The sequence below is a fragment of the Anolis carolinensis genome, unplaced genomic scaffold (genome assembly GCF_035594765.1).
Source record: "Anolis carolinensis isolate JA03-04 unplaced genomic scaffold, rAnoCar3.1.pri scaffold_10, whole genome shotgun sequence".
In the NCBI taxonomy this organism is placed as follows: Eukaryota; Metazoa; Chordata; class Lepidosauria; order Squamata; family Dactyloidae; genus Anolis; species Anolis carolinensis.
In genome coordinates, this window is record NW_026943821.1 from 16595813 (window position 1) to 16739991 (window position 144179).

Below are 144179 nucleotides of genomic sequence, written 5' to 3' on the forward strand. Positions count from 1 at the left end.
CCCATTTTCATTCAGAAAAGTACAAGCAAACCAATGCTGAAAAGTGTCAAGAAGGGAGTGTCCCTTGCCCCATTGGCTGCCACTGGGATCACAGAGGATAGAAAACCAAGATTTGGATCCGGGATCTCAGCTCCGAGCCAGAAATAAGGTGGAAGACGTGGAAGACTATTCAAGGTAGGGGAAAATGCTAATTAAAAAAGGGAGAGTATGGCCATATTCACACTAATATCAAAATTTCATTTACCTCCATGTAGCTAAACTGTATCTCAGTCCATCAGGGGATGTTGCAAATAAGCTGAGCTTATCTACTTTATTTGAATGGGAGATATTTGTTGGTAATAAGAGGAAGCAAAAGTGTTGTCGAAGGCTTTCATGGCCGGAATCAAAGGGTTGTTGTGTGTTTTCTGGGCTGTATGGCCATGTTCCAGAAGTATTCTCTCCTGACGTTTCGTCCACATCTATGGCAAGGACACAACAACTCAGGAAGCAAAATATTTGCAAATTTTCAGTGAAATTGCTCACTGGTAGAACTGGTAGAAGGGGTTGAATTTGTAGGGCATCTGCTGAACTTCATACCCTGATGCCTGGAAAAAATCCATCTCTTTAGTTCTTCATCTTTGTTATCACAGTTGTTGGCCTACGTGGAAGTAGTGACAAAAAAGGAAGTGATGGAGCAGCATATCCATTTGCCTTATGATCTCACATGACATTTCAGTTAGCTTGGTTACAGCGGGAAAGGAAAAGGACAGCAGTGATATAGGTGAGGCAGTGGCAACCATAATTTATTGCGATGACCATAGAAATGAGATACTTGCTAGATCCCTAGTCTTCAGCTGACCTGCTTGGGTCTTGCAAATTCTTGATACAATCCACCTATAATATAGTCTTCCACTTTTCCAACTGTTTAATGCTTTACTAAGCACTGGGAGTTTTTTTGCTAATGGATCATGTTGTCTCATGATATGTTCAAAGTATGATAACTTCAATTTAGTCATTTTGGCTTCTAGAGAAGGTTGGCATACTCTCAAAAAAAATTTTTGCCTTTCTTTGCCTCTGTTGAACTTTTTTCCATTCCGTTTCCAATTATTTGATTCCTTTTATGTTAGCTTTCACAAGCATGCATAAAAGTTTGGACTACTATGCCATGGAAGATTCTACCTTTTGTATTCAGTGGTACAGCTGTATTCGATGTTGGGTTAGCTGTTTGATTTTGAACTGAAACTTTGATTATATTTTATTGCATATTAATTATATTTATAATGAGTAAAATATGATGCAAATATTAATTTTTTAATCTTTGTATTTGCTTTGTTTTTTTAGCAAGTCATGCTATTGTTAGTCTCCTTGATTCCCTATAGGGAGAAAGGTGGGTTAGAAATGATGATGATGATGATGATGATGATGATGATGATGATGATGATGATGATGATATAGCTTTACCCTTGTGGAGCATAGTGAGTTCTTTATGTCTTCCAAGTCTCCGTCTCCCATACCTGGATTTAGCACCGATCAACATCCTCAAAACTTAGGGTACTAAGCAGAATTGGATATGAACACAACCACATATATTCATATTTTTAATATTCTATATATTTTTAATATTCTATATTATTATTGCATGCACAGTTCTCTGAAATTGATAGTACAGTTCTTGGTTCCAATTGTTACTTCAATATTTCCTTGGTCTTCTTGTGTATGTGTATCTAGGTTGTCTTTGTTGCTATTATGTATCTTGAACTTGATTCCAACTTACAGTGAATTTGTAAATTATATTTGCGAGAGTTGTGTCAGAGTTTTATATTATTTAGGTCATTTCTTATGTGAAAATGGATAAGTGTTTGTAAGAATCATGTCCTATCCATGTTTGACCAGCAGCAATCAAGACACCTGTTAAAGACTGAGTGCTATTAATAGAGACTGAGTAAATCTTGAGTTAGTGAATGTGAATGTTATTGTGAAGATGAGGATGCTGGTGACGATGATGGTGTTGCTGTTGGAAAGCTGTTGAAGTGGAGCTGAAGAAAGCTTGAAGATAACATTTTGTTTTGCCGGTTGAAAGCTGCTGATAAAAGCCAAGGACTGTTATGTTTGTATATATTTTCATATAAATCTTTCTTTACTAAAAGACAGTTTGTTTTGGGGTTTTTTCCTTGGACGAAAGGTGCAGCTTCCACAGAAGGGGTTGAATGTTTGGAACCCCAGTTTGATAGCTGCGACAAGTTGCTTGCAAAAAATTTGTAGGTTTTTAAAAAAAAAAAGTTGTGTATAAAAACTTTGAAAATTCTCCAAAAGTCTATGAATAAGTGAAACGTTCTGAAACTTTATGGGCTAACGGTGGTAAATTGTTCTACCATTGCAGAAAGTTTCACACCAATAGCTGTAAAAATGAGAGAGAAAGGAGCCCCTGAAGTTTCCCCACTTTCGCAATTACTATAATGAAAAAGTGACGTTTCATTACTCTCGTTATACCATAATAACTAAAGTTTCACTAATGACACTTTAGAAACACTTTGGAAACGAAACGCTGGTGCCTTCTAATTTTTTAATAAGTTTTGAAACATTTTTGTAATTGTGTATGTATTCCGGGCTCTATAGCCATGTTCCAGAAGTATTCTCTCCTGACGTTTCGCCCACATCTATGGCAGGCAATTTTTGTAACTGATCGCACAGCTCTAGTAGATAGCATGGACTGTAAAATATGACAAATCAGTGTGTCTTACAGCAATCAACACTGGACTCTTGCTAAAAGGCAAGATATCTAAACTGAAATTCTCATACTTTGGGAATCTCATGAGACAATGTGTCCCCTGGAAAAGATGATAATTTTGGGAAAAGTGGAAGAAAGCAAGGAAAGGAGGAGACCACGTGGCAAATGGTAAAATACACATCAAAGTGGTTTATTGTGCCTCCTTCTGTGCTAAGCAAGTTTTAGCTATGGGACCATAGCGGTTTCTGAGAGATCCTCCACAAGTGTCACATACACACAACTGTTGATGTTTGCTAGCTGTTTGGCACATTTAGTCTGGCTCCTTAACTAATACAGCATTAGTACTCTAAAAATGAGTTTTTCTTGGCCAGACTTCTATGGTGTGGTTGCCAATGATTTCTTCTGAGGCTGAGAAAGTGTGACTTGCTCACCCATTGGTTCTCATGGTAAGCAGGGAGGTGAACCTTAGTTTCCACAGTCTTATCACATGGGGCAAAAAAAAAAATCCTAGGACTTTTCTGCCCCAGTTCACCCATGGGACCCCACGCTGCCCACCAGACAACTCAAGCTGATTTCTGATGGGGCTCCATGGGTGAACTGGAGTGGCAGCATGGTGGGATGCTACCACCGCCAACACACAAGCCTCCCCATCGTCCACTGGGTTTCAGTGGACGATGCTTCCCACATGTGATGAGAAACCATCATCTGGCAGCCAGGGCACTGGGATTTGCCCCCTGCTGCCCAGATTCACTAGGGAGGCTGGCAAATCACATTGCTGGACCTCATCCATGTGACGAGTTCCCTAGAGACCTGGTCCACACAAACCTACTATTGTATTTATATATTTGTTTGTTGGTTTATCAAAATAAGTCCATCCTGCCCTTTATTACGAGATCTCAGTGTGGTTGTGCAAACAACCTAAACGTTTCTTTTCAACAGTTTAGTTGTTTCCAGATTAAAGCGGTAATATGATTTGATCAGGATAAAAATATATCCAGTGTATATGGACTGTTTTATTGAATGCATGGACTTTTCCTTTTGTTTTTAGTTGCAAACTGGATCACAACATTCTGAAAGGTGTGGGTTTGGGCACTTAAGTGCCTTCCAGTTTGGCTGTAGCTTGAGGAGCTCCATATCTGGTAAGTACAAACAAATCTTCAGGCAATTATAATAATAATAATACAACAACGACGCCCCCCCCCCCAAAAAAAAGACATACAGATGTCCGAGATGGATTTATGTTTGTATTAACAAGAAGAAGTTTTACAATGTACAAATCAATATGCCCAGATTAAATAATATTAATAAAAATCCGTGTTGGAAAATGCATACACAAAAGGGGGTAATCTCACAGACAGATGCAAAACAAAATTGGGAAGAACATGCCGGTGGAAATTGGAGGAGCATTTTCCAAACTTGAATTGAGTAGCCAGTTTAATTCAGTTTCTATTGCTTTCCAGACTGGAGGGCTACCACAATGTTACTTCCGTGGACCTGGATTGTTCTTCTTTGTAGTAAGTATGCATCTCGTTTCTTCAGAAAAACTGGAATGGTTTCCCAGAATTATGACTATATGCAAACCAGGGAAGCATGGCAGTCTACCAAATAACAAATATTAACTTCCATGGGAGCATCTTCTACCAGTATCACTTTGCTCCCATATATATGCGCCATTGCTTGGGGTATTGTCTGGAGTAAGTTTTCAGCACCATAAAAATATAGGGGGAGGACATATCAGAAAATACAAAAACTAGTGCATGTGATATGTGTAAGAATGGAATGTGTGGAACCTTCATGGGTTTTATTCCAATCCTCAATCAGCTGTGATGGCCCTCTTTCAGGGCTTCCCAGAAGCTACAACATGGTGGAGTAGATGGACCTATGTCTAATCCATCTGAGCAGTGCTCACATTGTCAGTAGACACTTCCTGGGCAATAGAATAATACAAACCTAGAATTGCAGGGAACAACAAAGGTCATCTAGAGTTCTTTCCCACAGGAATGACATAATTAAAGCACTCCTGAAAGACACCCATCCAACATCTGTTTAAAGATCTCCAAACCTGGAGAATCCACCATCTTGTATTCCATTGCATTAAAGAGAAAAAAACTTCCTCTTGCTCTATCACTAATTTGACCCATTTGTTCTCATTATAGTCTCTGGAGCAACAGACAATAAACTCACTCCATCTATTATGTGTTATTCCGTCAGATATTCAAAGATAGCTATTACATCACTGTTTAGTTTTTTAAAAAATATAGGGGAGTTTTGATTAACAGAGGAACTGTACAGCATGGAGCAAAGCAGTGGTTACCAACCTTTTTTTTTTACCAGGGACCACTCTCCAACATTAGTATCAAAAGTGTTATGAATCAGTTTTTGGTCAACTTGGATTTGGCTTGGTTTTTTGAGGTGTTGATTACAAAAAATGCATTGGATAGACCACATCATCTCTATTTTCTGATACAGAACATATGTCGTCCAGTAGACGCCATCTGCTCACCCACAGAAAACCATATTTAATAATCTAATGCTGTTGTGGTCTATCCAATGCAATTTTCTGAATCAGTATCCCAAATAACCCCAGGAACAGGCCTAAAAATGAAGACACCAAGGCACCCCTGCTTCTAGGAGTCACGTATAATAGCTCTGCTAGGGGGAGGGAGGAGGAAGAGAAGCAGCAGTCAGGAGGCTTGTTGTCACACCTTTTGTGGGTGGTCAGCCTCTCCCCTCCCGACACGTTGCCTCGGCACTATAAGAGGGTTTCGTGAGACCACTCACTCTCATTGCAACGGTGTAGTAACAGTGAGACCGCAGACCACATTTTAATTCTTGGAGACCACTGGTGGTCCACGGATCACAGTATGGGAACCACTGGAGCAAACCTTCAGGCTTTGTGGGGGTTCAGAAGTACTTTTATGGATTGTTTTCCATTTTTCATTAGTTGTTTGTTTGTTTTCTAGCAATTGTCCCTCCAGTGAACCTAGATCAGAATTCCTGCAGTGAAACCAGGTGTCGAAATGGATACATTTGCAAGATTACCCACAATCAGCCACAATGCATCCCAGAACATCAGTCTTGCAATACTATGCAGTGCCACGAGGGGAAAATATGTGAAATAGTTGATGGCCTGCCAAAGTGTGTTCCTTACCCACCATCTTGTCATCAGATCCAATGCCTCGAAGGGACAATATGTGATACATCAGACGGCTTTCCTAAATGTGTGCCAACACCAAGGACATGTGCTGCTGTCCAGTGTGAAGAAGGCACAACGTGTGTAGTAACTAACAATTGGGCTAAATGTATACCAGCACCTTTATCCTGCCAAACCACTCAATGCAACCCAGGAACCACATGCAAAGTCATTAATAGCTTGCCCCAATGTGTGCCCACCCAACCTTCTTGCAGTGAAATCCAATGCAAAGCTGGTTCTGCATGCAAGATTTTTCATGGCCATGCCAAATGTGTCCCACTTGCAGCATCATGTGGAAACATCTTATGTGACAAAGGAACCATCTGTGAGATGATTGGTGGCCATCCCAACTGCGTTCCATTGTCAGCATCCTGTCTGTATGTGAAATGCAAAGTTGGGACTGTGTGTCATATTGTGGACGGATGGCCCAAATGCATCCCTGGCTCATCGTGTGAGAGCTTAAATTGTACAGCCGGTACTGAATGCAAAATTGTCAATGGTTTTCCCAGCTGTGCAGCAGTCCCACTATCCTGTGACAAAATTCACTGCAAACAGGGAGCTGTGTGTGAGATACTCAATGGTAAGCCTGTATGTGTTCCCCTTCTGCCTTCCTGCCGCACAATCCACTGCAAAGAAGGGACCATATGTGAGATCATTGATGATGTTCCCAAGTGTGTGTCCGCCATAGCATCCTGTGACAGAATCCAATGTGCAACAGGGACTATCTGCGAAATGGATAATGAGTGGCCTAGGTGTGTGCCCAGTCCACATTCCTGTGAAAAAATTGAATGCAAAGTGGGAACAGTGTGTAAAATTGTAAATGGCTGGCCAACCTGCGTTCCAGGTTTGCGAGCATCTTGCACATCTATTTCTTGCAAAGAGGAGATGGTTTGTGAAATGATTAATGGAACACCGACGTGCATTCCCCAACCACGTTCTTGTGAACAATTTAAGTGCCGAGAGGGAACGATCTGTGAAATAGTACATGGATGGCCCACCTGTGTGCCTTTGCCATCTTCATGTCAGGATGTACAGTGTGCTCGGGGCACTAATTGCAAAATTATTGATGGTTGGCCCCAATGTATTCCCATCTCTTCCACATGTGACAAGCTGACGTGTCAAGTGGGAACTATCTGCAACATAGTGGATGGACAGCCGAAATGTGTTTCAGTTCCTCCTTCCTGTGAAAACATCCATTGCACATCAGGAACAATTTGTAAACTTGTTGAAGGTTGGCCCACGTGTGCTCCAATCCAACAGTCCTGTGACAAAATGAATTGCAGAGATGGGACAATTTGTAAAATGATTGATAGCTGGCCTCTCTGTGTGCCTATCCCACCTTCTTGCGACAAAATCAAGTGTAGAAACGGAAGCACTTGTGAAATTATTGATGACTGGCCCATGTGTGTTCCTATCCCAACCTCATGTGAAAAAATCCAGTGCAAAGAAGGAACGTTTTGTGAAATGGTTGGTGGCTGGCCCACATGTCACCCTGTCCCAAGCTCCTGTGAAAAAGTTAGTTGCAGCATTGGAACCAAGTGTGAGATATATGGTGGAAGTCCAAAATGTATCCCTGTCTCACATTCCTGTGACAAGCTCCAATGTAAGGAAGGGACAGTTTGTAAAATCAGTAATGGTTGGCCTAAATGTGTTCCCATCCATGCACCGATCTCATGTGAAAAAGTCAACTGTAATGTAGGAACTAAGTGTGAGATATACAATGGCCAGGCAACGTGCATTCCCATCTCACCCACTTGTGATAAATTCCATTGCAAGGCTGGCACAGTGTGTCAGATCAGTAATGGTTGGCCTCAGTGTGTTTCCATTCCTGCTCCCATTCCTGCTCCCACATCTGCTCATATGCCAGCCTCTTGTGAAAGAGCCACTTGCAATGTTGGGACAGTATGTGAAATATACAATGGGAAACCAACATGTGTGCTTGTCTCGCCCTCTTGTGATAAATTACATTGCAGTGCTGGAAAGATTTGTCAAATCAGCAATGGCTGGCCCCGATGTCTACCCATTCCTGTTCCTCTCCCTGTTTCTGCTCCCAATCCTACTCCAGCTTCTTGTGAAAGAGTCACTTGTAGACTAGGAACCAAGTGTGAGATATATGGTGGGCAACCAAAATGTCTTCCTGTCTCACCTTCCTGTGACAAATTCCATTGTAATGTTGGAACAGTTTGTCAAATCAAAAATGGTTGGCCTCAATGTGTTCCTGTTCCTATGCACCCTCTTGCTCCTGCTCCGGCTCCTATCCTTACTTCCACTCCCATCCCGCCCTCTTGTGCAATGGCCACTTGTAGTCTAGGAACCAAGTGTGAGATATATGATGGGCAGCCAAAATGTCTTCCCATCTCACTTTCCTGTGACAAATTCCATTGTAATGTTGGAAAAGTTTGTCAAATCAAAAATGGTTGGCCCCAATGTGTTCCTGTTCCTATTCACCCTTCTGCTCCTGCTCCTCCTGCTCCTCCTGCTCCTCCTGCTTCTCCTGTGCCTGCTCCTGCGCCTGCACCTGCTTCTGCTCCTGCTTCTGCTCCTGCTCCTGCACCTGCACCTGCTCCTGCTCCTGCCCTTATTTCCACTCCCATCCCACCCTCTTGTGCAATGACCACTTGCAATGTAGGGACCAAGTGTGAGATATATAGTGGGCGGCCAAAATGTCTTCCCATCTCACCTTCCTGTGACAAATTCCATTGCAATGTTGGAACAGTTTGTCAAATCACAAATGGTTGGCCCCAATGTGTTCCTGTTCCTATTCACCCTCCTGCTCCTCTTCCTCTCCCTGTACCCGCTCTCATCCCACCCTCTTGTGCAATGGCCCCTTGCCATGTAGGGACCAAGTGTGAGATATATGGTGGGCGGCCAAAATGTCTCCCCATCTCACCGTCCTGTGATAACTTTCATTGTGATGTTGGAACAGTTTGTCAAATCACAAATGGTTGGCCCCAATGTGTTCCTGTTCCCATTCCAGTTTCTGCTCGCTTTCTAGATCACACTCTTGCTCCTGCTCCAATCTCTTGTGAAATGGCCACTTGTAATGTAGGGACCAAGTGTGAGATATATGGTGGACGGCCAAAATGTCTTCCCATCTCCCCTTCCTGTGACCAAATCCAATGCAACGTTGGAACAGTTTGTCACATTATGAGTGGTTGGCCTCAGTGTGTTCCCATCCCACCCTCCTGTGGAAATGTCACCTGCAACATAGGGACTGCATGTCAAATGATTTCTGGCAGGTCCAAGTGTGTTCCCATCTCAAACCATTTGATTCCCTCCTGTGGCAACTCACATTGCAAAGAAGGGACTGTTTGTGAGATCGTCGGTAGTGTCCCAACCTGTGTTCTCATTCCATCTTCCTGTGACAGCATTCATTGTCAACAGGGAACAGCATGCCAGAATGTACATGGCAGGCCATCATGTGTTGCAGTGTCATCACCTGCATCTTGTGCTTCTATGCTTTGCAATGTGGGAACTGTGTGCCAGCTTGTTAGTGGAAGTCCCCAATGTGTACCCATCCCACGTTCCTGCGAGCAATTCCACTGCAGACCTGGAACTGTCTGTAATTTGGAGAATGGCCATCCCCAGTGTGTTCCTATTCAAGTTTCCTGTGAGACCATCCATTGCCAAAATGGAACTGCATGTCAGGTTGAGAATGGTACTACCAAATGTGTGCCCATTGCACAATCATGCCATGCAATTCAATGCAGGACGGGAACTAGCTGCAAGATTGTGGATGGCTCACCCAAATGTGTTCCAGGTTTGCCCATCCAACCGATGTGCTGGGCCTCTGGGCAACCCCATTATCACACCTTCGATGGACGAAGTTATGATTTTCAAGGTACCTGCACGTACACAGTGGTGAAGACCTGCACGGCCAGTTCTGGACTACCATTCTTCCACATCTTCACCAAGAGCCAGAAGAGCTCCCCATTCTCTCTCATCAACCAGGTCACCATCACGGTCTACAATTACAATATCTCCATGGTCAAGTACGAATATGGCATTGTCAGAGTAAGAATCCATTTCTATGTGACTTTATTATATTTTAGAAAAATTATGTTTGCTTGTGTTGGCTCCCAGATTTAAAAGTTGAATATTTGTTGCTATTGTAATAGAAGTACCACTAATATTGGTAGTAACTACAACAAATTATTCCAGTAGTCAATGCTGTTCATGAGACAGTCACTGCTTTCTCTCTTCTACTCTGTTTTCTAAGTGTTAACCTTTAAACACCTTCTACACTGCTGCATAATCCAGTTTCTGATTCCGTATTACAGTAGAGTCTCACTTATCCAACATAAACGGGCCGGCAGAACATTGGATAAGCGAATATCTTGGATAATAAGGAGGGACTAAGAAAAAGCCTATTAAACATCAAATTAGGCTATAATTTTACAAATTAAGCACCAAAACATCATGTTATACAACAAATTTGACCGAAAAAGTAGTTCAATATGCATTAATGCTAAGTAGTAATTACTGTATTTACGAATTTAGCACCAAAATATCACAATGTATTGAAAACATCGACTACAAAAATGCGTTGGATAATCCAGAACGTTGGATAAGCGAGTGTTGGATAAGTGAGACTCTACTGTATATGCTTTGAACTGGATTATATGGCAGTGTAGACTCACATGACCCAGTTTAAAGCGAATAATCTGGAATCAGATAGTGGAATATATAGCAGTGTATCTCCAACCTTAGTCCGCTTCTACACAGCCATATAAAATCCAGATTATCTAGTTTGAACTGGATTGTATGGCAATGTAGATTGATATAATCCAGTTCAAATCAGATGGCATGTATTATCTGATCTAATGGCATAATAGACCCAGCCTTAGTCAGCATTCCAAAGCCACTGTGCTTGCTTGGTCATCGCTGAGCTGTTTGTTTATTTGTTTATCTATTTATTTATTTTATATACCGCTCTTTTCCCCCAGGGAGAATTTTATGCTTTTTTCCCCTCAAAGCATTGGCCCTCCCACTCAGACAAGAATATTTGCTTATTTATTTATTTACTACATTTATATCCCACCCCACTTACCCCGAAGAGGACTCAGAGCGGCTTAGAAATAATATGTATATACAATAAATTATATTATTAGCATAGCACAATATTAGCATTATATATTACTGTATTATACTACTATACTACTATACTGTAATATTATTAGTAATATTACATGTAATATATAATATATAATTAATATTATATTGCATTATTAGTATTATATTGTATTACATTACAACATTATTATCAATATTATATGTATATACAACGTATTATATTATTATATATGATTGTATATTATATTGTATATTGTATATTATATACAATATATATGTATATTATATATTTTATATTATCAGCATAGCATGTTACTGGGGAGAAGGGAATGCTGCTCCCAATGAAATTCCTAGACATGGAATATATCTACTGTATACAGCTATAGCACTGCATATGCCATGATTCCATGACTTCTGCAACAATACTTATTTTCTATGTTGGTTGGGGATTCTGGGAGATATACCCCAAAATAATTTCCCCTTTTTCCCACTCTTCTCTACATAGCAGGGTGCTAAAGATGGGAGAGATCAGTCTTACAGAACTTAACCCAATCATTTGGGCTGGGCTGTGGTGTAAGCTGGTGAGCAGCCAGCTGCAGCCAGCTGAGACCAATCACTCTGACCAAGAGGTCATGAGTTCGAGGCCAGCTCAGAGCCTGCGTTTGTCTTTGTCTTTGTTCTATGTCAAGGCATTGAATGTTTGCCATATATGTGTTCATTGTAATCTGCCCTGAGTCCCCTTCGGGGTGAGAAGGGCGGAATATAAATACTATAAATAAATAAATAAATAAATAAATAAATAAATAAATAAATTTGCAGGGGGCTTTTGAAGTTAGTCCTAGTGCACCCTGGATGCATGATTATCATTTTAGTGCAGTTCTTTTATAGGATATTCCATTTTAACTTTTAAAAAGTTCTTCATCTGCCTCTGCATCATCTAGGTCAACCAACTACGCTCCCGCTTACCCCTTTCTTTGCATGATGGGAAACTCTCCTTGTACCACCGGGGAGAACAATTGGTGATCGAAACCCAGTTTGGCCTGAAGGTCTACTATGACTGGAAGTATTACCTTGCTGTGAAGGTGACTCCAGCTTTTCAGAACCACATTTGTGGCCTCTGTGGCAATTACAATGGGAACCCTAATGATGACTTTACAACATCCTTGGGAGCCTTGGCCACCAATGCAGTCGAGTTTGGCAAGAGCTGGACGGTAGATGATGGAGACCATGCCTGTAGTCATGGCTGTGGCCGCAAATGCATACGCTGTACTCCAGATTTGGTGAGCAAATACAGCGCCGAGACCTTATGCGGCCAGATCACGAAACGCACCGGTGGTCCTTTCCGATCATGCCATGCTGTGATTGATCCCAAGCCCTATTTGAATGACTGTGTGATTGATTTATGTACCTTTGATGGCTACAAGCAGATCTTGTGCCGAGCCTTAAAGACTTACGCTGATGCCTGCCAAAGAGAAGGGGTAGAAATTGCTGCCTGGAGGAAACATACTGGCTGCAGTGAGTACAAGAGGGAATTTGTGGAAGGAGGGGTCAAACGATAAACACAACCAAGACATTTGGATGGGGGGACTTTTATACTGTGTTTCCAAAAGAGAATATATTTTGCAAAGGAGTTCTGTATTAATATATATAGACAGCTAAGTGCTTCATGTAGATAGAAATTTGGGACAGTGTCCTGTATCAGCTACTTAACATATATAGTCATGTATAAGTTTAGGGCATGTTTATAGTCCAATACAGTAGAGTTCCAGTTAACCGACTTCTGATTATCCGACCTATCATATTATCCAACGCAGGACCGGCCCGAGGAAATTTAAAGGGGTACGCAAATATTTTTTTGCGCCCCCTCCCCTGTGCCGCAGGAGGCGTGGCCAGGACTGGCCCCGCCTCCCGCGCCCTAACCCCGCCTCCCACGCCGGGCAGCCACGCCTCCCGTGGCGTGGGCGGCGTGGGAGGCAGGGCCAGGGTGCGCAGCGCGGGGCGCACCCTGGCGCAGCCAAGCTGCGGCAGGAGTTCTTCCAGGCCACAACCTGAAAGGACCCCCGCTGCAGCGGGCGCGCGCCATGGGAGGCGTGGCCAGTCCCGCCTCCCGTGGGGTGCTCCCTGGCTGGGCGGCCAGGCTGCGCCATGGCGCGCCCCGCAGGAGGCGGGGCCAGACCTGGCCGTGCCTCCGCGTCACACGGCCCCGCCTCCGCCAGGTGTGGCCCCGCCTCCCAGGGGCTCAATAGCACCCCTGGGGAGGTGGCGCCCAACGCGGGGGCCTGGCCAGCGTGCCGTGTTGGGCCGGGCCTGATCCAACGTGCCAGGCCCTTTGGAGGTACCCCATCCGCGTTGCTAGTCAGCAATGTACACAGTGCTCCCCTAAACCAAGTGCTCGACGTAAGGACGAGCATCAACCCTCCAGCAAGCACTCACCCCTTTGGAGGCACCCCTTGCATGTTGCTAGGTACATGGGGTGCTTCCCTAAGCCAAGTGCTCACCGCAGGGATGAGCCCCATCCCTCCGGCGAGCACTCGCCACTATGGAGGTGCCCCGTGAGCATTGCTAGCCAGCAACATGCACAGGGCACTTCCCTAAGATGAGTCCTCACTGTAGGGATGAGCCCCTCCCTCTGGCGAGCACTCTTCCCTTTGGAGGTGCCCCGTGCACATTGCTAGGCAGCTACGCGCACAGGGCACTTCACTAAACCGGCTTGCTGGGAGGGATAATAGGACCTCCCTATTATCCATCAGTTCTGGTTATTCGACATTTGGTCCTGTCACACCTCAGGCTGGAATTCACCTTGCTCTAACACACAGGTTTAAGTTTTTAAAGTTTATTGAAGATAAAGAATAAAAAGTTCTTTAAAAAGCAAAAGTAAAGCACCCAAAGTCAGTTATAAAATACAATCCACAGAAATAAGGCATAAACAAGATCCAAAGACAGCATGGCAAATTCCAAGGAACATGGATACATAGAAGGCAATAGACTCCAAGACACGGCAGGAAAACTAGAACTTGCTTCTCCAGTGAAAGAGAGTTGCTTTGACAAAGGCTTTTCCCCGAACACACCCCTTTTAATACTCTTTGCAAAACATGAAGGCATTTCTCTGCCCCCTCACCTCCCTTTTATTTGCGATTCTCACACTTTGATGAACTCTGAATTTCAAACGCTCAGCCCTATCTAAGGAACCTAACTCATCAAGGTCAGCTTGGTCGTTATTTCCCTGAGACTCATCATTAAGATGAGAATCTTCCTTCCTCCTTTCTCCCATTCCCATGTCGGTATGCACCTGGCTGGCTTCAGGGTCAACTACTCCAGCCTTTCCTGTGGGAACCTGAAACTGCGCTCTCCGTTCCTCGTCCTCTAACACTACAGGCCTTTCAAGCCTTTCGGGGAGACTGGGAACCTGAATCCCTCTTTCCTCATCAGAGTCAATCTGAGGTTCAGGCTGCTGAGTCACAACAGGCCCACCCATTTATGTCGAATAACCAGAACTCTACTGTATTATGAATTTTGATATGACTCATGGATAAGCCAAGGATAAAACTCAGGAATTCATTACAGAGCTCCTTAGATCTCATCCACAGAGAGGTGGAAGTCCCAGTACTGCTTCAGGGAGCCAAACTGCCCTGCCACTGCCATTTTCTCATTTTGCCACTTTGCTCAGGAGAGCAGAGTGACAAAAGATCTATATATATAAAAGAGTGATGGCATCAGGGCAGCGGACAAAACAACAAAACTACAGGCCCCTCAACCTCGAAATTTGACAACACAACCCATCATCCACGGTTCTAGGTTGATACAACAAAAAGAAAAGAAAAATAAAGTCCTAATTAGAGGGAGAGGAATAATTGTATTTATCCAATTTTATCCAATTACAAGGCTAAGTTCTGCCCACTTGGTCTCCTAGCAACCTACTCAGCCCAGGGGCAGGCACAAGAGTTTGGAGAGACCCCTAAGGGCAATCCAGCCCAACCCTTTCTACTATGCAGCAGGACACAATCCAAGCATTCACAACACATGGACAACGTATAAATACTATACAATACTACACAGGGACATAGACCCCCTCTACCCTCACCACTTTCACAGTACACAAACAACCAAATGCATACTAAACATAAAGACAACCATACAACAGACATTCAATACCACCACTACCTCAACCATTTCTCACCAACACCACCAGACAACGCCACAGCAACGTGTGGCTGGGCACAGCAAGTATCTTATATAACCGTTAATGAACAACTTCTTGTGTAGACATCCACTTTAACAAAAAATAACCATCCCCTTGCCTGTGTGGAGTGGCGAGAGACAAGATCTTAGTCTGTCCATAGAAGACTTGAAAGAAGAATCCCTCCACCACACACTCTGCCACAATGCCAATATGTTCATCCAGTTTGGGGTTTTTGGGTAGGATATACAGTTTTGACATATGTATGAGTTTCTATGATAGTTAACTAAGAAATTTCAATCCCATCTCCTACAAAATAGACCTCTTTTGTTCTTCTCTTTTCAGACATAATTTGCCCTGACTATAGTGAATACATGTCCTGTGGCTCAGCTTGTCCTGCCACTTGTAGTGATCTTGATGCGCCAAAGAATTGCAAATTGCCATGTGTGGAGACTTGCCAATGCAAGCCAGGCTATGTACTGGATAGTGGCAAATGCATTTCCAAAGACCGATGTGGTTGTGTCTATCATGGGCAGCTCTACGCACCCAATGAGCATTTCTGGGGTGACAACCAATGCCATTATCAGTGCATGTGCAGAGCACAAGACAAGAAGGTAGTCTGCCAAGAGTCCCGTTGCAAGGAGACAGAGGAATGCCATGTGGTCAATGGCAGAAGAAAATGTCATCCCACTTTCTATGGGACCTGCACTGCTCTAGGTCAAGTACATCATATTACCTTTGATGGCATGCGCTATGACTTCTATGGGACCTGTGTTTACCGTCTGTCTGAACTCTGTCACCACAGCAAGGCCAACCTGACTCACTTCCAAGTCTTGGTTCAGCATGAAAGAAATGGACTCAAGAATCCTTCGGCCTCCAAAGTCCTTGAGATCAAGGTCTATGGGATGACAGTTACTGTCAGCCAGAGCCAAGTCCTGGTGAGTGATCAAACCGTAGGAGTTTCTGCTGTTCTCCTCCTATGTGTTTATGTGTTCATCCTTTCCCCCTCATTTCAGGGACTTGAATATTCAGAGAGTGGGGGGAGGAATGAAAAAAGGACCATAAAAGAATAATATTATAAAAAATCTCAAAGTTATTCTGCACACCTAATACTTCCTTATGAAAATGATTAAAATGTGTAAGGAGGGTATCACAATATTAGTTTTACTGCTCAATTTTTGTAAGAGCAGAACTGATGTGGCTATAAAGTAGACATTAGAAAAGTTCATTTTGCTCCTGACATGAAAAAAAAGTCACTGAATGGCCATGGAGGGACTACAGGAGTTAAAACAATGTTGTTGAGTTGGGAAGAGAGACGTAGCAAAGTTCCATCTTTGGAACATTTATGTTATACTCTGCCATTAAAATCATGGTCACTGGATGTCATTTATACTTCAAAAAAAAGCTAAGGAGGCAATTTTGGAAGGAGTGCCCACTGAATTTGGATAAATTCCTGCATGATCTTCAAATGTAGCAGGTCTTCTAAGCTTCTTTGCTCAAAACTCCTGCCTGTAAAAATGCAATTCATGGAATTTAATAATAATAATAATAAACTTTATTTATACCCCGCCATCATCTCCCCAACGGGGACTCGGGGCGGCTTACATGGGGCCATGCCCAGAACAATACAACATAACAAAATATAAATAAAATAACAAATCATAACTCATTAAACAATACAATAAAAGAAAATATACACTACAGTAAACAAAATCAAAAGAACAGTAGAACAATAAAACCAAATATACCATGAAACAGTGTATTTTGATCTCCCACCCACTCAACTTCTTTTCTTCCCCAGCTGAATGGCCTCTTGATCAACCTGCCTTATAACATCGAATACGACAAAGTCTCCCTGTATCGCCAGGGCTGGGATGTTGTCATCACCACTGATTTTGGCCTATCTGTCACATTTGATGGGAAGAATAATATCCGTGTCACAGTACCAGGAACCTATAGGAGTAACCTGTGTGGCTTATGTGGCAATTTCAATGGACAGGCCGATGATGATATGTTGCAGCCAAATGGAAGGGCAGCAACTAATCCTGCAGATTTTGGAAGAACTTGGAAGTTTCGAGACATCCCAGGCTGCACTGAGTTGGAGAAGAAAGCCTGCCCAGACTTCCAGAACATGGAGAACACACAGAGAACAAGCAAGGAGTGTGGCATCCTGTTAGAGAAACAGGGGCCCTTCCGAAGGTGCTATAGCAAGGTGCCACCGGAACTGTACTTCAAAGACTGTGTCTTTGACTATTGTTCCAATAAGGGCAATATAAGTGTAATCTGTCACATCCTTTCCTCCTATGCTGCAGCATGCCAAGCAGCTGGTGCCATGGTTGATGAATGGAGATCTGCCCATCTCTGCAGTAAGTTCTTGGTTGACAGGTTTACATAAACTAATGCCTAATTCCTGCCACGTTTTCTCAGTTCTTTTTTTTGGTACAGTAGAGTCTCACTTATCCAAGCTAAATGGGCCGGCAGAAGCTTGGATAAGCAAATATCTTGGATAATAAGGAGGGATTAAGGAAAAGCCTATTAAACATCAAATTAGGTTATGATTTTACAAATTAATCATAGAATCATAGAATAGTAGAGTTGGAAGAGACCTCATGGGCCATCCAGTCCAACCCCCTGCCAAGAAGCAGGAAATCGCATTCAAAGCACCCCAACAGATGGCCATCCAGCCTCTGCTTAAAAGCCTCCAAAGAAGGAGCCTCCACCACGGCCCAGGGGAGAGAGTTCCACTGTCGAACAGCTCTCACAGTGAGGAAGTTCTTCCTGATGTTCAGGTGGAATCTCCTTTCCTGTAGTTTGAAGCCATTGTTCCATGTCCTAACAAGCACCAAAACATCATGTTATACAACAAATTTGACAGAAAAAGTAGTTCAATACGCAATAATACTATGTAGTAATTACTGTATTTACGAATTTAGCACTAAAATATCACGATGTATTGAAAACACTGACTACAAAAATGGCTTGGATAATCCAGAGGCTTGGATAAGCGAGGCTTGGATTAGTGAGACTCTACTATAATTCTTTTTCCCCATAGCAATTCACCTAAGCAGTAGCAAAATTGGCTTAAAATGAAATGAAAAGATTTAGGTGAAGGTATTAGGAGAATGGGAGCCCAGTGTGTTAAAGCACTGAGCTGCTGAATTTGCAGACCGAAAGGTCCCAGGTTCAAATCCGGGGAGCGGAGTGAGCTCCCACTGTTAGCTCCAGCTTCTGCCAACCTAGCAGTTCAAAAACATGCCAATGTGAGTAGATCAATAGGTACCGCTCCGGCGGGAAGGTAACGGCGCTCCATTGAGCTGCGGCGCAGGCTGGAGAGCAGCTGTGATGAATCACTGCAATGAATCACTCTGACCAGGAGGTCATGAGTTTGAGGCCGGTTCGGACCCATGTTTGTCTTGTCTTTGTTCTATGTTAAAAAGGCATTGAATGTTTGCCTATATGTGTAATGTGATCCGCCCTGAGTCCCCTTCGGGGTGAGAAGGTCGGAATATAAATGCTGTAAATAAATAAATAAATAAATTGAGTCATGCCGGCCACATGACCTTGGAGGTGTCTACGGACAACGCCGGCTTTTCAGCTTAGAAATGGAGATGAGCACCAACCCCCAGAGTCAGACATGACTGGACTTAACGTCAGGGGAAACCTTTACCTTTAATTAGGAGAATGATATACCGTATATACTCGAGTATAAGCCAAACTGAATATAAGCCGAGGCAGCTAATTTTACAACAAAAAAACTGGGGAAAATTATTGACTCGAGTATAAGATGAGGGTGGGAAATGCAGGGTGGGAAATTTCAAAAGTAAAAATAGTTATCAATAAAATTACATTAATTGAGGCATCAGTAGGTTAAATGTGTTTGAATATTTACATAAAATTGTAATTTAAGATAAGACTGTCCAACTCTGATTACCTATATACTCGAGAATAAGCCAAGTCAGCCAAGACCCTCACTCGAGTATAAGCCAAAGTGAGCTTTTTTAGCCCTTAAAAAGGACTGAAAAACACGGCTTAAACTTGAATATATATGGTACATAGAATAGAGATGAATAATTTGTAGCTACTGGTGGACTGCTGCTCTTTTCAGCCATAGTCAGCATAATCAAGAATGAGGGATAATGGAAATTGCAGTCCAAGAATATATAGAGAACCACAAATTGCTTGATTTGGGCCATATGATGGAATAGGATCCAGTTGTGCTATTCATGTCTTCTTGTGTCCCTCCAGAACCTAACTGTCCAGCCAACAGCCACTACAAAGTTTGTGCCAGCAGTTGCCCTGTGACATGTCGCAGCCTCTTTAACCCGGTGCTCTGCACTACTAAGTGCCACGAGGGATGTGAGTGTAATGAAGGTTTCGTCTTGAGTGGCAACCAGTGTGTTCCCATCTCCCAGTGTGGCTGTGTTCACCAAGGCTTCTACTACAAGGCGGATGAGGCTTTCTACCTCAATGGATTCTGCAAGGAACGATGTGTTTGCAAAGTAGGCGGCATCATGGACTGCCACCGTTCTTCCTGCGGTCCTAATGAAGAATGTCGTTTAATGAACGGCGTCCACAAGTGTCAGGGGCTTGGCTCTAAAAGCAGTGGCGCATGCCATGTGGCTGGCGACCCACACTACATCACCTTTGATGGAACCACATTCGATCTCCAGAGCAACTGCTCATACATTCTGGCTAAGAGCTGTGCTCTCAAGAGTTCTGTTCCAGCCTTCTCTGTCAACGTGGAGAATGAGAGCCGGTCCAAAGGCAAGGTCTCAGTTACAAAAGTTGTGTCAGTCACTGCCTATCAGAACACAATCTCGGTCTTTCGGGAAAAGAGAGGCATTGTCCTGGTAAGATTCTGTGGAGTGGATGGACAGGTGGAATATCATTCTTTGATGTGTTGTTGAAGGCTTTCATGGCCAGGATCACAGGGTTGTTGTATGTTTTCTTGTCTGCATGGCCATGTTCCAGAAGTATTCTCTCCTGACGTTTCACCCACATCTATAGCAGGCATCCTCAGAGGTTGTGAGGTATGGAGAAACTATACCTTCCATGTGGATAGAAAGCGTAGATAGAAAGCAAAATTCCATTAGGATTTCAATGGGATTTAATTCCAGGTAAGTGTGCCAGCATCAGAAGGCACATTTATACTGTAGAAATATTGCAGCTTGACACCCCTTTAACTGCCATGGCTCAATGCTCTGGAATCCTAGGAGCTGTAGTTTGGTGAGGAACCAGCATTCTGGTTGTGAAACTACAGCTCTTAGGACTCTGTAGTACTGAGCAATGATAATTAAAGTGGTGTCAAACTGCAATAATTCTATCATATAGAAAAAGGGTCCAGTTTGTCTTTGCAGTGGAGGTGAGAGATATAGCTATGGGGAGGGGCAAGGATTATTTACCTTCTTTTTGTGGTTGTGAAGGGAAGGACAGTCCGCAACTGATCACATTTTTCCACCAAAAACTCAGTGTCCGAAAAAGGATTTGTGAGTCAGAAGCGGGGCCAGGCAGGCATGCTCCCATTTCAGCCAAGATGGGTTTACCATTGGAGAACGCAACTTTCCAAAGATCTGCTTTGGAGAAATCAGAGCAGAGGGTGACCACTTGAGGATGTATCTCTTTGCTTCCCACTAACTCTCCATTTCCATTGCCACAGGTGAATGGAGCTACTACCTTCTTACCTTTTCAACTGGAAGGTTATGGCATGTGGGTGTTCTACCATGGTGACAACATTGTGATTCAAACAGACTTTGGCTTATTTGTCTCCTTTGACCAACTCTACCACCTAATTGTCAAAGTGCCTAACGCATATTATGGCCAGATGTGTGGCTTGTGTGGCAATTTTAATGGCAGGCCCCGGGATGACTTATTCCTGCCCAGTGGACAGCCGTCCACAAGCATTTCACACTTTGCAACGTCTTGGAAAGTGGGTGGGATCCAGGCAGCCTGCAAGGAGGATTGTGCATCTTCAGTCTGTGGGCCTTGCCACGTGAGCCAAAAATCCAGCTTTGTCCACACCAGCCAATGCGGCATATTGCAGGAAGCAAATGGACCTTTCAGTGCCTGTTATTCTACTATCAATCCTACAGTCTTCTATAACCACTGTGTGCATGATCTCTGCAAGGCACGAGGGAACACTGTTATCCTCTGTCGAGCTATACATGGCTATGTCACTGCTTGCCAAGCTGCTGGCATTCAGATCCAGCCCTGGAGAACTGCAAAATTCTGCCGTAAGTAGTCCTACCAAGCCGGTATTTCAAGGAAAGCCACCTTAGGCATTGCACCACATACCCAGCCTCCTGAAAGTTTTGGTTACTGTATATACTCGAGTATAAGCCTAGTTTTTCAGCCCTTTTTTTAAGACTGAAAAAGCCCCCCTCGGCTTATACTCGGGTGAGGGTCCTGGTTGGCTTATATTTGGGTCAGCTTATACTTGAGAATATATGGTACATTTCTTATTTTTCTCTATTATTATTGGTATTATTACATTTATTATTTTTACCTATTATTGTTGCTACTATTATATTTATTTTACTCTGGTATTATTATTATTATTACATTTATTATTTCACTCTGATCTTATTATTATTATTGCATTCATTATTTTACTCTATTTATATTACATGTATGATTTTCCTGTAATTATTATTATTATTATTATTATTATTATTATTATTATTATTATTATTATTATTATTTTATTATGACACAGCAAACAAGATAGATATGCTGGATTTCATATCACAAAATCACAAGTCGAACACTTCCCAAGTGTCTAGGACTGTGTGATGTATTTTCGGATGATGCACGCAGATCCCAGCAGGGTGGCCTTTTGCAGTTGGCAGATCGTAATTTTGTCAATGTCTATTGTTTCCAAATGCCGGCTGAGATCTTTTGGCACGGTACCCAATGTGCCCATCACCACCGGGACCACCTGCACGGGTTTCTGCCAGAGTCTTTGCAGTTCAATCTTGAGGTCCTGATAGCGGCTGAGTTTTTCCTGTTGTTTTTCATCAGTGCGACTGTCACCTTGGATGGCAACATCAATAACAAACCTTTTTCTTTTCCACAACTGTGAGGTCTGGTGTGTTGTGTTCCAGAACTTTGTCAGTCTTATTATTATTATTATTATTATTATTATTATTATTATTATTAATACATTTATTATTTCACTCTGATTTTATTATTATTATTATTACATGTATTATTTTACTGTATTATTATTAAAAGGATACATAAACACATTTACATTGAAGAAGATGAGAATAATGATTTGATCAGTGCTGGACAGTCTTATCCTAAATTTGAACTTTATGTAAATATTCAAAAACATTTAACCTACTGATGCCTCAATTAATATAATTTTATTGGTATCTATTTTTATTTCTGAAATTTACCACCCTTGGCTTATACTGGAGTCAATGTTTTCCCAGTTTTTTTGTGGTAAAATTAGGTGCCTCAGCTTATATTCGCGTTGGCTTATACTCAAGTATATACGGCAGGGGTCCCCAAACTAAGGCCCGGGGGCTGGATGTGACCCTCCGAGGTCATTTACCTGGCCCCCGCCCTCAGTTTCATAATATAATATATTGTATATACATATAATATTGAAAATAATATTATTAGGTAATACAGGATAACACTAATAATAATACCATATACTAATATTAATTATATATTCTATAATTACTGTAATAATATTACTAATAATATTACAGTATAGTGGTATAGTTCAATATAGTAATATATAATGCTAATATTGTGCTATGCTAATAATATAATATATTGTATGTACATATAATTTGTAAGCCACTCTGAGTCCCCTTTGGGGTGAGAATGGTGTGATACAAATGTAGTAAATAAATGCAGTAAATAAATAAATATTAAAAAAATAAATTTTAGACTTAGGCTCGCCCAAAGTCTGAAAGGCACACAACAACAACAACAACAACAACAACAACAACAACCCTAATTAACATGACTATCTCATTGGCCAGAAGCAGGACCACACTTCCCATTGAAATCCTGATAAATGTATGTTGGTTAAAATTGTTTTTATTTTTAAATATTGTATTGTTCTTTCATTGTTCTTCTTGTTGTTGTTGTTTTTTCACTACAAATAAGACATGTGCAGTATGCATCGGAATTTGTTTGTATTTTTTTTTCAAATGATAATCCGGCCCCTCAACAGTCTGAAGGATTGTGGACCGGCCCTCGGCTTAAAAAGTTTGAGGACCCCTGATATACGGTATTTAAAGGAAACATTTGAAGTCACCTCTGTGTTTGAGCTGACATAAAAGGGAACATGTGTTGGCATTGTGCTCTGTTGCATCCCATAGAGCAGAAGTGAAGCTGTCCAGATATTGTTGGACTATCACTCCCAGCAGTCCTAGTTTCCATATCAATGAATGCTGGGAATTATCATTCAATGTCTGAAAGGCTGAGTTAATGCAATCGATGTTGGAGGTGTCTGGTTGTAATTAATACCAAGCTCAAATAACCAGTAGGTTGACTGTTTAAAGCATGTTCTTGTGTTTCTAAAAAGCACTTTCTGTGATCTTCTTTCATGTAATAATTATTGTCCCTTAATCTTCCTTGCAGCTATGAAATGCCCAGCCAACAGTCACTATGAACTCTGTACCAGGGCTTGTCCCAGCAGATGCAAAGAAGTGACCAGCATCACCAAGTGTCCCAACCTATGCGCTGAAGGCTGTCAGTGCAATAAGGGTTACTTTTTAGCAGGATACCATTGTGCTCCCATCAACCAGTGCCGGTGCTTCCACAAAGGCATGTGGTTTAAGGCAAGTGTCAGTAGCGCATTGTTTTCCATCCCTGTATTGAAGGTTGCTTTGATAGAGAATAATTGCTGGTAGTTTGAAGTCACTTTCTTCCTGATGAATGTTGCATCAACATTGGCAATTGGACAGGGTCTTCCATGGTGCCTGCAGGCAACAGGCTCAATGGAGAATATAACCATCCGATTATTCTGTTTGGCCTTTGCTGCCACCTCCTACCATCAAGACTGCATTTTCAGTTAGTTGGCTTTGCATTTTATATAGAGCTGAGACAAAATATTTCTCAGAATACTCTGCAAAGAGCACATTTCAGATTGCTGAAGAAAGGAACAAAATGGGGCACATTAATTCTTGTCTGAATTCTTGTCCTAATGTGTTTTTCCACACAGCAGCAAATTGCTGGAATACCAGTAAGATCTATAGCCACTGAGATTTTATGATGTAAGTTTAAGGAAGGATCAGTCTTGCCAGTAATGAAGGTTATTTTGGAAGGACTGAAGGTGCAAAATGAAGCAGCAGAATTATCAGGGTTAAGTAACAAGAAAGACTGTGTTTCCCCGAAAATATGACAGTGTCTTATATTAATTTTTGCTCCCAAAGATGCTCTAGGTCTTATTTTCAGGGCATGTCTTATTTTTCCATGAAGAAGAATTCACATTTATTGTTGAACAAAAAATGAACATTTATTATATACTGTACAGTAGTTGTCATCACAAACCAGCATAACCAGACAAACTGTGAATCCTATCAAGAATTTCTTGTTACTACCAATATTTCCATGTACAACACTTTATGGTACGTACATTTACCGATGCTGCATGCTCTGGTGTTTTGTTCGGCGGGCATGCTTCCAAACAAAAACTTTGCTAGGTCTTACCTTCGAGGGAGGCTTTATATTTAACAATTCAGCAAAACCTCTACTAGGTCTTATTTTCTGGGGATGTCTTATTTTCGGGGAAACAGGGTAGCAAGAAGGCAGACACTTAATGGGAATTGTATAGATCCCAGAAGAATGTGAGCAAAGGAGAGGTGAGATCAAGTATCCTTTGTAAATGTAAGGCATCCAAATCCTTAGTTTGATGGGATAGGAAACCAATATTAATTATAACTCATCTGGTCAAAATATTTCACAAATAACTGTGGAATAACTGTCATGGTGAAATAAGATGAGAACCGCCCTGCACACCTTCCCTTTAGCAGTGCAACGTCATGACCCAAAAGGCTCACATGAAGAGGTCCTTAGTCATGCTATTATTCCCAATTCAACTGTTCATTTGTTTTTTTAATAACAGGTTGGTGTAAAGGTAATCACACCCAATTGTATGGAGGAATGCATCTGTCCGAACCAAGGCCGGGTATCGTGCAAGCCACTCCCTTGTGCATCTGGAGAATCCTGTGCCTTGATTAATTCCAAATGGAGTTGTGTTCGGAAAGAAGGCCACTGCACCATCGCCCAAAAAAACGTCTTCACGTCTTATGATGGTGTCTCTGGAAAGATTCCTGTTGAAGGGTCCTATGAAATCTCAGTGCTCAATGATGCCCAGTCTCCATCTTGGTTCCGGGTGGTGGTACAGTTGCACAAGTGCCCCCAGTGCGCTACATCCATGGTTATCTCTGTCACGGTCTACTTCCACAAGTTTATTGTGCAAGTAAAACAAGATAATACAGTCTCGGTAAGAAGCTGAGAACAGGCATTGACAAAACTCATGTTCCAGCCACTGCCTCCTGTTTCTGTGTCAACTTCTTTCTGAAAAAGTGTTCTACTTTTTATGTAGGAGAATATACATTTTGCTAACTAATCAGGAGCCTCCGGTGGCCTAGGGGATAAAAGCCTCATGACTTGAAGGTTGGGTTGCTGACCTGAAAGCTGCCAGGTTCGAATCCCACCCGGGGAGAGTGCAGATGAGCTCCCTTTACCAGCTCCAGCTCCATGTGGGGACATGAGAGAAGCCTCCCACAAGGATGGTAAAACATCAAAACATCCGGGCGTCCCCTGGGCAACGTCCTTGCAGACGGCCAATTCTCTCACTCCAGAAGCAACTCCAGTTGCTCCTGATACAAAAAAAAAGTATCCTAATCAATTTTAAAGAAGTTAAAAGACCTATTTATTTATTTAGATCTGATCAAAAGGCAGCAGTATTCAGTATTCACTCATTCTTTGTGTTCCATTAAAGGACCTGTATGTATGCATGCATGTATGTATGCATGTATGCCTTTATTTATTTTGATCAGATATAAAGCACTATCCACTAATTTTGTAACTCCAAGAATTACCGCCAGCATCTTTCTCCTAAACCCCAGCCAGGTACAATGATCGAGCATTTAAATAGTGAGAGGAGGAAGGCTACTGAGCAGCAAGGACTATCTGCTATCCCCATTACATTTCTACATGTTGAGCAAAGAGGAATTATGTAATTTCACATAACACACACTGCTGCCATTGCAATCAACACATCTATCTGGTATCAGTATCAGCAATTTATTATGGTCTATGACCAGAATATATAGAAATGGGCACAGGTGCCCGAAAAGGGGAATCGCAGTTCCCATAAAAGTCAGATAAAAGAACAAGTTAAAAACATGCTTTAGTAAAAACAAATTAAAAGCAGACTATTAGCAGGTTCAGCTAATAGTAAATATCCATCCACTAAGTGGCTCTGGAGGGGGATAGAAGGAGCATTATCTGGTGTAAGTCTCCAACAGGGCTTTGTACCTGAATGGCATTAAACAGGCCCTGTGCTACAGTTAGACTGACTGATTAAATAAATGGGATTTTTTTAGCAATAACTAACTTAAGGTAAAGGTAAAGGTTTCCCTTGAGGTCCAGTCGTAACCGACTCTGGGGGTTGGTGCTCATCTCCATTTCTAAGCCAAAGAGCCGACGTTGTCCATAGACATCTCCAAGGTCATGTGGCCGGCATGACTGCATGGAGCGTTGTTACCTTCCCGCCAGAGCGGTACCTATTGATCTACTCACATTTGCATGTTTTCAAACTGCTAGGTTGGCAGGAGCTGGGGCTAACATCGAGCGCTCATTCCGCTCCCGGGATTTGAACCTGGGACCTTTTGATCCGCAAGTTCAACAGCATAGCGCTTTAACACACTGTGCCACCAGAAACCCCCATAACTAACCTAAATCACATTGATTTCTATGTTTTCAGTTTAAACCTAGATCCAGTCATTCACCTCTTATCACTCTTGCCTCCACACATCTCTTAGAGCAACCTTGACTACCTTTAGTGTTCTTAACATCTTTACAACTGCTTACCATCTTTTCCTCTTTCCTTAGTTAAATAAATGCAACTAGCTGTTGGTGTTTCCTTATAATTTGCCACTCTGTATTTTTGTAGGTGAATGGGCAACCAGTGCATCTCCCAGCCCAACCTTCAAAGGAGTTATCACTTAGTGTGGTCCAGGACATGGTGAAGGTGTCTTATGGATCTGATGTAAAAGTTCTCTACAGTTCTAAAGGAGACGTAACAATTATCATTAGTGGAACCTTAGCCAACAAAGTGTCCAGATCTTGTGGGAACTTCAACGGTCATGGCTCAGATGACCTGCGGCTACCGGATGGTAGGGTAGCACACACCATCACAGAGGTCATTAGCCAATGGAAAGTCACTGCAGCAACAGAAAATGGTATGTCAAGACAGAAATGATAGTAATTCAATTTTCCTAGCACATGCCCATCTTTGTTCATAGATGCACCCAATGGAACCCGAAGTGTGGTGAAGGCTCCTTCTTTGGAGGCTTTTAAGCAGAGGCTGGATGGTCATCTATCAGGGGTGCTTTGAATGTGATTTCCTGCTTCTTGGCAGGGGGTTGGACTGGATGGCCCATGAGGTCTCTTCCAACTCTATGATTCTATGGTTGATGGTACATAGATGGTGACAGAGGTAGAGACAAAAATCTCTGAATAGACAAACACTTTCCCTACTCATACAAGTGAATAAGAGTAGCATTCAGAAAGAGCTTGAAAACCTGGCTCTTTACTCAGGCCTTTAGATAAATATTGCTCATCCCCATAGCAATCTGTATCTGTGACCATTCTTGTTTGCACTTTTTACCTATGTCAACTTGATATAGACACTAGGCATGTCCGATCGATGAAAAAAATGTTTCAATTCTCGTTTCTAAAGTAGGGGGCGCTGGCGCTTCGATATAGAAAGTATTTCCGATTTTTTCACCCAAAAATTTCGGATATTTCTGAAAGTTCGTAATGATTCTAAATGTTTCTAAAATGGCAGACGCACATGCGCAATCGCCAAAAAAAAAGGAACCGGGGGGGGGGGGCCTTTACAGGGCTCTCCCACCCTCATTTCTTGAGCTATCCTCATCAACCCTAGCCCACACCTTTGCGTCCATCGTGGAAGCTTCTGATTGGCCGGGGAGTGGCAGCCATGTTAGGCTGCACTAAGCTCCCATTCTAGGTAGGTTGCAGAAACAAAAAAAAATTTAAAATATTTTTTAAAATATATTTTAAAAAAAATTTGGGGGGAAATTAATGAAACATTAAGAGACAATTAGAGAATGGGCCAACAATGGTTCGAATTACACTGCTGGTTGCGCTGTGAGACAATGTCTCGGAATGCGTATCAAAAAGCGAGAACAATCCGAAATAATTCCGATATACGATTCAAAACTATTTTTTGGACATGTCTAATAGACACAGGGTCTATCCCCATCCCAATTTGCACTTCCAAGAATTTGCAGCACTTTATCAGTCACCTCGTGTTTACAATATTTATATGGTGCACCTTACCCAGTCTACGTTTACAACCTCTCCGTTTTAATCCATGTTTTTATTAGTTCTTGTCATTTGTTTTTATTGGCTAATGTTTAAATTTTTATGATTGTGCATGTTTTTGTCTATTGTTGTGTTTTATATTGCTATTGTTTTTATTCGGGCTTGGCCCCATGTAAGCCGCCCTGAGTCCCCTTTGGAGAGATAGAGGTGGGGTATAAAAATAAAGTTATTATTATTATAAGGGTATAAATATAAGGTTAGGATTGGGGATGGTAAGAGTGTTTTCCATTACTTGGTTGCAGGAGCCCCTGTCTGGAAGGACAGGACTGTAAGGATTCTCCACAGAATTCAAACAAAATATAAAAAATAGTCTGGAGGATTTGTCAGTTAATAGGAAAGGGCACCTACCTAATAAAATGCAGGTTGCATTCCACTTTAGCCAAGCTTTGGGTAGATCATATTAACAGATCATGACAAATTTAAATCCTGTAAATTTCAACTGCTCTGCTCTATGTGGCTGCATCCTACAGAATCCTGGCATTTGTACTTCTACAGTAGAGTCTCACTTATCCAACATTCGCTTATCCAACATTCTGGATTATCCAACGCATTTTTGTAGGCAACATTTTCAATACATCATGATATTTTGGTGATAAATTTGTAAATACAGTAATTACTACATAGCATTACCATGTATTGAAGTACTTTTTCTGTCAAATTTGTTGTATAACATGATGTTTTGGTGCTTAATTTGTAAAATCATAACCTAATTTGATGTTTAATAGTCTTTTCCTTAATCCCTCCTTATTATCCAAGATATTCGCTTATCCAACATTCTGCCGGCCCATTTATGTTGGATAAGTGAGACTCTACTGTACATGGTTTCATGAAAATTATCTGGCAGGGAATTCTAAATACATCATGGAATTACATATTGCTCTTTTGTAGGATGGAGCACTAGCATGCAAAGTGATATCAAATTGTTATAGTTGTGTAGGGTGAAAGAATCATAAATCTGGACACTAGAACTGAACACTGGACACTGAATTATGGGTTTATTGTTTCTCCTGAAGTTGTGGAATAAGACAACTTGATATGTATTATAATGGATTCTCTTTTCTTCATTTTTTTAGCTCAATCTAAAATCCACTCCTATTGAAGAACAGAATTAAAATCAGCCTTTGGATATCCATTAGGCACACCGTCTGAACTGGCTCGCTTCAGAGACACTTAATGAGTACCAAGGAAAGGACCGTCACCTGTTCCCAAAAATACACCATAATTTCTCTTGTCCAGCTGAAAACAACTGCATCCCAGTACTAACATTCTACAGGGTGAAAACTAAACCTTATTAACAGTGTACATAGTATAAATATGGAGTGGGCAACCTGCTGTTTGGGATTAAAATTCCTACTGGCAGAGCATAGCCCAAAACATTTATAGGGCACCAGGGTGCCTTCCCATGGCTTAGATCTCTAGCTAACCCCAATACTTTGAATTTGCATTGTTCTTTTTTTAAAACATAGATTTGCCAGCATAGAGATTTGACTCAAAAGTGACATATTCCACACAGCAAATTTCAGTCCGAAATGGAATAGCTGCCCCTTCCTTATAGAGATGAAGTATTTAATCAAAAACATTGAGCCTTTGGGGAAAAGCAACAGTAGTTTCATAACAATGTATTGACCTGCACCCAGCCAAAACACAAGAACCAATAAAATACTTTTGGTAAAAGGGTTTATGTTCATGAAAGTCGTGTTTGTTTTTTTTAAAAGAGGGTTTCCTTCTTGATTGATTGTTTGGGATGATTGTTTACATGATGTCGAAAGCTAACTATGAAATGGGTAAGATGAACTTTAACCAGTGTAATGCATGCTTAGAAACTTATTTACAAACAGAAACACGGGTTTGGTGGAAATTGTTTTTATTTTAGCTCAGAATTCAGATCAAGCAAAATCAGAAGGGTTTATCAGCCATATCCTGTTTCGAAGCCCATCTCACCGTACACTCATCCAAAATGCAAAGACTCAAACAGAAAGATATTAACAAATCAGTTTTCCAATAAGGATCAAATCCACACATAGTTGGTTTCTGAGGTCAATATATTCCATGACATCAGTTTTAAGAATTTCCAAAAAATATCAGCTCTCTTAAAATTTGGTTTGTGCAAAAGAGTCTTTCCCATAATAAAACCCATGAATCTGGAGAAGATATGGCTATGATTTACCAAGTCCTGGACTTACGTCCACCATTTCCCTATTTCCCCTGACACTTTACAAGCATTTCAGCTGAGCTTTCAATTTACCAAGTGAATCTTCTTTCATTCCAGACTGGGGAGAGAAAAAGAGAAAGAAAAAAAAAAACCAGAAAGAGCAGTTAGAGCATTCATACAATTGGTAACTGGGTGAGATTTTCTAAATGATGTAGAGAGGGAGCTGATCCAAATTGGCTCCCCAGCATTGTGGGGATGGATAATATCTGTGCACTTAACTTTGCCTCCTGCTATAATGTCATGCGGGACCCTTTCACACTACACTATTATCTGATTGATCTGCTATGACTGCTTTCTACAAAATCTTGAGGAAATTTACTGACGGAAAACCATTGAAGGCTATACAGCAGATCCATATCATTGTTATTGGATTCATCGAGATATCAGATTGCTATGTATAAAATACAAGTCAAGCATTTAATTAAAATGTTTAATTTGCCCTAATCAGTGTGTTCTTCAATGAGTTTCTGTTTATGCAAGCTTGCTCACACATATCAAAAGACTCGAGAGCTTAGGTGCAACATTGTATTGCATAAATCAATGCTACTCAAATGAGTGGTCCATGGAATCAGGTTGGTCCATAAACCATTGGCAGCCTGTTCAGGACAACTTTCCAGGAAACAAAGAAACAGTTGTAGTCAACAGGCATAAATACTGTACATGGTGAGGCAGACAAGAATTATATAGACTGAATAGCCTTGATATCACAGAATCATTTACCAGGATGCTTCACATGGGATCGGATCCAGTGATGCCACCAAGGAGATTTCGAGCTCCGAACCCTCCCACAAATCACCCCCTTTCACCTCTCCTCTTCTTCCTGAAAACTGACCTATTTTTTGCTACAGCAGGACTGGGAAGCACGTGGTTTTCACGCTGGTGGTGGGCCGTAATACCATCAGCCCTTCCAGTACAGTGAAACAGGAATGATGGAGTCACCATATAACAACATCTAAGGAATTGCACATACTTTGTACTTATGCTAAGATTATTATTATCCGCTTCAGAGAGTTGCAATGGCGCAATGGGTTAAACCCTTGTGCCGACTGAACTGCTGACCTGAAGGTTGGGTTGCTGAGGGCCCTTCCACACAGCCCTATTTGCAAAGGCAGAAAATCCCACATCATCTGCTTTGAACTGGAATATATGGCAGTGTGGTCTCAGATAATCCAGTTCAAAGCAGATATCGTGGGCTATTCTGTCTCGATATTCTGGGATATAGGGCTGTGTGGAAGGGCCCTGACCTGAAGGTTGCCAGTTAGAATCTGTGAGACAGGGTGAGCTCCCATCTGTCAGCTCTAGCTTGCAGGGACATGAGAGAAGCCTCCCAACAGGATGGTAACATTTCCAGGCGCCCCCTGGGCAACGTCTCTGTAGATGGCCAATTCTCTCACACCAGAAGTGACTTGCGGTATGTTCTCAAGTCACTTCTGAAGCCCTTCCAGTACAATGAAACAAGGATGATAGGAGTCAGGCCTGTAGCGAGGAGGTGGTTTTAGGGGTTCAACCCCCCCCCCGAAATTTTTCAGGTTATTAAAAAAACCTGGTTTACTCATGAATTTTAACTGGTTAACCAAATCCCCATGCTAAGTCTATGAGACGCAAAACATTAAGAGTCCCTCCAGGCACTATTTCAAGCAGATATTGACAGGTTTGTAGCGGGGAGAGGTGTGTGCTAGGGGTTCAACCCCCCCCCCCCCCCCGAAATTTTCAAAACCCCTCCCAAAAAATTTTTCTGGCTACAGCCCTGATAGGAGTCACCATGTAACATCTAAGGAACCTCCGATGGCCTTGTGACTTGAAGGTTGCATTGCTGACCTGAAGGCTGCCAGGTTCGAATCCCTCCCGGGGAGAGTGCAGATGAGCTCCCTCTGTCAGCTCCAGCTCCATGTGGGGACATGAGAGAAGCCTCCCACAAGGATGGTAAAAACATCAAAACATCCGGGCGTCCCCTGGGCAACGTCCTTGCAGACGGCCAATTCTCTCACTCCAGAAGCAACTCCGGTTGCTCCTGACACAAAAAAAAAAATCTAAGAAACTGCACATATTTTGTACTTATACTAAGATTATTTTAAGAACATGGAAAAAATAAAGCTCAGTTCTCATTTCTCCATTATATAGCAATTTGTTATTTTTCAATATAAAATCCTTAAGGAAATTTAAGGTGTTGACTTTTTAGGGAAGAAGCATCTGGGGGGATGGATAATCGAAAGCTAACTTACCAGAGAGTGAAATCTTTGGCTCTCCAAGATATCATCAGCTCAGGCACATTATGGACATCCACTCCACCTGGACCCTTCAGATCATCGATTTGATCGTGGTTGAAGTTTCCACATGCTCCACATAGGCTCCCTGATAAAATGGGGTTGACAGTCACCCGTACTCCTCCAATGGAGTTCAGGGACACTTTAACTTGTGGTGACTGCAGGAGGAGATTGCTGCCATCCAGGCTAAGTGTTACTACATCAGTAGCTTGGTATGGGATTGGAACAGGCAGTCCATTCACCTACAAGAGAGAAACAAGAGAGCCAGGGTCAATTGAGGTTTAAGAGAAATGAGAAGCACATGCAGTGAATAAGGATCACCTCAAAGTGCTTAACACAGAACTAGAACAATGAGCTTAAACCAGAAACAGGTGAAGATTCTTTTTTAATGTTTATCAGAATCTTGCCAAAAATGAATTGTTCAAGAAAGCAAAACCAACACTCTTTCCCAGCCTGACTGCAGATGGAAGAAAATTGTATTCAGATCCCTTTTTACAACATCTGCAAAACTTGAATGTGTAAGAAAGCACAACTGGCATCTCTATCTTTCACTCTTCTTGATCAGTTAGAAGAATTATAATATTAAATCCCAATAATATATTACAAATCACTGGAAATATTTGGTGTGTTTTGAAGTTTTTTTTCCCTTTGTGTTCATTCAATAAGAATAGAAAATAATGAAAATATGGATGTTGTCATTTATCATTTCAAATATGTCACTGTCTGGGAGTTCTAGTATTTTTGGTTTGTTTGTTGGTTTGGATGTGTTAGGAGTTAATTTAGGCCTATTCCTAAGAACTTATATTCCAGGCAGTTGTGAAAGCTCCAGCACTGGGCTCAGTATCCACTGGGCATGAAAAGATGTAAAAGGCTGAGCTGTGGCGCAGGCTGGTTAGAAGCCAGCTGCAACAAATCACTCTGACCAAGAGGTCATGAGTTCGAGGCCAACCTACATCTGTCTCTGTCTCTGTTCTATGTTATGACATTGAATGTTTGCCTTATATGTGTAAATTGATCTGCCCTGAGTCCCCTTTGGGGTGAGAAGGGCGGAATATAAATACAGTAGAGTCTCACTTATCCAACATAAACGGGCCGGCAGAATGTTGGATAAGCGAATATGTTGGATAATAAGGAGGCATTAAGGAAAAGCCTATTAAACATCAAATTAAGTTATGATTTTACAAATTAAGCACCAAAACATCATGTTATACAACAAATTTGACAGAAAAAGTAGTTCAATACGCAGTAATGCTATGTAGTAATTACTGTATTTACGAATTTAGCACCAAAATATCACGATATATTGAAAACATTGACTACAAAAATGCGTTGGATAATCCAGAATGTTGGATAAGCGAATGTTGGATAAGTGAGACTCTACTGTACTGTAAATAAAATAAATAAATACATTTTCCTATTATTTTCAGCTATACAAAATTACAAATATATTGCATAGGGAACAGTATATTTTCTGCAGAAAATATGTCTTTTGTGAAAAAATGTAGAAATTACTCTGGTCCAATCTTTAATAGAGCTGTCCTAGGTGCTGAATCCTATCCTCTAAATAGGTTTTTGATAAGAGGTTTTTTTTTCCAATATATTACATGATCAATTCCAGTTTCGGGGCAGTAAACAACACGACTGTCTAATTGGAGGATGTCGTGTATAGTGTCCTGCCCAAACAAGCTGAAACTGGTCCCTGAGAAGATAGAAGACTGAAAATACATGCCGGAACCTATGTTTTGAAACCCTCTTTTCTTTTTTCAGTTTTGCACTTACCCAGATGTCATTCTGTAGATTTATACTGATGAATAAGTCCTTGAAGAAGACATGGAGCAACGTGGGGGCAACAGTTCCAGTTGGCGGGCAAGAGGCAACTCCCACAACCACTCGGAACCAATCGTCAGAGCTGGGATCACAAATAGAAACCAACTGGTAGCTGCCAGGAGTAGGAGCATCTCCAGAAAGACCATCAAATGAAGAGAGGTGAGCCCCTGGCATCAGTGTACAGTGACTCTCTGTCGAGAAGCATCCACGGATTCCATCTCTCAGCTCACACACCTCATCAGCACCACAGTCACTGGATTCGCAAGTCACTGAGCCATCGTTTTGGCAAGTGCAGCTTGTCTGGCAGTCAGGAGTAAGGTAGCTCTCTCCTTTCTACAAAGAGGAGGAGAAGCAAGAAACAGTTACATGAAGTTACATACAGTTGGCCTTCTGCATCCATGGATTCTGTGCCCAGGATTCAGCCATTTATGGTGTGTATATATATATATATATATATATATATATATATATATATATATATATAAGCTATGCCCGGCCACGTGTTGCTGTGGCGTTGTCTGGTGGTGTTGGTGAGAACTTGTTGAGGTAGAGGTGGTATTGAATGTCTGTTGTATGGTTGTCTTTATGTTTAGTATGCATTTGGTTGTTTGTGTACTGTGAAAGTGGTGACGGTAGAGGGGGGTCTATGTCCCTGTGTAGTATTGTATAGTATTTATACGTTGTCCATGTGTTGGGAATGCTTGGATTGTGTCCTGCTGCATAGTAGAAAGGGTTGGGCTGGATGGCCCTTAGGGGTCTCTCCAAACTCTTGTGCCTGTCCCTTGGGCTGAGTGCGTTGCTAGGAGACCAAGTGGGCGGAGCTTAGTCCTCTAACTGGCAGCAATTGGATAAAAACAATTATTCCTCTCCCTCTAATTAGGACTTTATTTTTCTTTTCTTTTTGTTGTATCAACCTAGAGCCGTGGATGATGGGTTGTGTTGTCAAATTTCGAGGTTGGGGGGCCGGTAGTTTTGTTGATTTGTCCGCTGCCCTGATGCCATCACTCTTTTATATATATAGATATATGGGGCCCTTGGTGGCACAGTGTGTTAAAGCGCTGAGCTGCTGAACTTGCGGACCAAAAGGTCCCAGGTTCAAATCCCGGGAGCGGAATGAGCACCCGCTGTTAGCCCCAGCTCCTGCCAACCTAGCAGTTCGAAAACATGCAAATGTGAGTAGATCAATAGGTAATGGCGCTCTGGTGGGAAGGTAACGGCGCTCCATGCAGTCATGCCGGCCATATGACCTTGGAGGTGTCTACAGACAACACCAGCTCTTCGTCTTAGAAATGAAGATGAACACCAACCCCCAGAGTCGGTCACGACTGGACTAAACGTTGGGGGAAAACCTTTACCATATATATATATATATATATATATATATATATATATATATCTCCCGTGGCATAGTGGGAATGATAGCTCTGGTATCTCCTGGTGGCACTGACACTACTTTTGGCCCAGTTTCTTTTGGAGCCAACCCAAGATTTTATCATTTATTTATTGTATGTGATCTTTTATGATTTGTTTTATTGTTGATTGATTTGTTTTATTGCTTTGTTTTTATATTGTCTGATGTCTGGGCTTGGCCCCATGTAAGCCGCCCCGAGTCCCTTCGGGGAGATGGGGCGGGGTATAAAAATAAAATTATTATTATTATTATTATTATTATTATTATTATTATTATTATTAAACTGTTGAGCTGCTGAACCTGCTGACCGAAAGGTCGGCGGTTCAAATCTAGGAAGGGGGTGAACTCCCACTGTTAGCCCCAACTTCTGCCAACCTAGCAGTTCGAAAACATGCAAATATGAGTAGATCAATAGATACCACTCCGGCGGGAATGTAACAGCACTCCATGCAGTCATGGCAGCCACATAACCTAGGAAGTGTCTACAGACAATGCTGGCTCTTCAGCTTAGAAATTGAGATGAACACCAACCCCCAGAGTCAGACAAGACTAGACTTAATGTCAGGGGAAAACCTTTACCTTTACTATATATCCAAAAAGCAAGCCTTGATTTTGTCATTCTATATTCTTACTATATCTTAGGAAGATTTTTGTCTTCCTACTATGGCGTCATATATAATTAACGGTAGAGCACTCTCAAATGATGGTATCCACAGGGACTTCTGGAATCAAGGCCCAGTGGCTACAAATAGCCCGCTGTATTAAATTCAGCAACTAGAAAAAACAACAATTCTGCAAACAAGGAACAATATGCAGCTTGGCTTTGTCTAACTAATAACAAGATGTAGTTTTAAGAAAACGGGGTTATTTTGCACACAATTAGGAACAGCATGTGTGGCTTAATTAGCACAAGACTGAAAAGGTGCCACAGGAGTTTAATGAAGGCCACCATGACAAAAGAAAAGGGTAGCTGATCTTTTCGAAGAGCACTGAGGTTTGCAGAACTACAAATAAACTATTTTAAAAATATATTGTTCTGTAAGTGTTGGAGAGGGGGGATTGTGCTAATGCATTTTCCAGGTTTTTTAATTTTCAAGCAGAAGGGATAAAAGATTACTGTATATACTCGAGTATAAGCCTAGTTTTTCAGCCCTTTTTTTAAGACTGAAAAAGCCCCCCTCGGCTTATACTCGGGTGAGGGTCCTGGTTGGCTTATATTTGGGTCAGCTTATACTCGAGAATATATGGTACATTTATTATTTTTCTCTATTATTATTGGTATTATTACATTTATTATTTTTCTCTATTATTGTTTCTACTATTACATTTATTTTACTCTATTTTTATTATTATTAATACATTTATTATTTCACTCTGATCTTATTATTATTATTATTATTATTATTATTATTATTGCATTTATTATTTTACTCTATTTATTATTACATGTATTATTTTCCTGTATTTATTATTATTACATGTATTTTTTTACTCTATTATTATTAAAAGGATACATAAGCGCATTTACATTGAAGAAGATGAGAATCATGATTTGATCAGAGTTGGACAGTCTTATCTTAAATTTGAGCTTTATGTAAATATTCAAAAACATTTAACCTACTGATGCCTCAATTAATGTAATTTTATTGGTACAGTAGAGTCTCACTCATCCAAGCTAAGAGGGCCAGAAGAAGCTTGGATAAGCGAATATCTTGGATAATAAGGAATTATTATTATTATTGCATTTATTATTTTACTCTATTTATTATTACATGTATTCTTTTCATGTATTTATTATTATTACATGTATTTTTACTCTATTATTATTAAAAGGATACATAAGCACATTTACATTGAAGAAGAAGAGTTGGACAGTCTTATCTTCAATTTGAGCTTTATGTAAATATTCAAAAACATTTAACGTACTGATGCCTCAATTAATGTAATTTTATTGGTATCCATTTTTATTTCTGAAATTTACCACCCTCAGCTTAGACTGGAGTCAATGTTTTCCCAGTTTTTTTGTGGTAAAATTAGGTGCCTCGGCTTATATTTGGGTCGGCTTATACTCAAATATATACGGTATTTGGTATTTCTCAAAAGAACCTTCCAAATATCAATCAGTCTTGCTGAATACAACATTTATTCATAGTTCAGTTCCTCATATGAGATTGATATGTCATTTCAGTTATTTACGTATATATTGGTCTTCTATATCCAAGTTGCACAATGATCTATAAGCAGAAGAGTGGAAGAGTCCTTGCTTTAACAATAAATTCATATCATCATTCCCAACAGGAGTAACGCTGAAATGACCCCCATATGGAAGAGGTGGAGAAGGGGGATCATAATAATGAGAAGAATCCTAATTTTTGCAAAAGCATAACCCATCCCACACTGTAGACCAGGGGTCCTCAAACTTTTAAAGCAGAGGGCCGATCCACAATCCTTCAGACTATGGAGGGGCCGAATTATCATTTGGAGGGGGAAAAAAACGGACAAATTCCTATGCACACTGCATAGTGCAAAACAACAACAATGAAAGAACAATACAATATTTAAAAATGAAAACAATTGTAATCAGCATAAACCTATCAGGATTTCAATGGGAAGTGTGGGCCTGCTTCTGGCCAATGAGATAGTCAAGTGAATTAGGATTGTTGTTGTTGTTGTGTGCCTTCAAGTCATTTCAGACTTTGGGCAAGCCTAAGTCTAAAATTATTTATTTATTCATTTACTACATTTATTTATTACATTTATATCCCACCCTTCTCACCCTGAAGGGGACTCAGAGCAGCTGTATGTACATACAATATATTATATTATTAGCATTACTACTAGCTGTGCCCGGCCACGCGTTGCTGTGGCGAAGTATGGTGGTATGGGAAATAAAGTATTGAGGAATTGGTGGTAGTTAAGGTCAAGGGTAAAGGTTTTCCCCAGACATTAAGTCCAGTCGTGTCTGACTCTGGGGGTTGGTGCTCATCTCCATTTCTAAGCCGAAGAGCCGGCGTTGTCCGTAGACTCCTCCAAGGTCATGTGGGATGACTACATGGAGCGGCGTTACCTTCCCGCTGGAGCAGTACCTATTGATGCACTCACATTTGCATGTTTTCGAACTACTGGGTTGGCAGAAGCTGGGGCTAACAGTGGGGGCTCTCTCCGCTCCCCCAATTCAAACCTGTGGCCTTTCGGTCCAGAAGTTCAGCAGCTCAGCGCTTTAATACGCTGCGCCATCAGGGGATATTATTTCCTAAAGGTTGTGAATATACAATATTTCTGATTGGTTTTTTTTGTTTGTTGGAGGCAAGTATGAATGCTGCAATTAGGAAAAATGATTAGGATGTAATGGCCTTGCAGCTTTAAAGCCTGGCTGTTTCCTCCCTGAGATAATTTTTTATTGGGAGGTGTTAGCTGGCCCTGATTGTTTCCTGTCTGGAATTCCCTTGTTTTCAGAGTGGTGTTGTTTGCGATATTTTATGTGCTTCTACTGTATGTGGCCCTGAGAAAACAGAGGATTTTCCAGACTTTGATGATGGGAATACTTTGTTGGGAGGTGTTAGCTGGCCCTGATTGTTTCCTGTCTGGAATTCCCTTGTTTTCAGAGTGGTGTTGTTTGCGATATTTTATGTGCTTCTACTGTCTGTGGCCCTGAGAAAACAGGATTTGCCAGACTTTGATGATGGGAATACTTTGTTGGGAGGTGTTAGCTGGCCCCGATTGTTTCCTGTGTGGAATTCCCCTGTTTATTTACTGTCCTGGTTTTAGAGATTATATTGTTCTGCATTATTCTATCCCAGTAATTATTTCATATTAAAGAAGAATCTCACTTATCCAACATTCGCTTATACAATGTTCTGGATTATCCAACGCAGTCTGCCTTTTCATAATCAATGTTTTTGTAGTCAGTGTTTTAAATGCATTGTGATATTTTAGTGGTAAATTTGTAAATACAGTACAGTAGAGTCTCACTTATCCAACATAAACGGGCCGGCAGAACGTTGGATAAGCAAATATGTTGGATAATGAGGAATTAAGGATAACCCTATTAAACATCAAATTAAGTTATGATTTTACAAATTAAGCACCAAAACATCATGTTAGACAACAAATTTGTCAGAAAAAGTAGTTCAGTACACAGTAATACTATACAGTAATTACTGTATTTATGAATTTAGCACCAAAATATCACGATATATTGAAAGTATTGACTACAAAAATGCGTTGGATAATCCAGAACGTTGGATAAGCGAGTGTTGGATAAGTGAGACTCTACTGTAAATACTACATAGCATTACTGCGCATGGAACTACTTTTTCTGTCAAATTTGTTGTATAATATGATGTTTTGGTGCTTAATTTGTATAACGATTACCTAATTTGATGTTTAATTGGCTTTTCCTGAATCCCTTCTTATTATCCAACATATTCACTTATCCTGCCGGCCTGTTTACGTTGGATAAGTGAGACTCTACTGTATATTGATAATCTTAAATTATCTGCTTAGAACTGGATTATATGAGGCCCCTTCTTCACAGCTGTATAAAATGCACACTGAAGTGGATTATATGGTAGTGCGGAGTCAAGATAATCCAGTGCAAAGCAGATAATATAAGATTCTAAATGGGTTATATAGCTGAGTGGAAGGGCCTTGAGTCTACACTGCCATATAATCCAGTGCAAATTAGATAATCTGTGGAAGAAGTCTAAGTGAGGCCTAAATCGGCCTGTCCCCTAACTGAAACCTGGCTGTCCCTTGGTTGCTAGGCAACCAAGTGGGCAGAGATTAGCCCTCTAAACTGGCAGCAATTGGATAAAAAAATTATTGCTCTCCCTCTAATTAGGACTTTATTTTTCTTTTCTTTTTGTTGTATCAACCTTGAGGCGTGGATGATGGGTTGTGTTGTCAAATTTTGAGGTTGGGGGGCCTGTACTTTTGTTGTTTTGTGAATTGCCGTGATGCCATCACTCTTTTATATATATAGATATTGAATGATACCACTATACTGTAATATTATATCTAATATATAACATATAATTAATATTATTATATGGTATTATTAAAATGATATTGTATAACATTATAATATTATTATCAATATTATATGAATATACAATATATTATATTATTAAATATGATATAAAATATTATATTATAAAACTAAGGGTGGGGCCAGGTAAATGACCTTGGAGGGCTGCATCCGGCCCTCAGGCCTTAGTTTTGGGACCCCTGCACTATACTGTAATATTATATGTAATATATAACATATAATTAATATTATTATATGGTATTAGTATTATATTGTATCTATATATATAAAAGAGTGATGGCATCACGGCGACCCACAAAACAACAAAACTGCAGGCCCCCCAACCTCGAAATTTGACAACACAACCCATCATCCACGCCTCTAGGTTAGTACAACAAAAAGAAAAGAAAAATAAAGTCCTAATTAGAGAGAGAGGAATAATTGCGTTTATCCAATTGCTGCCAGTTAGAAGGCTAAGCTCCTCCAACTTGGTCTCCTAGCAACCCAATAAAAAATAATAAAAAACACTAAAATTAATACAATAAAATACTATAATAACAGAAAATAACTAAAAATAATACAAGAAAATAATAAAATATAATAAATAAACATATAACTTAGAATAAAATTAATAAAAAATTGCAAATAACGTCAAATAAAAATTACACAACAATTTTTAACCAATACCACCACCACTTTGCCACAGCAACGCGTGGCTGGGCACAGCTAGTAACATTATAATATTATTATCAATGATATATGTAAATACAATATATTATTAAAATGATATAAAAATATTATATTATGAAACTGAGGGCAGGGGCCAGGTAAATGACCTTGGAGGGCCGCATCCGCCCCCCGGACCTTAGTTTGGGGACCCCTGCTGTAGACTATAATCAAATAATCCTAATAGCTAATGCAGAAGCATTCAAAGACTAAAAAGCTTCTGTAAGTACAACCTAACAACATCTTCAGCCATGATATAACCTTCTTTTTCACATACCGGGAGGCACCTGCCGTTTTGAAAGCAGCCACAATTGTCCAAGGGGACACAATTGATGCCATTAAAGAAGAATCCGTCATCGCATTGGCAGCCTTCTGCACAGCTCTCTGGGCATTTATAGCGATCCGTGAGTCTGGCACAATTTGTTTCGCAGTAGTTAGAGCAGATCCTATAATGGCTGTTGGGTGGGCAAGTCAAGGCTGTAGGAGAAATGAGAAAGGAGTTTAATGACTGCAGGTAGGAAGGAACTCAAAATAGCAGAGAAAGCAGAATTGTGTCATCCTGTTTGGAGTGGGGACACATGGTGTCCACCATAGCAAGACAACTTCTGTGACCATGTGATGTAATGTGCTGAGCACCAGCCAACTTATTTATTTATTATTTATTTATTTACAGTATTTATATTCCCGAAGGGGATTCAGGGCGGATCACATTATATACATATAGGGCAAACATTCAATGCCCCTAAACACATAGAACCGAGACAGAGACAGACAGACGCAGAGGCAATTTAACCTTATCCTGAGGGGATGTTCGATTCTGGCCACAGGGGGGAGCAGCTGCTTCATCATCCACTCTGACGGCACTTCCTCATTCCAACGTCGTAAATTAGTTAAATTTGCCTCCCCACTTTTTATAAATGGTGCCTTATTTCCTACTTGATAGATGCAACTATCTTTCAGGTTGCTAGGTCAGCAACGAGCAGGGGCTATTTTTATTTTATTTTAATTGACAGGTGCTCACCCCGCCACGGGCTGGCCTCGAACTCATGACCTCATGGTCAGAGTGATTTATTGCAGCAGGCTGCTCACCAGCCTGTACCACAGCCCAGCCCCTTACCAAACATTCTTTCTCGAGAGTGAAAAGTGAGGTGGAGTGCTCAATAACAAGGACAGGAACCATTCCCTTTGGGACCCTTGTGGCCCACCTCCCCAGCTTTACAGCTTCATGGTACCTCTCTTTGAACAGAATTTGTGTAACAAACATCTACACTGACAAAACTACCCTCTTTAAATACCCCAAGGGCTGTCACAGAAGGAAGTGGGAAGGTTTGTTCTCAGATGCCTCAGGGGGTAGAATTAGTCTAATAGTTTTAAGTTACAGAAGTTAAAGAACTAAATACTAGAAGGAACTTCTCGACAGTGAGAACAGTTCGGAAATGGAAGCAATTGCCAAGGCAAAGGTAAAGGTTTCCCCTGACGTTATATAAATAATATATAGCGGGATATAAATAAACTTATTATTATTATTATTATTATTACATTTATTATTTTTCTCTATTATTGTTGCTACTATTGCATTTATTTTACTCTATTATTATTAATAATAATAATATTATATATAAGATCAGAGTGAAATAATAAATGTATTATTATTATTATTACTTTTATTATTTTTCTCTATTATTGTTGCTACTATTGCATTTATTTTACTCTATTATTATTATTATTATTATTATTTTACTCTATTATTATTATTATTAATAATAATAATAATAATAATAATACATTTATTATTTCACTCTGATCTTATTATTGTTATTGCAGTTATTATTTTACTCTATTTATTATTAAAGGTAAAGGTAAAGGTAAAGGTACCCCTGATGTTAAGTCCAGTCATATCTGACTCTGGGGGTTGGTGCTCATCTCTATTTCTAAGCCGAAGAGCCGGCGTTGTCCGTAGACACCTCCAAGGTCATGTGGCCGGCATGACTGCATGGAGCACTGTTATCTTCCCGCCAGAGCAGTACCTATTGATCTACTCACTTTTGCATGTTTTCGAACTGCAAGGTTGGCAGAAGCTGGAGCTAACAACGGCAGCTCACACCACTCCTGGGGTTTGAACCTGGGACCTTTTGGTCTGCAAATTCAGCAGCTCAGTGCTTTAACACACTTCGCTACCGGGGCTCCTATTCTGAACAACTTCAAAAAGAGGCCTGCTTTACAAACAGAAAAATGTAATTACGACTCACGGCAAAACAAAGGGCTTCTCCAAGGCGGGATGTCGACCTTGGCTTCTTGGCAGGCAGTTACATAACTCTGAATGGCCTTGCACAGGGCCTCCTTGTCCCCACCATTTATACACAATTCAAAGACACAGTTGTTCAAGTACACATTGGGGTCCACAATGGCATGGCAGGCCTGGAAAGGCCCATCAGAGGCTGTGATGATCCCACAGGAGCTGCGCTGCTTAAAATCTTCTTCCTTCTCTATCTCACAAAGTGGGCAGCGGGGTCCAGAGCATCCATCTGTGCAGGATACACCAAGGACTGGGACTTTCCAGGCAGCAACAAATTCTGCCACATCAGATACAACAGTGCCATCAGGGAGCTGAAGATCATCATCCTTCTGTCCATTGTAGTTGCCACACAAGCCTGTCATCTGCCCCTGATAGGTGCTGGAAAGGGTGATCCTCACATGGTAATGCTGGTCATAGGTCAGTGCAAAGCCAAGAGCACTCCCTATCTTGATACTGAATCCTTTCTGATAGATTCTCACTTTCCCACCCAAAAGATTCACAGGAAGGTAATGGAATTCTCCATTCACCTGCAGAAATAAAGAGGATCATCTGGTGAGTAAAATGCACTTTACAGATTAACAAAAAAAATACATGGTTGGCATTGACTTGGCAGGAATAAAAATGGTATCTTTCACTTTACAGATTAACAAAACAGACATTGATGTAGAATTTTCCTAAATATACTTTCCAAGAACAGAATACTGAACAATATACAGTAGAGTCTCACTTATCCAAGCTAAACGGGCTGGCAGAAGCTTGGATAAGCGAAAATCTTGGATAATAAGGAGGGATTAAGGAAAAGCCTATTAAACCTCAAATTAGGTTATGATTTTACAAATTAAGCACCAAAACATCATGTTATACAACAAATTTGACAGAAAAAGTAGTTCAATACACAGTAATGTTATGTTGTAATTACTGTATTTATGAATTTAGCACCAAAATATCACAATATATTGAAAACATTGACTACAAAAATGCCTTGGATAATCCAGAGACTTGGATAAGCAAAGCTTGGATTAGTGAGACTCTACTATATATGGTAAGACAACAATATGTTCAAATATATTCAATGGAGATATCAAATTTGAAATTCCACTTTGAATCACAATATTATATGGTCTCATGGTCAAGATGAGTCAGTATCATATATATTCTTCAGTAAATCAACAAAGTGACAAAAAAGCATACCCACTCCACAAAGGACTCAAAGAGAGATTAAAAGGCTGTCTGATAATGTCCTAAAAGGGCCTACATACACCATGGTTACAGTGATATAACTTACTACAGTAGAGTCTCGCTTATTCAATATAAACGGGCCGACAGAATGTTGGATAAGCAAATATGTTGGATAATAAGGAGAGATTAAGAAAAAGCCTATTAAACATCAAAATGGGTTATGATTTTACAAATTAAGCACCAAAACATCATGTTATACAACAAATGTCAAAAAAGTAGTTCATTACACATTAATGCTATGTAGTAACTACTGTATTTACAAATTTAGCACCAAAATATCGCAATGCATTGAAAACATTGACTACAAAAATGTGTTGGATAATTCAGAACGTTGGATAAGTGAGACTCTACTGTATTATATGGTCTCATGGTCAAGATGAGTTAGTATCATATATATTCTTCAGTAAATCAACAAAGTGACAAAGAAAATCACACCCACTCCAAAAAGGGCTCAAGGAGAGATTAAAAGGCTATATGGCAGTGTAGACTCAAGGCTCTTCCACACAGCTATATAACCCATTTATAATCTTATATTATCTGCTTTGAACTGGATTATTTTGACTCCACACTGCTATATAATCCACTTCAGTGTGCATTTTATACAACTATGTAGAAGGGGCCTCATATAATCCAGTTCTAAGCAGATAATATAAGATTATAAATATACAGTAGAGTCTCACTTATCCAACATAAACAGGCCGGCAGAACGTTGGATAAATGAATATGTTGGATAATAAGAAGGGATTCAGGAAAAGCCGATTAAACATCAAATTAGGTAATCGTTATACAAATTAAGCACCAAAACATCATGTTATACAACAAAAGTAGTTCCATGTGCAGTAATGCTATGTAGTAATTACTGTATTACAAATTTACCACCAAAATATCACAATGAATTTAAAACACTGACTACAAAAACATTTACTACTAAAAGGCAGACTGTGTTGGGTAATCCAGAACATTGGATAAGTGAATATTGGATAAGTGAGATTCTACTGTAATATATACCACCATACTTTAATATATACTGTAATATATACCACCATATGTTTGCCTATACGTGTAATGTGATCCGCCCTGAGAAGGGCGGAATATAAATGCTGTAAATAAATGAATACTTCACCACAGCGCGTGGCCGGGCACAGCTAGTATTTTAAAAGAAAGTGACAGATCCACAGTTTGTAAGTACCCTTGCCCAGTAAGGAAGAAATTAGCCCCATGATTGAACAATAAGTAGCATGAAGTGACCTACTAGAATGCTTCCCTCTTTGTTGCGCAGCAGAGTAACCTCAATGTCTGAAATTTGTACACGGACCAGCTTGATCACAGTCTTCTGCCCATTCAGCCAGTCTTCATTCTCTATAATAACAGTGATGGGTGTCAAGCCCACATTATTTTCCTGGAGTTTGGCAAGGATGTAGGTGCAAGTGCCCTGGAAATTAAAAGGCAGCCTATCAAAGGTAAGATAAAAGCTACCACTGGCAGAGCAGGTGGCACTTCCAGTTGGATGGCATTTCTGGACTCCATCCAGCAATTTGCACTCTTCGTTGGGACCACAGCGGATCGATTCACACACCACTCTCCCACCGGCCTGACACTGGCAGCGTTCCTCACAACTTGGGTAGAAGTACTCCAACACTGGATAGTATTGTCCCTGATGGAAACAGCCACACTGGGCAATTGGGACGCAAGCATCATTGCTCTTGATGAAGCCCTCATCACAGACACAGTCCTCCTCGCATTTGGCAGGGCAAGACGCTGGAACATAAAGACTGTTGCAACTCTGGCCACACTCCTTGGCACATAATTCATAGTGACTGTTTCTAGGACAGGCTGGGGCTGTAGATGAAAACAGAGAAATTCATTTGTTGGAGTTGTCAACATGTACCTTCAGATCATACCCTAAAACCTATCACAGAGTTGTCCTAGCAAGAACAATTTAGTAGTGGGTCTTATTGCCTTACTCTGAGAGTGAAAGAGGATTATTTCCCAAAGTCACATAGTGAGTCTCCATAGCCAAATAGGAATCTGAAAAGACAGGTCACCAGGAGTCCTAGTCCAATATTTAAACCACATTGACTCTCCAGAAATTCTAAGGATATCTAATACATACCTGGCTTAAAATTAAGGAAAAAATCTCACACTGGAGGCTCCTTTGAGCAACCAATGCAGTTGTATATAAGAGACTAGCTTTGCCCGGCCACGCATTGTTGTGGCTTATGGGAATCCTTTGTTGGCCAGGTGGAATAGCAGTGAATAGCCTTGCAGTCTCAAAGCCTGGCCGTTTTCTGGAGTAGCTGGAGCTTTTTGTTGTATGAACATAGAGGCATGGATGAGGAATTGTGCTGCCAAGTTTAGTGTTTCTGGGATGTGTAGTTTTGTTGTTTGTCCTAGGCCGAAATTACATTACCCTTTTATATATATAGACTAGCTGTGCCCGGCCACGCGTTGCTGTGGCAAAGTATGGTGGTATGGGAAATAAAGTATTGAGAAATTGGTGGTAGTTAAGGTAAAGGGTAAAGGTTTTCCCCTGACATTAAGTCCATTATAAATGGGTTATATAGCTGTGTGGAAGGGCCATATAATCCAGTTAAAATCTGATAATCTGTATTTTATAGGCAGTGCGGAAGAGGCCTAAGTGAAGCCTAAATCTGCCTGTCCCCTGGGCTGAGTGGGTTGCTGGGAGACCAAGTGGGCGGATCTTAGCCTTCTAACTGGCAGCAATTGGATAAAAACAATTCTTCCTCTCCCTCTAATTAGGACTTTATTTTTCTTTTCTTTTTGTTGTATGAACGTAGAGGCATGGATGAGGGGCTGTGCTGCCAAGTTTAGTGTTTCTGGGATGTGCTGTTTTGTTGTTTTGTCCTAGGCCAAAATTTCATTACCCTTTTATATATATATAGAAGGGGAAACAGCAAGAGTCCTGCTGGCAATGCTTCCTGATGGAAAATTGAACAGTTCCTACCATGTAGACTCCCTTTGCGTTACGTAAGTGTGACCTTCCCAAACAATGCAGAGGTAGCCATATTGACCATAAAGCAAAACCCCAAATCTATACTGTGGTGATATCTTCATTAGCCAATCAAAATGTTGCAAAATCCTAATGCTATAATGAAAAACTATCATATCAATTTTGTGCCTATTTGGTTCCTAATAGAAGTACCCCCACAGAATATTTTGTCGTTAACCATGAATACCACTGAATGACATTAAATTACTTGGCTTGTAGTTCCAGGATAATGGAGGACCTAGAGAATTTGGTTACTTCTCCAGCACAACTCTATCATAACTTCCAGAGGAAGCATTTAAATTTTACTATGGACAAGCCACTAGTTTTACTTACCCTTGTCCCCGCTTAAACCTTACCTTAAGGGAATAATTAATCTTAATTTTAATCTTTTTATTATGTACTTGCACAACTACCAAGGAGTGGGTTGGTAGGCTAGTAGGCCAGGATGCCTTGTTTTTACATGGTTTTACTGTTTTACATGATTTTACTGTATGTATGGGTAAGGGTGTACGTTTTGTATGTTTTACATGTTTTGATATGGTCAAAACTGACTAATCAATAAAGAGTTGTTGTTGTTGTTGTCCAGAGGAAGCATAGCATAGAATCACTTGCAGGACCTAGCAAATTCCTAGATAGACCATTTCCCCCAAAAAACACAGATAACTATGACCTGTTTAAATTGTTTTAAATAGTGTTGTTTGATGTCTAAATTGTTATTTTATGATTTTATGTGATTATACTGGGCTTGTTCCCCATGTGAGCCGCCCCGAGTGCCCTGCTGGGGAGATAGAGGTGGCATACAAAAATAAATTTAATATATTATTATTATTATTATTATTATTATTATTATTATTATTATTATTATTTAAAAAAGACCAAATCACATGTTTGCAAAAAAAAGGTAAAGGTAAAGGTTTCCCCTGACGTTAAGTCCAGTCGTGACCAACTCTGGGGGTTGGTGCTCATCTCCATTTCTAAGCCAAAGAGCCGGCATTGTCCATAGACCTCTCCAAGGTCATGTGGCCGGCATGACTGCATGGAGCGCCGTTACCTTCCCACCGGAGTGGTACCTATTGATCTACTCACATTTGCATGTTTTCGAACTGCTAGGTTGGCAGGAGCTGGGGCTAACAGCGGGTGCTCATTCTGCTCCTGGGATTTGAACCTAGGACCTTTTGATCCACAAGTTCAGCAGCTCAGCGCATTAATGCACTGTACCACCAGGGACCCCAATGTTTGCAAAAAGCTTCCCTCAATTACACAGTCCCTTCTCTTCTTGATTTAGATCATGTTGCACTCACGGCAGAAGGTTGAAGATCTCCACTGGTGTATGGTAATCCCAGCAGCTTGGCAAGCTTTGGCATAGTTGGCGATTGCAGCACAGATGGCAGTGTAATGTCCCTTGAAGAAACAGGCATCATAGACACAATCCAAGAAAGCGTCTTCTGGGTCAATATGTGCATGGCATTCCCGGAAAGGCCCGTCCTTGGCAACAATGAGCCCACAATCTTTGCCCGAGGCACGCTGCTGCTCTCGCATGGCCTCGATACCTGGACACTTTGGATCAATGATCTCATTGCACTTTGGGTCAGGTTCCTTAGTGTTCCCAAACACTGGGATGCTGGGAACAAGGGTTTTACCAGGCACAAGGGCATCATCTTTACAGTCCCCATTGAAGTTCCCACACAGACCATTCAGGATGCCTGCATATGTGCCGGGGACGGAGACAAAAACATGGCCGTTCCAATCGAAACTGACTGAAAGGCTAAACCTTGTCTGGATCACAGCACGGTTGCCCTGCCTGAATGCCTTGACTCTTCCTCCAAATGAGCTGTAAGGAAGGGACGTCAACACACCGCCAACCTGTAAAGAAGGGAGAGATGGCCGAAGTTAAACAAATGTAGATAAAGACCCAGAGAAGAGCAGCAACACAGCGAACTAATCCCCACTGACATAGTCCTCTCTAGATAAAGACTTGTCTTTGAGCAGTGGTTCTCAATCTGTGCGTCCCCAGATGTTTTGGCCTTCACCTCCCAGAAATCCTAACAGCTGGTAAAATGGCAGGGATTTCTGGGAGTTGTAGGCCAAAACATCTGGTTAAGAATCACTGAGCTAGCCACATATCATATCCTTTAGACCCCTCAGCTTTTGGTTGGTCACAACATTCATATGGCAGAAGATTGAAGCATAAAGTGCTAGCAATGAACAAGAAAATGCTATATGACTCAGATCCAAGTGATTTGGTAGATTGTATCTCCTTGTATGGTGCTGAATTGTTTTAATAGCTTTTTAAAAACAATTACAATTGTATTTTGATTGAATTATTTCAATAATTGATTTAGTTTAACTCTATTTCAATGTTTAACATTTATGTTTTTAACTGTATCACTTTATAAGATGTCAGCTGCTGGCTGTCCTGCTCCAAATCAGGCTTCAAATAAATAAAATAAAGTACAGTAGAATCTCGCTTATCCAACGTAAACGGGCCAGCAGAACGTTGGATAAGCGAATATGTTGGATAACAAGGAGAGATTAAGGAGAAGCCTATTAAACATTAAATTAGGTTATGTTTTTACAAATTAAGCACCAAAACATCATGTTGTACAACAAATTTGACAGAAAAAGTAGTTCAATGCGCAGTAATGCTATGTAGTAATTACTGTATTTACAAATTTAGCACCAAAATATCATGATATATTGAAAACATTGACTACAAAAAAGTGTTGGATAATCCAGAACATTGGATAAGCGAGTGTTGGATAAGTGAGACTCTACTGTATGTGTGTGTATGTATATGTATATGTATGTGTATATTGATAGATAGATAGATCCTTTGCTTATTCTTTTTTGTACAAGGTTGATTTATTAACTATGATACATATCACGTAAGGCTTTTAAGTTTTACACCATTCCCAATGAGACACATACAAGACTCTGTAGCAAATACAAGATTTTTTTTTCTTTTAAACTCAGCTGAGTTTAAAATAAAAATAAAGTATATATTTAGCAGCTTTGAGTCCACATACTGGGAGAAGGGTGGAATAAAAATAAAGTAAATGAATAGAGTAAAAGGTTAAACATAAATCACTTAGCTGAGGATCAGCCAACTTAGACTGCACACAGGGAGGATCATGCTCATGCTCATGCTCAGCAGCTGTTTCTTCAACTCACCAAGATTTTACCAGGATACCGCCTGCTGGCAACAATCTCCTTATCATAGACATTGACTTGCACACTCCGAGTCCAGGTCACACGATTATTTCCCCGATATTCATTTTCAACATACACACCGAACCATGGCACGTCCTTTACGGTTTCATCCACTTGAGAAAGCACATAGGAACAGCTCCCTTGGAAATCAAACCTGCAATTGTCGTAGGTACAATAGTGGGGGTCTCCCTGGGCAGTGCAGTTGCCGAAGTCAATGGGGTAGCAGTCCCGTACGCCCTTCTGCACGTCACATTTTTCTGAGGCTTTGCAAGCACTGGGTCCACATTCCAGGTGCCTTGTGGCTGGGTTGCACACACAGAGCTTTGAACACTGGTCGTCGGCCCAGAATCTCTCATTGGGGGCATAGAGGCGTCCTTCGTAATAGCATCCACAGCTGCTCCTGGGAATGCAGGTCCCATGGCTCAGCACAAAACCTTCTTTACAGTGGCAGCCTTCCACACAAACAGCCGGGCACAACAGTTGCCTTTGATCCACACAAGTCGCAGGGCAATATGTTCCACATTGCTGGTACTCGCTGTTTGGAGGGCACTGTGGCACTGTGCAAAAACAGTGAAGGGTTACAATAGTGAATATGGCACTGGCCACCATCATACGCTATGGGAGGGAAAGGTTTCTTACTATGAAGTATGTCAGAAATTAGACACTGCCAAATTGGATCTCTCTTGCCTTTTCTGAAAGGCTCCATAAACTTCCAGGAAAGGGATTAATTTAATTACTATTTACTACATTTATATCCCACTCTTCTCACCCCAAAGGGGACTCACAGCAGCTTACAAATCAAATGAATATGCAATAAATTATTAGCATTGCAGTATGTTAAAGCACTAAGCTGCTGAACTTGCAGACCGAAAGGTCCCATATGTTCAAATCCCGGGAGCGGAATGAGCATCCACTGTTAGCCCCATCTCCTGCCAACCTAGCAGGTCGAAAACATGCAAATGTGAATAGATCAATAGATACTGCTCCGGTGGGAAGGTAATGGCACGCCATGCAGTCATGCCAGCCACATGACCTTGGAGGTATCTACGGACAACGCCGGCTCTTCGGCTTATTTATTATTTATTTATTTAAAGTATTTATATTCCGCCCTTCTCACCCCGAAGGGGACTCAGGGCGGATTACAATGAACACATATATGGCAAACATTCAATGCCAACAGACAAACAACATACATTAGACAGATTCAGAGGCATTTTTATCATTTTTCCAGCTTCACGATTCCGGCCACAGGGGGAGCTGTTGCTTCACCATCCAGTAGTGGCTGTACTTCCTCATTCCGTTCCTCATGTTTTGCTGGCAGTTTTATGGTGTTGTAAATTAGCCTCCCGCATAAAGCGACCCTAAATTTCCCTAATTGACAGGTGCAACTGTCTTTCGGGGCTGCATAGGTCAACAGCAAGCCGGGGCTACTAATGGTCGGAGGCTTAACCCAACCCAGGCTTCGAACTCATGACCTCTCGGTCAGTAGTGATTTATAGCAGCTGGTTACTAGCCAGCTGCGCCACAGCCCCGCTTAGAAATGAAGATGAGCACCAACCCCCAGAGTCGGTCACGACTGGACTTAATGTCAGGGGAAAACCTTTACCTTTACTATATCATTATATATTCATTATATATTATATTCTGCAGATCAGTGTGGTTGGAGTAAATGTATACACAAGGTTGTCCTGTTACTATAGACTCACTAGTAATACAGGATAGAATAATAATTACAAACGGACTATTATTTATAATTCAAGAACATCGGGGAACAAACACATTAGGACTGTTTTACAAAGATATACCAAACATTATGTTCATGCTTGAATGTCTTCCAAAATAACTAATAAGTTCTTCCATAAACTGTGTGGTCAACACTTTAAATAAATCCAGTATTGTCCCATTCAAGTTCAAACTGAGATAAAAAGTCTTAGGAGAACGTGATCAGAAAAACAACAAGGGTTCCCGAGTGTTTATACTCCTTGTACTTTGTAAAACAGTCCTAATGTGTTTGTTCCCCATGTTCTTGAATTATAAAATAATACTCAGTTTGTAATTATAATTCTATCCTGTGTTACTAGTGAGTCTATAGTAACAGGACAACCTCATGTTTACATTAAATTTAGTGTAAATTAAATCTGTGTAGTTAGCGTGGATTAAATGTATCACATGCTCTACACATGGGAACACCTCTTCCACAAGTGAGCGTCTCTGAATTTACTGGCAGGACCACAGATTCTCAGATAGTAGGCCAAAGATACTAATAATATCCCAGATACTCATACAGTAGAGTCTCACTTATCCAAGCTAAACGGGCTGGCAGAAGCTTGGATAAGCGAATATCTTGGATAATAAGGAGGGATTTATTTATTTATTTATTTATTTATTTATTTATTTATTTATTTGCAGTATTTATATTCCGCCCTTCTCACCCCGAAGGGGACTCAGGGCGATTACAATGAACACATATATGGCAAACATTCAATGCCAACAGACAAACAACATATATAGACAGACACAGAGGCATTTTACATTTTTTTTCCAGCTTCACGATTACGGCCATAGGGGAGCTATTGCTTCACTGTCCACTAGTGGCTGTACTTCCTCATTCCTTTCCTCGTGTTTTGCTGGCAGTTTTATGATGTTGTAAATTAGTTAAATTAGCCTACCACATAAAGCGTACCTAAATTTCCCTACTTGACAGATGCAACTGTCTTTCAGGGCTGCATAGGTCAACAGCAAGCCGGGCTATTTAATGGTTGGGGGCTTAACCCGACCCGGGCTTCGAACTCATGACCTCTCGATCAGTAGTGATTTATTGCAGCTGGTTGCTAGCCAGCTGCGCCACAGCCCGGCCCTAAAAATTCATTTATAGCCATCTACGGTGACACCACAGATGGAAGACCATCATGCTCGATTAAGGAAAAGCCTATTAAACATCAAAATAGGTTATGGTTTTACAAATTAAGCACCAAAACATCATGTTATACAACAAATTTGACAGAAAAAGTAGTTTAATACGCAGTAATGTTATGTTGTAATTACTGTATTTATGAATTTAGCACAAAAATATCACGATATATTGAAAACATTGACTACAAAAATGCATTGGATAATCCAGAGGCTTGGATAAGTGAGACTCTACTGTACTTGTGTAGCCAAGATGATATGCCCGCAAACATGAGAAAACATCCCATCACTCAGCTTTCCCCAAGTACAAAAACTTTTCGGAGGAGTAGGGGGTGAACCTTAAAAGAGCTTATCTTCTCCCCCGCTCAAATAAAATAATACAAAACAGACCAAGTATACTGACCAGGCTCAGTTAACAAGGATTGCTGATTGTTGGGAGGAGGGGATTTGTAATACCAAGAGAGGAGAAGGAAAGGAATTTTATATCTGGAATGTTGAACCTTTATTGCACAAAATGAGCACAGCATCCATTTGGATCAGGGGTCCCCAAACTAAGGCCCGGGGGCCAGATGCGGCCCATCGAAGCCATTTATCCGGCTCCCACAGCACAAGGGCAGAAGGGGGTTGGGCTAAATGACCCAAGAAGTCACTTCTTCTCTTACAACCATTATTATTATTACTGTATTATTATTATTATTATTATTATTATTATTATTATTATTATTATTATTATTATTATTATTATTATTATTATTATTACACAGCAAACAAGATAGATATGTTGGATTTCATATCACAAAATCACAAGTCGAACACTTCCCAAGTGTTTAGGACTGTGTGATGTATTTTCGGATGATGAGCGCAGATCTCAGCAGGGTGGCTTTTTGCAGTTGGCAGATCGTAATTTTGTCAATGTCTATTGTTTCCAAATGCCGGCTGAGATCTTTTGGCACGGCACCCAATGTGCCCATCACCACCGGGACCACCTGTACTGGTTTCTGCCAGTCTTTGAAGTTCAATCTTGAGGTCCTGATAGCGGCTGAGTTTTTCCTGTTGTTTTTCGTCAATGCAACTGTCACCTGGGATGGCGACATCAATGATCCAAACCTTTTTCGTTTCCACAACTGTGATGTCTGGTGTGTTGTGTTCCAGAACTTTGTCAGTCTGGATTCGGAAGTCCCATAGTATCTTTGCTTGCTCATTTTCCAATACTTTTGCAGGTTTGTGATCCCACCAGTTCTTTGCTGCTGGGAGGTGGTACTTGAGGCATAAGTTCCAATGAATCATTTGGGCCACATAGTTGTGCCTCTGTTTGTAGTCTGTCTGTGCAATTTTCTTACAGCAGCTGAGGATATGATCAATGGTTTCGTCGGTTTCCTTGCACAGCCTGCATTTTGGGTCAACAGCTGATTTTTCGATCTTGGCCTGAATTGCCTTTGTCCTGTTGGCTTGCTCCTGGGCTGCAAGGATCAGGCCTTCTGTCTCCTTCTTCAGGGTCCCATTTGTGAGCCAGAGCCAGGTCTTCTCCTTATCAGCTTTTCCTTCAATTTTGTCAAGGAACTTCCCATGCAATGTTTTGTTGTGCCAGCTGTCAGCTCTAGTTTGTAGTGTGGCTTTCTTGTACTGGTTTTTTGTCTGCTGTGCTTTGAGGAGTTTCTGATTTTTGACTTCAATCAAAGCAGGTTCTTCACTTTGCTTTACATATTCTGCCAGGGCATGTTCTTCTTCTTTGACTGCTTGTTTGACTTGTAAGAGTCCTCTGCCCCCTGATCTTCTAGGCAGATATAGCCGGTCAACATCACTGCGAGGGTGCAGGGAATGATGAATGGTCATGAGTTTTCTTGTTTTTCTGTCCAAATTGTCCAGTTCCATCTGTGTCCAGTTTATGATGCCAGCAGTATATCTTATGACAGGTATGGCCCAGGTGTTTATGGCCTTGATGGTGTTGCCTCCATTGAGCTTGCTTTTGAGAATTTTTCTGACCCTTTGTGTGTATTCTTTACTGACCACAGTCTTCACATGTTCATGCTTGATGTTGTCCAGCTGTAATATGCCCAGATATTTATAGGCCTCTGGCTGGTGACACTTTATTGTTTGGCCATTAGGCATATTTATGCCCTCACTTTCAATGATTTTTCCCTTACTGCATTCACATCTTTCATGAGAGGCGCCAGGTGTCTCTTGGGCACTGTTTTTAGAGTTGGGAGCCGCTGTCTTATTGCATTTGCTGCAGCATGAGCCATGATCTTATCCTTGAGCTCTTGTTGTCTTGCTGTCAAGGTTCCTGGTGGTTCAACAGGTGTTTCAAGTGCTGGTTCTTCAAATTCTTGCAAAAGCTCCACACTTTCTTCTGGTTCAATCTGTTCCACCATTCCAAGTGTTGCTGGAGTCTCTGCTGCTGTCTGTGCTGTGGTCTGATGGTAATTTGCTTTGCAGATTTTCTGGATTTCTTCGAGTTCAACTTCACTGAACACTTTGTTTCTGATTATGAATCTTCGTTGGTCAGCCAGTCGGGGTTCTGTTATCTGTGAGTCAGGGTACTCTTGTTTCCATAGCTGATGCATCCTTTTTTGGTAGCCGCGCTTTTCAGGTTCAGAGTTGTAATAGCATTTCATGACTGTGCGGTTTTCTGGCATTGTATATTTCTGCCGCTTCTGTGACTGTTCATTTGGGTTTTGATGATTCCGTAGCCCAATTGTCGATGGGTGTCCAGAATGAGCAGCATCCACCGCGGTCCTTTTTATCCTGGGCGACGACCGAGCCAGTATAGACTTCGTTTTGGTTTGCTTCTCCATATTATTATTATTATTATTATTATTATTATTATTATTATTATTATTATTATTAACATTGAGGCTGGATGGCCATATGTCAGGGATGCTTTGCTTGTGCTTTTGGTGCACAGAGGCAGATGGGGGTTGGACTAAATGTCCCAAGGGGTCTCTTCCAACCTTCTTTATTATTATTTTATTATGACACAGCAAACAAGATTGATATGCTGGATTTCATATCACAAAACCACAAGTCGAACACTTTCCAAGTGTCTAGGACTGTGTGATGTATTTTCGGATGATGCGCGCAGATCCCAGTAGGGTGGCCTTTTGCAGTTGGCAGATCGTAATTTTGTCAATGTCTGTTGTTTCCAAATCCTGGCTGAGATCTTTTGACACGGCACCCAGTGTGCCGATCACCACCGGGACCACCTGCACTGGTTTCTGCCAGAGTCTTTGAAGTTCAATCTTATTTTATTATTATTATTATTACTATTAACATTGAGGTTGGGTGGTCATCCATCAGGGGTGTTTTGCTTATGCTTTCGGTGCACAAAGGCAGAAGGGATTCGACTCAATGGCCCAAAGGGTCTCTTCCAACCCTCTCTTTTGTATTGTTATTATTATTATTTATTATTATTATTTATTGCTCAGTGGCCAACTAAAATCCAGCCTTCCAGCTGTCTGAAGGATCGTGAACTGGCCCCCTGTTTAAAAAGTTTGGGGACCCCTGATTTGGACACTCTAACAACAAAACCAGTACAAAACCAGTACACTTACAGCATCCAGCAATTTTCCTCCATTCGCCAATCTGGACTCCCTCTCTCTGGCAGGTATCTGCGTAGGCCTTCAGGGCATCACACAGGGTTGGTCTGTGGCCTTCGTTGGCACAAACATCATAGACACAGCTCTCAAAGAAGAAGGTGGGGTTCACCTTGGCATGGCAAGAGGCAAAGGGGCCATTGGGTGCAGTTATCAGGCCACAATATTCCTCGGATCCATACTTTGTGACCAGATCAGGTTGGCAAGGCTGACAAGGCCCATGGCAATCATGCCAGCAGTTGTCATCTTGGCCCTTCAGCCACCAGCTCTCGCCAAAGGCATTGGCATCTGGAGCCAATGTTCCTTCTGGTGTCATGAAGTCATCTTTGGGATCCTCATTATAGTTCCCACAAAGGCCAGCGACAAACCCAAGATAGGCACTGCTGAGGGTGACTCGTACATCGTGGTTCCAGTCATAGCTTATCCTGAGCTGAAAGTAAGTAAAGACGACGACGGAGTTGCCACTCTGTACAAGCCACAATTTCCCACCTTCCAGACTGATGGGTAAGGCCATCCGAATCCCATTGACCTGCATCAGATGGGAAGAAAATATCAATGCTCAGAAAGTTAGGAAAGGGTTTTGCTAAACTTAGAAAATAAACAATTACATTTTTAGCAAGGCTTCTTATTTGCTGAGAAGCACAAAGTGTTGCTAGAATATCTCTCTCTCTACCTCTCTCTACCTCTATCTTCCTCTATCTCTTTCTCTCCACATTGTAATGGCCTCCAACCTCTTCACTAATAATCTAGGCCAGTGGTTCTCAACCTGTGGGTCCCCAGATGTTTTGGCCTTTAACCCCCAGAAATCCTAACAGCTGGTAAACTGGCTGGGATTTCTGGAGTTATAGGCCAACTGTCACACCACCTTGCTATAGATACCCAGTCAGACACAGAAGAAAGTCTTTTGAAGTTTTATTAAGCAAAGCAAATATATAAATCAAAGCAGGCAGTTGAAAGGGTTTTCCAAGTTGCAATGAAAGAGTCAATAAGAATCCAAATAGTTCATAAGTCATGAAAAATCCATTAGTCCATAAACCATAGCAAAACTAATAATCCATAAGGCAAGGCAGTAGTCAGGAGATCCCAAAAACAAGGCCCAAAAGAACAAAGATCCAGGAAAGCTCTTCCTAAGCATGAAATGAGAACATCCACACAGATGAAGCGAGGATTTGCTTTGACAAAGAGCTATCTGCAAGGAGACACTTTTAAAAGCACCCGAGAAAGGCATTTCTTTTCCCAGAACTGGCTTCTTTCCCGCCAGTCTCTCACTCCTTCGGACCTGAGAACCTCTCCAAAACAGATGGTCCTCCCTAGATAAATCAATGCTTACACCAGGGGTCCTCAAACTTTTAAAGCAGAGGGCTGGTCCACAATCCTTCAGACTGTGGAGAGGCCGAATTATCATTTGGGAAAAAAACTGAACAAATTCCTATGCACACTGCACATGTCTTATTTGTAGTGCAAAACAACAACAACAATGAAAGTACAATATAATATTTAAAAATGAAAACAATTGTAACCAACATAAACCTATCAGGATTTCAATGGGAAGTGTGGGCCTGCTTCTGGCCAATGAGATAGTCAAGTTAATTAGGATTGTTGTTGTTGTGTGCCTTCAAGTCATTTAAGACTTTGGGCGAGCATAAGTCTAAAATTATTTATTTATTCATTTACTACTTTTATTTATTACATTTATATCCCACCCTTCTCACCCCAAAGGGGACTCTGAGCAGCTGTATGCACATACAATATATTATATTATTAGCATAGCACAATATTAGCATTATATATTACTATATTGAACTATACCACTATACTGTAATATTATACGTAATATATATCATATAATTAATATTATTATATGGTATTATTGGTATTGTATTGTATAACATTATATTATTATAATATTATATGTATATACAATATATTATATTATTTAAAATGATATAAAAATATTATATTATAAAACTGAGGGCGGGCGCCAGGTAAATGACCTTGCAGGGCCGCATCCGGCCCCCGGGCCTTAGTTTGGGGACCCCTGGCTTACATTATTGTTATCTTGCACCTGAGACGTGACTGAGCTCTCTCGCTCATTAACCGGGACTTGAGAGTTCTCTCGCTCATTATTTCCCATGGGAATGTCAGCCTGTTTGTTATCTATAGTTTCTGGGGTCAACAATTCATTCTGCTCAAACTGCAATTCTCCAGCCTCTGATTCAGCCTGCATTTCCATGCCATCAACTTCTGACTCTACTGGCTCTTGTATCTGAAACCCAAAATCCCCTTCTTCATCCTGACTCTGGCTAGCCTGTGGCTGGGTCACAACACCAACCTGGGACCCACAGGTTGAGAACCACTGCTCTAGGCCAGTGTTTCTCAAACTGTACTCCACCAGGTGTTTTGGACTTCAGCTCCCACAATTACTAACAGCTAGTAAACTGACTGGGACTTCTAGGAGCTGAAGTCCAAAACACCCGGAGGAGCAGTTTGAGAGACACTGCTCTAGGAAAAGGAGAAATCTCGTGACAAAATTGTGAGTGTGTATCTGCATTCCTCACTTACCCAAACAAAACCAGTTTCTGATCTGGCCATTGTGATGCTGTACTCCAAAACTTCAAAAGTCACCTTCTCCACATAGGATACATGCGTATTCCCTCTGTGTGCATTCTTGATAAAAATGTGGAAGGGTGGGAACTCAAGATTATCATTAGTCGTCTTGCAAAGTGTGTAGGTACAAGTGCCTTGGAAGTCAAAATTGCGGCCATCAAAAGTGTGGATATGTGGATCGCCCCATGCCCAGCAGGTAGAATTTGAGGTTGGCACACACTTGGGTTGTCCATTGATCATCTGGCATTCCATGCCTCTCCGACACTTAACGTGAAGACAGCTGGGAGTTGGTGGCTCTAAGAATGGGAGAGAGAGCATTAATGGACTGCCCTGTGGAGGGAGAGGGACAAACAAAGCTATTTAAAAAATCAAATCTGGCTACCAGTATTAAAAAATTCAAAAATCAGAACAGTAGATGGGAAGCAACACTCTGAGGGCAGAGGAGCTCCAGGGATGACTAATGACTCTGAACAAAGGATGCCCCCCAGGCAAGAGACGAACCTTTCCAATGCTAATTAGAGTGATTAACTGCAACATTCACGCAGCATTCCAACTGACAACTCTTCTCACACCCTGGACTTCCCACAGATATATAAAAACTTTCCTTGCCTAGTTTCTCCATACCTCACAACCTCTGAGGATGCCTGCCATAGATGTGGGCGAAACATCAGGAGAGAATACTTCTGGAACATGGTCATACAGTCCAGATTACATACAACAACCCTGTGATCCTGGCCATGAAAGCCTTTGACAACACAAAATCAATACTGTCTTGAAATTTAAAAAAACAAAAACAAAACCTCCACATCCTAGTGATGGGCTCACTGTCAACCAGGGAGCCTAACTGTATAGTTGCTTATGATGGCTGACCTCGGGCTAGATGCATTTTTAGCAAATGCCTCCTTACTGACTCCGTTTTATATTACTGGACCCAACAGATTTACCTGAAAGGGGCAGTGCTCAGCAGCAGAACTTGAAACACTACGTGCAGTGGTATAAATTATTTAAAATTAAATAATGTAGCAAGTAAGTCAGACATTTTGATTAAAAAGGAGACCTTAATTTTACTTTTTACTTTCCATTTTCATTAAATAAATTCTTACTTTGGGGTTGGAGAGCTTGCAAACATCTTTAAGGCTTTGAGGTTTTGTGGGAAAGCTTGAAGAACCACAAAAGACTCTGGAGCAGGGGTCCTCAAACTTTTTAAGTGGAGGGCCGGTTCATGGTCCCTCAAACTGTTGGGGAGGGAGGGGGGACTATGATGAAATAGTTCAAAATTAGGATTGTTGTTGTTGTGTGCCTTCAAGTTGTTTCAGACTTAGGCCAATCATACCGTATATACTCGAGTATGAGCCGACCCGAATATAAGCCGAGGCACCTAATTTTACCACAAAAATCTGGGATAACTTATTGACTCGAGTATAAGCCGAGGGTGGGACATGCAGCAGCTACTGGTAAATTTCAAAATAAAAATAGATACCAATAAAATTTCATTGATTGAGGCTAAATGTTTGAGGTTAAATGTTTTTGAATATTTATAGTATTTCAAAGAAAAACAATAAACTAGCTCTATAAGTGGAAAAGTAGGGGCAACAAAAACAATATGGTATCAACAATAACCTTATAACAACAACAACAACAACAACAACAATAAAACTTCATTTGGTTCCCAGTCTATCTCCCCATGGGGACTCAGGCCAGCTTCCAACAAAGTAACAGGCAAATATTCAATGCTTATATAAACAATGCAGAGCTAGATATAGATTATAATTATAGTTATTAATTTCACATATGCATTTCCCCCTGAAACGTTTGCAAATCCACCCCCCTCTCTCTATGTATGTGTGTGTATTTCCCCTACAATATTTTAAGATATATATATATATATCATATCTATCCAGACATCTCTCTTTATATAGATATTTGCAGAGACTTGCAAACATATGAGGGTAAATTCACATATAAAAATAATGTATATGTATGGCTACAGATGCACAGGTACATGGATCTATATGTATAAAAGATTTACAAAGACCTGCAAACATATGAGGGGAAAATTCATATATAAAATTAATGTATATAGATAGATACACATATAAAGGTACTTAGAGATTGCAAAAGCTTGCAAAGGGTTAATGCCTATATATCTGTAGGAGAGTTTAACAAATATTTCAGGGGAAAATGCTTTCATAAGATTAATGAATATATATTTTTCTTCTTCCTGACTTGCAAGGGTGTCTCTCTTTTCAAAACATTCCCTTGATTAAGATCGGAGGGAGGCTTTGCAAAAGAAAACACTGATAAGGGAGGAGAAGAGAGAAATAGATCACATATTGCAAGCAATAGCCTGCAGACTCCATTGCCAGCCTTGACGTTGACCCGATTATAAGCCGGGGGAGGCTTTTTCAGCTCATAAATAAGGGCTGAAAAACACGAGTATATATACGGTAAGTCTAAAGTTTAGGACAGGGGCCAGGTAAATGATCTTGGAGGGCTGCATCCGGCCCACGGACCTTAGTTTGGGGACCCCTGTTCTGGAGGTTACATGATTCTCTGGATCTCTAGCAAAGACAAACACTGAACAATCAGGGCTACTGTGCGCACTCTCTTAAATATATCATCCAGTACTGGTTCCTTCATCCAAAATGGCAACACAAGCAAGGAATTGCCATAGGTTACCTCTGCTACTGCACTGCAGGACACCATCCTTCACTTCACAGACTTCATTTTCTGAGCAAGCATTGGCTTCACAGATGAGGCCCATTGCTGTACAGACACATTTCTCGGCACAGTTGTTGAGCAGGATAACTTCATTAGGCTTCATGGCAGGAAAGACATCCACAGGTGGGACAAATGGAACATAAAAAATATTTTTAAACCAATCAGAAGAAGCAGTGTCCCAAAGCAGAACAATTGCACTCACAAGTTGCCTTTCTTGAACCTCTGCAACATAACTGATAGCCCTAGCTTCTGCCAACCTAGCAGTTCGAAAACATGCAAATGTGAGTAGATCAATAGGTAGATCAACTATGGTGGGAAGGTAACAGTGCTCCATGCAGTCATACTGACCACATGACCTTGGAGGTGTCTACAGACAACATTTACTATTTTTTAAAAAATAGTAACAATAGTAAAAAAAAACACACTTCTCTACTCACATTCTTATTAGTAGCTCTGGCTCTGTTTGAAGTGGAGTTTAAAAAAAAAAAACCCTTCCCTTAGCAATGTTAATATGGGAGTTTCATATATCTATTGTGTATGCTATTTTTACTCCTTTATCTAGCATACTAAGTACAACATAATTAAAACAGACACAACACCCGAGGAAGTGATAACGAAACAAGGGGAACAACCCGGGGGACCTTGTTGTGTACCAGTTCTTGGCGTTGCAAATCAAACGAAGAATTCCTTTGAATATAGAAATATTCAATATAGAAACTGTTATCTTTACTTCAATTGACATTGGCCCAAGATTCCACACAACTCCAGGAATAATATGGACTTGGTTGTCTCTTCATGTCCTTTAATAGTATACTTTGTTAAGATTATGACATGGAAATTGTACCTTTGTTGATGATATCTTGAAAGCTATTTTGTTATATGAAATATAACTTGAAGAGAAGTACTCTAATATAGAGTTGTAGAAACCTGATTTGTATTGCAATTTTTGGGAGTTTTCAAGTGTGTATAAACACATACATTTTTGTTCTGTATTATTATAGATATTGTGCCTTATTCGCATTAAGATTCCTCCAAATGCAATGCTTCTATGGTTACATCTCAGTCGATTTTATGCCAATATTCTGAGCCCAGCAATGATTTGTATAAATCAAAACCCACCTTCCCCCCAACTATGTTCTCTCAGCTGAATGTAAAAAAATATTGTTGCCCTCCAGATATATGAATACAGCTGGACATTTTCCATTGACATCGATTCTTTGCCACCCAGCAAGTGGTTTTATTGGGAGGGCAGGGGACGCAGTGGCTGAAATGTGTGTGGGAAGAGTAGGGAGGAAGAAAACATTGCCTCACATAGGCAAAATATCATGCTACATCTTCCTTTTCCAGAATTTGTTATGAACTAAAGGCATATTTAATCTTGCAACCCCAATAATAACAATGTAAGGATGCCCCATCATACAAATCTAAAAAAATTCACATAATCAAAACTGACTGTAAACACAATCCAGTAACATCTTGAGCCCCAATATGGCCATCTTTTTCACATACCGGGAAGTATCTGTTGTTCTCAAAACAACCACAATCGTCCAAGGGGACACATTTGATGCCATCAAAAAAGAATCCATCATCACACTGGCAACCTTCTACACAGTGTTCTGGGCACTTGAGATGATCCGTGATCCCAGCACAGCTGGTTTCACAGATGTCAGAGCAGATGCTATAATGGCTGTTGGCTGGGCAAGTCAGGGCTGCAGGAAAAAGGGGAGAAGTGTAAATCAGAATGTCATCTTCTTGCTTGTGGTAGGGACATGTGGTGCCATGGCCACAAGGTAAATGTGATGTCCTGATATGGGCATGTGGTGACAACCAGAGCAGGAGAACCTCTGTGGCCACACAACACATCAATGTGATGTGTTGTGTGGCAACCAACTTGCCAAACATCTCACTCTCTTACCAGGTGGAAAAGTGAAGTGGACTCTTTAGTAACAAAGATGAGAACTGTTCCCTATAGAACCCAAGTGGCCCACTCCATCTTCTATCTAGCCTCTGTGGTACCCCTGTTTCTACAGAACTTACTGTAAAAGGTAGATCTCCACTTCTAAAACTGAAGGGCTTCTTCCCTCCTCAGCAGTGCAGAAGGGGAAAACCCACTCTGCCTGTGGTTTTGCAGGGATCTATAGTGATACATAGGGGCCCCTGGTGGCACAGTGTGTTAAAGCGCTGAGCTGCTGAACTTGAGGACCAAAAGGTCCCAGGTTCAAATTCTGGAAGCGGAGTGAGCACCCGCTGTTAGCCCCAGCTCCTGCCATCCTAGCAGTTCGAAAACATGCAAATGTGAGTAGATCAATAGGTACCGCTCCTGCGGGAAGGTAACAGCGTTCCATGCAGTCATGCTGGCCACATGACTTTGGAGATGTCTATGGACAACGCCGGCTCTTCGGCCTAGAAATGGAGATGAGCACCAACCCCCAGAGTCGGTCACGACTGGACTTAATGTCAGGGGAAACCTTTACCTTTACCTATAGTGATACATATACAGCACGCTACAGTTAGGACACAATGAAACAAATAGCAATAGGATGAAGGATGCGTAGCTCACCAGAATACATGTAAAAAGGACCTTGGGATTATATTGATCACAAACAGAATGGGAGCCAAATGCTATTTTACTTTGCATTTGTACAAGCATCATTTTCCAAGGTGATAGAAATAGTATCCTTACTATATTCTCTGTTAGTCAGCCTCATAAGTTATAATCAGTTTTAGGCTATGTATTTTAAGAAGCCTATAGACAACCTGAGCAGGTTCAAAGAAGGGCAACAGGGATGATAAGAGTATGGAGAACAAAACATATGAAGAACGATAGCTGGGTGAGTTCAGCTTGGTGAAGAGTTGGTTCAGCTTGGTCTAAGGCAGTGATGGCCAACCTATGACACGCGTGTCAACACTGACATGCCTAGCCATTTTTGCTGACATGCTGCTGCATGCAGATTGATTAGATAACTATGTCTTTTGTGGCTAAATGTGGTGTGATTTGGTCCAATGTTTTTGTTGTTTACTCCAGGGGAATTATGCACATTACATATATACGAGGGCTATCCAGAAAGTAGGTTACGTTTTGGATTTTAAAAAGGACAAAGCATAGGATAAATCATTTACCATATGCAGCTGAAAGACACATTCCAATACTACAATCTCATGTAATCCCCATTGAAATTTAGGCACGTTTCATATAGATAAATGAGTTTGAAAAGTACTGCCCCAGTAAATTTGCCACCTCTCTCCTCCTTTTCCAACAATGGGAGCGTGGCTGGCAGCGTAGCGTTTTGGCTACGCTGCAGGAAGGGAGAAGGGGGAAGAGCTGAGGACACAAGCGGGGAATTTACAGGGATAGTGGGTTCTCCTTTGCTAAACAAAGAGGCAGAAGAGCTACATATTGAGGATGATTTGGCTGGGGAACATGTGCCGGGTAAGAGATGGATTTGATGTCCCATGTATTCCCTTACAACACTATGATTTTGGGACTGTAAAAAAAAAGGTAAAGAGTAGGATCTGTATCTAATTGCTACTCACGGCAAAACGAAGGACTCCTCCAAGGCTGGATGTTGCCCTTGGCTTCTTGGCAGGCAGTTACATAACTCTGGATGGCCTTGCAAAAGGCATCCTTGTCCCCACCTCTTATACACATTTCAAAGACACAGTTGTCCAGGTACACACTGGGGTCCACAAGGGCATGGCAGGCCTGGAAAGGCCCATCAGAGGCTGTGATGATCCCGCAGGAGCTACTATGCTTAAAAAGTTCTTCCTTTTCTTTCACACAAATTGGACAGCGGGATCCAGAGCATCCATCTGTGCAGGATACACCAAGGACTGGGATTTTCCAGGAAGCAACAAATACCGCCACATCAGATACAACAGTGCCATCAGGGAGCTGAAGATCATCTTCCCTCTGTCCATTGTAGTTTCCACACAAGCCTGTCACCTGCCCCTGATAGGTGTTGGGAAGGGTGGTTTCCAGATGGTAAAAGAGGTCATAGGTCAGTGCAAAGCCAAAAGTACTATCTATCCTGATGTTGACTCCATACTGATAGATTCTCACTTGTCCACCCAAAAGATTCACAGGAAGGTAATGGAATACTCCATCCACCTGCAGGAATAAAGAGGATGATCTGGTGAGTAAAATGCACTTTACAGATTAAGGAAAAAAATTACATGATTGGCATTGGCTTGGCATTTTCCCAAATATACTTTCCAGAAACAAGATATTGAAAAACATATTTTGAGATAACATGATTACCGTATATACTCGAGTATAAGCCGACCCTAATATAAGCCGAGGCACCTAATTTTATCAAAATACTGGGGAAACTTACTGACTCGAGTATAAGCTGTGGGTGGAAAATGCAACATTTACTGGTAAATTTCAAAATGAAAAAAGATCCCAATTAAATTATATTGAGGCATCAGTAGGTTAAAAGTTTTTGAATATTTACCGTATTTCAAAGAAAAACAGTAAACTAGCTCTGTAAGTGGAAAAGCAGGGTCAACAAAAACAATGTGGTATTAACAATAACTTTAATAATAATAATAATAATAACAACAATAACAACAACAACAACAACAACAACAACAACTTCATTTGTACCCTGCCCTATCTCCCCATGGGGACTCAGGCCGGCTTCCAACATAGTAACAGGCAAATATTCAATGCCTATATAAAGAACAGAGTTAGATATAGATCTATAATTATATATACTAATTTCACATATGCCTTTCCCCCTGAAACATTTGCAAATCCTCTCTATATATATGTGCATTTCCCTCCTGCAATATTTGCAAGCCCTATATATTTATGTTTATATCTATCTAGAAATTTGTGTGTGTGTGTGTGTGTGTGTGCATTTCCCCTGCAATATTTGCAATATTTTCATATCTATCTATCTATCTAGACATCTCTCTATATATTATATATATTATATATTATATCTGTATAGGATTTGCAAAGACTTGCAAACATGTGAGGGGAAAATTCATATATAAAAATAATGTATACAGATAGACAGACAGACAGACAGATAGATACAAATATTTAGGTACATAGGAACTGCAAAGGCCTGCAGGGGAAAATGGCTATTTATCTGTAGCAGAGATTAACAAATATTTCAGGAGAAAATGCTTTTATAAGATGAATATATATTCTTCTTCCTGACTTGTGAGGGCTTCTTCCCCTTTTCAAAACATTCCCTTGGTTAAGAGGGAGAGAGGCTTTGGAAAAGTAAACACTGATAATGGAGGGTAGATGAGAGATAAATATATCATATATTGCAAGCAACGGCCTCCAGGCTCCACTGCCAACTTGACCTTGATCCAATTATAAGCTGGGGGAGGCTTTCTCAGCTCATAAAAAGGGCTGAAAAACTCGGCTTGTCTTCGAGTATATACAGTATGTACAAATATATTCAATGTTGTATCAAACTTGCAATTCCATATTTGAATCATGATATTATAAGGTCCAATGGTCAAGGATTAGGCCGCACGGAAAAAATGACAAAAAGTCAACCTATAATATCTGGCTAAACTTACACATGGGTCAGTGCTAGAGTAGGAACCCAACATGATGGCAGTGAGAAGAGGTGGCAGCAAGAAGTGCTTATACCCAATTGCACAGGGGGGTCTCTGGAGTAATACGGGGAAATCTCAACAGTGAGGCACACCTTCCATTTTAGGGACTTCAGGTGGGGTGGAATGGACAGAAGGGATGGTGGCCATTTTTAATAAGGGCTTCAGCATAAGCTTCTCTCTGCAGAGCTAGTACTGTACAAGAAGAGATAGAATCATAGAGTTGGAAGAGACCTCATGGGCCATCCAGCCCAACCCCCTGCAAGAAGCAGGAAAATCTCATTCAAAGCATCCTCAACAGATGGCCATTCAGCCTCGGCTTAAAAGCCTCCAAAGAAGGAGCCTCCACCACAGTTTGGGGGAGAGAGTTCCACTGCCGAACAGCTTTCACAGTGAGGAAGTTCTACCTGATGTTCAGGTGGAATCTCCTTTTCTGTGGTTTGAAGCCATTGTTCCTCGTCCTAGTCTGCAGGGCAGCAGAAAATAAGCTTGCTCCCTCCTCCCTATGACTTCCCCTCACATATTTGTACATGGCAATTATGTCTCCTCTCAGCCTTCTCTTCTGCAGGCTAAACTTGCTCAGCTCTTTAAGCTGTTCCTCATAGGGCTTGTTCTTCAGACATGTAATAATTTTAGTCACCCTCCTCTGGACGCTTTCCAGCTTGTCAACATCTCCCTTCAACTGCGGTGCACAGAATTGGACACAGTATTCCAGGTGTGGTCTGACCAAGGCAGAATAGAAGGGGAGCAGGACTTCCCTGGATCTCGATGCTATACCCCTATTTATGTAGGCCAGAATCCCGTCGGCTTTTTTAGCAGCCGCATCACATTGTAGGCTCATGTTTAACTTGTTGTCCATGAGGACTCCAAGATCTTTTTCACTTGTACTTCTGTCGAGCCAGGCGTCCCCTAGTCTATATCTTTGCATTTCATTTTTTCTGCCTGAGTATCTTGCATTTGTCCCTGTTGAACTTCATTTTGTTAGTTTCGGCCCATCTCTCTAGTCTGTTAAGATTGTTTTGGATTCTGCTCCTGTCTTCTTGAGTATTGGCTATCCCTCCCAGTTTGGTGTCATCTGCAAACTTGATGATCATGCCTTCTAACCCTTCATCTCAGATGTTCAGCAACTGAATCAATTACAGAAAGAGAGAATGATCTAAAATCATGGCTTGATTCACAAGGGATAGTTGCCCATAAAAAAGCTTTGGGGCGGCTTACAGCAAAATCAAAATACAAGCAATGATAAAATATAAAACATCAAAGGACAAAAACAAAAACCAATAAAAAAATATACACAATAAGTTAAAAAACACAACACAGAATTAAAACATCAGGTTAAAAACAATGAGGTTGCAATAGTGGATAAGCAAAGTGTACGGTGCACATTATGGGTAACAAATTCATAAATAGATAAAGTGCATTAGAATCATTTAAGGTCACATTAGGTACGGTAGGGAGGAGTCCTGAGTAATATCAATCAATCAGGAATTGGGAAGAGTGACCAGTGCAAAAGGTTGAGGAGCATAATAATTGTGATGGGACAAAGTGATCTTAATCAAAGGCCTGGGTGAAAAGCCAAGTTTTCAGACTCTTCCGAAATGCCATCAAGGTGGGGGCTTGCCTGATCTCCCTAGGCAGCGAATTCCATAACCGGGGGGCCACAACAGAGAAGGCCCTCTCCCTCGTCCCCACCAACCGTGCTTGCGACGGAGGCGGAAGCGAGGGGAGGGCCTCCCCCGATGACCAAAGAGACCGCACAGGTTCGTAGAGGGAGAGACGATCCCGAAGGTAGATGGGTCCCAAACCGTTCTGAGCTTTATAGGTGATCACCAGCACTTTGAATTGGGTCCAGAAAATGAGCGGCAGCCAGTGGAGCTCCTTAAACAGGAGGGTTGACCGCTCTGTGTATCAGGCTCCTGTTAGAACCAAGGCTGCCGAGCGTTGAACTAATTGAAGTTTCCAGGCCGTCTTCAAAGGCAGCCCCACGTAGAGCGCATTGCAATAATCCAATCTAGAGGTAACTAAGGCGTGAACCACCATGGCCAAGTCATATATATCCCACTTCACATATGAGTACCACCCCCACTCCCCTGGGGTAAGAAAATCAGTCCCATTATTGAACAATAAGTATTGTGAAGTGACCTACCAGGATGCTTCCTGCTTTGTTCCGCAGCAGAGTAACCTCAGTGTCTGAGATTTGTACATGGACTGACTTGATCACAGCCATACTTCCATACAGACTGTCTTCCTTCTCTACAACAACAGTGATGGGTGTCAAGACCACATTGTTTTCCTGCAATTTGACAAGGATGTAGGTGCAAGTGCCCTGGGAATTAAAGGACAGCTTATCAAATGTAAGATAAAAGCTGCCAATGATGGAGCACATAGCACTTCCAGTTGGATGGCATTTCTGGAGTCCATTCACCAATTTGCACTCTTCATTGGGGCCGCAACGGATCACTTCACACACCACTCTCCCACCGGCCTGACACTGGCAGCGTTCTTCACAACTTGGGTAGAAGTACTCCAACACTGGATAGTATTGTCCCTGATGGAAACATCCACACTGGGCAATTGGGACACAAGCATCATTGCTCTTAATAAAGCCTTCATCACAGACACAGTCCTCCTCGCATTTGGCAGGACAAGACACCGGAACATAAAGAGTGCTGCAGCTTTGGCCACACTCCTTGGCACATAATTCATAGTGACTGTTTCTAGGACAGGCTGGAGCTGCAGACAAAAACAGAGAGATCTTTTTTTTATTTATTAATGTGTGCCGCCACATCAGTTTTGAAAATCTATCACAGATTTTCCTGGCAAGATTAATTCTCATTACCTTCCTCTGAGGCTTAAAAAGGATTCCCTCTCAAAGTCACATAATGGCCAAACAGGGATCCAAACCCTGGACAGCAGATATCTTAGTCCAATACTTAAACCACACTGACTCTCCAGAGATTCAATAGGAATGACTGATATATATTAAGTAAGTAAGTACAGTAGAGTCTCACTTATCCAACATAAACGGGCCAGCAGAACGTTGGATAAGCAAATATGTTGGATAATAAGGAGGGATTAAAGAAAAGACTATTAAACATCAAATTAGATTATGATTTTACTAATTAAGGACCAAAACATCATGTTATACAACAAATTTGACAGAAAAAGTAGTTCAATATGCAGTAATGCTATGTAGTAATTACTGTATTTACAAATTTAGCACCAAAATATCACAATGTATTGAAAACATTGACTACAAAAATGCGTTGGATAATCCAGAACATTGGATAAGTGAGACTCTACTGTAACTTTATTTTTCTATCCCACCACCATATCCCGGCTGGGACTCAGGGTGGCTAACACAGGACAAAAGCCCGAAAATACAAACAGTTAAAACATGTTATGATAAAATACAGTAAAATCGACAATTATACAAACAGCAAACAATGCACTAGACCATCAAAACTCAATTAACTATTAACATCAAATTAAAATAGAATAGAATAATGGATCAACCAGGTTGGTGGAGGGGATAGCATGGAGGGGCTACTTGACTAAAGTGCAAAAATATAGTTCTAAAATGCTTTGACGTCAAGGACAAAGTTATTGGACCTTCTTCCTAAACATTAAGAGGATCTGCTCCATAGTTTGGCATTTGCATTGTGAAGGCATGACCTTCACACACAATGCAAAGGAAGCTATGTTGACGACCTCGTGATGTCTTTATTGGGCCAACTAAAATTTGTAAAATCATAATCCTACCTTCAAGAAGCTACCATATGAATTTTATGCCTTTCTATTGGTCTAATTTCTGCCAACCTAGAGGCCACTAGAAGCAGTTATAAGACCAGCCTTAAGCGTAGAAACAAGAACATATAAAGAATACCTTATTAGAGAAAATGAAGAATGGAAATTAAAAGGGCGGGAAGAATTGGAGATTAATGATTGGTTTCGATATCACCAATTGCATGAAAGATATAAAAAAGATATGAGGGTTGGTTTCGCAACTAAAAAATCAGAAATGGAAAGAATATGGGAAAAGGGAAACAAAGGGTTAATATCCAGATTATACAAATACATATTAAGTTACAATATGGAGGACAATACAGTCAAGACAGTAATGATATCCTGGGCCAAGGACCTAGGTAGGCCAATAGAATTGGATAACTGGGAGTACCTATGGAACAAAGAATTCAAATTCACAATATCTGGATCAATTAGGGAGAATCAATATAAAATGTTTTATAGATGCTATATCACCCCAGCAACATTGGCAAAAATAGATAAATCACAACAAAGTATTTGCTGGAGGTGTAGGAAACAGAAAGGGACATTCATCCACATGTGGTGGACGTGTATGACCATACAGGCATTTTGGGACAAGGTAATTAAAGAGACTAATAAAATGCTACTTAATAAGATTTAAAAAAGCCCAGGATTGTGTCTATTAGGTCTACATAGAGAAAACAATAACCAAAAGGACCAAGAAATATACCAATATAGCTTTGCGGCAGCAAGATTGACCATAGCCAAAGACTGGAAAGGGGAAAAAGGTTTAACTAAAAAGGATTGGAGAGAAAGAATGTGGGAATATATGCTAATGGCCAAACTTACCAACAATAGGAAGAAAAAAAGTAATGAGGACTTTTTAGAAACATGGAAGCTAGCCATAGCATATCTGAATAAGGAGTCAGTAACATAGAGGAGTTCCATTAGGAATTTAGGGTTACTATTAACAAGGATAGATAAATTGGCTTAAAGGCTTCATAGTGCTTCAGGGTTGGAAGTCATGGTGAAGGGTGCACGGGTGTGGGGAAGGGGTTTTATTTTATGTGGGATAGGGGTTTTGGGTGCGTGCAGGATTTGTTGTGTGTAATACGTTGTATGTTTTTGTTTTGTTTGAATGTTAGGGTAAACTCTTATATTTAATTTTTTTAAAAAAATGAGTAGAAACCTGGATTGAGAGTGGTGGATGACATGTGGAAAGAGCAGTTCTATATGTTTTGAGTAACAGATAATAATATGTACTGTGTTAGAATTGGCAGGCTGGTTGACTAATGTAGATATGCATGTACATTTCAAAATGATTGTTATCTGACTATATCTGCGATAATTTGCTGTTTTGTTATGTAACGTTTCATTAATAAACTGTTTACCCACAAAAAAAAAGAAAAAAAAAGCTACCATATGAATTTTACACCTTTCTATTGGTCTAATTTCTGCCAACCTAGCAGTTTGAAAACATGCCAATGTGAGTAGATCAATGGGTACCACTCCGGCAGGAAGGTAACGGCGCTCCATGTAGTCATGCCGGCCACATGACCTTGGAGGTGTCTACGGACAACGCCGGCTCTTCAGCTTAGAAATTGAGATGAGCACCAACCCCCAGAGTCAGACATGACTGGACTTAACATCAGGGGAAACCTTTACCTTTACCTATTAGTCTAATAAAAATATCACCACCGAATGGTACTTTGTGGTTATACTTAACCATGAATACAATCAAAATACATTACATCACCCAACTTCCAGATCCAGGATACTACAGAATTGCACTGTAGAGCCTAAAAAATATAAGTCCTCCAGCACAACCAGGGTAAGTATAACAAAATCACTGCTGGACCAAATATATACCTAGAGCAGTGGCTCTCAGCCCGGGTTTTGGCCCACAATTCCCAGAAATCCCAGCCAGTTTACCAACTGTTAGGATTTCTGGGATTGAAGGCCAAAACATCTGGAGACCAACAGGTTGAGAACCACTGTCCTAGAGAGACCATTTCCCCCCAAATACAAGAAGGTGAAAAAGGATAAACAATATGTTTGTAATCTGTTCCCTCATTTACACTGTCTCTACTTCTCTTTATCTTCACAAATGCTACTAGAAAGGGACTTGTCCTTCCTTAAGAAAAATGATTTGAATCATGAAGGACTCACGACAGAAGGTTGAAGATCTCCACGGGTATATAGTAATCCCAGCAGCTTGGCAAGCTTTGGCATAGTTGGCGATTGCAGCACAGATGGCAGTGTAATGTCCCTTGAAGAAACAGGCATCATAGACACAATCCAAGAAAGCATCTTCTGGGTCAATATGTGCATGGCATTCCCGGAAAGGCCCGTCCTTGGCAACAATGAGCCCACAATCTTTGCCCGAGGCACGCTGCTGCTCTCGCATGGCCTCGATACCTGGACACTTTGGATCAATGATCTCATTGCACTTTGGGTCAGGTTCCTTAGTGTTCCCAAACACTGGGATGCTGGGAACAAGGGTTTTACCAGGCACAAGGGCATCATCTTTACAGTCCCCATTGAAGTTCCCACACAGACCATTCAGGATGCCTGCATATGTGCCGGGGACGGTGACAAAAACATGATTGTTCCAATCGAAACTGGCCGAAAGTCCAAAGTTTGTCTGGATGACAGCACGGTTGCCCTGCTTGAAAACCTTGACTCTTCCTCCAAATGAACTGTAAGGAAGGCAGGTTAACAAGCCACCGACCTGTGAAGAAGGGATGGATGGATGAGGTTAAACAAAAGAAAATAAAGACTTAGAGGAAAACATCAAGAAGAAGAAAAAACTAATTCCCACTGGCATAATGCCTTGGTTTAGACACTAGGTCTTACAGCATGGATCTTATAAGGGGAGACAGACAGGGTTCTAGCCTGAGGAAAATAAGGGAGAGAAGAAGAGAGGAGGAGGAGGAGGAGGAGGAGGAGGAAGAAGAAGAAGAAGAAGAGGAAGAAGAGGAAGAAGAAGAAGAAGAGGAGGAGGAAGAAGAGGAAGAAGAAGAAGAGGAGGAGGAAGAGGAAGAAGAAGAAGAAGAGGAGGAGGAGGAAGAAGAAGAGGAAGAAGAAGAGGAGGCTGAAGAAGAAGAGGAAGAGGAGGAGGAGGAGGAAGAAGAAGAAGAAGAAGAAGAAGAAGAAGAAGAAGAAGAAGAAGAAGAAGAGGAGGAGGAGGAGGAGGAGGAGGAGGAGGAGGAGGAAGAAAAAAGAATTAGAATTAGAAGAGGAGGAGGAAGAAGAAGAAGAAAAAGAGGAAGAGGAAGGTAATTTTTTGGTCTTTTTGCCAGTTTGCAGCCGTGTGTTCCTTTATTGCATTGGTTCTAAACTTGTGCATCCTTGGGTGTTTTGTCCTACATCCCCCAGAAATCCCTGCCAGTTTACCAGCTGTTACGATTTCTGGGAGTTGAAGGCAAACCATCTGGGGACCCACAGGTTGAGAACCACTGCTTTATTGAGAGAAAGTCATATAAAAAAATAAAGACAATAAAGAAAAATATAAGAATCAACATAAAATAATTTGCTGAGGATCAGCCTGATCTGACTGCATAATGGGAGGCTCATGCTTAGCAGGTGTTAACTTACCAAGATTTTACCAGGATACCGCCTGCTGACAACAATCTCCTTATCATAGACATTGACTTGCACACTCCGAGTCCAGGTCACACGATTATTTCCCCGATATTCATTTTCAACATACACACCGAACCACGGCACGTCCTTTACGGTTTCATCCACTTGAGAAAGCACATAGGAACAGCTCCCTTGGAAATCAAACCTGCAATTGTCGTAGGTACAATAGTGGGGGTCTCCCTGGGCAGTGCAGTTACCAAAGTCAATGGGGTAGCAGCCCCGCACGCCCTTCTGCACGTCACATTTTTCTGAGGATTTGCAAGAACTGGGTCCACACTCCACTTGCCTTGTGGCTGGGTTGCACACACAGAGCTTCGAACACCGGTCGTCGGCCCAGAATTTCTCATTGGGGGCATAGGGGCGTCCTTCGTAATAGCACCCACAGCTGCTCTTTGGAATGCAGGTCCCATGGCTCAGCACAAAACCTTCTTTACACTGGCAGCCTGCCACACAAACATCCGGGCACAACAGTTCCCTTTGATCCACACAAGTGGCTGGGCAGGCTGTTCCACAGGGATTGTACTCACTGTTTGGAGGGCACTGTGGCACTGTGCAAAAACAGAAGAGGGTTGCAGTAGTTAATATGGCATGAGACAGCAACATATGCTATCGTTGGAGAAAGGCTATTATTGCAAAGTTGGTAAGGAATTGGAGAAAACCAAATTGGATTTTTCTCTCTCACACCCACCCTGTTCTTCCCACAATGAAAATGGAAATCATCTGTGAGAAAAGGGAATACGCTAGTCAATTAGTTTGAGAACAAGTTATTTTAGATGCTTGTCAAAATATCTCACCTGCTTATCAGACCATTATTCAATTTTTTGAACCCAAACTGGTTTGCAGCAAATAATTCAATTCTAATATAGCAGTAACCAACAGATTGTTTAATCTGTTGGGAATAACTCTGGACTACTCAAGTCTGAATGTAGTTAGATAAAATGATCAGATTAGATTGAGGGAATCCTTTCCCTGTTTCAAAGCATGCCTAGATAGGCTTTACTGTTTTTCCCTCAATCCTGTTTACGTCACATCCCTTACTTTGAAGTTAGTAAAAATGTGAATCTTCAGGGACACTAACTTCTCATTGGTCAGAATGTCTTTTATGGCCCCTATAAACTGGACCATGAGGTTGGAACCATTTTGGTTCAGTCTTCTCCCTTTGTTCTTCAAGCTAACAACAACACCTTGCCATTCCTCCTGGCAAGATGTGACTATCTAGCTGTTTGTTATTTTTTCCTTTCTTATTTTTCCTTAGAAACTAGTGTAGAGTAGACTAGACAGTTCCCAAGCCTTTCTATCTACAATGGAGTTTTTTTTACCTGAATAAATGCTTTTCTGAATTTTTACTAAGACTCTGCAGTCCATTGCAATCCTAAATAGTCAAAGGCTTCTCTTTGCTCACCGCGTGTTAAGTAACTGCTGCATTTGAAAGTTTTGCTTTTGCTACTCTGCTACTTTTTGGTGGAATCTCCCCCAGAGAGGGTTAAATTGAGTCTAACCGCTCAGAGATTACCACAACATAATCTAGAATGTATGTATAATAAATATATCTTTATTTCTATCCCTCCTTATCTCCCCAATGGGAACTCAGAGCAGTTCACAACATACAGCGACAAACATTCAATGCCGTAAAGTGCAACCAAAAAGCAAATAAACAAACCATTAATCAAATAACATCATATTAGACATCAACATCAGACAATAGTGAAACATTGCAACAAATTAGGCACCACACAACTAAAAAAAATCATGTAAAGGTAATCTAATAGATTACTCTCACCCTATCTCCCCAAGATGATCTAATATTTTACCCTCAATATACACTTAGAAATACGGATATGTTAAAATACAAGTTGCCAAGGGACATAATTGTTACAGTTTCAAGAAAAAGGATTAGAGATCAGATAGATCAAAATCATATAAAAAGTTCCTATACAACTGGTAACACTAGTCAAAGACGTCCACTATTGCTTGTACAGAAAAGAAAACAATACTATTTTTTAACAAAGAAACTTAAGATATACAACATAAGATTTAAATGGCCCTGATATTAACAAAAGCATTTGTCACCCCCAAAGATATATACTTATTACATAAATTTAATAATCATATGATTCACCCAATGGTCTTAGCAAGGCTAGATCACAGTGGAAGACCGTTGTGTGGCTCTTTAATTTTTGGGCCAAAAAAAAAAAATTGCTGGTCCTACCAAACATTTAAAATTGGCCAGACTTTGTGAACAAGGACTGCTGAATACTGGGAAGGGGGATTTTGTAAAATCATTAGTGTCAGCTCTTGAGCAGAAGAAAAAGAATCTGGAATGCTGAATCACACAAAATGATTCAGCAAAAAACAACAAAACCTGCCTCCCCTAGTGAGCTTATCCCCTTGCACACTTACAGCATCCAGAGATTTTCGTCCATTCGCCAATCTGGACTCCCTCTCTCTGGCAGGTATCTGCGTAGGCCTTCAGGGCATCACACAAGGTTGGTCTGTGGCCTTCGTTGGCACAAACATCATAGACACAGCTCTCAAAGAAGAAGGCGGGGTCCACCTTGGCATGGCAAGGGGCAAAGGGGCCGTTTGGTGCAGTTATCAGGCCACAATATTCCTCGGATCCATACTTTTTGACCAGATCAGGTTGGCAAGGCTGACAAGGACCATGGCAATCGTTCCAGCAGTTGTCATCTTGGCCCTTCAGCCACCAACTCTCGCCAAAGGCATTGGTATCTGGAGCCAATGTTCCTTCTGGTGTCATGAAGTCATCTTTGGGATCCCCATTATAGTTCCCACAAAGGCCAGTGACAAGCCCATAAAAATCACTGCCGAGGGTGACACGCAAGTGGTGATTCCAGTCATAAGACATCCAAAGCTGATAGTCAGTGGTGATTACGGCGGAGTTGCCACTCTGTACAACCCGCAATCTCCCACCTTCTAGACTGATAGGCAAGGCCACCCGAATCCCATTGACCTGCATTGGAAGGAAATAAAAGATCATTGATCACAAAGTTAGAGAGGGAGTTGCTAAGTTTAAATGGGAAACAGTTACATTTTTAGCAAGGGTTCTTCTTCTCTGCTCGGAAACACTGGATTTGATTGAATCATTGTTAGAATTATCTCTGTTCCAAACTCTGTTTTTTTACTCTCACGCTATTCCCACCTTGAAATAGACTCAATACTTTTCTCCAGTCCTCTTGGTAAAAAAGAAATCTCAAGGCAAAAGTGTGAGTGTATATCTGTGAGTGTATAAAAGTGTAAGTGTCTATCACACTCGGGACCCCTGTTGGCACAGTGCCTTAAAGCACTGAAAAATGAACATGCAAAGTAAGATTAGATTCAGGAGAAATAAAAGAAAATATCTTTGTAGTTATATAGAAAGCATTTCTTAGTGATGTATGTCAGAGGAATAGCAGATTTAAACCACCATCAGATAAGGAATAATTTTGGATAAATGAGATAGGGAAGTTGAGACTATTATTAATTAAAATAAACAATGAAGTAGAGCAAAACACATATCAGTAAGAGAATTGACACGAAGTATTTTGTACAAGTTCCCTTCTTTTATATCTCTTTTCTCTCATATAACCTCCTTTTAGTGACATTCCCTTGATTTTATAACAAAATGTTTGGTTCCAGTAATTTTGATCCTGCATTATTTTTAGAAATTGGTGGTGGGGATCAGTTACTTCAAAAGCCCTTACCACAATTACTAATAACTCAGCTCATTCCAAAGGAATAACTCTTGAATAAGTGGTTTGATTCTTTTGACCCCAGCATTGTAATTCCTGAAGCCTGAAGGCCTAAGAAAAAGCAAGAAATAGTTCTGCAAACATCCAAGGGAACTAGACTTTAGTTATTTTAAAAAAACCAGCAGGGAAGTGGAAAATTAGTTGGTAATTTAATTAATGTATTGCCTGATTTTGTTAGCAGGTAACGGCGCTCCATGCAGTCATGCCGGCCACATGACCTTGGAGGTGTCTACGGACAACGCCGGCTCTTCGGCTTAGAAATGGAGATGAGCACCAACCCCCAGAGTCGGTCACGACTGGACTTAACGTCAGGGGAAAACCTTTACCTTTACCTTATATCACACTCAAAAGTGTGGCTGTATATTTGTAGGTTGTTAGGAATTGTGGTAGATGAAGTCCAAAACACCTGGAGAGCCAAAGTTTGTCCATGCCTGCTCTTGGGTTCACATAAGAAATGGATCAATGAGGTCAGTAATGTCAGCTACCATGACAGTCAGTGGCCCCTGGGATTTAGGTGGGCCTGGGCTGTGGTGCAGGCGGGAGAGCAAGCCAGTGCAATTAACTGCAATGAATCACTCTGACCAGGAGGTCATGAGTTCGAGCCCCGCTATGTTTGTTTGTCTTTGTTCTATGTTAAAAGGCATTGAATTTTTGCCTATATGTGTAATGTGATCCGCCCTGAGTCCCCTTTGGGTTGAGTAGGGCGGAATATAAATGCTGTAAATAAATAAATAAACAATAGTCCCCTTCTGAATCCACCATCACTTACCCTCACATAACCATTTTCCGATCTGACCATTGTGATCCTGTACTCCAAAGTCACAAGAGTCACCTCCCCCACGTAGGATACACGCTTGTTTCCTCTGTTTTCATTCTTGGCAAAGATGTGGAACGATGGGCAACCTAAATTATCATCAATCGTCTGGACAATTGTGTAGGTACAAGTGCCTTGGAAGTCAAATTTGCGGCCATCAAAAGTGCAGTAATGTGGATCACCCCACGCCCAGCAGGTAGAATTAGAGGTTGGCACACACTGTGGTTGTCCATTGATGATCTTGCAGACCGTGTCTTTCTGACACTTAACGTGAAGACAGCTGGGAGCTGGTGGCTCTAAAAAAGGGAGAGAGAACATTAATGAATAGCTCTGTGACAAGAGGGGGATGAGCCAAGCTATTAAAAAATTAATACTATCTTGAAATTCAGCAAAACTTGACATTCTAGTGATGAGCCACTTGACTCTGGTGCTTATCAAGGCTCCCTCCAGGCTTTATGGAGACGTCTCCAAAGTGTCTTTTGGCTGAGTCCCTTATGGCTGACTCCACCACTGTAGAATTTAGACTTCACCCCGACGGTGGTATGAAATATTTAAAACCATTTCAGTTCTCAATTAAGTCAGAGGGTTTTTTATGGGGAAATGAGAACTTAACACTCTTTCATTAAAAAGAATCTCTAACTTAGTTTCCAACATAATACTACCGTACATACTTGAAGATAAGCCGAGTTTTTCAGCCCTTATTTATGAGCTGAAAAAGCCTCCCTTGGCTCATAATCTCCACTATTGATCTCCGCTATTGCTGTTTTTAAATTGCTTAGATTTTAGCTGTTTTTGTAAGCCACGCCGAGCCCTGGGGGAGTGTTTTTAAGAATTTTTTTAAAGATATTTTAAAGATGTTTTTAAATTGTTAGATTTTAGTCTTTCTTGTAAGCCGCCCCGAGCCGTAGGGGAGTGGCGGCATATAAATTTAAATAATAAATAAATAAATAATCAATGTGTTGTCAAAGGCTTTCATGGCCGGGATCACAGGGTTGTTGTATGTCTTTCGAGCTGTGTGGCCATGTTCCAGAAGTATTCTCTCCTGATGTTTCGCCCACATCTATGGCAGGCATCCTCAGAGGTTGTGAGGTATGGATAAACTAAGTAAGGAAAGGAAAGAATATGTATCTGTGTAGAGTCCAGGGTGTGGCAAGAGTCCTTTGTCACTGGGAGCCAGCATTAATGTTTCAGTTAATCACCCTAATTAGCATAGGCAAACTGATGAAGAAGCACAACCTACAAACTATCTACAGACCCACAAAGAAAATCCAACAAATGCTACGGTCAGCGAAGGACAAGAGGGATCCTCTCTCTTCTGCAGGAGTCTACCGGATACCATGCAGCTGTGGACAAGTCTACATAGGGACCACCAAACGCAGCACCCAAACAAGAGTCAAAGAACATGAAAGGCACTGCAGACTAATTCAACCAGAGAAATCAGCCATAGCAGAGCATTTGATGAACCAGCCTGGACACAGGATATTATTTGAGAACACAAAAATGCTGGACCATTCCAACAACTATCATGTCAGACTACACAGAGAAGCCATTGAAATCCACAAGCATGTGGACAACTTCAACAGAAAGGAAGAAACCATGAAAATGAACAAAATCTGGCTACCAGTATTACAAAACTCCAAAATCAAAACAGTAGATGGGAACCAACACTTTGAGGGCTTGACTGAACAAAGGATGCCCCCAGGCAAGAGACAAAACCTTTCCAATGCTAATTAGGGTGATTAACTGAAACATTAATGCTGGCTCCCAGTGACAAAGGACTCTTGCCACACCCTGGACTCTACACAGATATATATTCTTTCCTTTCCTTACTTAGTTTATCCATACCTCACAACCTCTGAGGATGCCTGCCATAGATGTGGGCGAAATGTCAGGAGAGAATACTTCTGGATCATGCCCCACAGCCCGAAAGATATACAACAACCCAAATAAATAATCGGGTCAAGGTCAAGGCTAGTAACAGAGCCTACAGGCTATTGCCTGCAATATGTGATCTATTTCTCTCTTCTTCCTTATCAGTGTATTTTCTTTTGAAAGCCTCCCTCGCTCTTAATCAAGGGAATGTTTTGAAAAGAGAAAGACATCCTTGCAAGTCAGGAAGAAGAAAAATATATATTCTTTAATCGTATGAAAGCATTTTCCCCTGGAATATTTGTTAAACTCTCCTAAAGATATATAGGCATTAACCCCTTGCAAGCTTTTGCCATCTCTATGTACCTTTATATGTCTATCTATCTATATGCATTAATTTTATATATTAATTTCCCCTCATATGTTTGCAGGTCTTTGCAAATCCTTTATACATATAGATCCATGTACCTATGTATCTGTAGCCATACATATACATTATTTTTATATACGAATTTACCCTCATATGTTTGCAAGTCTCTGCAAATATCTATATAAAGAGAGATGTCTGGATAGATATGAATATATTCTTACCTACCTATATATAGGGCTTGCAAATATTACAGGGGGAAAATGAACACACAAATATATATAGACATGCCTAAATAGATATGAATATATATGTATATGTATATGGATAGGGCTTACAAATATTGTAGGGGAAATGCACACACGCACAGAGGGGATTTGCAAATGTTTCAGGGGGAAATGCATATGGGAAATTAGTATCTATAATTATAGATCTATATCTAGCTCTGCATCTATATATATAAAAGGGTAATGAAATTTCGGCCTAAGACAAAACAACAAAACTACACATCCCAGAAACACTAACTTGGCAGCACAAACCCTCATGCCTCTACGTTCATACAACAAAAAGAAAAGAAAAATAAATTCCTAATTAGAGGGAGAGGAATAATTGTTTCTATCCAATTGCTGCCAGTTAGAAGGCTAAGCTCCACCCATTTGGTCTCCTAGCAACCCACTCAGCCCAGGGGACAGGCAGAGTTAGACCTCAGGCCTCTTCCAAACTGCCTATAAGATACAGATTATCTTATTTTAACTGGATTATATGGCAATGTAGACTCAAGGCCCTTCCACACAGCTATATAACCCATTTATAATCTTATATTATCTGCTTTGAACTGGATTATCTTGACTATTTCCCATATCACCATACTTCGCCACAGCAACGCAAGGCTGGGCACAGCTAGTTGTTTATATAAGCATTGAATGTTTGCCTGTTACTATGTTAGAAGCCGGCCTGAGTCCCCATGGTGAGATAGGGTGGGAACCAAATGAAGTTATTATTATTATTATTATTATTATTATTATTATTATTATTATTATTATTAGGTTATTGTTGATACCACATTGTTTTTGTTGCCCTTACTTTTCCACTTATAGAGCTAGTTTATTGTTTTTCTTTGAAATATAGTAAATTTTCAAAAACATTTAACCTACTGATGCCTCGATTAATGAAATTTTATTGGTATCTATTTTTATTTTGAAATTTACCCTTAGCTACTGTATTTCCCACCCTCGATTTATACTCGAGTCAATAAGTTATCCCAGTTTTTTGTGGTAAAATTAGGTGCCTCAGCTTATATTCGGGTCACCTTATACTCGAGTATATACGGTAATTCAAATTATTGTTTAACTCAAGTTGGGATTCTGAGCATTCAACTAATTGCAGAAATAACTTATTAATCAGGCAATATATTAATTAAATTACCAACTAATTTTCCACTTCCTTGCTGCTTTTTTAAAAAACTAAAGTCTAGTTCCCTTGGATGTTTGCAGAACTATTTCTTGCTTTTTCTTAATCCTTCAGGCTTCTGGAATTACAACGCTGGGGTCAAAAGAATCAAACCACTTATTCAAGAGTTATTCCTTAGGGATGAGCTGAGTTATTAGTAATTTTGAAGTAACTGATCCCCACCACCAATTTCTAAAAATAATGCAAGATCAAAATTACTGGAACCAAACATTTTGTTATAAAATCAAGGGAATGTCACTAAAAGGAGGTTATATGAGAGAAAAGTGATATAAACGAAGGGGAATTGTACAAAATACTTCCTGTCAATTCTCTTACTGATATGTTTTTCCTCTACTTGATTGTTTATTTTAATTAATAATAGTCTCAACTTCCCTATCTCATTTATCCAAAATTATTCCTTATCTAATGGTGGTTTAAATCTGCTATTCCTCTGACATACATCACTAAGAAATGCTTTCCATATAACTACAAAGATATTTTCTTTTATTTTTCCTGAATCTAATCTTACTTTGCATGTTCATTTTTCAGATAAATCGATGGCCCATGTTGTGCTTAACCAATTCTGTATCAAATTAATAGATTCTCTACTTCTGTCTATAATATCATCACTGTTTCACATCATAGTATTTTGTCTTGCAGAAAGGTACATACATAGAGGACATGAGGGCAATTTTTGTCTCTGTGTAAAGAACATGCAATGCCATTTTCAACATTTTAAAAATCATGTCAGACGCGACTTGAGAACATACTGTAAGTCACTTCTGGTGTGAGAAAATTGGCTGTCTACAGAGACGTTGCCCAGGGGATGCCCAGATATGTTACCATCCTGCTGGGAGGCTTCTTGCATGTCTCTACAAGTTAGAGCTGACAGACAGGAGCTCAGCCCATCTCACAGATTCGAACCAACAACCTTCAGGTCAGCAACCCAACCCTTAGGTCAGCAGTCCAGCTGGCACCCATTGCACCACAATAAAACAATAAAAACAGACAAAACTTGGGGCTATGTCTGTTTTTATTGTTGCTTTTATTGTTGTTTTTATTGTTTTATTGTTATTTTAAAGCTAAGTGTATTGTTTTAATCTATTTCTGTAAACCGCTCCGAGCCAAACTGGGAGTAGCGGTACACAAGTTTAATAAATAAATAAATAATAGGATAAACAAATTATCCCATTATGAAAGATCACAAAAAAGGGTCTGGGGGCCACATGTGGCCCATGGGATGCATGATTCCCAGGACTTACTAGATCCCTCTTTAGCAAAGACAAACACTGAACAGTCAGGGCTACTGTGCCCACTCTCTTAAATATATCATTCAGCACTGGTTCCTTCACCCACAGTGGGATCATAGGCAAGGAATTGCCACCAAGTTACCTTTGCTCCCGCACTGCAGGACACCATCCTTCACTAGACAGATTTTATCCTCTGGGCAAGCATTGGCTTCACAGATGACACCCCCAGCTGGACTACAGATGCATTTCTCAGTGCAGTCCTTCAACAGGATCTCTTCATTGGGCTTCACGACAGGAGAGACATCCACAGGCAAAGCAAATGGAAGAGAAGACATATTTCAAAACCACAATGCTCAGTGCATCCATCATTTTTTTTGCTGTGATTATCTTTTTTCCAGCACGTCTGGTTCAGAAATCAATAATTAAAAGCAGAAATTGCAAGGAGGAGCAAGCTTCTAATTACAACAACAAGCCAACCTGGGAAGCCTCAATTTGACTTTTGTAGGCAATCTCCTACATTATCCAATTTCCGTAAGGAATTGAAGACCTGGTGGTGTCGGCAGGTTTTTGAGTAATTACATTGGACTATCGCCGATTTCTGAGCCTGAATACATTGCACAAGATTTCCCTAGCCTAAAATGATACATTTTAATATATTGGGTTTATGGTTCCTGTCCCCTTGATCTGGTCATGTAAGTGTGATTTATTGTTATAATTGTATTACAGTAGAGTCTCACTTATCCAACATAAACGGGCCGGCAGAACGTTGGATAAGCGAATATGTTGGATAATGAGGAATTAAGGATAACCCTATTAAACATCAAATTAAGTTATGATTTTACAAATTAAGCACCAAAACATCATGTTAGACAACAAATTTGTCAGAAAAAGTAGTTCAGTACACAGTAATGCTATATAGTAATTACTGTATTTATGAATTTAGCACCAAAATATCACTATATATTGAAAGCATTGACTACAAAAATGCGTTGGGTAATCCAGAACGTTGGATAAGCGAGTGTTGGATAAGTGAGACTCTACTGTATTTCACTTTGTTTAATAATGTGTATTATGTTATTATGTAATGTTTGTGTTGCTTTTATGACTGTAAACCGCCCTGAGTCCTATCCAGGAGATAGGGCGGTATATAAATAAAGTTGTTATTATTATTATTATTATTATTATTATTATTATTATTATTATTATTATTATTGTAGTGAAGCTACCAGGACAATCAATGTTGTTAATGAAAGCTCACTCCATAAATCACATTTAAAAAGACACAGGGAATATGCAACACACTAGCAATAAACGCCTTTCATTCAGCTACGTTTTCACAGGTGAGGAATGTACAGAACCTATTACCCTTTCATGCTTTTTTTTTTTGGTGTCAGGAGTGATTTGAGAAACTGCAAGTCACTTCTGGTGTGAAAGAATTGGCAGTCTGCAAGGATGTTACCCAGGGGATGCCTGGATGATTTCATGTTTTTACCATCCTTGTGGGAGGCTTCTCTCATGTCCCTGCATGGAGCTGGAGCTGATAGAGGGAGCTCATAATAATAATAATAATAATAATAATAATAATAATAATAATAATAATAATAATAATAATTAACAACAACAACAATAATATATTATTTATTATTATTATTATTATTATTATTATTATTATTATTATTATTATTATTATTATTAATAACAAAATTACGATCTGCCAACTGCAAAAGGCCACCCTGCTGGTATCTGCGCGCATCATCCGAAAATACATCACACAGTCCTAGAAGCTTGTGATTTTGTGATACGAAATTCAGCATATCTATCTTGTTTGCTGTGTCATAAAATAATAATAACAACAACTTTATTTTTATACCCTGCCTCTATCTCCCCAAAGGGGACTCAGGGCAGCTTACATGGGGCCAAGCCCTAATAAAAACAATAGCAATATAAAACACAACAGTAGACAAGAGACATGCACAATTATAAAAATTTACACATTACCCAATAAAAATAAATGACAAAAACTAATAAAAGCATTTGTGCGCCCCGCACCACAGCCTCATCCGTGCTCTCTATGGGTTAGATTCGAACCGGCAGCCCTCAGGTCAGCAACCCAACCTTCAAGTCATCAGTCCTGCCAGCACAAGGGTTTAACCCACTGCACCATCAGGGGCTTCTACCCTTTAATGCTGTGTCCCCAGGTATAGGAATACAGCTGGACACTTTTATGTTGCCAGCCAATAAGTGGCTTTGTTGCAGAAGAGGGAGAGGGGATGATGCAGTGATCGAAATTTACGTTTATAGGGTCAGTGAGGGCAAAAACATTGCTTTGCTCTGCAAAACATTATCCTACACTTTACATTATCCTACTCTCTCCCATATTCAATCTTGCAACCCTGGAAATCTCTCCTATAGGGATTCCCATTGTACAAATCAAATGGCTATGGTCAGAGTATTCCATGAAATCAAAACTGGAAAGCTTCTGTAAGCACCACCAAACAACATCTCCAGCCTCCAAATGGCCCTCCTCTTCACATACCGGGTAGTATCTGTTGTTCTCAAAGCAACCACATTCGTCCAAGGAGACACATTTGATGCCATCAAAGAAGAATCCATCATCACACTGGCAACCTTCTACACAGTGTTCTGGGCACTTGAGATGATCCGTGATCCCAGCACAGTTGGTTTCACAGATGTTAGAGCAGATGCTATAATGGCTGTTGGCTGGGCAAGTCAGGGCTGCAGGAAAAAGAGGAGAGGGGTAAATCACTGAGGGTGGGAAGAAACTCGGGGTAGTAGAAACAGCAGAATTGCATCTTCCTGCTTGTGATAGGGACATGTTGTGCCATGCCACAAGATCAATGTGATGTGCTGATGTGGTGTCAATCAAAGCAGAAGAACATCTGTGGCCACAGCAGGGCCGGTCCAACATGGAGGCCAATTACGCCCCCGCTTGGAGCGCACGGTCCCCGGGGGCGCTGTCGAGCCCCCCCCCCCCCCCCCCCGGCAGGGATCATTGGCTCACTCGCTGCTCTCCAGGAAGACCTAGCTCTTCTCGGGAGACCTCGTGAGGTCTTGCGAGGTCTCCTGAGAAGAACCTGGCCTTCCTCGTTCTGCTGTTTGGTGAGCAATGGTCCCCGCCGCCACCGCTGGGACCATCACTCACCAAATGGCCGAATGAGGAAGGCCAGGCTCCAGGAGACTGTTCTAGGGAGACCTCCCGAGGTCTCGCAAGGTCTCCCAAGAAGAGCTAGGCCTTCCTGGAGCCTGGCCTTCCTCGTTCTGCCGTTTGGCAAACGATGGTTCTCGGCGGCGGTGGCGGCGGGGACCATCGCTCTTCAAATGGCAGAATGAGGACGGTCAGGTTCCAGGAAGGCCAGGCTCTACTCAGAAGACCTAGGCCTTCCTGGAGCCTGGCCTTCCTCGTTTGGCCGTTCTCCAGCTCTCAGCCTCAGGTATTGATTTGTGTGTGTGTGTGGGGGGGGGGGGAATTTGGGGGGGTGCTAAGATTTGGTTCACCTACCCCCCAAAATTATCTAGAGCCACCTCTGGGCCACAGCTAGTATGATGTGCTATGTGGCAACCAAATTGGCAGACATCTCATTCTCTTACCAAGGTGTAAAGTGAGACATACTGCAGAATTACATCTTCCAGCGCTTTTTTTTTTAGGGGGGAGGAGAATGGATTCTAATGGTTTTGGGTCACAGAAGGGTAGGTTACAACTGAATATTAGAAGGAACCTCTTGACAGTGCGACAGTTTGGCAATGGAACCAATTTCCAAGCGTGGTAAGCAAAGTTGTTCCTATTCTGAACAACTTCAAAAAGAAGCTGGGGATGCTTCGACAGGGGATCCCATGCTAGGTGGAGATTAGACTCAATAGCCCATGAAACCTTTTCCAACATTGTGATTCTGTGATTCTGAAAAACAAAAAAGAGCAGAATCTGTATGTAATTTCAACTCACGACAAAACGAAGGACTCCTCCAAGGCTGGATGTCGACCTTGGCTTCTTGGCAGGCAGTCACGTAACTCTGGATGGCCTGGCACAAGGCATCATTGTCTCCACCTCCTATACACAATTTAAGGATGCAGTTGTTCAGGTACACATTGGGGTCCACAATGGCATGGCAGGTCTGGAAAGGCCCATCAGAGGCTGTGATGATCCCACAGGAGCTGCGCTGCTTAAAATCTTCTTCCTTCTCTTTCCCACAAATTGGAATGCTAGGGCCTGTGCATCTATCTCTGCAGGACACACCCAGGACTGGGAGTTTCCAGGAAGAAACAAATGTAATCACATCAGATACAACACTGCCATCAGGGAGCTGAAGATCATTCTCCTTCCATCCATTGTAGTCGCCACACAAGCCTGCCATATGACCCTGATAGGTGCTGGGAATGGTGATCCTCAGATGGGAATTCTGGTCATAGATGAGTGCAAAGCCAAAAGCACTATCTAGCCTGATGCTGACTCCATACTGATAGATTCTCACTTGCCCATCTAAAAGATTCACAGGGAGGTAATAGAATACGCCATCCACCTGCAAGAATGAAAAGGATGTCCTGTTCAGGAAGGTGCATTTTACTGATTAACAATAAATTATATGATTGGCATTGACGTGGACATTTCCCAAATATTCTTTCCAAACATGGGTCTTTAAAATATATATTGGGAGAACATGATTATGTACAAACACATGCAATGTAAAGTAGAAATGCAACTTTTGAAACAGGAAATTATATAGTCCCATGTTCTAAGATAAGTGAGTACTGTGCATAATCACACATAAGTAAACAAAAAAATAAAAAATGCCCATCCCAGAACAAGACTGGCTTATAAGCAATGCAAAATTGAAAAAAGTACCCAGCGTGATGACAATGAGAAAGACAGTGACAAGAACCACTCCCATTCCAATTTTTTTTTTTTCGTGTCAGGAGCAACCGGAGTTGCTTCTGGAGTGAGAGAATTGGCCGTCTGCAAGGACGCTGCCCAGGGGACGCCCGGATGTTTTGATGTTTTTACCATCCTTGTGGGAAGCTTCTCTCATGTCCCCGAATGGAGCTGGAGCTGAAAGAGGGAGCTCATCCGCACTCTCCCCGGGTGGGATTCGAACCTGGCAGCTTTCAGGTCAGCAACCCAACCTTCAAGTCATGAGGCTTTTATCCCCTAGGCCACCGGAGGCTCCAAGAGTGAGACTAACAATGTCTCTGCAGAAGTGTCTATGCAGGAAGCTGAAAATGGGCACAGCTGTTCCACTCAACCACAAGCACTAATCTGCTCCAGCTCAATGATGGGCACACCACATTCCCAAGGGTCATCCATGTTGCGGATGAAAATAGTTCAGGCCACAAAAGAAGCAGCTGGTCATCTCATCCCATTGGGGTTTTTGGCCCTTTTTCTCTTCTGGACAGGGCCTGGTGAGGGTCACCAGACCATGCTGGCTTGGTCCCACCCCATACTTCTCAAAGTAGAGGGATAGCATTGCAAAATGCTAATTCTGCCAATTTATATCGTGTCAGAAGCAACTTGAGAGCATACTGAAAATCACTTCTGGTGTGTCCTCTGCCATGACGGAGAGGTAAGTGTGTTTTGAGTAGCTCCAACCACATTTTTCTCTTTCCTCCATCTGATGGGGGAAAGGGCAATGTGGCAATGGATGTTGCTGCCCTTTCACCCATCTGATGGGAACAAGGTGCTAATGTGCCTTGTCTCGCCTCCACCATATGATGAGGAAGGAGGGAGGGCACGCAGAGAGCCACGGTGAATGTGACTGCTGGCAAAATGGCACGGCCTCAGGGGGGTGTGAAGAGGTATTAAGGAAGAAAGGAAGGAATGAGAAAGGGCTGCCATTCTTTCTCCAGTTTGAGCAAAAGAAGGGTAATAGCCAGAGTGTTACACTTCTACTTGGTCTACCAGATCACGATGCTGGGGAAAATGGAAGGAAAAAGGAAGAGAGGCCGACCAAGGGCAAGATGGATGGACGGTATCCTTGAAGTGACTGGCTCGACCTTGAAGGAACTGGGGGCGGTGACGGCCGACCGGGAGCTCTGGCGTGGACTGGTCCATGAGGTCACGAAGAGTCAGAGACGACTAAACGACTGAGCAGCAGCAGCTACACTTCTACCACTTGTCACTGCCTTCACATTGAGTTCCTAATAGATATATGGCCATGTTCCAGAAGTATTCTCTCCTGACATTTCACCCACATCTATGGCAGGCATCCTCAGAGGTTGTGAGATATGGAAAAACTAAGCAAGGAATGTTTATATATATCTGTGGGAAGTCCAGGGTGAAGGAAGAACTCTTGTCAGCGTAAATGTTCCAGTTAATCACCCTAATTTGCAAAAAAACTAAAAAAAAACTTTAAAAAAACTCAAAAATCAGAACAGTAAATAAGAAGCAACACTCTGAAACATGGGAACTAGGGGCAGTTAACAAAGAATACCCCCAGGAAGAAAGTAGCTAGTAGATGTAGCCATTCAATGCAAATTAGGGTGATTAACTGGAACATTTACGCTGACAAGAGTTCTTCCCTCACCCTGGACTTCCCACAGATATATATATATATATATAAACATTCCTTGCTTAGTTTTTCCATATCTCGCAACCTCTGAGGATGCCTGCCATAGATGTGGGTGAAATGTCAGGAGAGAATACTTCTGGAACATGGCCACACAGCCCGAAAGACATACAACAACCCCATAAATACTTCTTTCATATGTCCTAGAAAAAGTTGTGATCAATCCATAGTTTAATTCATGTGTCAGTCCCCTGCCCCTGAGTGCTGAAATGATCCCCATGACAGGACAAATAAGTAGCATGAAATGACCTACCAGGATGCTTCCCACTTTGTTCCGCAGCAAGGTAACCTCAGTGCCTGAGATTTCTATACGGACCAGCTTGATCAGAGTCGTCTTTCTATTCGGCAAGGCTTCATTTTCTATAATAACAGAGATGGGTCTCACGCCCACATTATTTTCCTTCACTTTGGCAAGAATGTAGCTGCAGGTACTCTGGAAACTAAAGGACAAGCTATCAAAGGTTTGATAAAAGTTGCCAATAGCAGAGCAGGTAGCGCTTCCAGTTGGATGGCATTTCCGGACGCCGCCCAGCAATTTGCACTCTTCGTTGGGGCCACAGCGGATCACTTCACACACCACTCTCCCACCGGCCTGACACTGGCAGCGTTCTTCACAACTTGGGTAGAAGTACTCCAACACTGGATAGTATTGTCCCTGATGGAAACATCCACACTGAGCAATTGGAACGCAAACATCATCGTTCTTGATGAAGTCCTCATCACAGACACAGTCCTCCTCACATTTGGCAGGGCAAGACGCTGGAACATAAAGACTGTTGCAGCTCTGGCCACACTCCTTGGCACATAATTCGTAATGACTGTTTCTAGGACAGGCTGGGGCTGTAGACGAAAACAGAGAGATCTGTTAGTTGGAGTTGTGAATGTGTGCCATCATATCATTCCCTGAAACCTATTACAGACTTTTCCTAATAAAATTAATTCAGGTGGAGGATTCATTGCACTTCTCTGAGAGTGAAATTAGATGCACTCCTGAAATCACATAGTGAGTTTCCAGGGCTGAACAGGGATCCGAACTCAGGTCACTACCATGTTTCCCCGAAAATAAGACAGTGTCTTATATTAATTTTTGCTCCCAAAGATGTACTAGGTCTTATTTTCAGGGGATGCCTTATTTTTCCATGAAGAAGAATTCTCATTTATTATTGAACAAAAAATCAACATTTTATATATACTGTACAGTAGTTGTCATCACAAACCAGCATAACCAGACAAACTGAATCCTATCAAGATTTTCTTGTTACTACCAATATTTCCATTTACAACACTCTATGGTACGTATATTTACCAATCCTGCATGCTCCGGTGTTCTGTTCAGCGGGCATGCTTCCAAACAAAAACTTTTCTAGGTCTTACTTTTGGGGGAGGCCTTATATTTAGCAATTCAGCAAAACCTCTACTAGGTCTTATTTTCTGGGGATGTCTTATTTTAGGGGAAACAGGGTAGGAGACCTGATCCAATATTTAAACCACATTGACTTCCCAAAGATTTACTAGGGATATTTAATACAAACTTATATAATATATACTTTTTGGCCTAAAACTGAAACCAATAACCCCACACTTCCTTAAGCAACCAATGCTGTGGCATGTAGGAAAAGGGAAAACAGCAAAAGAAGTCTCCCCATCACCATCTCACCATTTTTTTCTCTTGAGCCTTGTTGGCATTATTCCATGTAAACTCCCTTGTATCTGTGCGTAAGCTACCTCTTGTCTTCAAGGATACAACCGCAATATGCTGGTACTGCTTTGCTTATGGCTGTCTGCAGGCATCAAAGGCATATGTTTCCCATTGGCCTCGATGGGAAAATTTTACAAGCTAGATGCACTTTGAGGCTGCTCCAAATTTCTATTCTCTGACTTTGAGTTATTGGAAGCTGCAAGCTGCCAGGTTCGAATCCCACCCGGGGAGAGCACGGATGAGCTCCCTCTATCAGCTCCAGCTCCATGCGGGGACATGAGAAAAGCCTCCCACAAGGATGGTAAAACATCAAAACATCCGGGCGTCCCCTGGGCAAGGTCCTTGCAGACGGCCAATTCTCTCACTCCAGAAGCGACTTGCAGTTTCTCAAGTCGCTCCTGACACGAAAAAAAAAGTTATTGGAACTTTCTTATTAAACATTTAGATTATCTGCTCTTTAGTTGGCCTCTGCATTATGCAATGTGACCTTCACAAACAATGCAGACCAAACAAAAATAATGATGCAACCATCAGAAGTTAGCATATGAATTTTGTGCCGTTTTTGTTGACCTAATAAAAGTACAACCGTATAATATTACTTCGTGGTCATATGAAACTACAAAGAGAACTGAAGGCCATTATATTATGTCACTTCTGGTTCCAGCATGCTACAGAGTTTCACAGGTGGGCCTAAGAGTTTGCATAGTCCTCTAGCACAACTCTATGATAATTTTCATTGCAAACATAACATAGAATCCCTTGCTTGTTTTACCAAATTCCTAGACAGACCATTTACCTTAGACACATATAATTAAAACAAGAATAAACCATGCGCTTGCATTTCCTTTCCCAAGAAGAACTGATTTGAATCATATGGCACTCACGACAGAAGGTTGAAGATCTCCATGGGTATATAGTGATCCCAGCAGCTTGGCAAGCTTTGGCATAGTTCGTGATTGCAGAACAGATGGCAGTATAATGTCCCTTGAAGAAACAGGCATCATAGACACAATCCAAGAAAGCATCTTCTGGGTCAATATGTGCATGGCATTCCCGGAAGGGCCCGTCCCTGGCAACAATGAGCCCACAATCTTTGCCCGAGGCACGCTGCTGCTCTCGCATGGCCTCGATACCTGGACACTTTGGATCAATGATCTCATTGCACTTTGGGTCAGGTTTCTTAGTTTTCCCAAATACTGGGATGCTGGGAACAAGGATTTTACCGGGCACAAGGGCATCATCTTTACAGTTCCCATTGAAGTTCCCACACAGACCATGCAGGATGCCTGCATATGTGCCGGGTACGGTGACAAAAACATGATTGTTCCAGTCAAAACGTACAGAAAGGTCAAAGCTTGTCTGGATGACAGCACTGTTGCCCTGCCTGAATGCCTTGACTCTTCCTCCAAATGAGCTGTAAGGAAGGCAGGTTAACAAGCCATCAACCTGTGAAGGAGGAAGAGATGGCTGAAGTTAAACAAAAGAAGATTAAAGTCTTGGAGAAAAGAATCATCACAGAGAACTAATCCCCACTGGCATAATCCTTTTCAGAGTTTATACGCTAGGATCATAAACCATGGCTGATACGCCACAGCAAGCTTCAGTAACTTGTAACCAGCTATACCAAGTGCAGCCAGCTAGCCACATATGACGGCCCTTTAGATTCCTAATCTATTGGTTGGTCACAATATTCATATGGCAGGTTTCATCTTCCCATAGACTAATAATCTGATCTAGAGTCTGATGGCAGAGGCACAAGATGGAAATGTCAAGTGTTAGTAGTGAACTATAAAACTGTATATGGCTCGGGTCCAGATTATTTAACAGATTGTATTTACTGTATATACTAGAGTATATATATTTACTGTATATACTCGAGTATAGCCTAGTTTTTCAGCCCTTTTTTTAAGGCTGAAAAAGCCCCCCTCAGCTTATACTCGGGTGAGGGTCCTGGTTGGCTTATATTTGGGTCAGCTTATACTCAAGAATATATGGTACACTTATTATTTTTCTCTGTTTTTTATTGGTATTATTACATTTATTATTTTTCTCTATTATTGTTGCTACTATTACATTTATTTTATTATTATTATTATTATTATTATTATTATTATTATTATTATTATTATTATTATATGACACAGCAAACAAGATAGATATGCTGGATTTCATTTCACAAAATCACAAGTCGAACACTTCCCAAGTGTCTAGGACTGCGTGATGTATTTTCGGATGATGCCCGCAGATCCCAGCAGGGTGGCCTTTTGCAGTTGGCAGATCGTAATTTTGTCGATTATTGTTTCCAAATGCTGGCTGAGATCTTTTGGCACGGCACCCAATGTGTCGATCACCACCGGGACCACCTGCACTGGTTTCTGCCAGAGTCTTTGAAGTTCAATCTTGAGGTCCTGATAGCGGCTGAGTTTTTCCTGTTGTTTTTCGTCAATGCGACTGTCACCTGGGATGGCAACATCAATGATCCAAACCTTTTTCTTTGCCACAACTGTGATGTCTGGTGTGTTGTGTTCCAGAACTTTGTCAGTCTGGATTCGGAAGTCCCACAGTATCTTTGCATGTTCATTTTCCAATACTTTTGCAGGTTTGTGATCCCACCAGTTCTTTGCTGCTGGGAGGTGGTACTTGAGGCATAAGTTCCAATGAATCATTTGGGCCACGTAGTTAGGGTAATTATTATTATTATTATTACATTTATTATTTCACTCTGATCTTATTATTATTATTATTGCATTTATTATTTTACTCTATTTATTATTGCATGTATTATTTTCCTGTATTTTATTATTATTATTATTATTATTATTATTATTATTATTATTATTATATGTATTATTTTACTTTATTATTATTAAAAGGATACATAAGCACATTTACATTGAAGATGATGAGAATAATGATTTGATCAGAGTTGGACAGTCGTATCTTAAATTTGAGCTTTATGTAAACATTCAAAAGCATTTAACCTACTGATGCCTCAATTAATGTAATTTTATTGGTATCTATTTTTATTTCTGAAATTTATCACCCTTGGCTTATACTGGAGTCAATGTTTTCCCAGGTTTTTTGTGGTAAAATTAGGTGCCTCGCCTTATACTCGAATATATACGGTACTTGTATTGTCCTGAATTGGACTTATTTAATGGCTTTTAAGACTTATTTTAGAATTGTATTTTAATTGTATTTTAATTTTAATTGTATTGTAATAATTGATTTCCTTTAACTATATATATATGGTGTTCGTTGTTTAGTACCTTACCAAGGAAACAGTATGGTTCAGTCAACATAATAAATATTATAATAAATATTTATTATGATAATAAATAATAAATAAAGCCTTTATTTGGTCTTTCTGTAAATAAGCTGCCTTGTCTCCCTATATCAGTGGTTCTCAATCTCTGGGTTCCCAGGTGTTTTGGCCTACAACTCCCAGAAATCCCAGCCAGTTTACCAGCTGTTAACGTTTCTGGGAGTTGAAGGCCAAAACATCTGGGGACCCACAGGTTGAGAACCAATGCCCTATATCAGGAGAAAGACAGGATAAAATAAATTAGTATAAATAAAAGATTAACATAAGTTACATCGCTGAGGATCAACCCATCTCAGATTTCACAAAGGTGGGCTCATGCTCATGCTTAGCAGGTGTTAACTTACCAAGATTTTACCAGGATGCTGCCTGCTGACAACAATCTCCTTATCATAGACATTGACTTGCACACTCCGAGTCCAGGTCACATGATTATTTCCCCGATATTCATTTTCAACATACACACCGAACCACGGCACGTCCTTTACGGTTTCATCCACTTGAGAAAGCACATAGGAACAGCTCCCTTGGAAATCAAACCTGCAATTGTCGTAGGTACAATAGTGGGGGTCTCCCTGGGCAGTGCAGTTACCAAAGTCAATGGGGTAGCAGCCCCGCACGCCCTTCTGCACGTCACATTTTTCTGAGGATTTGCAAGAACTGGGTCCACACTCCACTTGCCTTGTGGCTGGGTTGCACACACAGAGCTTCGAACACCGGTCGTCGGCCCAGAATTTCTCATTGGGGGCATAGGGGCGTCCTTCGTAATAGCATCCACAGCTGCTCTTTGGAATGCAGGTCCCATGGCTGAGCACAAAACCTTCTTTACACTGGCAGCCTTCCACACAAACAGCCGGGCACAACAGTTCCTTTTGATCCACACAAGTGGCAGGGCAGGCTGTTCCACAGGGCTGGTACTCACTGTTTGTAGGGCACTGCAAAGCTATGCAAAAACAGTGAAGGGTTACAATTGTGAATGTGGTGTGGGCCAGCAATATAGGCTATCAGAGGGGAAAGGTTGTTATTACAAAGTTTGTAAGAAATGGGAGAAAACCAGATTGGATCCATCCTGCCCCATAAAGCTCCATAATCTGGGACATCCTGTGTGACATCCTGTGTGGCAAAAGAGAGAAAGGAACTTCTTGACAGCCAACTGTCTCACAGGGCCGGGCTGTGGCGCAGCTGGCTAGTAACCAGCTGCAATAAATCACTACTGACCGAGTTCGAAGCCCGGGTCGGGTTAAGCCCCCGACCATTAAATAGCCCGGCTTGCTGTTGACCTATGCAACCCCGAAAGACATTTGCATCTGTCAAGCAGGGAAATTTAGGTACGCTTTATGCGGGAGGCTAATTTAACTAATTTACAACATCATAAAAACTGCCAGCAAAACACGAGGAAAGGAATGAGGAAGTACAGCCACTAGTGGACAGTGAAGCAACAGCTCCCCCTGTGGAAGCTGGAAAAAAATGTTAAATGCCTCTGTGTCTGTCTATATATGTTGTTTGTCTGTTGGCATTGAATGTTTGCCATATATGTGTTCATTGTAATCCGCCCTGAGTCCCCTTCAGGGTGAGAAGGGCGGAATATAAATACTGCAAATAAATAAATAAATAAATTTGGTGGGGTCTCCTTTTTTGTACAATTTGGATGGATTGGAGAGCTACCTGTAGGGAGTGCTCCAGCTGTAAATCCTGCATTGAGCAGACAGTTGGAGCTGATGGCCAATAGGACCCCTCCCAGCTCTAGTCAGGACTAATGTAGCATTTAGATCAGTGGTCTCAACTTGTGTGTCCCCAGATGTTTTGACCTATAACTCCCAGAAATCCAAGACAATTTACCAGCTGTTAGGGTTTTTGGGAGCTGAAGGCCAAAGCATATGAAGACCCACACATTGAGAACCACTGATTTAGACCAATGAGTGGCAAACTGATATTGTCACAATTTAAATAGAATCATAGAATAATAGAGTTGGAAGAGACCACATGGGCCATCTAGTCCAACCCCCTGCCATGCAGAAAAACCACAAACGAAGTATCCCTAACTGATAGCTATCGGCCTCTGTGGAAAAGTTTCCACTGTTGAACAGCTCATATGGTCAGGAAGTTCTTCCTAGTGTTCAGAATAGAAAAGGTGAATTCTGTAAACACAGAATAGAGATGGGACACTCTGGGCTTCCTGGTGTTTTGTAAGCTACTCCCATCATCTCTTATGGTTGGCTATGCTACTTAGCAACAGAGGCAGAACACAAAATCAGCGGAGAGGAGGAGAGATCAATAGTTTCTGCTCAAACCATAAAAACAGATTTCCAATTTCCACCTCATTTTACTTCTCCCCTGACTTCTGCTGCCCTAGAAAAGTACATGTGTGTACTAGACATGTCCAAAAAAATTGTTTTGAATCGTATATTGGAATTATTTCGGATTGTTCTCGCTTTTTGATACGCATTCCAAGGCATTGTCTCACAGCGCAACCAGCAATGTAATTCGAACCATTGTTGGCCCATTCTCTAATTGTCTCTTAATGTTTTGTTAATATTTTTCCCCCAAAATTTTTTTTTAAATATATTTTTAAAAATATTTTAATTTTTTTTTATTTCTTCAACCTACCTTGAATGAGAGCTTAGCGCAGCCTAACATGGCTGCCGCTCCCCGGCCAATCAGAAGCTTCCACGATGGATGCAAAGGTGGGGGCTAACATCCTCTGCGTCCACATGGAAGATTGCCATACAAGCCCGGTGTGTAGCGATTGCGCATGTGCGTCCGCCATTTTAGAAACATTTAGAATCATTACAAATTTTCGGAAATATCCGAAATTTTTGGGTGAAAAAATCGGAAATACTTTCTATATCGAAGCGCCAGTGCCCCCTACTTTAGAAACAAGAATTGAAACATTTTTTTCATCGATCGGACATGCCTAGTGTGTACCATTGCTGTCCTGTATGCATTTGCTCAACTAAGCTGCAATGCATATTCTGCAGATTAGAATGCGGTGTATGTGGATGCTGTACACATGAAGACACTTCTGCCATGAGTAAATATTTCTAACATTACTAGCAAGACCACTGATTCTCTGACTGCAGACCAGAGCCCATTCATCAAGCATACTAGTAATAATCCAAATAAAAATCTCTGTGAAACCAAGACGGCATATTCACAAAGAAGAAAATATCACCTTACTCAGTGAACGCCACAAAGATAATGAAGACTGGCTTGCAAGTTTAGTAAACAATGACTGCTGACTCTTGGGGAGAAGGAATATGTAAGAGAGCAAGAAAGGATGACATATCTTTTGGACACTCCATTTGGACACTCTAACAACAAAACTGGCTTAGTGAGCTTATCCCCTTGCACACTTACGACATCCAGCAGTTTTCCTCCATTCGCCAATCTGGACTCCCACTCTCTGGCAGGCATCTGCATAGGCCTTCAGGGCATCACACAGGGTTGGTCTATGGCCATCGTTGGCACAAACATCATAGACACAGCTCTCAAAGAAGAAGGCGGGGTCCACCTTGGCATGGCAAGGGGCAAAGGGGCCATTTGAAGGAGCGGCTATCAGGCCACAATATTGCTGGGATCCATACTTTGTAACCAGATCAGGTCGGCAAGCTTGACAAGGACCATGGCAATCGTTCCAGCAGTTGTCATGTTGGCCCTTCAGCCACCAACTCTCGCCAAAGGCATTGGCATCTGGAGCCAATGTTCCTTCTGGTGTCATGAAGTCATCTTTGGGATCCTCATTATAGTTCCCACAAAGGCCAGCGACAAGTCCATGAAAAACACTGCTGAGGGTGACCTGAATGTGGTGATTCCAGTCATAAGATATCCTGAGCTGATACTCAGTGGTGATGACGACGGAGGTGCCACTCTGTACAATCCATACTTTCCCTTCATTTAAAGTGATAGGCAAGGGTGTCTTAATCCCATTGAACTGCATCGGAAGGAAAGGAAAGATCATTGCTCAGATGAGAAACAATTACATTTCAAGGAAGGCTCCTCCTCTGCTCAGAAGCACAAAGTTTTGTTGAATTGTTGGAAGAATCTCTCTTTCCTTCTGTGTATTTGTGAGTGATGACACTCTGCTTTGTAACTTCACAAAGGCTCACTCTTTGTGACAAGACTCACAATAATGGGATTTTCTTCTGTCTCAGGTTTTGGCTTGTGACACCAACAACAACACCTGCACAACAGTCCAGAATCCTGTTGGCTTTTTTAGCAGCTGCATCACATTGTTGGCTCATGTTTAACTTGTTGTCCACAAGGACTCCAAGATCTTTTTCACACATACTGATGTCGATACAGAATGGGGGACACCTGGCTCAACAGCAGTATGTGTGAAAAAGATTTTGGAGTCCTCGTGGACAACAAGTTAAACATGAGCCAACAATGTGATGCAGCTGCTAAAAAAGCCAATGGGATTCTGGCCTGCATAAATAGGGGTATACCATCTAGATCCAGGGAAGTTATGCTACTCCTGTATTCTGCCTTGGTCAGACCACACCTGGAATCACACTGTGTCCAATTCTGGGCACCTCAATTGAAGGGAGATGCTGACAAGCTGGAAAGCGTCCAGAGGCGGGTGACTAAAATGATTAAGGGTCTGGAGAACAATCCCTATGAGGAGCGGCTTAAGAACTGGGCATGTTTAGCCTGCAGAAGAGAAGGCTGAGAGGAGACATGATAGCCATGTACAAACATGTGAGAGGAGGGAGCAAGCCTGTTTTCTGCTGCCTTGTAGACTAGGATACAGATCAATGGCTTCAAACTACAGGAAAGAAGATTCCACCTCACTGTGAGGGCTGTTCAGCAGTGGAACTCTCTGCCCCGGACTGTGGTGGAAGCTCCTTCTTTGGAGGCTTTTAAACAGAGGCTGTATGGCCATCTGCCGGGGGTGCTTTGAATGTGATTTCCTGCTTCTTGGCAGGGGGTTGGACTAGATGGCCCATGAGGTCTCCTCCAACTCTACTATTCTATGAACTTGGGGAAAGGAGAGCATAAAAGAGGGGCTGATCCCACTTTTTTCCCAAGTTGAGCATGTGCCTTTGCAGGACATTCCATATACATACATATATAAGAATACAGTGGCCAAAGAAATGAGTTTAGCTTATCCTGGGAGAATCTCTACTTTCTCCACCATGGCACTACTTCTGGCTTTTTTTAAAGTCTCTGTGGCAAAACTACAATGGTATTGACCTGTCCTCACATCAGTGTTTGCACAATGAGCCTTGACTTTATCCTTGGGACCAATCAAAATCCATAACCACCCTCCTCAAATAAAACCCTGCCCTTGATTTACAGTAGAGTCTCACTTATCCAACATAAATGGGCCAGCAGAACGTTGGATAAGCGAATATGTTGGATAATAAGGAGGGATTAAGGAAAAGCCTATTAAACATCAAATTAGGTTATGATTTTACAAATTAAGCACCAAAACATCATGTTATACAACAAATTTGATGAAAAAAGTAGTTCATTACACAATAATGCTATGTAGTAATTACTGTATTTACGAATTTAGCACCAAAATATCACAATGTATTGAAAACATTGACTACAAAAATGCGTTGGATAATCCAGAACGTTGGATAAGCTAGTGTTGGATAAGTGAGACTACTATATATAGAGACTTGATTTACATATAAGTATAGGCAGTAAGTGGTGTAATGTTGTACAATGTTTCTTTTGAACTCCTGAACAAACCTAAAACATTCCTATGATAGGGACAGCATACCCTTTCACTCAGTTTGATGGCAAATAATAACAAGTTAATCTGAAAACTTGGAGTCATTATCATTTGGTGAAAATATCATTCTCATTCTTGAAATAGTGTCAGACTTACAAGTTAAGAAACATTTCTCAAAAAGAGGAAAGTTGTCCTTCCATATCCATGGGTTCTGCATCCATTGACTCAACCAATGCCTCAAAAATTATAATTTTTTGACAACTACAAAAAAAACTGATTTTGCTATACACAAAGCACCACAATAATGTATAGGCATACCCTGCTTTAGATCTTCAGGGTCCTTGTGGCACTCATTTGAATGGCTTGTTATTTTATAGAAAGGACACCATTTTACTGTATCAGCGTATGTAATGTGGCCTGAGCATCTATGCATTGGGAATACTATCATAGGAAGTCTTACAACCAAATTTTAGTGGATAATCACAAATTTTAAACTTCTGTTGTATGTTTAATCTTTGTTCTATGTATTTTAATATGTAGAATCTATATATATATAAAAGAGTGATGGCATCAGGGCAGCGGGCAAAACAACAAAACTACAGGCCCCCCAACCTCGAAATTTGACAACACAACCCATCATCCACGGCTCTAGGTTGATACAACAAAAAGAAAAGAAAAATGAAGTCCTAATTAGAGGGAGAGGAATAATTGTTTTTATCCAATTGCTCCCAGTTAGAAGGGAAAGCTCCGCCCACTTGGTCTCCTAGTAACCGACTCAGCCCAGGGGACAGGCAGAGTTAGGCTTCATTTAGGCCTCTTCAACAGATTATCTAATTTAAACTGGATTATATGGCAGTGTAGACTCAGCTATATAACCCATTTAGAATCTTATATTATCTGCTTTGAACTGGATTATCTTGACTCCACACTGCCATATAATCCACTTTAGTGTGCTTTTTATCCAGCTGTGAAGAAGGGGCCTCATATAATCCAGTTCTAAGAAGATTATAAGATTATAAATATACAGTAGAGTCTCACTTATCCTACATAAACAGGCCGGCACCTTTACCCTTCACCTTAACTACCACCAATTCCTCAATACTTTATTTCCCATACCACCATACTTCGCCACAGCAACGCGTGGCCGGGCACAGCTAGTGTTTTTATATTACTCTGTATTTTTAGCAATGTTGGTACCCACCATAAGCCACGAATGGAGGCGGGTAAGAAATAAAATTGTTATTATTATTATTGTCATTATTATTATTATCAGGGCCCATTATATTTCCTTAATTCTTCTGATATTTTTAGTCCTCTTCATCTCTTCCCTACATTCTTTGAGGGGTTTCTTGGGTTCACATAAGAAATGGATCATTTTTCTATGTATTGTAGAATAAAAATGTATCTTCATCTCAATGAGGCAATATGTCAGCTTCCATGACAGTCAGTGGTCCCTGGGATTTAGTTCCCTTCTGAATCTACCATTACTTACCCTCACATAACCAACTTCTGATCTGACTATTGTGATGCTGTACTCCGAAGTCTCAAAAGTCACCTCCCCCACGTAGGATACACGCTTGTTTCCTCTGTTTTCATTCTTGGCAAAGATGTGGAAGTATGGGAACCCATTATTCTCAGTCGTCTTGCAAAGTGTGTAGGTACAAGTGCCTTGGAAGTCAAATTTGCGGCCATCAAAAGTGCAGTAATGTGGATCACCCCACGCCCAGCAGGTTGCATTAGAGACTGGCAGGCAATGCGGCTGTCCATTGATCATCTTGCATTCAGTGCCTTTATTACACAGAACATTAGCACAGGTGATAATTTGTTCATCTAAAAATGAGAGTGAGAAAATCAGTGAATAGACCCTTAGGAGGGTGCGGATAAGCAGGGTTATTTTAAAAATCAATACTATATCGAAATTTAACAAAACTTCACATCCTAGTGTTGAAGTCACTGTCAAGCAGGAAACCCTTTGACTCTCTTGGTGCTCATCCAGGCTGCCCCAGGTTTCATTCAGATGTCAGCAAAGTGCCTTCTGGCCCCAATAGACTTACCTGGAAGAGGCAGTGCTCAGTTTAGAACTTAAATTAAAACCTTGCACTCAGCTATTTAAAATCAATTAAATTACCCATTAAGTGAGGGATATTTTTAATAAAAAAGAAAACTTACTGTATATACTCGAGTATAAGTCTAGTTTTTCAGCCCTTTTTTAAAGACTGAAAAAGCCCCCCTCGGCATATACTCGGGTGTGGGTCCTGGTTGGCTTACATTTGGGTCAGCTTATACTCGAGAATATATGGTACATTTATTATTTTTCTCTATTATTGCAACCTCATTGTTTTTAATTCGATGTTTTTATTCTGTGTTGTGTTTTTTCGCCTATTGTGTATATTTTGTTATTGGTTTCTGTTTTTGTCCTTGATGTTTCATATTTTATCATTGCTTGTACTTTGATTTTTGATTTTGCTGTAAGCCGCCCAGAGTCCCCTTCAGGGGGAGATGGAGGCGGGATATAAATAAACTTATTATTATTATTATTATTATTATTATTATTACATTTATTATTTTTCTCTATTATTGTTGCTACTATTGCATTTATTTTACTTTATTATTATTATTACATGTATTATTTCACTCTGATCTTATTATTATTATTGCATTTGTTATTTTACTCTATTTATTATTAAAGGTAAAGGTAAAGGTAAAAGTTTGCCCTGACGTTAAGTCCAGTCATGTCTGACTCTGGGGGTTGGTGCTCATCTCCATTTCTAAGCCGAAAAGCCGGCGTTGTCTGTAGACACCTCCAAGATCATGTGGCCATAGGCATGACTGCATGGAGCGCCGTTACCTTCCCGCCAGAGCAGTACCTATCGATCTACTCACATTGGCATGTTTTCAAACTGCTAGGTTGGCAGAAGCTGGAGCTAACAGCGGCCGCTCACACCACTCCTGGGGTTTGAACCTGGGACCTTTCGGTGTGCAAGTTCAGCAGCTCAGTGCTTTAACACACTTCGCCACCGGGGCTACATGTATTTATTATTACATGTTTTATTTTCCTGTATTATTTATTATTATTATTATTATTATTATTATTATTATTATTATTACATGTATTGTTTTACTTTATTATTATTAAAAGGATACATAAGCACATTTACATTGAAGAAGATGAGAAGAATGATTTGATCAGAGTTGGACAGTCTTATCTTAAGTTTGAGCTTTATGTAAATATTCAAAAACATTTAACCTACTGATGCCTCAATTAATGTAATTTTATTGGTATCTATTTTTATTTCTGAAATTTACCACCCTCGGCTTATACTGGAGTCAATGTTTTCCCTGGTTTTTTTGTGGTAAAGTTAGGTGCCTCGGCTTATATTCAGGTCGGCTTATTCTCGAGTATATACGGTAATTATTTTTAATTTAAAAAAATCTCTAACTTAATTCCTAACACAATTTTGATCATTTTAAACTAAAGTAGTAGACTTCGGCTGACATATTTAGCATTAACCCAATTTCAGAATTAACGAATTAATTAATTAATCAAGTTCCCACAAATTTTACACTTCCCTGCTGGTTCTTTAGCTAAAATATAGTTCCCTTGGATGCTTGAAAAATGACTTCTTGCTTTTTTTCTAGTCCTTCAGGGTCTATGAATTACAGCGTGTGGGTCACAAGAGTCAAATCACTTATTGAGGAATCATTCCTGTGGGATGAGCTCAGATATGACAGTAATTGTGTTATGGGCATTTGAAGTAACTAGTCTTTTCCCATCCTTACCAATTCCTAAAAAAATAATGCAGGATCCAAATTAACGGGAACAGCTATTTCTTTATAAAATCTTGAGAATGCCAGAAAAGATGGGGGCATATAAGAGAAAGGGGATATAAAAGAGGGAGAAGGGGAAAGAAAGAGAAGGTTTTAAAAATTCATGCAGCTGTTTCCTCCTCTCTAAATTATAACATAGAGATGGAGAGGAAGGTAAATGAAGTCAAAATAAAGAAAACTTATACATAAGAGTGCCCATCTTGAAAGGGGGTGTGGCATTCTGGCTTTCTCAGAGCCCACCGTAGCTTTTGCTTCTGCAGAAATAAAGCTTCTATGTTATAATCAGAGCAGGTCCAAGGTAATTTTCAAGTATAGGCGAACAGAAATTTTGGCACCCCCCTCCCCAAAAAAGAAAACAATCACTGAAAAATAAAAGTATTGGATAAGAGAAAATGTTGGATAATAAAGCGAGATTAAGGAAAAGCCTAAATAAAGAACAACACTCTGAAAACAGGGGAAATCCAGACAGGAAGCAATAAGAGGCAGCTAACAGCTCCCAAAAAAAGATTCTCCCAGGCAAGAGGAAGCCAGGCCTTGAAGCCACAGGACCATTAATTGCTAATCAAGGTGATTAATTACAACATCCAAACCTGCCTCCCAACAGACAAGAGCTCTTTCTCCCACCCTGGACATTATTCCACAGACAAATAAACCTCACTTGCCTTGCTTCCAACAGATGGCAGTGGGCTCAGGAGTGCCCAATGCAGGCTCCGGAGTGCCCGATGCGGGCTCCAGTGTGCCTGACGCGGGCTCCAGAGTACCCGACATGGGCTCCGGAAGGCCTAGCGCAAACTCCTGAAGCCTTCCGGAGCCCGTGTCGGGCCTTCCGGAGCCCGCGTCGGGCCTTCCAGTGGGCCAGGCAGCTCGAAGAAGGCCCACAAGGCCCGAAGAAGGAGGCGGGGGGTGGCGCCATCCTCCCGGGGGCCTCAACTGCGCCCCCGGGAATGATTGGGCCACAGGCGACTGCCCAAATGGCCTCGCCGGTGGACTGCCTCTGGTTATAATCTCCTCTTTTCTGGTCTGAACTGAGAAACAAGGCCAGGAATATATTTAAAGAAAGGTCTTTAATTCCACTACCACACTGTCAGGATGCTTCCTCCACGGAGCCTCTGGAAGTTGCCATATGTTGTGTGATGGCCTCTGGGCAGACTCCGAGAAGGAAGCATTCTGACAGCGTTCTAAGAAGCCAAATTCACCTCATGTGATGAGGTATTTAGACTGGATATATCCCAGGACCTGCTTTGAATGGATTATATGAGTATACACTGCCAGATAATCTGAAATCAGATCCTGGGATATAGGACTGTGTAGATCCAGCCTTCTTCCAACACTCAAAGAACAACACCATGTTTGCTCTCATTAAAATCATTATTAACATTCAAGTAAACTATCTTTGAATTAAAACCTTTAAAATCACTCAATTATAAAAGTCAGCAAAAAAGTCATTACTATCAGTTCCCATTTCTCTGAATACAAGTCACTACAGTCAGAAAGTAGAAGGTTGTTGCTTTCCTTAGATGCTCTGTAATTTATTTATTTATTCATTTATTTATTTACTACATTTATATCCCGCTCTTCTCACACCAAAGGGGACTCAGAGCGACTTACAAATCAAATGTACATACAATATATTATTAGCATAGCACAATATAAGCATTAAATTACTATATTGTACTATATCATTACATTACTAATGATATTACAATATATTGATACAGTACAATATGGTAATTTTATTGCCAGTATTGTGCTATGCTAATAATATAATATTGTATGTACATTTAATTTGTAAGCCGCTCTGAGTCCCCTTCGGGGTGAGAAGGGCGGCATATAAATGTAGCAAATAAATAAATAAATAAATGGTAATATTATTAGTAATATTACATTTAATATATAATATATAATTAATATTATTATATTGTATTATTATTAGTATAATGTTGTATTACATTATAATATTATTATCAAAATTATATGTATATACAATATATATTTATAAATTATTATTATTATTATTATTATTATTATTATTATTATTATTATTATATATAATTTGCATAGCATGTTGCAATGGCACAGGAGACAAGATGGAACTATTTTCCTGGCTAATTGAACAGAACAGAGGACTAGAGATCTATGAGCTATTCAACTGAGCTTTTTCTCATGTTCTTTAAGAAACACCACTTGAATTGCCTTTTTCCTTCAGAGGATATTGCAAAGTGACTGCAGAGGAAGAAGGCAACTGAAATGGCATTAGTGACATCATAAGGAGGACTGAAGGCATCTCAGATCAAGTGTTCTCTCAAGCTTGGAGCTGATACTGTTCTATTGCCATTGGTTTAATTATTGCAGTCCGAGCAATGAAAGCATAGTGCTTGCTTCTAAATCTCTTTCAACTGCCTCTATCAATAATACTCAAGTAAAGGTATTAACCCTGAAAACAGTCTACTTACTTTGCTTGGCAGCACCCACTGTGCCGTAGCTGTTCTGATCGGCAATGCCCACGCTGAGAAGGCAAAATGGTAATTCAGGATGTAACACTTTGTAGGCAAAATCTGCATCTTTCAGATCAAATCTTCCCCAAGAGTATTCTGTGCCTGGGATTGCACTCCATTGCAGTTTGACCAGTGGTTTGCCATTCACTGTGAAATCATTAACCACTGTAGTCTTCGCCACCAGGAAAACAAAGTTCTGAAAGCCGACCTGTCCATTCACGGTGTACTCACGGCTGTATCGGTCTACAGCTGGAATCTCCATCAATAAGGTGTCATAGATAGTATTCTGGAATTTTGCACCCGTAGCAAAGTAGTACAGTTGTACTGGAGAACTAGCTGAGAGGTAGACTGGGTTTTGGGGCAAAACAAGAATCTGCACGACCTGACCACCTACCAGTATTGCTGCCTTCTTATTTGCACCTATCTGGTAATTCACGACAGTATCTTGAGATGCTGAAACGTAGAGAATATCGCTTTTAGTCTGCCCAGGTAAAGGAGGAACCATGAATGTCTTCCCCCAGCTGGGTACTGGCTGTAGCTGCTCAAACACATGGTTACATTTTGTGTATTTCCATGAACAGATGTGACCGGACAGGACAGCCACAGGCTCCTGGGAGTCAATCTCAGTACCAGAAAGATCGCCTGTTCCTTGCAACTGGATTCCTTCGAAAGCTTTCAAGGTCACTATGAGCTTCTTTCCTGCAGCATATGTTTTTCCATTGAATATCACCTGGGCCTTCAAATCAATGGTAACCACATTAGGCCCTTTAACGCTAAAAACAGAAAATTCTGGAAAGGCATTTTTGGGGCCGAGTGAAGGCGTCACTACATAATAGTTCCTTCCTAAGCTTTCCACAGGGTACAACTGAGCAATATCTGTACTTAAAGGCTTGGAGTTTTTAGATACTACTGATATTTCTTTGTCTGCAGTTATCATGACGATGTCTGAGAAAAGTTTGCTGCCCTTGATTTCCACAAAACTTGGCAGCACCACTTTCACCATCTCGTCATTATTCACAGTAATTTTCTTCCGGAATTTTGTTTTATCTGGACAGCTATTACAGGGGACATTGATTGACACGGTGGTTAAGGCGTGATGACCTCTAATCTGTAGTTCAAATGTGCCAGATGATCCATAATTCTCCATATAAGAAGTGATGTAATCTGTTCCAAGATTGTTACATAGGACAGTCACTGTAAGGGGAATAAAAAAAGGTTAGAAATAATAATAATAATAATAATAATAATAATAATAATAATAATAATAATAATAATAATAATCTGCAAAGACTCTGGCAGAAACCAGTGCAGGTGGTCCCAGTGGTGATCGGCACATTGGAACTTATGCCTCAAGTACTACCTCCCAGCAGCAAAGAACTGGTGGGATCACAAACCTGCAAAAGTATTGGAAAATATGCACGCAAAGATATTGTGGGACTTTCGAATCCACACTGACAAAGTTCTGGAACACAACACAACCAGACATCACAGTTGTGGAAAAGAAAAAGGTTTGGATCATTGATGTCGCCATCCCAGGTGACAGTCGCATTGACGAAAAACAACAAGAAAAACTCAGCTGCTATCAGGACCTCAAGATTGAACTTCAAATACTATGGCAGAAACCAGTACAGGTGGTCCCGGTGGTGCTCGGCACATTGGGTGCCATGCCAAAAGATCCCACCCAGCATTTGGAAACAATAGACATTGACAAAATCACGATCTGCCAACTGCAAAAGGTCACCCTACTGGGATCTGCGCGCATCATCCGAAAATACATCACACGGTCCTAGACACTTGGGAAGTGTTCGACTTGTGATTTTGTGATATGAAATCCAGCATATCTATCTTGTTTGCTGTGTCATATAATAATAATAATAATAATAATAATAATAATAATAATAATAATAATAATAATAATAATTTATAATGATTTATTGATTAGCCAGTTGGCCTTATCAAGGACAGACAGTACAAACACAACATACATCTAGTTCACTTAAAATAAAATACAGATATACAGGAATTTGCCAGCTTGGTGCCAATTTTTTTTTTTGTGTCAGGAGCAACCGGAGTTGCTTCTGGAGTGAGAGAATTGGCCGTCTGCAAGGACGTTGCCCAGGGGACGCCCGGATGTTTTGATGTTTTACCATCCTTGTGGGAGGCTTCTCTCATGTCACAGCATGGAGCTGGAGCTGATAGGGGGAGCTCATCCGCGCTCGAACCTGGCGTGTGGGATTCGAACCTGGCAGCTTTCAGGTCAGCAACTCAACCTTCAAGTCACAAGGCTTTTATCCCCTAGGCCACCGGAGGCTCCAGCTTGGTGCCAATGTAGCTTAGCCATAAATATATGCATAAACTATCGTCATCTCCTGTGCACTGCATAATAACAATAATAATAATCATAATAATAATAATAATTTTAATTTTTGCCCACCTCTCCACATGGCTTGAAATGAGTTATAACATTGCTAAAACACACATTTCATCTAAAAACATTCTTTACAATACACATATTAAAACATATTTCCACAAAATACATATTAAAATAAAGAAAAATTAAACATAAGATGCAAGTTTAAAATTAATCATTAAAACTATCTGGGTAGGACAGCTGGAAGAGATAGATCTTCACTTGTGTCTTAAATTGTGACAGCTGATCTAACTGCCAGAGCTCTACCGGCAGGGCGTTCCACAGTCTTGGGGTGGCCAATGAAAAGGTCCTCTGGGTGACAGTTGCCAATCAGGTTCTGGCTAGCTGGAGTAGTTGCCCCCCAGAGGACCTCAGTGTTTGGGGCAGATTGTATGGGAGAAGGCAATCCTGTAGGTAAGTGAGACCCAAACCATCTAAAGCTTTTAAGGTAAAAACCAACACTTTGTACTGTGCCCTGTGCCCTGCCAATCGGTTTTCAGGCAAAGTACGAAAGTATTGGTTTTGACCTTTAAAGTCCTACATGGTTGGGTCCAGGTTACTCACAGGATCACCTCCACCCCACACACTTAGGTCCTCTGGGGAACGGCTATTTCAACCCGCCAGAACCTGACTGGCCACCATCACCCAGAAGACCTTTTCATCAGCCTCACCCCAAGATTATTGTTGTTTATTATTATTATTATTATTATTATTATTATTATTATTATTATTATTTTATTATTATGACACAGCAAACAAGATAGATATGCTGGATTTCATATCACAAAATCACAAGTCGAACACTTCCCAAGTGTCTAGGACTGTGTGATGTATTTTTGGATGATGCATGCAGATCCCAGTAGGGTGGCCTTTTGCAGTTGGCAGATCGTAATTTTGTCAATGTCTATTGTTTCCAAATGCCGGCTGAGATCTTTTGGCACAGCACCTAATGTGCCCATCACCACCGGGACCACCTGCACTGGTTTCTGCCAGAGTCTTTGAAGTTCAATCTTGAGGTCCTGATAGCGGCTGAGTTTTTCTTGTTGTTTTTCGTCAATGCGACTGTCACCTGGGATGGCGACATCAATGATCCAAACCTTTTTCTTTTCCACAACTGTGATGTCTGGTGTGTTGTGTTCCAGAACTTTGTCAGTCTGGATTCGGAAGTCCCACAGTATCTTTGCTTGCTCATTTTCCAATACTTTTGCAGGTTTGTGATCCCACCAGTTCTTTGCTGCTGGGAGGTGGTACTTGAGGCATTATTATTATTATTATTATTATTATTATTATTATTATTGACAATAAATTTAAATAATATAGCACATGAAATGACATTTCTTCCTGAACAGTCGGCCTTCCAATGCCCCCTTTTTGCTATGAAAAAATAGCAAAGAAGGGTACCAGTCTAACCTCACTTGGAGCAGCTGCTGAGAAAAGCACTCTTCTGTGTTTCCATCAAATTGGCCTTTGATGGTAGAAGGACATATTTTGAATTGTACCCAGAAACATACTGGCATCAAGGGAGATTGTTCCAACAAAGGAGTTGTATGCTCCCCGTAGGTCACCTCCACATTTCTCTTTGCATGTACTGCTGGGACATATTGACATGAATACTCCAAATATATGGAAGCCTAAACATTTCATGCATCATATTATTGAGGATGGGGGTTTAAAATATTTTTTTTCCATTAGGGTTGGAAGGTTTGTTTACTACACATGCAGATTCCCAAAAACTATGCAAAAATACTGTCTTTTTAAAAATTCAGTCTTGTTTCACTTCCCAAACTGATGACTGAATTGGTCAAAACAAGAAGACTTGAAAGAAATTGTAATGAGAACAATGTCTCTGGTGTCCACAATAGGTGACATTTTGTGGCATCTGTTTTTGGCACTGCATGGGGTATGTGGATTGGGGGGATGTGAAAGTTGTAGTTCAAAAAAGTAACATTCCCAAGCTCTGGCAACATTGGTGGAGCTCAGCAGGTAACAGCCCCAAAGCTTCCTGAAATAGAAAGTGGCTTCTGCTCTCCTCCTTCTGCTAAAGTAGACCAGGAAGGTCTCAAAAATGATGAAAATGACTCCCACCCCTGTCCTGGGTCTGGTAGGCAAAATAGTGAAAAATAGTTCTGTGTTTTCATCCTTTCACAGACCAAATGGTACTCCACTCAGAGCATTGGCAACTTCTTACTTAATCAACTTTCAAGACCCAACTCCATGGCAGGAGCTAGGACAAGAACCAGGTTTTCTTCTACCTTGCTCCTAAGATGTAAAAACCTATGAATACTCAATGTATATGAATACTACATATGGATACTCACCCCAGGATGCTGAGATCCAGACCCAAAAGGGGAAAAGGAGGCCCCTTGTCCTCCCCATGGCTGCACAAAAAGAGAAGGAAGAAAAGATTTCGGTTAAGTTGTGTCTCTGAGATCTATTTTAAGAAGCCTCAACAATTTGCCATTTTTCCCTTTCTTAACCTACTCCAGTTAGTGAAAATTGCATTTAAATAGTTCAATGCTTTTGGACTTTTGCTTTTTAAAACAGGCTCAGGCAAAAGCAAGTTGCTGCAGCTAGTCCTAATGCAGTCATGCCGGCCACAATGACCTTGGAGGTGTCTACGGACAACGCCGGCTCTTCAGCTTAGAAATGGAGATGAGCACCAACCCCAGAGTCAGACATGACTGGACTTAATGTCAGGGGAAACTTTTACCTTTACTTTTATCCTCATTATTAACTTTTATCGTATTGATCACACTCTGATGTTGCTTGGTCATATGTGTCCTAGTTTATATCCCTGAAATGCTGGAAAATGTGCTATGCCAGTGGTGCTATGTTAGCTAGTAAGTCAAAAGAGGATGTTGATTTGGATAAACAGAAAATGAAATCCATCTTGACACAATAGTGGGAACTATAACTCATTTGTATTGGTTCTCGCAGAAGCAGAGGAAGCAGGAGGACATTTTTGCTCCCTGGCTTCAGGTAGGATTTGGCTAAGATTTGGCTAAGATTTTAAACTGAGTTTGGGCTTGGCTCCTGTGGTCAAAGTCTAACTGTTGTGTGACTGTTGTGTTGAAAGAGAGCCAGGTACTTAAGTTGATTGACAGCAGGCATTGTCCCCTGTTAATTGAGTTTCTGGGAAAGCTTTATTTGCCAGTGTGAGTTCTGCCAGAGCCTGATCCCAGAAGGGCAGTTGGTTCTCGCAGAAGCAGAGGAAGCAGGAGGACATTTTTGCTCCCTGGCTTCAGGTAGGATTTGGCTAAGATTTGGCTAAGATTTTAAACTGAGTTTGGGCTTGGCTCCTGTGGTCAAAGTCTAACTGTTGTGTGACTGTTGTGTTGAAAGAGAGCCAGGTACTTAAGTTGATTGACAGCAGGCATTGTCCCCTGTTAATTGAGTTTCTGGGAAAGCTTTATTTGCCAGTGGCACCTTTACTAACTATCCTTTGCAGTACATACAGGAAACAAAGCAACATAAACAAATACACAATGACGTGGTTTGTTGCAGTCTGCACATAAAGTGCGTGCATATTACTTAACTGTACAAAGATCCCACTTGGCCACCACGCTCACCAAGAGATGCAACAAAAGCAAAACATTCCCATCACATGCACCAGCTGTGGCATGTTCCGCTTTTTCACACAAAAACTAGACAACTACATCTGCTCCAAATGCAAACAGATGACTCTGATGGAGCAGAGGATCCAACAGCTCGAGCACCGTATTAAGACCCTTAAGGACATTCAGGCACTCGAGCTCTTCTTGGACACTGCACAACACGCTGCTGTAGATCAGCAGCCTGCATCACACCAACACCACCAAGACCATGATCAGGAACCTTATGGGGAGATCAACTCAAAGGTAGACAACCCTCAGGCTTGGAAGGAGGTCACCCATAGAAGGAGACGCAGGACCAGGCAGCCTCCGCAGAACTCCTCTGCTCAGCTGCATTTACACAACAGATTTGAAATTCTTACATCATTAACATACAATCAGGAAACACATCTTGTGGAGGACCACAGTTTCTTAGATACCACTCAGTGGACCATCCTGGATCAATGCGCAGGGGATAGCCCTGACAGGGACAGTGCATCACCACAGTCACACTTATGTAATCATGCAAATGCTCCATCCCCAATCATAGACCAGGAGCAACAGGAACATCCTTGGGAGAGTAATGGGCTCTCGGATGTATCTCAATGGATTGTCATTGATGAATGCACTGGGGATGTTGAGGAGGAGGACAACACTTTACACCTACATGATTCACTTCAACAGGAACACTCTTCAGGGGACATACACACTGTCTTGCACAAAAGGGACCCTGTCAATCCTCAAAGGAAACAGGTCTTGGTAGTAGGTGACTCCCTCCTTAGAGGAACGGAAGCCATCATTTCCAGACCGGATGGGATGGCTCGAGAAACATGCTGCCTCCCGGGGGCAAAAATACACCATATCACTCAGAGGCTCAGCAGGCTCCTAAAGCCCCATCACCCTCCCCACCTTATGTTGATTCATGTAGGTACCAATGACACCGCTAGGCATACTTTTCAAAAGATCACAAATGATTTTCGAGCTCTGGGAACAAAGCTAAAACTGTATAATGTACATGTGATCTTTTCATCCCTCCTCCCCGTTGTAGGACATGGCTCTACAAGGGCCGGAAAAATAGTACAGGTCAATAACTGGCTCAGAAAATGGTGTCAAGAGGAGCATTTTGGCTTCCTTGACCATGGTCTACTCTTCCAAGAGGATGGACTACTGGCAAGCGATGGGGTGCATCTCACACAAGTAGGAAAACATCTTTTTGCACACAGACTCACAAACCTCATCAGGCGCACTTTAAACTAAATCCACTGGGGGAGGGGAACAACAGCCTGGCGAACACTATATTACCCACGACCACAGGGAACCGCCGTAAGGCTAAACGGAGGGCTGCACAAACACAGCAAGGACCAAGTACAGAGAGCACAATAATCCCAAATAAACAGTTCGAGGGGAGGTCACAGGGGCTTACATGTCTTTACACTAATGCTCAGAGCATGGGAAATAAGCAAGACGAACTCCAACTCCTAGCACAGCACCACACATACGATGTCATAGGCATCACTGAAACCTGGTGGGATGACTCCCATCACTGGAATTTAACCATTGAGGGCTATAACCTCTTTCACATAAATAGAACAAAGGGGAGAGGAGGGGGAGTAGCTTTATATGTCAAAAACAGTTACGTTGCAGAAGAAATGCAAGACTGTAATCCGGGAAACCAGCTTGAAAGCATCTGGATAAGAATCAAGGGAACCGGGACTCAAAAAGATCTTGTCGTGGGTGTCTACTACAGACCTCCGAGTCAGGATGAAGGACTTGATGAAGCCTTCTGTCAACAGCTGACCAAACAGGCACAAAGAAGAGATATAGTAGTCATGGGCGATTTCAATTATCCCGATATCTGCTGGAAAACAAACTCAGCCAAGAGTACAAAGTCCAACAAATTCCTCACTTGCCTTGCAGATAATTTTATGGTCCAGAAGGTAGAAGAGGCAACAAGGGGATCAGCAACTCTTGATCTAATCTTAACAAATGTGGAAGACCTGATCAATACAGTTGAAGTGGTTGGATCCTTAGGGGCAAGTGACCATGTGCTCCTGCAGTTTGCAATACAAAGGAATGCTGAAACTAAGACAAGTCAAACACGCATTCTGGACTTTAAGAGAGCTGACTTCCAAAAAATGAAGGAATTACTGAGCGGCATTCCATGGACGCCGATATTAAAAAACAAGGGAGTTAAGCATGGATGGGAGTTTTTCAAAAGTGAAATACTCAAGGCGCAAATGCAAACAGTGCCAACAAAGAAGAAAAATAAGACAAGTGCAAAGAAGCCAGAATGGATGTCCAAAGAACTTCTAACTGAGCTAAAGCTCAAAAGTGACATGCACAAGAAGTGGAAAAGGGGAGAAATCACCAAAGAAGAATTCAAACGTATAGCCAACTCCTGTAGGGAAAAGGTTCGCAAGGCTAAAGCGCAAAATGAGCTCAGGCTTGCCAGGGACATAAAAAACAACAAAAAAGGTTTTTTTGCTTATGTTGGTAGAAAAAGGAAGAAAAAGGAGGCGATAGGGCCACTGCAAGGAGTAGATGGGGTGATGGTGACAGGGGATAGGGAAAAGGCAGAACTGCTTAATGCCTTCTTTGCCTCGGTCTTCTCACAAAAAGAAAGCCATCTTCAACCTCAGCAACATGGAATGGACGAAGGATTGGGGGAAATCCAACCCCAAATAGGGAAACAAGTTGTCCAGGAACACCTGGCCACTCTAAACGAATTCAAGTCCCCAGGGCCAGATCAGCTACATCCAAGAGTATTGAAGGAACTAGCGGAAGTTATTTCAGAACCACTGGCAATCATCTTCGAGAGTTCTTGGAGAACAGGAGAAGTCCCAGCAGATTGGAGGAGGGCGAATGTGGTCCCTATCTTCAAGAAGGGAAAAAAGAACGACCCAAACAATTACCGTCCGGTCAGCCTCACATCAATACCAGGCAAGATTCTGGAAAAGATCATTAAGGAAGTGGTCTGCAAACACTTAGAAACAAATGCGGTCATTGCTAATAGTCAACACGGATTTACCAAAAACAAGTCATGCCAGACTAATCTGATCTCTTTTTTCGATAGAGTTACGAGTTGGGTCGATACAGGGAATGCCGTGGATGTAGCATATCTAGATTTCAGTAAGGCCTTCGACAAAGTCCCCCACGACCTTCTGGCAAACAAACTAGTAAAATGTGGGCTAGACAAAACTACGGTTAGGTGGATCTGTAATTGGCTAAGCGAACGAACCCAAAGGGTGCTCACCAATGCGTCGTCTTCATCATGGAAAGAAGTGACAAGTGGAGTGCCGCAGGGCTCCGTCCTGGGCCCGGTTCTGTTCAACATCTTTATTAACGACTTAGACGAAGGGTTAGAAGGCACGATCATCAAGTTTGCAGATGACACCAAACTCGGAGGGATAGCTAACACTCCAGAAGACAGGAGCAGAATTCAAAACGATCTTGACAGACTAGAGAGATGGGCCGAAACTAACAAAATGAAGTTCAACAGGGACAAATGCAAGATACTTCACTTCGGCAGAAAAAATGGAAATCAAAGATACAGAATGGGGGACGCCTGGCTTGACAGCAGTGTGTGCGAAAAAGATCTTGGAGTCCTCGTGGACAACAAGTTAAACATGAGCCTACAATGTGATGCGGCAGCTAAAAAAGCCAATGGGATTTTGGCCTGCATCAATAGGGGAATAACGTCTAGATCCAGGGAAGTCATGCTCCCCCTCTATTCTGCCTTGGTCAGACCACACCTGGAATACTGTGTCCAGTTTTGGGCACCGCAGATGAAGGGAGATGCTGACAAGCTGGAAAGCGTCCAGAGGAGGGCAACTAAAATGATTAAGGGTCTGGAGAACAAGCCCTATGAGGAGAGGCTTAAAGAGCTGGGCATGTTTAGCCTGCAGAAGAGAAGGCTGAGAGGAGACATGATAGCCATGTACAAATATGTGAGGGGAAGTCATAGGGAGGAGGGAGCAAGCTTATTTTCTGCTGCCCTGCAGACTAGGACACGGAACAATGGCTTCAAACTACAGGAAAGGAGATTCCACCTGAACATCAGGAAGAACTTCCTCACTGTGAGGGCTGTTCGGCAGTGGAACTCTCTCCCCCGGGCCGTGGTGGAGGCTCCTTCTTTGGAGGCTTTTAAGCAGAGGCTGGATGGCCATCTGTCGGGGGTGCTTTGAATGCGATTTCCTGCTTCTTAGCGGGGGGTTGGACTAGATGGCCCTTGAGGTCTCTTCCAACTCTACTATTCTATGATTCTATGATTCTATTGTATTCTTTATATTTGTGCATAAGAGGAAGTTCCAGCAGGTGTTGCTTGTCGTCCACAACCTTTAAAGTCCTTATTTCAACTCACCATCAGATAACTGTTCATGGAGAGTTCCAATGCCTCCATTGCTTTCCTTTCTTAGGATTCATCTCCTTTCAAGTGAGCTTGGATTGGACAGTCCTTTAATGCAGGAGTGGGAAGATGCACACACACACCCCTCTGCCGCATGAGAATTTTTGGGCGCTTCCAGGCAGCAACAAAATCCGGATTTTAGAACTGATTCAAAAAATCCCAGGCCCTGACAGCAGGTTCACACACAGACCTGTCAGTCCCCCACTATTTTCACAACCTTCCTTTGAAGTGGATCAAAATAGAGGGTTGATGTGGGAGATCCAGTGGAAGTTTATATATATATATATATATATATATATATATATATATATATTCACTCCGTTATGCGCTGGATCTCATATACACATATGCGAATGTCTTAATTCGCCGGGCTGTGGCGCAGCTGGCTAGTAACCAGCTGCTATAAATCACTACTGACCGAGAGGTCATGAATCCCGGGTCGGGTTAAGCCTCCGACCATTAATAGCCCCGGCTTGCTGTTGACCTATGCAGCCCCGAAAGACAGTTGCACCTGTCAATTAGGGAAATTTAGGGACGTTTTATGCGGGAGGCTAATTTACAACACCATAAAACTGCCAGCAAAACACGAGGAAAGGAATGCGGAAGTACAGCCACTTCTGGATGGTGAAGCAACAGCTCCCCCTGTGGCCGGAATCGTGAAGCTAGAAAAATGTTAAAAATGCCTCTGAGTCTGTCTAATGTATGTTGTTTGTCTGTTGGCATTGAATGTTTGCCATATATGTGTTCATTGTAATCCACCCTGAGTCCCCTTCGGGGTGAGAAGGGCGGAATATAAATACTGTAAATAAATAAATAAATTAATTAATATAAAGGCAAGCAGATTCACGTGTGTGCATATGTGGTCCAGCACAAAAAGGAGGGATTAAAAAAAAAACTTCCATTGGATATCTCTCTTCCCTCAATTGTTAATTCAACCTTTGTTTAAGATTATATAGTTAAAAGAAAGAGTTTCAGAGAATTCTAATTGCTTTCCATTTGTGCTTCCCTTGAACCACCTGTGTGTCCATTTGACCGACCAATCTGTTTCGGGCTTCTAAAAAAGTGAACGTGCACTAGAACAGTCTACACAGGGGAGAGGGAAGGAAAGCACATATTTTGCATTACTGCAAGGATATAAAGTCATGCAAAGGTGGGCCTTTTTCAAGATGAGTCGGATTTTCAATGCACCTTTTTAACATATGTTTTTTAGCTCTTAACCTGATCCCGCCCACATCTTGACTAAGCATTGTTTAGTAGGGCTATGCAAATTTTTGTTAGTCATTGTAAGTTGGATCAAATTAGTTAAATTTGTACTTATGACGCGATATCTGACACGTCGGCATGACCCATGCCAAAAACTTAAGAATCAAAACTTACCCAATACTTTTTCATTTGAATTTTGTAAACTTTGGAAGCCTTCCAAAGTCATTTTTATTTTCAGCGCAAGCAAGCAAAACAAAGCCAAAAAGGCTGCCATTCCCCTTTCAGCATTAGAAGGAAGCAGCAGGGAGAAAGCAGAGTTCACTGGGAAAGAGACTGAGAAAGCACGGAATTCTGGGAAATGTAGTTTGGGAAGGCAATGAGCCATATGCCAGAGAATTCAAAAGACCCTGCCCTAAACTTCATTTCCCAGTGTTCTGCTCAGCATCAGAAATCCCCAAACAGAATAGGGAAGAGATTTGTTCCTCTGTAGCAGCAGCCAACCAAAGTTCCAATAAATTGTTGAATCTGCAAAGAGGAGGACTGACTGATACTTCTAGTAAGTAAATCTCTGTGCTGGTCTGAGAAGATATAATAGAATCATAGAATTGGAAGCGACTTCATGGGCCATCCAGTCCAACCTCCTGCCAAGATGCAAGAAATCTTATTCAAAGCACCCCCAACAAAGCCTCCAAAGAACAAGGCCAGTATTGCTACTCCAAACCATTCCATATTATGTGGTATATATAGGCGAACCCTGTTAGTGGAGAAAACCTCTATTTTCTTACAAGAAGCTATACATTGCATGATCAGAATTATGCTAATGAATTGCAGCTCTGTGGGCCCTTTAACATGGAGTAGTTCAAAGCTGTCCTTGACTACAGTTTAGTGCTATTATAGGCAACCTGCCAAACTTCAGATATTTTGGAGTACAATTTAAGCCCCTTCTACACTACCAGATAAAATCCAAATTATATGCTTTGAACTGGATTATATGGCAGCACAGACTCATATAATCCATTTCAAAGCTGATACTGTAGGTTTTTTTTTTTTTGGTCAGGAGCGACTTGAGAAACTGCAAGTCACTTCTGGTGTGAGAGAATTGGCCGTCTGCAAGGACGTTGCCCAGGGGATGCCCGGATGTTTTTGATGTCCCCGCATGGAGCTGGAGCTGAAAGAGGGAGCTCATCCATGCTCTCCCCGGGCGGGATTCGAACCTGGCAGCTTTCAGGTCAGCAACCCAACCTTCAAGTCACAAGGCTTTAATCCACTACGCCACCGGGGGCTCCTACTGTAGATTATTCTGGATTATATGGCAGTGTAGAAGGGGCCTGAGTCTACACTGTCATATAAACCAATTTAAAGCAGATAATCTGGATTGAACATGGCAGCGTAGCTGGGGCCTATGTCATCCATGATCATTAACCATGGTGTTGGGAATTATGGGCATTACAGTCCCAAATATCTGAATGGTTTAGGATTGCCCTACTTTAGAGTGTCAGTCAATTCTAAATCTCTGTTCAAACTACAGTCTTAATGGATCAATTTCATCTACAGTTGTAGGAGCTGCGGTGACACAATGGGTCAAACCCTTGTGCCAGCTGGACTGCTGACCTAAAGGCTGGGTTGCTGACCTGAAGGTTGTGTTCTTCAATGAGTTTTTGTTTATGCAAGTTTGCTCACTCACATCAAACGACTCGAGAGCTTAGGCGCAACATTGCATTGCATAAATCGATGCTACTCAAATGAGTGGTCCATGGAATCAGGCTGGTCCATAAACCATTGGCAGCCTGTTCAGGACAACTTTCCAGGAAACAAAGAAACAGTTGTAGTCAACAGGCATAAATACTGTACATGGTGAGGCAGACAAGAATTATATAGACTGAATAGCCTTGATTTATATCACAGAATCATTTACCAGGATGCTTCACATGGGATCAGATCCAGTGATGCCACCAAGGAGATTCCGAGCTCCAACCCCTCCCACAAATCACCCCCTTTCACCTCTCCTCTTCTTCCTGAAAATTGACCTTTTTTTTGCTACAGCAGGACTGGGAAGCACGTGGTTTTCACGCTGATGGTGGGCCGTAATACCATCAACTCTTCCAGTACAGTGAAACAGGAATGATGGGAGTCACCATATAACAACATCTAAGGAATTGCACATACTTTGTACTGATGCTAAGATTATTATTATCCCCTTCAGAGAGTGGCAATGGCGCAATGGGTTAAACCCTTGTGCCAACTGAACTGCTGACCTGAAGGTTGGGTTGCTGCGGGCCCTTCCACACAGCCCTATATCCCAGAATATCAAGGCAGAAAATCCCACAATATCTGCTTTGAACTGGAATATATGGCAGTGTGGTCTCAGATAATCCAGTTCAAAGCAGATATCGTGAGCTATTCTGCCTTGATATTCTGGGATATAGGACTATGTGGAAGGACCCTGACCTGAAGGTTGCCAGTTAGAATCTGTGAGATGGGGTGAGCTCCTGTCTGTCAGCTCTAGCTTTCAGGGACATGAGAGAAGCCTCCCAGCAGGATGGTAACACATCCAGGAGTCCCCTGGGCAACATCTCTGTAGATGGCCAATTCTCTCACACCAGAAGCCGCATGCAGTATGTTCTGATACAATTTAAAAAATCTACAATTGCCATTCTCAGACCATTCAGAAGCCTAAAAATTTAACCATCAGCCTTATTCGGCATATATTGTTCTAAGAATAAAATCCCACCCTAGGGAAAAGTTTTGATTGCCATCTCTGAGGGCACCCTTTCTCACCTGTGGAAGGATTCTGCAGGTCCAACTCTATGGCTTATTTAACCCTATTATATACTCAGGGCAATGTGCTCCTTCTTCCCTCTGCTCGTCTTCCTTGAGGCATTAAACTATTTGCATTTCCGCATGTTTTGGAGAAAGACGGGCTCAGCCAGATATTTCACCCTCTTCCATAAAATGCAAGGGCAAGGGAACACACATCCTTGGTTGCTTGCAAGGTCAAAAGTAGAGGAAGAAGGGGCATCGGGTGCATCCAACAGCCTAAAGCCTGAGATGCATGTGTCACGGAGCAGTGATTTCTATTTAATAGCTCCCTGTCTCTATTCATGTCAGTAATATAATCTGGAAGGGTGGTAAAACTGATAAAAATAATTTGTGAAATGCAAGTTATTAAAATGATACACTGAAATAGTTGACAAAACATTTAAAACCAGAGGCACAAGATATAATTCTTAAACAAGGCGGCATCATCGGCATCGGCAAAAAGACCGAAACACTGTCAAGTCATGAAGTCATAGAGCACCATGTTTAAGACAAGCAGACAGTTAGATATGACCTCAATATGTAGCCCCATTATAAAGGGGAAGATCTAGAAATGTAAAGCAGAGGCTTTTAAGCAGAGGCTGGATGGCCATCTGTCGGGGGTGCTTTGAATGCGATTTCCTGCTTCTTAGCAGGGGGTTGGACTAGATGGCCCATGTGGTCTCTTCCAACTCTACTATTCTATGATTCTATGATTCTATGATTCTAAAGTCTCGATGAAGGGAAATAGAAAATAAGAAATCCCATTGCATTGCAGTGCAATGTAGAGATTCAGAATTCCCAAATTTAGTGCCAAACAATATTGTTCTTTAATGGTCTGCTGCTAGCTTGTGGCTCTGGCTTGCAGTTGGAATGACTGCACACCATACATAAGATTATAAGTTTCCTTTATAATCTTGTGCCTAAACTCCATACAATTTCTGTAAAAAAAATTCAGTCATCCCTCCATATCCATGGATTCTGTATCCACAGATTCAACCATCCATGGCCCTGGAATATGACCTGGATTATGTGATTTTAATTTTTGTTTTAATGTTATGTTTTAATTGGTTGGTTTAATGTTTTTGTTTATTCATTGATGTATGTATACATGTGGCATTTAATTGTTGCCTTTATTGGGGTTGAGAAAGGCCTGATACAAGTACAGTAAATGATAGATAGATAGATAGATAGATAGATAGATAGATAGATAGATAGATAGATAGATAGATAGATAGATAGCTAAATTTGGTATCCACAAGGGAGGTAGTGCTCCTGAAACCAAACCCCAAGAGCCTGCTATATAACTGAGCTCATAGCATATCTTATTATGAATTCTTCTCCTTCTCCTCATGTGATCCACATATATTTTGTGAAGAGGGTCAGGTTCAGCATATGACTGGGTTAAGATCAACCAATAGGTCAATGAGGACTTGAACTTGGATCTCCCAGATCTTAGAACAACACGAATCCAAACAAATGTAAAAAGCTAGACATTCCAATTTTTTCCCCTCTCCCATTTTATTTTGGAAGTCCATACTCACTTTGATTGTCCCAGAATATTTTCTGTGAGCACCTAGGAGAATCAGACATTTATTATACCAATTGCCCAGATTGTATTATTTTAACCCAATTCAAGAACAGAATCTGCATCCAAAGAGCCCAGACTTCTTATGCGAACTGAGCCCGCTTATCAAGCAAAAGATACAAAATATACTAGCTGTGCCCGGCCACGCGTTGCTGTGGCGAAGTATGGTGAGACTGTACTGTATATTGATAATCTTATATTATCTGCTTAGAACTGGATTATATGAGGCCCCTTCTTCATAGCTGTATAAAATGCACACTGAAGTGGATTATATGGCAGTGTGGAGTCAAGTAATCCAGTTCAAAGCAGATAAAATAAGATTCTAAATGGGTTATATAGCTGTGTGACTGGGCCTTGAGTCTACACTGCCATATAATCCAGTGCAAATTAGATAATATGTGGAACAGGCCTAAGTCTGCCTGTCCCCTGGGCTGAGTAGGTTGCTAGGAGACCAAGTGGGCGGAGTTTAGCCTTCTAACTGGCAGCAATTGGATAAAAACAATTATTCCTCTCCATCTAATTAGAACTTCATTTTTCTTTTCTTTTTGTTGTATCAACCTAGAGCCGTGGATGATGGGTTGTGTTGTCAGATTTCGAGGTTGGGGGGCCTATAGTTTTGTTGTTTTGTCCGGTGCCCTGATTCCATCACTCTTTTAGATATATAGATTTGTCCACCAAAAGTTACATTTCATGCAAAAATGTTACTGGAATGGAAAATCCTCAGTCCATTGATAGACTGAATCTACACTGCCCTATATCCCAGGATGTGATCCCATATTACCTGCTTGGAACTGGATTATATGAGTCTACACTACCAGATAATCTGGGATCAGATCCTGGGATATAGGGCAGTGTAGATCCAGCTTTATACATTAGAAACTCTGCATCTATATGAATTATTGTACAGGCTTGTACAAGAAATGGGACAGTATACATTTACATTTTTTTAAATAACTAAGAAGAACAAGACTGGCAGATTCATCCATCCCTAATATTAAGACAAGTTCTTGTTTCACTAAAGACGTACTTTTTGTCCTAAGCACACCATCCAATCCCTGCTTGCCATCATTGATGCACACCTCTTAGCATGTAGTAAAGGTGCAGATAAGCATCAAGCATGACAACCTACGTGCAGCTTTCAGGCTTTCTAATAACTTTTGCTATTTGTACACACATCACTGGTTCTTTGCTTGTAAAATGAGAAATATTTTAACAGTTTTTAAAATGCTCACTCTCTATATCATTTGCCAGCCAGGGGATTGAAAGATAAGCTATGCAAATGTGCAGACTGGGAGGAATGCAGCCCCCCATAAAAATGTCCCCCTTATTAAAATACTACCCTATGGAAGAATAATAAAGATCAGAGCAAAAATAAGCCTTTACTGCAGTGGTTCCCAACCTTTTTTTTTTTTTACCAGGGCCCACTTTCCAACATTAGTACCAAAAGGGCTACGAATCAGTTTTTGGTCAACTTTGGATTTGGTTTGGTTATTTGGGTGCTAATTCAGATAACTGCATGTGATAGGCCCGGGCTGTGGCGCAAGCTGGAGAGCAGCCAGCTGCAGGCAGCTGCAACAAATCACTCTGACCAAGAGGTCATGAGTTCGAGGCCAGCTCGGAGCCTGCATTTGTCTTCTGTCTTTATTCTATGTTATGGCATTGCATGTTTGCCTTATATGTGTAATGTGATCCGCCCTGAGTCCCCTTCGGGGGAGAAGGGCGGAATATAAATACTGTAAATAAATAAATAGACCACATCAGCTCTAATTTCTGATACAGAACATATGCCATCCAGTCATTGCCATCCACTTGCCAACAGAAAACCATATTTAATCATCTAGAGCTGATGTGATCTATCCAATGCAATGGACAGCTCTGCAGAAAGCAGTGGAAATAAAATAAATAAAATAAAATAAAGAGAACTGGACTTTTGTTCCTACGGCCCACTGCTGAACTGCGGCCCATAGGTTGAGAACCACTGCTTTTCTGGGACTACTAAAATGTCACTAAAATATGAATTCTTGAGATCCCCAGAAGCCTTTTACTATCTAGATCATGGGTCCCCAAACTAAGGCCCGGGGGCCACATGCGGCCCATCAAAGCCATTTATCCGGCCCCCATAGCACAAAAGAAGGGGGTTGGGCTAAATGCCCCAAGGATTCTCTTCTTTTCTTTCTATTATTATTATTATTATTATTATTATTATTATTATTATTATTATTATTTTATTGTATGACACAGCAAACAAGATAAACATGCTGGATTTCGTATCACAAAACCACAAGTCGAACACTTCCCAAGTGTCTAGGACTGTGTGATGTATTTTCGGGTGATGCATGCAGATCCCAGTAGGGTGGCCTTTATTATTATTATTATTATTATTATTATTATTATTATTATTATTATTATTATTATTAACTTTGAGGCTGGGATGCCATCTGTCAGGGGTGCTTTGTTTGTGCTTTTGGTGCCCAAAGGCAGAAGGGGATTGGACTCAATGGTCCAAAGGGTCTCTTCCAACCGTATTTATTGTTGTTGTTGTTGTTGTTGTTGTTGTTGTTGTTGTTGTTGTTATTGCTTAGTGGCCAACTATAGTCCGGCCCTCCAATGGTCTGAAGGATCGTGAACTGGCCCCCTGTTTAAAAAGTTTGGGGACCCCTGATCTAGATGGTGCAGAACATTAGTAAGCATTAGAAAGAGAATCCTGATAACAGTTACTATTCATTGGTGAAATAGACTGACCCAAAAGATAGTGGAGTATTTGGAGGTTTTTATACAGTGGCCCCGGTGGCTCAGTGTGTTAAAGCACTGAGCTGCTGAACTTGCAGACCAAAAGGTCCCAGGTTCAAATCCCGGGAGCGGAGTGAGCACCTGCTGTTGCTCCAGCTTCTGCCAAACTAGCAGTTCGAAAACATGCCAATGCGAGTAGATCATTAGGTACCGCTCCAGTGGGAAAGTAACGGCGCTCCATGTAGTCATGCTGGCCACATGACCTTGGAGGTGTCTACGGACAACGCCGGCTCTTTGGCTTAGAAATGGAGATGAGCACCAACCCCCAGAGTCAGACATGACTGGACTTAACGTCAGGGGAAACCTTTACCTTTACAGGGGTTAAATGGCTGGCCACTAGAGGTGTGCAATTCAGACAAAAGGCATGCTATTTCGGGGTCCATTGTTGGCTGACCCCTCATTCTGTTTACCGGGAAGTTACTTGAATTGGGAGGAGTGTTACCAGTTTCATTCAGCAAAGATTTGGCCCATTGGCTACAATTGAAAACTTTAAAGGCTCAATCCTCAGTCATTTTAAGGCCTATCTGCATAAAACCCACCTCCGTTTCAGAGCCCATTTACAACTGTAGGCCTGCCAAGTTTCAAAACAATTCACCAATCTACTGATTTTTTTAGTATTATTTTAAGTTTTTACCATACCATTTTGAATAAGACAAACCGCAAGAGAGAGTTCTGGGAATTGTAGTTGCTGGTCGTGTCCATTCTCAGCCAATCAGAGCACGGACATAACCAGGCTTTTTATTGGCTGAGAAACAGAGGAAGAGAAAAAAATCAATTCCCATCATGCTGCGAGAGAAACTCAGAGATTTTTCAATGCCTGCTCCATGCAAGTGCTGCTGGGAAAGCGAGTTCCCAGCAGAACCCTCTCTGGAGAAGGAGCCTAGGAAACTTTCCTAAAAGAAATGGATGGACGCTGCTTCTTCCGGGGGAGGGAGAAAAAGATACTTCAATAATCCCAGCTTCTCCAGGAGCCCCGTGACAGCCCCTGCATCAGCTATATTGCATGATTTAACTCTATCCTTAGGAGCCTCTGGTGGCCTAGGGGATAAAAGCCTTGTGACTTGAAGGTTGGGTTGCTGACCTGAAAGCTGCCAAGTTCGAATCCCACCCGGGGAGAGCGCGGATGAGCTCCCTCTATCAGCTCCAGCTCCATGCGGGGACATGAGAGAAGCCTCCCACAAGGATGGTAAAACATCAAAACATCTGGGCATCCCCTGGGCAACGTCCTTGCAGACGGCCAATTCTCTCACACCAGAAGCAACTTGCAGTTTCTCCAGTCGGTCCTGACACGAAAAAAAAAAACTCTATCCTCTCTAGTAGGCAGTAAAATCTGGCTCTCTTAATCCGTTTTGCCGGGCTTTTCGGCTCCCCTCCTTCCCATTCTGTTTTTGGAGATTCTATGAAACAGACCACCAAATATTACAAATCATTTTCATTCAAACTGATTCCAAGCCTGCTGGCTATTTGTTAAGGATGCTAATTCTTGTACAAGCGGGGAGATGAATTGGATGTTAGGCCCATCTACACTGATGTAGAATGCAGTTTAACTGCATTAAACTGTTTAAGAGTGTAGGTCCATATAATGCAGTAATATGAATTTACACTGACAATATCATGCAGAATTGAACTGTGTAAATAGAACTTTATATGGCAGCGTAGATGGGACTTTATGTGTCTCATTACTACAACTGTATGATTAGAGCAGTTGTAGTGTATGGGGGCCGGGCTGTGGCGCAGGCTGTTGAGCAGCTGAAATAAATCACTCTGACCATGAGGTCATGAGTTCGAGGCCAGCCCTTGGCGGGGTGAACACCCGTCAATTAAAAATAAAAAATAGCCCCTGCTTGTTGCTGACCTGGCAACCCGAAAGATAGTTGCATCTATCAAGTAGAAAATAAGGTACCACTTATAACAAAAAGTGGGGAGGCAAGTTTAACTAATTTATGACCTGGAATGAGGAAGTGCCGTCAAAGTGGATGATGAAGCAGCTGCTCTCCCCTGTGGCCGGAATCGAACATCCCCTCAGGAGAAGGTTAAATTGCCTCTGTGTCTGTCTGTGTCTCGGTCTCTGTTTGATGTGTTTATGGGCATTGAATGTTTGCCCTATGTGTGTATAATGTGATCCGCCCTGAGTCCCCTTCGGGGTGAGAAGGGCGGAATATAAATACTGTAAATATATAAATAGAAGATTGAGAAAGATGCACATACCCTGTTTCCCTGAAAATAAGACATCCCCAGAAAATAAGACCTAGTAGAGGTTTTGCTGAATTGCTAAATATAAGGCCTCCTCCGAAAGTAAGACCTAGTAAAGTTTTTGTTTGGAAGCATGCAAGATCGGTAAATGCACATACCATAGATTGTTGTACATGGAAATAAAGGTAGTAACAAGAAATAATAATAATAATAATAATAATAATAATAATAATAATAATAATACTTTATTCTTGTATCCCACCTCCATCTCACTCAGGGCACCTTACACAGGGATAAGCCCAACAACAACATAAATTTACATACAAACAGAAATTTAAAACAGTAATTGTAAAACAGTATAGCAATAAAATATAATACAGAAATTCTTGAAAGGATTCACAGTTTGGTTACGCTGTTTTGTGATCACAACTACTGTACAGTAGATAATAAATTTTCATTTTTAAAAATTCAACCATAAATGTGAATTCGTCTTTGTGGAAAAATAAGACATCCCCTGAAAATAAGACCTAGCGCATCTTTGGGAGCAAAAATTAATATAAGACACTGTCTTATTTTCGGGAAAACAGGGTAGTTTAAAAAAAATCTAGCTAGACATTGCAGCCAAGAATTCTGGAGAAGGCTTATTCCTATAATGGAGATTGCAAAGAGACTGAACTGACACCTAGAATGGTATCGTTTCCATTTCTACTTGGAATGTATAGCCAGTGGTTGCTCTCCAACATGTCTGTAGGAAAAAGGGGCTCAAACCTGTCCATTGCTCTAATCCAGGCAAATTGTCTCCTAAATCAGTTTACAATGGAGCCACAGAGTCCTGACATGGCATAATGCATAGCTGTGAGAAAGGGATAAACCTCTGTGCAGCGTTGTTCCTCATGCAGGCCAGGAGAGGGTGGTCGTGTATCTTACTTTGCAAAGAATCATTTATTATAAAAAGGTCTGCCAAAAGAGGAACCTCTCTTTGGGTGGTGGTCAGAACAGAGCCAGTCTAAAGATAAAAACCCAGCTAATGGCTGATCTTGGCAGCGGACTATGCAGACAAGTATGCAGGTCACCTTGACACTGCCTTCTCCGGTAAGAAAATCACCCAAAAGGATTCTGGCACTGTATTAAATATAATTCAAACGTTCTGGATGTACAATATGTTCTGTTAGCAGCAGGATCTGGAATGAGGGATGGAGCGCCAGTTGAAGTGACATTAAATGTCCGATTTTGCTGCTGAAATCTCAGAGCCTGCAATAGCCTTGACCTGACAATGGTTTATGGTCACATGTTTCCCATCCAAGGGCACATCTACACTGACCGCTTAATGTGAATTGAAGGCAGCTCAAAAATGTAATGTTCAAATGACACACAGTGCAATTGCAAACAGGAATTTCCACTAGGATAAGCAAAAATGGGAGATACAGTATTCCCTCACTACTTCGCAGTTCACTTTTTGCGGTTTCGCTGTTTTGCAGTTTTTCAATAAACTCTAAAATACTATTATAAATCATAAAAAAATACAATTTACAGTCTAAGGAAGGGAGGAAGGAGAAGCCAAAGGGAGAGAAAAGGAGCTCAAGTGGCAACGGGAGGAGAAGGAGGCTCGGGCTGTGGCGCAGGCTGGAGAGCAGCTGCAATCAATCACTGCAATGAATCACTCTGACCAGGAGGTCATGAGTTCGAGGCCCGGCCCGGAGCCTATGTTTGTCTTGTCTTTGTTCTATGTTAAAAGGCATTGAATGTTTGCCTATATGTGTAATGTGATCCACCCTGAGTCCCCTTTGGGGTGAGAAGGGTGGAATATAAATGCTGTTAATAAATAATAATAATAATAATAATAATAATAATAATAATAATAAATAAATAATAAATTTATCAATACTCGATTGGTTGATAAAGACTTAAAATAGTGTAAGGTAAAGGTAAAGGTTTCCCCTGACGTTAAGTCCAGTCATGTCTGACTCTGGGGGTTGGTGCTCATCTCCATTTCTAAGCTGAAGAGCCGGCATTGTCCGTAGACACCTCCAAGGTCTTGTGGCTGGCATGACTGCATGGAGCGCCTTTAAAATAGTGTATAACTACTAAAATAATGTATAAATAATAAAATAAATATAGTATCCCTACTTCGTGGATTTTCACTTATTGCGGGTGATCCTGGAACCTAACCCCAGCAATAAGTGAGGGAACACTGTCATCTGAAATGGAGCCCATAATGTGCATCAGTGTGTGCATAAGTGCAAACCACGTCACACGGTGAAACCAAGTAAGGGACGGGCATTCGTGCAAGGGGGGGGGGGAACCCAGGTCCTCCATGTGTAAGCACCCCCCAGGCCTCAACCCAGTTCCTGGGCTTGAGGTGTGATCAGCTCCACATTTGAGTCTTCTACTGGTTTCACGCCACTTCAGTAATCAATGTAGATGGGCCCCCTGCTTAATCTAGTTCAGTGCTGATTGACTGTATCTCTCACACCCCTGATCTACACTGCCATTAAATTGCAAATTGAACTGGCAGTGTAGACTCATACAATGCAGTTCAATGCAGTTAATTGTGCATTATATAAGTCTACACTGACCATATAATGTTCAAACTGTAGATGGGGCCTCAGACTTCTCTAATCTTTCTTTAGGATCCCTTCTACACTGCTCTATATCCAAGGATCTAATCCCAGATTATCTGTTGATTATGTGTAGATCCATCCCAAGGGCCTTAATCTTGGGACATAAGACGACACATGGCTCATTGCTATCATGTTCTCTACTTTTTTTTAATGCTTAATGTTGACCCTACCAGGCAGTACCAGAAATTAGACCAATATGTACTCACATCTGAGAGGAAACTAAACCCATAGAGTCATTCCTCACCTTTCAGCCAAGCAGAAAACAATATTAATGAATTTATAAAATTGTTTTTATAGTATAATTGCACTTTCTCTATCATTAACGTAACTGATCAGTTTCCTAAGGGTTATCTAATATGCACAAACTAGATCCATATCACTGCTCACAGAAAAAAAAAGTGTTGATTACATATCTTTCTGTAGTTCTTTATACTTGCACAGTCTGAAGTCAAATGCTTTAGTGTGATTTTTAATCCAAGAGTCTTTGTGATTCAAGAGCAGGGAGTAAATATTCCAAATAAACACTGTAATAAATATATAAATCTTGCATTTCTGCCATTAACCTCTAGAAGGAGCATTAGGCTAAATCTGCCATGCTATTTCCCACATCCAGAATATTAAATACTAGAGCTGTGCGCCAAATTCATTCCTACCGTTTCTACCATTTCTTTCATGTCTTTCGTTTGTTAAAACGGGAAGCCCGCACCCAGCTCGACACGAAAAAAAGACTTACACCAAATGCAAAACTCTATTAAACAATTCTTGATATGTATTAATAAGTAATTTTGGGTCACATCAACACTCACTTAGCTTAGTGTTGAATCAACCTCATTGTAGCTAGTTATTGTGACCTCCCTCTCCTCAAGTTAGATACATTTTTCTAGCTCAGGTCTCATCTCCAAAATATCTCATTATGTACACAACACATATGCAAATACAGTAGAGTCTCACTTATCCAACATAAACGGGCCAGCAGAACGTTGGATAAGTGAATATGTTGGATAATAAGGAGGGATTAAGGAAAAACCTATTAAACATCAAATTAGGTTATGATTTTACAAATTAAGCACCAAAACATCATGTTATACAACAAATTTGACAGAAAAAGTAGTTCAATATGCAGTAATGCTATGTAGTAATTACTGTATTTACGAATTTAGCACCAAAATTTTATGATGTTCTGAAAACATTGACTACAAAAATGCGTTGGATAATCCAGAATGTTGGATAAGTGAGTGTTGGATAAGTGAGACTCTACTGTACAGATCTTTCAAAATTCTCAAAAACCCACAATCCAAAATTATTTTTGGTCCTAAACATTTTAGGTAAGGAATACTCAACTATATTCAACTGAGATTATAAAGAAACTGAACATTCATGCTCTATTCAACATCCTTATAAATTCAGTTGAATAGAGGGCACCCTTATCTAATTTTCAGATGACACCAAATTGAAAGGGACAATTAATATCCCAGACGATGGAACCAGAATCCAAAATTACCTTACCAGATTAGAGAGCTCGGCCAAAACTAACAAAATGAATTTCATCAAGGAGAAATGTAAGGCACTATATATTTGAGAAGGAAAAAAAATGAAATGTACAGATGTAGGATGAGATCTAGGAGATCTTGGAGTCTTAATCAAACATAAGCTGAACATGAATCAAATGCCTAGTCTACTTTGCCTAGACCTCACCTGGAATCGTGAGTCCAGTTCTGGGTTCCACAACTCAAGAAGGATGTTGAGAAGCTGAAACTTTGTCCAGAGGAGTGTGACCAAAACGGTCAACTCTCTTGAAGTCGGTGCTTCTACTATATAAGGAGTACCTTGGGGGTGGTTGTGTTTAACTTTAAGACAAGCAGATTAAGAGCTAATACGATAACATGTTTAAATATTTGAAATGATGTTATGTTGAAGATGGAGCAAGTTTGTTATCTGCTGCTTTAATGATTAGGACACTGAGCAATAGATTCAATCTCCCGGAAAAGATATTCCACGTAAAGTCTAGAAAGACCATCTGATGGTAAGAGTTGTTAAACCATAGAATATGTTGTGTTGAGGTGTGGTGATGTAGCCTTCTCTAAATGTTTTTAAACAAAGACTGGATGACCATATCTTGGGAATGTTTTGGTGGTGTGCTCCTCTATGGGAGAATGGGGTTGGACTGGATTGCCTTTGTGATCTATTCAACTTTATGATTCTATTCATAATACAGTTGGTGTTCATGGAAAGCTGGGAGTCTGGACGTGGGAGTCCACTGCCTCTCCATCAGTCCCAAATACCCTCAAATCCCTCATCATTTCTGTTATACCGACATGCTGCTGACCCCCTCACCCCCTCTCAAGAAAACATAACCTAATACATCATTGTTACACCCCAAGTCAGCGTGAGCACTTGAAAACCAGACAAGAGCCAATATAACACACAATATCTTTATTAAAGCAATTATATATCCAAAGGAAAATAGGTATAGAGTCTGAGTAAGGAATAGTTCTTTTTAGAAAGTCAATTGTAGTTCCAAATGGGTGAAGGAAAAAGTCCAATATTAATTGTAATATTGTAATATTGTAATTGTATATACCTCCTGTGTTTCTCTCCCCAACATGTATTCTGTAGACCCTGTTCCCCATGGTTTTATTCTTATCTCTTCTTACTCCGAGTTTTTAACCTTGTGTCCATGCGGCCCGCCCTTGTTATGTTATGCTACGTTCTGCTTTTTTGTTCTGTATTGTGTAGTGTTATTGTTGCATTGTTTAATTGCATTCTGATATGTTGTTTTTATATTTTGTCTATTGTATTGTCTTGGGCATGGCCCCATGTGAGCCGCCCCGAGTCCCCGTTGGGGAGATGGTGGCGGGGTATAAATAAAGTTTTATTATTATTATTATTATTATAATCCACAATGAGAATTCGATCTCTCCAAGGAAGATAGATTGTCCAAAGATTGAGTCTGTAGAACAGAGTTGCAATAAGCAAAGTTCAGGTCCACTAAAAATACTTCATAATAACCCAAGGTAGCAAGGTAACAAGGCTTAGATGAATCTTGAATCAGGAACAAGGAAACAACTGGATTGAAGTCGAGGTCTACTTGAGAGTCGCGGCACGGCAACGGCCCGACTGGAACTGGAAACTTGGCATGGAAACAAACAGGAGCTGGAAACTGGAATCCTCTCTCGAGGAAGAGTAAAGTTGACACCGCAAGAAAGCTACTGGGTGAAACACTTTTAACAGATTTCTGACTGTCCACAATTAGGGAGTATGAACTCCCAAAACTTTCTCATGGGAACACTAACTATTATCCCATCTGTTCACTAATCTCTGGCTCCGGCAGACCCCTTGTTTTGCACTTCACTCTCTGGTCACAAAATCTCTATGATTAAAACTCGCATTCTCAGGCGTATCAACAACATCTGCCTCTATCAGCGAGGATAGAGTAGAAGAATCCTCCCCGATTAGTGAGTCTCTAAAGTCCATCTTTCCAGGCACCTGCAGCTGCAGAGACCCCTGCATAGAGGGGGAAATATTAGTGCAATCCTCAAAATCATCTGTATCAAAGTTCATGTCCTGAATCACTGCAGGCCCTGGTGCCATGGCTGGCTGGGATCTAACAATCATATTCATCTGGAGAAGAGACTATGCCTCTCAACTGTGTTGCCCAAATAATGATTGTGCCTATTATCATAGCATTTCAGTGTTATCATTCCAAGTACTACCTAGAACAGGGGTCCTCAAACTTTTAAAGCAGAGGGCCGGTCCAAAATCCTTGAGACTGTTGAGGGGCCGAATTATCATTTGGGGGGGAAAAACGAACAAATTCCTATGCACACTGCACATATCTTATTTGTAGTGCAAAACAACAACAATAACAATGAAAGAACAATACAATATTTAAAAATGAAAATAATTTTAACCAACATAAACATATCAGGATTTCAATAGGAAGTATGGGCCTGCTTCTGGCCAATGAGATAGTCAGGTTAATTAGGATTGTTGTTGTTGTTGTGTGTCTTCAAGTCATTTCAGACTTTGGGAGAGCCTAAGTCCAAAATTATTTATTTATTCATTTACTACATTTATTTCCCACCCTTCTCACCCCAAAGGGAACTCAGAGCAGCTGTATGTACATACAATATATTTTATTATTAGCATAGCACAATATTAGCATTATACTATATTGAACTATACCACTGTACTGTATTATTACATGTAATATATAACATATAATTAATATTATTATATGATATTATTGTTAGTATTTATTGTATAAAATGATAATATTATTATCAATATTATATGTATATACAATATATTATATTATTAAAACTGATATAAAAATATTATATTATAAATGAAGGCGGGGCCAGGTAAATTACCTTGGAGGGCCGCATCTGGCCCCCGGGCCTTAGTTTGAGGACCCCTGACCTAGAACATAGGCCGCACCTTGGCTCACTTCAGCTGGCTCTTATGTAGTTTAATGTCTGGATCTGGACAAATGCTACTCTTCAGATGTAACAAAGAAAACTGTGGCCATTCTTGTCTCAATTGATAGCTGTTAGTTAATGGAAGCAAGCAAACACCCACTGCTGATGCCGCCAAATGCTAATACCAAACTCAGTCCTACAGGAATGGGTCAGACAATGGTCAGCAAAGCTCACTATCACAGCAGAAAAGTCTTTCATAATACCTGTTCGGCAGGCACACCTCAATAAGCTGACAGTATTATAGCAGACAAGTAATTCCATGCAGCCGTAATTAAGGTGGCCCTTTTTCTGCTCTCATTTATTATCATGATCAACAGTCCCATTTCCTTGCTTGAAAGAACTGGCTTCCAACTCTGAAACTGGTCTGCCCAGCTAATCAATCTCCCTTGGTGTTTAGCAAGAAAGGGGGAAGCAACCCCCTGCCTGCCACCACCAGCTGGAAAGTGTCATACAGCCATTCAGAATATGACTGTCTGTAAATTTTATCTCAGCACGACTGCTTTAGACCTGACTGTAATAAATGTTGGCTGACAATACTGTTAATCCATGTGTCTCTGCCCCGTTCCTTGAGGTGCCAGAGTACAGTTCATTCTTGACTAACAAATTTTAGCATTCCCTAAATGTTGTTCTTGCCCAATGAGCCAAAAGAAAAACAGCAAAGATAATTTCTGTGCTGTAATCAAAGTGCTTCATCTTCATTGTTACATTCTGCCCATGTGGCAAAAACAAAAGTGGGCTCTGCAGCGAGCCATTTCTTATTGTTTTATGAAGTTTCCTTTCCCCTGTCAATAATAATAATAATAATAATAATAATAATAATAATAATAATAATAATAATAATAATAATAATAATAATAATAATATTTTATACCCCGCCCCATCTCCCCGAAGGGACTCGGAGCGGCTTACATGGGGCCAAGCCCGAACATCAACAATATAAAAACAAAGCAATAAAACAAATGAATCAACAACAACAATAAAACAATAAAACAGGTAATAAAATCTATATATATAAAAGGGTAATGAAATTTCGGCCTAGGACAAAACAACAAAACTACCCATCCCAGAAACACTAAACTTGGCAGCACAATCCCTTATCCATGCCTCTACATTCATACAACAGCTCCAGCTACTCCAGAAAACGGCCAGGCTTTGAGACTGCAAGGCTATTCACTGCTACTCCGCCTGCCCAACAAAGGATTGTCATATGCCACAGCAACGTGTGGCCGGGAAAAGCTAGTCACATATAAATATAATGATAAAATCTACCCACTTTATGGAGCCCCTGGTGGCACACTGACTTAAACTGCTGAGCTGCTGAATTTGCTGGTTCGAATCCGGGGAGCTGGATGAGCTCCTGCTGTTAGCCCCAGCTTCTGCCAACCTAGCAGTTTGAAAACATGCAAATGTGAGTAGATCAGTAGGTACTGCTCCGGCGAGAAAGTAACAGCACTTCAAGCAGTCACATGACCTTGGAGGTGTCTATGGACACCACCAGCTCTTCTGCTTAGAAATGGAGATGAGCACCAACCTCCAGAGTCGGACACAGCTAGACTTAATGTCAAGGGGAAACCTTTGCTTTTTACTTTACCTTTACCTACCCACTTTATATCGCTTGTTTCCTTCATTCTTTCCTGAACACCAGTTCCTTAGTCTATTTGTAATTTTTTTTAAATTACAAATATTGTCCTTTTTAGGGGCTATCCAAACCAGGAAATAAATCATTATTCTGCCTTAAAATCTGCCTTAAATTCACCCCATTGGTACTTATAATATATTGTAAAGGTAAAGGTAAAGGTTTCCCCTGACGTTAAGTCCAGTCATGTCTGACTCTGGGGGTTGGTGCTCATCTCAATTTCTAAGCCGAAGAGCCAACGTTGTCCGTAGACACCTCCAAGGTCATGTGGCCGGCATGACTACATGGAGTGCCGTTACCTTCCTGCCAGAGCGGTACCTATTGATCTACTCACATTTGCATGTGTTCGAACTGCTAGGTTGGCAGGAGCGGGAGCTAACAGCGGGTGCTCATTCCGCTTCCGGGATTTGAACCTAGGACCTTTTGATCCACAAGTTCAGCAGCTCAGCGCATTAACGCACTGAACCACCGGAGGCTCCCATAATATATTGTACTGAAATTGTATTGTTAGTCATGTCTGAATTCATATCAACCCAACTTTTTCCTTCTCCTTGAGGTTGATGCTCCATTCCCAGCCAAAACTAGCCAAAAGGTCAATAATGAGAAGGTTGATTGGGACAATACTTCACCATCGAGATCGCGTGGCTGGATGTCTTATTCTGACCAAAGCCTTTGAATGCTGGACCTCAGAGCAAGCAATTGGTGGGGCTGTGCCAAAAGTGCTTGAACAAATAGGGAGTCTGGAAAGGCAGCAATAGTGGCCACAGGGAGCAAGAAATCTTAAGCACAAAGGAGAAAAAGAACATCAACACTAAGGAGCCTGATCAATCCACTCACTACTAATGTCAGGTTTAGCTCAGCTGGGAAACAGGTTGCAACACAAAGGAAGAGGGGGAAATGTTTTGTTCTGTTCGGAGCCTCAGTCATTGTCTTCCCAGCCAACCACAGTTCTTTTTTAATTCATGGTATTTCTGGTTCCTTCCAGCTCTGATTCAGCATCACAAATATGGTTAAATCTGCAGAGATTCAGCCCCTGATGTTAAGAGTTCAAACACTCACAGATTAATGACCCTGTCAATTTTGCTTTCTCCCATATTTGCCTTGTTAAAAAAATCTTGAATTTAATAACAATATTAGTGATGGGTTTTTTTTTTTGTTACGAAAACATAAACCAGACAAAATGATCATCGATTGCTAGGGTGGTGTAATGGAAGAACGATGATTAGGAGCTACAGTGCCTTTTATTTCTGGATCTAGACTCACTTCCGCTGGGGAAGTACGGCACTGGCCACCATCTGATCTCGCCCCATGACATCTCCCTTCCTCTTTTTGAGGTTTCCTGTTCAGAGCTATTTCCATTTCTTCAGTCTTGCTCTTCAGCAGGATACTATTCCTGTCTCACGGGTCCAGGCTTCCCACACCTTTGGAAGCACAATATCAGGGCTTCCTTAGCCAGAGACATTTTGAGTATCAGCTCTGTACCTGGTTTGGGAGCCTTTGTGATGGACCAACTAAGAATCCCAATCCTCCATATTCTCCTGGACTTGGCTTGGGTACAGCTGGGTGAGTTGAATCAAATATTTCTTCCTCTATCTTTGGTCTCCTTGCAACTTTGGATTTTTCCCTGAGCCCTCATCATTCCCCTATCTAAGATTGGCCATTGAACAGCCATTTCCTTGTGTTTTGTCTTGTATCGTTATATTTGCCTTTTTTGTTTTAAAACATTGGAATTGAACTTTTCAGAATTAAAAACTAAGGAACAGTGGTAGTACGGCAAGTTGGGAGTTACAAAAGTATGTGGCAGTATGATCATGGGACCACGAATTGAAAAATTAAACATTAGTCATTGAAATATCAATCGTTGAGCCATAATAGAAAACTATTAAGCAAGCTCTATGTAAAAACAATTTAGGTTGAACCTTTTTCTTATATGTTAAGAGTAGAAAGGAGTAGTTAGTTGATGATATGTTACATTAACAGGATATTTTGATAACGTAACGTACAGTAGAGTCTCACTTATCCAAGCTAAACGGGCCGGCAGAAGCTTGGATAAGCAAATATCTTGGATAATAAGGAGGGATTAAGGAAAAGCCTATTAACATCAAATTAGGTTATGATTTTACAAATTAAGCACCAAAACTTCATGTTATATAACAAATTTGACAGAAAAAGTAGTTCAATACGCAGTAATGTTATGTTTTAATTACTGTATTTACGAATTTAGCACCAAAATATCACAATATATTGAAAACATTGACTACAAAAATGGCTTGGATTATCCAGAGGCTTGGATAAGTGAGACTCTACTGTATTACCATGTTACCATTATCAGAATATTCTAGTAACATATTACCATTACCAGAATATTCTTGTAATGTTTAATTTGCTTTTTCATAGCATTGCTAAGAACTTAAAAACTATACAGCTTCTAAATTTTTCCTTCATTTAGAATACAGTAGAGTGTCACTTATCCATGCTAAACGGGCCAGCAGAAGCTTAGATAAGCAAATATCTTGGATAATAAGGAGGGATTAAGGAAAAGCCTATTAAACATCAAATTAGGTTATGATTTTACAAATTAAGCACCAAAACATCACGTTATACAACAAATTTGACAGAAAAAGCAGTTCAATCCGCGGTAATGTTATGTTGTAATTACTGTATTTATGAATTTAGCACCAAAATATCACGATATATTGGAAACATTGACTACAAAAATGGCTTGGATAATCCAGAAACTTGGATAAGCGAGGCTTGGATACGTGAGACTCTACTGTACTTGTGAGTTAATAGGGCGCTACCTCATTTTGGCCTTATAGTCAACCTCTACTCTTTTGGCCTTATTTTGGACTTTTGGTCAACCTGTAAACTTTATTTATAGATACTGTGTTTGTTCCTAGCAGGCTTCTCCAGCTTCTGGTAGCCAATGGTGGAAAGGAAAAGCCATTCTCTGAAAACCTGTAAGCTCCTTGGTGCCCATCATAGCAAGCAATAATTCTATCTGCTCTACATAGTTGTACCAATATGATTCTGCTCTGGATCTCTCCTGCAGAATCCTAGGTTTTGTAGTTTAGTGTATTTAGGACCTCTCCTCCAGTGCTCTAGTCTGCTAACTTGAACCACAGAAGTAGACATCTCTAACAGAGAATTACACATCTTTGTGGACCAACTGATCAACCACCATCTAAACCATGACAGGACATCATGGAGGGGTCTCCTTTCACAGTCACTGTCTCTCCACTCCTTAGGATGAATCGGGTTCAACTGGTGATCTAAAAATGCCTGATTTGAGTGAAATGGACAGATTCTAAAATGGCAGGGTTCTACATGCATTTTTCTACAAGATCTAATATCCAAGTTTTTGCATCCTGTTTTTTCTTCCCTGCTCCATATCTCCAAACATTGAGAACTCAGCTAGAGTCAGTCTACTAAATTATGGTTAGGAATTGTACAGCTTTCCAACAAATGTTATTGGACTGTAACACAGCATTTCTCAGTGTTGGCTCTACTTCCTAAGGATGCTGGGAGGGTCAGTTTAACCACATTCGGAGGCCAACATAACTCCCACTTTTGGACTAGATCAGTGGTTCTCAACCTGTGGGTCCAAAGATGTTTTGGCCTTCAACTCCCAGAAATCCTGATAAACTGACTGGGATTTCTGGGAGTTATAGGCCAAAATACCTGGGGACCCACAGGTTGAGAACCACTGGACTAGATGAAAAGATGCCACAGGCAGGAATGGATTTAAATCATGCTATCCCAGATGTAGATGGCCTCCTTTCATTGTCCTTCATATATTTGCTTTGGGACAATGGTTGAAACCATGAAGGTACCTGAGATTGTGGGTCTATGGCTTCCACTAGCCATAGTTAACTTAGCCAATGAGAATTGCGGTCCAACAAAATCTGGAAATATGATATATCCCCTCTATGCCAACAGATTGGTCAATCCAGTCCATGTCTTATCAAAAGTGATTAACCTAAAGTAGAAACAGAGATCAGCACTTCAAATTACTACTGTGATACTTTGTTTTAACCTAGCATAGATTCACCATACCAGTGATATGGTTGCCATAATTCACCACGTTTTGGAGAGCTACACCATTCACACCCCAGCATTAATAACTGGGATAGGTGGGATAGATAAATGATCTTCAATTTCCCAATTGAAATAGCAGGGAGGGGAATCCTAGATTTTGTAGAAAGACATGAGATAAACAAGGAAAGGCCCTCTGGTATCAGAGAAGAGGTGTTGTGAAAAATCATCTTGGCTTTTCAAATATGAGTTGTAATCTTATGGTATGTCAAAGTCTTTTCATTATCACCTAGGCTCGAAATCCAGGGTTTTCTTGAACTATTGAGCAAAGAAAGGGAAGATTATCTGCAAGGTCAGCCCAACACCAACTTTAATCCTCAGCATCCACTCCCTCTTTTCTGATCTAGCCACCAGGATCTAGGCCTTGTAACTCCTATCACAAGAAAACTATCCTGGCTTTTGAAGTGTGGGTTGTAATTGTGTAAAGTGCCTTTTCCATCACCAAATAGGCTCTAAATCCAGGATTTACGTGAG

General features: G+C 41.1%; 3 protein-coding genes across 4 annotated transcripts in view; 2 read left to right on the plus strand and 1 right to left on the minus strand.

Annotated features, from left to right (window-relative positions):
* Window positions 1-3582: 3582 nt before the first annotated feature.
* On the plus strand, window positions 3583-30429 carry LOC103279898 (cysteine rich eggshell membrane protein-like). Of its 2 annotated transcripts, NM_001302556.1 has the most exon segments (12): window positions 3756-3846; window positions 4168-4221; window positions 5671-9914; window positions 11915-12488; window positions 15496-16088; window positions 16952-17516; window positions 19396-20000; window positions 20807-21380; window positions 23752-23951; window positions 25238-25618; window positions 27296-27584; window positions 29826-30429. In NM_001302556.1, coding segments are annotated over 11 exon segments (8088 nt in total). In that variant the 5' UTR covers window positions 3756-3846; window positions 4168-4184; the 3' UTR covers window positions 29852-30429.
* A 170-nt stretch (window positions 30430-30599) lies between these two features.
* On the minus strand, window positions 30600-110900 carry LOC103279899 (IgGFc-binding protein). Its single transcript, XM_016996031.2, has 27 exons — window positions 109856-110900; window positions 105067-105404; window positions 101249-101822; window positions 98239-98834; window positions 95578-96015; window positions 93124-93732; window positions 90257-90830; window positions 88832-89031; window positions 86438-86579; window positions 81316-81656; window positions 79198-79768; window positions 76750-77345; window positions 75322-75883; window positions 71534-72120; window positions 67342-67915; window positions 65317-65516; window positions 63766-63904; window positions 61042-61382; window positions 58438-59008; window positions 51938-52533; window positions 50068-50629; window positions 47009-47595; window positions 44471-45044; window positions 42499-42698; window positions 35008-35388; window positions 33187-33470; window positions 30600-31022 (listed from the first exon to the last, which is right to left on the minus strand). The coding sequence occupies exons 1-27, from the start codon at window positions 110898-110900 to the stop codon at window positions 31013-31015; spliced, it is 12192 nt and encodes a 4063-aa protein (XP_016851520.2). The 3' UTR covers window positions 30600-31012.
* Window positions 110901-140931: 30031 nt separating this feature from the next.
* The window catches only part of tyrobp (transmembrane immune signaling adaptor TYROBP), a 15469-nt gene continuing 12221 nt past the window's right edge, over window positions 140932-144179 (plus strand). Inside the window, exon 1 of the mRNA XM_062962409.1 lies at window positions 140932-141173. Coding sequence (XP_062818479.1) covers window positions 141113-141173 — 61 coding nt within the window. The 5' untranslated portion in view covers window positions 140932-141112. The remainder of the gene's footprint in view (window positions 141174-144179) is intronic.

Bases quoted from the DNA above. Each gene is read 5' to 3' on its own strand.
- LOC103279899 (XM_016996031.2), bottom strand. From the start codon at position 110,900: ATGGTGAAAGTGGTGCTGCCAAGTTTTGTGGAAATCAAGGGCAGCAAA. The intron at 98,835-101,248 runs GTAAGTGTGCAA...GTTTTTGCATAG, and splicing joins GAGGAAAACTGCTGGATGTC to CTTTGCAGTGCCCTACAAAC. The intron at 89,032-90,256 runs GTGAGTTGAAAT...TTTTTCCTGCAG, and splicing joins GAGGAGTCCTTCGTTTTGTC to CCCTGACTTGCCCAGCCAAC.
- LOC103279898 (XM_062962035.1), top strand. From the start codon at position 4,185: ATGTTACTTCCGTGGACCTGGATTGTTCTTCTTTGTA. The intron at 20,001-20,806 runs GTAAGATTCTGT...CCATTGCCACAG, and splicing joins AAAAGAGAGGCATTGTCCTG to GTGAATGGAGCTACTACCTT. The intron at 21,381-23,751 runs GTAAGTAGTCCT...TCTTCCTTGCAG, and splicing joins GAGAACTGCAAAATTCTGCC to CTATGAAATGCCCAGCCAAC.